Source organism: Cupressus sempervirens, chromosome 6 (genome assembly GCF_028749045.1).
Source record: "Cupressus sempervirens isolate cs-2001-9-10 chromosome 6, ASM2874904v1, whole genome shotgun sequence".
In the NCBI taxonomy this organism is placed as follows: domain Eukaryota; kingdom Viridiplantae; phylum Streptophyta; class Pinopsida; order Cupressales; family Cupressaceae; genus Cupressus; species Cupressus sempervirens.
The window spans coordinates 396,818,870-396,963,048 of record NC_143123.1 but is presented as its reverse complement, the minus strand read 5'-3'; the positions used below and the strand labels follow the sequence as shown (position 1 = coordinate 396,963,048).

General features: G+C 36.0%; 1 protein-coding gene across 1 annotated transcript; it reads left to right on the top strand.

The window, feature by feature from the left end:
- Positions 1 to 66,965: 66,965 nt before the first annotated feature.
- On the top strand, positions 66,966 to 120,620 carry LOC149552732 (FHA domain-containing protein FHA2-like). The gene is made up of 3 exons (XM_089788282.1): positions 66,966 to 67,804; positions 94,201 to 94,355; positions 120,073 to 120,620. The coding sequence occupies exons 1-3, from the start codon at positions 67,228 to 67,230 to the stop codon at positions 120,280 to 120,282; spliced, it is 942 nt and encodes a 313-aa protein (XP_089644408.1). The 5' UTR covers positions 66,966 to 67,227; the 3' UTR covers positions 120,283 to 120,620.
- The last annotated feature ends 23,559 nt before the right edge of the window (positions 120,621 to 144,179 follow it).

The following is a 144,179-nucleotide window of genomic DNA, read 5'->3' as shown; positions in this document are numbered from 1 at the left end:
CTATGACCCCCTCTTACCTATTAAATAATGACATATGTCTCTATGGGTCCTAGGACCGCTAGCGACATATTAAAATTGTTCATATGGGTCAAAGGGGGTCATAGGGTGACCTATGACCCCTTTTGACCCATTAAATGACGACATATGTTCCTAGGGGTCCTAAGGACATATTAGAATTTTTCATATGGGTCAAACGGGATCATAAGGTGACCTATGACCGCCTTTGTCTCATTAATTGACGACATATGTCCTTATGGGTCTTAGGACCCCTAGTGACATATTAGAATTATTCATATGGGTCAAAGGGACCTGTGACCCCTTTTGACCCATTAAATAACGACATAGGACTTATTGGAATCGTTCATATGGGTCAAAAGGGGTCATAAGGTGACCTATGACCCCTTTTGTCCCATTAAACGATGACATATTTTCTTAGGGGTCCTAAGATCCGTAAATACATATTATAATGGTTAATATGGGTCAAAGAAGGTCATAGGGTGACCTATGACCCCTTTTTACCCATTAAGTGACGACATATGTCCTTAGGGGTCCTAGGACCCCTAGCAACATATTAAAATTGTTCATATTGGTCAAAAGGGGTCATAGGTTCACCCTATGATCCCCTTTGAGCCATTAAATGATGACATATGTCCCTAAGGGTCCTAGGACCCCTAGAGACGTATTAAAATTGTTCATATGGGTCAAAGGGGTTCATAGGGTGACTTATGACCCTCTTTGACCCATTAAATGATGACATATGTCCCTAGGGATGTATTAGAATTGTTCATATGGGTCAAAGTGGGTCATAGGGTGACTTATGACCCCCCTTTGACCCATTAAATGATGGCATATGTTCTTAGAAGTCTTAGGACGCCTAAGGATATATTAGAATTGTTCATATGGATCAAAGGGGGTCATAAGGTGACTTATGACCCACTTTGACCCATTAAATGATGACATATATCCCTAGAGATCCTAAGACTCCTATGGATATATTAGAATTGTTCATATGGTTAAAAGGTGTCATAGGTTCATCCTATGACCCCCTTTGACTCATTAAATGATGACATATGTCTCGAAGGGTCCTAAAACTCCTAGGGACATATTAGAATTGTTCATATGGGTCAAAGGGGGTCATAGGGTGACCTATGACCTTCTTTGACCCATTAAATGACGACATATGTCCTTAGGGGTCCTAGGACCCCTAGGGACATATCAGAATTGTTCATATGGGTCAAATGGGGTCATAGGGTGACCTATGATCCCCTTTGAGCCATTAAATGACAACATGTGTCCCTAAGGGTCCAAGGACCCCTAGGGACATATTAGAATTGTTCATATGGGTCAAAGGGGGTCATAGGGTGATCTATGACCCCGTTTGACCCATTAAATGATGACATATTTATACACTATTAATACTATTGTAACATAATAATAATAATAATAATAATAATATAAATAAACACTAAATATTAATACTATTATATCTATAGTAATAATAATAATACTATTATAGCTATAATAATAATATATATATTAATACTATTATGGCATAGTATTAATATATATATTAATACTATTGTAGCATAATAATAATAATAATAATAATATAAATAAACACTAAATATTAATGCTATTATATTTATAATAATAATAATACTATTATAGGTATAATAATAATATTGATACTATATATTAATACTATAGCTATAATAATAATATATATTAATACTCTTATAGCTCTAATACTATATATTAATACTAATAAATCAAAGTCGGTTTCCCTCCAATAATTATTATAATATTAATACTATTATAGCAAAGGCTATTTTCTTCCCAAATGTCATTGGAGAAAATCAGATATCCAATTTTTCCTAGCACCAATTTTCAACATATCCCTATTCCTGCAGAACTGACAACATCACTTTTTCAGTTCTTTTTTCACCGGTTTTGCAAAAAAGTGTGTTTTGGGGCCCAACCAATCGAAAAAAGTTTTAAAATATAACCTTAGGTGTTTGAATTTTTCATCTAAATGGGGAGCAGCAGTCGTCGAAAGGATAAACGCAAAAGGAAGATATCCAATGAAGACATTGCGGCATATAGGGAAAGAGACAAAATGGAACACCGAAGAAAAAGACAAGGTATGCTAAATATCAGTCAAGTTGACGATGAATTAGTCGAAGGTGAAATCATAGAGTTAAATAATGAATATGTACAATTGGGGAATGAAAATGTACTTATTGAAAATGATAATGCTGAAATTGAAAATTTAGAGAATGAAAATTTTGAAGATGAAATGCTACCAAGTCATAATTCAAATTGCATAATTGACCATGTCGAACATGACAATGCACATGAACCTAATGCACAAGAATGTTACATATCTCCTAATTATAATCGACATGAAGGTTCTAAAACACCAAAATAGATAATTGAAATTGATGAAATGATTATTACTAGTTTGGAAGGGAAAAAATCAGAAAGAACCATTCAGTTATGAGCTTCAAGACTATATCAGATGTTTTTCAGCAACAAGACAATGGTAGAGCAACGTCAACTTTTCATGCACTTATTAAAGATGCAAAAAATGAGACCTATGCTTTCCAAATTGAAGATTCATGTCAATAAAAAGTTAGAAAGAAATGTCATTATTGTGAAGAATCTTTTCAGTGCTCTCAATAGCATTGGAAAAAATAACAGGGAGAAGGATTACAGAGCTGCTTGAAGGGTTATTACAACCTCTTTGGTAAGTCATCATTTGAGAAAGGGTAGATATATGAGAAAAACTTGTATTGATTTGAATCTAAATCGTAATACTTTGAGAAGAGCACTTAGTCGATGAGAGAAAATTGATGATCCTCTTCAAAATAAAACATGGGCATTTGGTGGGAGACTTCCACATTTTGATAAGAAGCTATCCGATGATGTGAAGGAAGAAATTACACAATTTTGACACTCTAACTCACGAGTATCACCTAATGCGAAAGACATGTTGAAGTCGAGAATTGGCATCAGAGATCGCACGCCACATCGTAAACATTGTTTGAAGGTAAGTCAAACTATGTTGTTCAAACAATTTAGAGAGAGTCATCCAAGTCTTCATATATCTCAAAGGGCTTTTGAATCTTTAAAGCCATTTTATTGTGTGCCACTCAAAATTCAAAATACATGTTGTTGCAAATATCATGTTGAGTTTTCTATGCACTATGAACTATTATGCTCCATCCATTTTACTTTGCATAGTAAAGAAATGTTGGAGGATTGTGGTGATAGTGAGCTTCCAAAATCATCAAGAGACTTGCTAGATCAACTTTTATGTCATAGAGTTGATGGTTGTTTCTTTTATAGAAATGCTTGCTTAAATGAGAAGTGTTCAGAATGTGGTGGTTTATCCATGTTTCCATGAGGGGTGCGAACAAGATCTTGGAAAGACAATAGTGAAAAAAAAGGTATATGAAATGGTGAAATACACATTGAAGAGTGGAGGTGAGAGCTTTAGATGTGAATTGGCTGGAAAAGATATTAGTGTGGCTAGTTTTATTTCAGATTTCAAGGCAAATCTTTTTTACAAGTATGCAAGACATAGTCACAGGTCTTAGTGGTTGGATGAACAATTTAGAATGTGCAAAGAGACTTTTCCCATTGGCACTATTATATTAGTTGTTAATTTTTCTTAGAACTACACATTGCAACCTCAAAATGAGACACAATCTCAGTATTACAACTCTATTCATATTGCTATTTTTGTTCACATAACATATAGACATGCCCCTAATAGTGCGAAAGATAATTGGAAGATTATTAGAGAGTATCATTTTTATATGAGTGATGATAGATCTCACTCTCACAAGTTTGTGCAACATTGTTTCGAGAATTTTTTTGATTTCTTACATGAGCATGCAATTGCTATGAATAGACATATCATTTGGTCAGATAATTGTACAGGTCAATTAAAGAATGCTTACATGTTTTATTGGTTGTGTAGGATGCACGTAGAGAGAGGGGTGCCTCATATTTGGAGTTTTCTTGAGTCTGACCATGGAAAAGGGGAACATGATGGAGCGGGGGCATGTGTGAAGAGAGCTCTGGTCAAGGAGCAACTTAAGATTTTAGCAGCATAGCTTCTTGATGCTCGTAGCATTGTTGATTGGTGTAGTTTTGCATTATCACAGGGGGGACTCTTGATTCAGTAGTACGTAGGTTCTTTTGGTTGGTTGAGGAAGGGTCTGTAGCTAATAGATTAGATTGTGCTATAGTGAGAGACTCATCAAAAATGCATTCATTTCAGAGCTCTAATTCCAGTACATGGACCATTTGGACACGACAACTAGCTTGTTTTTGTCCTAGTTGTTTTCAGTGTGATTGGGATCATTGTGATTCAAGTGAGTGGGTGGACACATGGGCTCCACATTATCTTACTCCATTGTCCATCATACCCTCGATCAGAAATGATGACATAAAAAGTTCACTTGAGCATAACCATCTATCAAATCTACTTCAGCCAGGACATGTCTTTGCATTGGTTGCACCACAAGGGAATGATGAGAAATCTAATTATTGGTTTGCACGTTGTGTAAGAGGTAAACAAAAACTTGCACAACCAATCACAAATGATGATGGATTCACATATCCTACTGGTTCAGTGGTTGTCGCTAGAACATGGCTGCGGACATACATGCTTAGAAGGAACGAAATTCCTGCATTCAAAGACTATCAAAAGCACAAACAATTCTCATATATTCGCATCTTATTATAGCAACAAATGTAAAGTTGTTGAAGCATCAAGGAAGACCAAAAGAAAAAGAACTTTTTACTATTGCTAATGTTGATCATGAAGCCTTGTTGGAGACCCTAAAACAAAGAGAGGACCCTATTGAAACACTCGACTAGGTATATTTACTTCTTATGTTATTTTCTTCATAATGATTCAATGAACTGATGATTATCTTGTTTAATACAATAAGTTACTAATTTTTTTATGATATTGGAATGTAGGCACATCATGAAGAGTTGAGGGGGGGGGGGGGGATTGGTATTGGGAAGAATTCCTAAGATTTATGATGTATTATGATGTAAAATGTGAACTTTTTTTGTATATGGTTTTTGTAATAATGAAAAAGATAGGTTAAATTAGTTGCACATTCTAATTTGTATTTTGGTAGGTTCTTTGTAAGGAATTATAAGATAAAGATATTGAACAAGTTCTTGCAAATCATATTTTCATGTGATACAAGGCTATAAGGACAATTTTAAGAGCATTTATAACTATATGAAAGATAATTGCTTGCGGATATCTTATTACAATTTTGGTTTTTTCTTTATTTGACATAAAGCTAACATTATGATTATTAAAACTATTTTTATCAAACTAATCAAATAAGAAAAATCTAGAAAGTACAGATGAACAATTAGAATACTTGATTTCTTCCATTTTGCAACCAATCATGGCATTTGAAAGCATAAAGAGTCATAATATTGTATAATGTTTTGAAAGACTTTCATATTGAAAAGTTGTAAAGGACCATGAGATTTGAACTTTAGCAATGTCTAGGTTTGCATAAGGTAAGTGAGTTATTAGATAGGTCCTAATAAGGTCTCATAATAATCTCAAGTCATTTCATAAGTTGAAAAATTCAATAAGTCACTTCAAATTTAGCTTATTGCTTTAGAAAATTCAAATCTTGAATGTAACGGCTACATGAGCATTTTGGAAGGAAACTCCATAGTTTAAATTTTATGAAATACAGGGAGCACTAGTGCAAAGCACCTAATCACTTTATTTTTCTTGATGTAATAAGGTCTAGTGATAGATCTAATGATCTCCTTGTGACCATCCACATTTGTAATGGACACAAGACCCCATGGTGCAACTATAAGCCTTGGCCATCAATTGGTTCAATAAAGTGGATTTTTGGTAAATTTCATATTTTTTAGGTAATTCTAGATGTTTGGAACATTATTAGGGTCCCTAGGAGTTTGTAGAGTTTATTTGTAATCAAATTTGCAATAAAACTTGTCTTAGCGCAAAAATTGCAAAAAGTTGCTTAGCAACTTTTGCAATTTTCTTGACAACTTTTCAGAATCTAACTCCTAACGGCTAGAAATATTTGAATCGTCAGTTCCATTAGCTCCAGGTGGGTGGGTGAACCCTAGTGATACCCTTGTTCCAGCCACAGAGACCCTCTATTGTCCATGGCCACCCTGTACCGAGGAGTCCCCAAGGTTCTCTAAGTGCATTTTGAGGTCAATCTTCTGAGGGTCATAACTTGGAGCTCGTGAGGGCTATTGATAAAATATCAAATGCTACAAGACGATGACGTTGAGGTCTAAAATAACCTATCTCATTTTTGAGATATCACATTCTATTTGGATTCAGCATAGCGATCTCCCTCGATGCCAAAACTCGCAGTGGGCCTTAGTTCATAGGTGCACCACAGTGTAACATTGAAACCGCTAATCGTGGCATCAAATCATCAGCGCCATTAGCTCTAAATGGGTAGGTGAACCCTAGTCACACCCTTGTTCCAACCACGGAGACCATCCATCATTTGCAGCCACCCTGTACCGAGGAGTCTTCAAGGTGCTCTAAGTGCATTTCGAGATCGATCTTTTGAGGGTCATAACTCGAAGCTCGTGAGGGCTATCGATGAACTATCAAATGTTACAGGACAGTGAGACTAAGGCTTAAAATAAATTATCTCATTTTTGAAAGATCACATTCCATTTTAATTTGGCACAGCGATCTCGCTCGATGTCAAAACTCGCAATGTGTCTCAGTTCATAGGTGCACCACAACGTAACTTTGAAACCGCTGATCTTGGCATTGAATCATTAGTGCCATTAGCTCTGGATGGGTAGGTGAACCCTAATCATACCCTTGTTCTTACCAAAGAGACCATCCATCATTTGTGGCCACCCTGTACCGAGGAGTCTCCAAGGTGCTCTAAGTGCATTTTGAGGTCGATCTTTCGAGGGTCATAACTCGAAGCTTGTGAGGGCTATCGATGAACTATCAAATGCTACAAGACAGTGACACTAAGGCTTAAAATAACCTATCTCATTTTTGAAAGATCACATTCCATTTGGATTCGGCACAACAATCTCGCTCGATGCCACAACTCGCAATGTGCCTCAATTCATAGGTGCACCACAACGTAACTTTGAAACTGTTGATCTTGGCATCGAATCGTCAGTGTCATTAGCTTTGGATGGGAAAGTGAACCCTAGTCACACCCTTGTTCCAGCCACAAAAACCATCCATCATTTGCGGCCACCCCATACTGAGGAGTCTCCAAGGTGCTCTAAGTGCATTTCGAGGTTGATCTTTCAAGGGTCATAACTTGAAGCTCGTGAGGGCTATTGATGAACTATCAAATGCTATAGGATGGTGATACTGAGGCCTAAAATAACCTATCTCATTTTTGAGAGATCACATTTTTTTTGGATTTGGCACAGCAATCTCGCTCGATGCCAAAACTCGTAGTGTGCCTCAGTTCATAGGTGCACCACAACGTAACTTTGAAACCACTAATCTTGGCATCAAATCATCAGTGCCATTAGCTCCAAATGGGTGAGTGAACCCTAGTCACACCCTTGTTCTGACCATAGAGACCATCCATCATTTGCGGCCACCCCGTACCGAGGACTCTTCAAGGTGCTCTAAGTGCATTTCGAGGTCGATCTTTCGAATGTCATAACTCAAATCTCGTGAGGGCTATCAATGAACTGTTAAATGCTATAGGATGGTGATACTGAGGCTTAAAATAACCTATCTCATTTTTGAGAGATCACATTCTGTTTGGATTCGGCACAACGATCTCGCTCGATGCCAAAACTCGCAGTGTGTCTCAATTCATAGGTGCACCACAGCATAACTTTGAAACTATTGATCTTGGCATCGAATTGGCAGTGCCATTAGCTCCGAATGGGCGGGTGAAACCTAGTCACACCCCTTTTCTAGCCACAGAGACCATCCATCATTTGTAGCCACCCCGTATAGAGGAGTCTCCAAGGTGCTCTAAGTGCATTTCGAGGTCGATCTTTCGACGGTCATAACTCAGACCTTGTGAGAGCTATCGATGAATTGTCAAATGCTACAGGACAGTGATGCTGAGACCTAAAATAATCTATCTCATTTTTGAGAGATCACATTTTGTTTGGATTTGGCATAGCAATTTTTCTCGATGCCAAAACTTGTAGTGTGTCTCAGTTCATAGGTGCACCACAGCATAACTTTGAAATCACTAATCTTGGCATCGAATTTTTAGTGTCATTAGCTTTGGGTGGGTAGGTGAACCTTAGTGACACCCTTGTTCTGGCCACAGAGACCATCAATCATCCGCGGCCACCCCATACCGAGGAGTCTCCAAGGTGCTCTAAGTGCATTTTGAGGTTGATATTTTGAGGGTCATAACTTAGAGCTCGTGAGGGCTATCAATGAACCGTTGAATGCTATAGGACAATGATGCTGAGGCCTAAAACAACTTGGAGCTTATGAGGGCTATCGATGAACTATCCAATCAAGTCTCTTAAGTTCAGATATTTTGAAGTTATGTTGAAATTGAAAAGTTGTAGAATGAGGATAGTAACAAACTGAAGTGCTAGTTATCAAAGATTATGAATATATGAATGACTTGGTGGTTAGGGATAGAATCCATGGCTAAGGAGTGGAGTCCTTAACTATTTTGAGATTAGATTTGAAGCCAAGAGTTAGTTTCAAGGTTGAAGGTGGAGTTTAAAATCAGATTTGGGGTTATCTAAACCTTGTGTAGGAGATTAACAAGTGTGTTCATGTCATGATAACACTTCAAATTATACATTGCATCCAAATTTGATAATAAAGGTTGTTAAAATGTTATTCAAAAATTATTGCATTTGAATCAAATATAAGAAACATAATCAAAATTAATGATATTCCATAAACATGAACAATACACATGATCCACGATAAATTGAACAATACTAGATACTAAATTAATATGTATATCATTGTGCGCATAAATGAAAAAAAAAAATATCAAAATACATGTATCCATAGAAAAAATTTTACACAAATATATATCAAAGATCATGTATCCATAGACTAAGTACTCAAATATATATCAAAATACATAGATCCATATACAAAATGTGGCTGATCATGCCATCAAAATGTGTATAATATCAATGTTTCTGTATACAATGTGGCATATGTCATCTCAAAATGTCTCATGATTCATCCTACAACAACTATACTATCCTAGGGTGCTGGTGGATGATCAAAATGCAACCTCTTCACTGCACTAGGTGGATCGGATGCCTCCTACATAAACAAAAAAGGAAAACCCAAAGTTAGACTACTAAATTTATATGATTCTACATGTCTAACATTGAATTACTCAAATGCATGATGATCTTTTTTGTAATGGAGATTAATACTATCAAAATTTCATAATAAATACCTCTCTTGTCCACCTCCTATGCCGGTCAGGAGTCCTCTCGTATGCCCTTGGCAATGCTGGTACCTCTCTGATTGTGGGTTGTATATATTCAAATACCTTTGTCAGATGAATCTACAATTTAAACTATAACATTATAATTCATAGCATGCTAAATTTATAACATATTTAATCATGAATTCAAACTACAACTTACTATTGTAGGCTCCTCCTCAAGACTGAGTGGCCACGTCATCAAATCTACATAACTCTCCCGTTGGACCTCATGTGCACTAGGAGGCTCCTATGAGATACAAAATAGTAGTTGTTAATATCACAAAAATTAATTTTGAATTTATTTATGAAGATAAGGATAATAAAAAATAAATGATACGTATACATACAATGGGGCTCTCAGTGCGAATGGAAATCCCTGATGGTCTACGACACGGAATCTATACAGGCTCATCACCAGTAGTGATGCCCTATATACAATAAAGAATGTAATTAAATGGGATTACCACAAACATTTTACAAGAATGCATCAATATTTAATCAAATAGAAAGCGCCTAATTACCTTTCCTTTGTCAATGCGTGCTGCCTCACCCTCCGCACTTTGTCCCTACACGACAGGTGCTACCTGCAAAATAAAAGAAAGATTAGCAACCATATATGCTACAATATCAAATAGAAAAAAAAAATGCAAACACAACATAATGTACTGTAGATGTCTCAAGGCCAAATGAAATGGTCGAGAGTGTTGCATCATCAATCTGTCTGAGCTCCTCGATCATCAACTAAACGTGAATGAAGATCATGTTGGTGTTTGAAAATGCTAGAGGGCTTCCAATTATCCCCATGAGAATATGACACATCTAGGGGCAGATAACTCCCATTATCAACATATCATTTCAGACACAGGGCCAACTATAAGGCATGACCCTTCTTCTACTTCAGGCTCTGCAAAACCTAGGCGGGTGAACCTCTTTAGATTTGACATATGGAACCAGTGTAATAAACATAATCAGTATCTATGATAGCAGATGAAACCCCTAATATCTCCTAATGGCTTATGAAAAAACACAGATTCTACAATAGCTAGGTGCAAACCTATATTATTCATAAATTGAGTGAGAGTTTAAACTTTTATGTCCACTTCAAAATGAAGCGAAAAATGATTGATTTATATTGAGAAAAGACAACATGTCCAATATGCAACAAAAACTTAATGATCCTACAAATGACCAATGCCTTATCCATTAGGGCAATCTTATACTTCAGAATTACGCATCCTTGAACATTAATCAACATATGGCATATGTTGAGACATTCATGTTCAGTCTGTTCACTTTATGAATTAGACAACAATATCCAATATAATTCCATATTTTTACAAATCCTTCTTAATGAATCTGCAACTTGTCTGAAACCACAAGCAATTATATGACTCCTTAAGTCAAAGGCAAGCAAACCTCAAACATACAACCAAACAATTGCAAATAGGTTCAAGCTCTTTGTTCTTGAACATATAAAATTACAAATGCAACAAGAAAGGAGATAGAATTATATTGAAATTCAAAACCTTCTGCACATTGTATTTATCTCCTTGAAATAAGTACATTAGGAATGCATAAAACAAGAAACAAGATCACACTATTGTATCAAAACTATCTATGAAATCCATATGTTGTTCATACAAGATATGTTGGGTGTGTGGCTTTCACAACCTGAGCAGAGCTCCAAGATCTAGAAATTGAAAACCAACCAACAACCCCTCTCTAGCCTTGGAATCTCACTTAAATACTGTGAGATGCAATAAGCTTCAGGCGTAGAGAGCTGACAAGTGTCCCTTACAAAAGATATCACAAGTTTATAACAAAAAAAGAAGAAGAATGATTAACAGAACATCTCGTAGATCAAATATTCTCCTGTAGGCTCCTTTCTGTTACAACTTTTTGCTGACTCGGCTCTACCACTGATTTGTTGTGTGCTCAACTGCTAAGACCGCCCCATCAATGACAAAATCAACTTTGGAAATATGCACCAACCTAGGCCCGTTTATTTTGTCAAGATGACTATTGAATGAGAATCATCTTTACTTCCCACTCTTTACTGATCATGCCAAGCTTCAAAAATAACAGAATCATTACTTAGCATGCAGTATAGAAGCCGAAAAACAATGTGGCTATTAAAAAAAAAAAAAAAGGGATCCACTGATCCCCTGCCACATCTGCTTCCTTAACCAACTTCCTGCCAAAATTTGCCATCCACTGACACAAAAAGGGGGTGCACTCACAAAAAATGAAAAAGACTATACCTACGGGTATAAAATCTTCTTCACCCTCTTCCAAAACTATGCACAGGGGCTCAAATATTTTTGCTACCCTGGCATCAAACTAAGATGTTTTGAAAATTTGTTTGAAAGATGATGTTACTGCTAAATAGGTTGTTAGCTTACCAAGTTTGTTCCTTGTCCTTCTTAACACCCTGGTCACTAGACTACGACACCTAATTACTAGCTTTCCTCTATCAAAAAACCATACATAGGCATATGAAGCTAACCATTTTCCTTTTGTGAACCATCCTTTGAAAATAAATGAATCATTTTTCAAACTATCAGTGCCCCAGAACCAATTACTCTTAACAAGCAATCCTTCCACTATCCACACCCTCAAACTTAGTGAAATCTTTAGAATCATCTTTTGAATAAATCACCAAGACTGAAAAATGCAGAGACTATGGTATACAAACTTACCTGAAGCCTTTTCTTTTTATCTCTGTAACTCTGCACTTTATCCTTGAGCCAACTACTTGACACTCGTGCCAAATTTATCTCAATCCTAGCAGTAATTATTTCTGTTCAGAGGTGACTCATGAATTTCTACTCGCACAAGTTGAAATTGGGAAAATCTTACCTGTTACATTCTGTTCTTCACTTTCACATGCGAAGGTTTTCAAGTCTCATTAATGTGCAAAATGACACCACCTTCAATAGTAAAATATGTGCCTTCAATCTTGAAGATCTTATAATTCGAAGCTGTGAACATGATGAATTCAAAATCCACTAGACAAGCTGGTCCAAAATAACCCAATCATAATTAGCCATGTGTGTGATTCCTCTTTTAGTTGGCGCTTCTTGCTTCTAAGAAATGCAAATGTGCAAGAGCCATAGACCTGAATTGAATCAATGACCTGAGTCCATCCCACGTGTCAGGCTTGCACATTCTCGCATTTCTTATCTTGCGAGCATCTTCATAAAGTGGAAATGCACTGGCTGTTAATTTGACTAAGATCAACGACCGAGAGAGATCTATGTAAGCTCATAAGGCAGGACTTGATATCACTGGGGACACGTGTCTTTACGACGCATTCCCACTTTTCTTAATCTCCCTGCATATTGATAAAGTGGGCCAACGCCCTTCGTCAATCTAAAGAAGATCAACGGTTGATGGAAAACTCTTGAATAACCATTGCATTGTTCCTTTATCACAAAACACGTGGCATTTCAAAATGGCGTGACTTGGCCAATTGTGATACATGTCCACAACCTGTTTACCCACATTATTAAAAACATATTAAGATTAAACAATGTAGGCAAACGCTAGCCCTTGATGCTGGCTTAAATCGATTGTGATTCAAGATTTCAATATTTGGCGGCCCACTAAAATGATCTTGACCAATGAGAAAACACCTTTTAATGCACGTGCTCTGACAAACCTGACTGTGGCATTCAAAACTTCCATGCCCATGACATCGTCACTTCCACGCTTGGTCCCACTATGCCACATGTTGCAAAGTGGCATTCCCACAATGTTTATCTGTTGCGCATCTTGAAAATGTGGGTATGCTTCATCCGTCAATCTCTCACAGATCGACGATGTTCATAACTTGTCCTCTTCATTCGTATGAATACAGCTTGTGTCTTCACAAGGGATAGATGTCACTTATGCACTTGCTTGCTTTTTTTAAACCATGCTCATCTTCATCTTGCAGGCAAGCGGCATCCATTGATCTACCCAAGATCAATGGTGAATCAACCTTCGAATTATTTTGGACCCACATAATCAAACTGTGCTACGTGCCCTCTTCGCGCTTCCCCGCATTTGTAACAACTTCACATCTTGAAAATGTGGGAATGCAAGGTCTGTCAATCTGAACAAGATCAACGATCACCGAGACTTGCATGGTAAGTTTGAAATGAAACTCTTTTAGATTTAAAACCACGTAAACCATGATTACCTTAAACTTAAAACAGATTTAACAAAACATTATTTCATACTTGCCTAAGGTTTAAAAGGCATGTCCTAAGCAAGAATTTGAGAAGGGGCTAAAGGATTTCAAAAGATGTGGTAAATTTGCATAAAGTAATAGGTTCTTGACTAGATTCTGCATATTAATTGGGGTAGAAAATAGATTTAGGATTGTAGGAGTTGATGAAATCCAACTCCGCAGTCGCCAAGATCACCTAATTATAGATTTAGGATTGTAGGAGTTGATGAAATAATTAATTACTAATTATTTACTCTAACACCCCCCCTTAAGTGCAACTTAGGGGAATGCCTTAAGCTCCCAAAACTAAGATGAAATGCATAATGGGTCCCGGCAACGAGGCCATGTTAGGTACCCATGTACAATGCAACCTCTGTAAAATGGAGAAAGAGGGAAAACCCTGTGGGAAAAACCCTCCTCCAAAAAGAGGTAAAAACATTATGCTAAAAAAACATGAAGTGAAGGAAGGAAGGCCTCAACCAATCCCCCCAAGGAAAACTTCCACCAGAAATGTTTCAAGAGACTCTCTCAAAACCATAAGTACAACCAGCCCCCCCATGAGAATAGACACCAAGCCTCCCCCATAATGATGGAGCTCCTGTAGAAATGATCGAACCAATGAAACTCCAATTCGGAAGGAACAAAGGCACGTAACAAGGAAATCCCTGCGTGAGAGGAGCAACTGGAAAGCCTAGCTGATGTCCAGAAGAGAATGTATGAGGAACCGAAACGGGAATCCCCAAGGCAGGTGTGATGACATTGTCATGAATGTCCACTAAAGTATCTGGAGTCTCAATAAATGAAGCTGGAAGATCAAGTAGAGCAGAAGGAGAATTTTGTAGAGAAGAAAAACCCTCAACTAGATGTGGCATGGCAGTCAAAATAGGGATCTCAGGAATAATACAAAGGTTCAAGTATCCTGACTGCACCACATGATGCTCCTGCAAAAGAGAAGTAGTGTGTTCCAACAATGGAGATGGTGGACCAAAGTGTGAGAAGGTATAGAGATGAGTGGAAGGATCAACTGCCCCTGTAACAATAAGATCTCCTGTAGCACGATCTCGAATGAAGACTGAATCAGTAGTGAACTCAACTGTCTTCCCTGATCCACTGCGTGTAATTTGAGAAATTGAGAGAAGGTTGGCAGACAAAGATGGAACATACAATACATCATTGAATATACCATCTTGGATGTGAACTGAACCTTTCCCACAGACTGGTAATGCAGTGTTATTCCCCATGAGAATGTGAGGAATAGGAGAAGCCTCAAGAGTGGAGAAGACACCTTGAGAAGATGTCATATGGTGAGAAGCACCTAAATCCAGTATCCAAGGAACCTGTGAGGAAGATGCAATGGAAGCCTGTAATGCATGACCCTTTCCAAGATCTGATGTAGATGTTGAAGAGGTGGAAGAAGCCTGAAAAGAAGACCCTTGTGAGGTAGAAGAGGATGGAGAGGAAATAGTGCTCTTCTGAAGGAGAGCGTGCAAATCAGCAATCTGTTTCTCATAGCCATCACATCTCTTCTGAAAACAACGTGCCTCATCATGAGATCCTTTCCCACAATAGGAACAGGTAGGAGTTGCGGTCTTCTTTTTCTCCTTCTTGTTAGAAGATGATGAACTAGTAGAAGAGGGATCTGATATCTGCTTCAACTTCTATTCCTGTGTATCCTTGGAAAGCAATGCCTGTGACTGAGAACTTGAAAGTGAATCCATTTGAGTAATCTTCGACTGTTCAGGGGTTAACCGATTAAAAAATATCTCAAATGAAGGCATCCTATGTCTATCACCCAAGGCATCCATAGTGGAGTAGAAAGTGGAAGAGAAGATCTGATACTGTCCCTTTAACTTTGAGAGTATCAAAAAGATACACTCATCATCTGTTTTGTTCTTCCCACATCCCTGCAAAAGTGTACGTAGAGATTTGAACTTCATCAAGAAGTCCTCAATGGTGGGAAAGTTATCAGGTGTCAAAGAAGTCAATTCTGCATCTAGCTGAAGTGCCCGAAACTCATTCACTTGTCCAAACAAAGTCTGAAATCTCAGCCAATAAGCCCGTGGAGTAGTCAAACCATCCAAGTGAAACAACAAGCTGTCTAAAATGTTGAGTGCAATAAGCCCCATGGCCTCATCCATTTTGTTCCTATGCTGAAGAACTTCAAAAGCTCGTGTAAGAACAGGTTGATTCTCATCCAAACATGACCATAAACCCCTTGACATGAGAAGTCTAGTCATTTGTGCCTTCCACGTGTGGTAGTTGTGTGGTGTGAGACGGGATATAGATGGATCCGCCATTGAGAGAAAGAAGAAGACGAAGGTAGAAAGGTCTTAACTGAAGTAAATTACAGAAAAGAAAGACACCCCCCCACAATCGTACAAAAATATCTCCCAAATAGCACAAAAAAACAACTATGGAAAGCAAAAAACTGGAAAGGAACCTGGATTTGTTGATGCAGAATAAGAGGAAACAAAAGCCTCTACTTTGACACCAAAAATGGAAGCTCAAACAAACTCAAAATCATGCGAAACTAGCACCAATGTGTCCGTCTCTGAGTCAGCTTTTCGACGCTTCTTTCGGATCAGAAAAAGATCTCCCTATGCTCAAGTTATAGCCAAAAAACTGACTGCTGCTCCAAAAAAGCACTTGCTGGAAAATTACAGACAAGGGCATAAATTTGATGGCCGTATGCCCGTCACAAACCTGTCGCCGAAAAAAAAAATCCGTCAATGGAAAGGTGATGTCAGATGCCAGGAAAGTGACGTCAGCCGACCGAAATATGACGTCAGCAATCTCTAGCAGGCGCCACGTGGCGGTCAATGAGTGGAAGCAGACAGCGCCACGTGTCACTCGGTGGTTGGATAGGCCGCAGGGCGGCGAAGCGATGAAAACCGCCGGTGGCGGCGGCGCCCGGGAGGAAAACCCGGCAGCGGCGCTGTCTGCGGTGGCGGAGGCAGCTGCGCCCGTGCGGCGGGTGTTTAGGGTGGCGCCGCGGCGGGAACCGCTGGCGGAGCGGCCTGTCGGAGGCGCTCGAGTGGAGATCGGGTGGCCCCGCGGTGGCACGTTGGCACTGCTGCGGCGGTGCCCAAAATTTTTTTTATTATTTTTTTTAATTTTTTTGCACTATCGCGCGTCCGTATGACGGTACGGCCAGACCCTGAAACAAAAAAAATTTGCCTCCCGGAGCTCTGTCTCCAAAAATAGAAAGTTTTATATGAATTTTGACTGTAAATGGCCTTCCGGATCCAATGGTGATGTCCATTTGGGCTGAAAGCGCTCTAAAAATTCACTCTACCCCTGATTTGAAGAAAAATTGCACAAACAAACTAGGGTTTGTGACTTCAAATCACGGCTCCAAAAATCCTTCAAACAAGAAGCAGCAGGGAGGCTCTGATACCATGTAGGAGTTGATGAAATCCAACTCCGCAGTCACCAAGATCACCTACATGCAAATAGCTTGCTGAAGAGAAGCCGAAAGAGCAAGAGCTTGAAGCAAACAATGCAAGAGAAAATATTTCACAATAGGAAAATGAAATTGCTATGTGAATGGATTGATTTACAATGAGAGAGAGACCGTTTAAAAAGGCCTCATGGAAGCTTGTAGAACAAGCTGGAAGGAGGTAGAGGACAAAAATGACAACTCAGCACATATCCTCAAAAAGTGGAATATGCTAAAAAAGGAGAAAACTCCCGAGTTGTAAACAACTAACCACTACATGCATTAAATACTAAATATGCATTAACCTAAGTAAGCTTAAGTAATAGAATAAATAATTAATTACTAATTATTTACTCTAACAAGGATTGGTTCAAAATAAGACTTTGTCAGATAACTCAGAATGACAAATTATCATCATGGAATGTTTAGGCAAACTGAATGAAAGGTATCAGAAACATTGAACACCTTAAGGGCTTTAACGGTATTACACAAGCATTTATGGGGCTTGATTTATCAAATTCTGAAATGGGACTAAAAATGAAGCATGTAATTTTTCATCCCAACAGATCACATACATATAAAAGTCAATATGGATTAAAAATTAAAATTACTCTATCATAAAAATTAACTTTAAATCGCATATGTCATAATAAAAAAATATATACACGTACCGACATTGAAGGAGTCCATGCCTCTACATTCCCCTTCTCTCTCGCATTAGGGTCTGTAGCCTTCGTGTGTGTGTCTAGTGTATCCTTGTCTAATACAAAATGATACTCAACAAAATCACCTATGGGACCCAGGCAAATATTCTTGCATGTAATGCAAGTGTGAGGCACACAAATGTGTGATGAGCTAGCCGATGATGAATTGGCACCAGCATCATCAACACAAGGCAGGATTGACCTAGCCTGAGATATCATTAGGCTACTCAACCTATGAATGGCTCTGATAGTCTGAGAGCTAGCCTTTATCATAATATTTGGATGCTGCACTCGAGGAGGAGGGGAGATATCAGTGGGAGGGACAAAAGTGCCAGCTTTCTTCCGCTGGGAAGAGGGTCTATCCTGAGGAGCTCCTAGTCCTAAGCCCATGTTGGGCTTCATGCTCCAATAGTTCACTTTAAGTTTCAACACAAATTCAGCATATAATTTTCTAAGGAAATAAAATGGTATGTCTAAATTGCCATGTGGAGGGATATCAAAGACCATCCACCAACGATCCCAAAAGTTTGCACGTATGGCGTCATTTGTGTACCATTTAATCGATAGTTTAGATTTTTTTGGGTCAACTGGTAAACCCATTTTCGGATTCGCAAAAAGACTGGCCAAATTGTCTTTTCTTATGTTGAGGGCCGCAAACTCATCATAATCCAAACCATCATCAAAAATCTCGTTCATTTGATCACGCTAATGAAGAGGGGCATTTTGTTGGTTTGTAAGGGTTTCAATGTTATCCACTATGGTGTTTAACGTGGATAACATAGGAGCCAATGCGGGTACATTATTATATGTTCTATGCAAACCTCTCAACTCGGTGAGATTTTCATTTATCAAATCCTCGATTTGAGGAGGGTTTTGAGGGGGTAGAGGATCGTTTGGTGGACGGTTTTGTGGGGGTACTGGATCATTTGGTGGGGAGTTATGAAGAATATTATTCCCTACCTCAGTTTCATCATTCTGATCAGCCAATCCTATTGAATTGCAAAATGTAATATATATTAAAAAAAAATCTTAATTTAAACCTTTTTTTTTCAAAAAAACCCTAGATTCAACTAAAACAAACAAAATCATGCTAAAATCTATTGAATTTAGATTAAAAATTAGTTTAAAAAATTAAAAAAGCATACCTTAATATCCGATATCCGATCTTATATCTGATATTCAGTCGCGCGCTAATACTGGCCCCCAAAATGTGAGAAATTAGGGCTCACAGGTTTGGTTTTTTTTTAATATGTAATGTTACAGATATCGGATATCGATCGCCCGCATATCTTATATTTTATATATAAGATATAACATATATAACATATAACATATAGCTTTGAAATATTATATTATATTATATTTTATATATATTATATTACATTAATATATATTATAATATAAAATATTATATTATATTATAGTATTATAGTTTATAATATATTATACTTTTTTATTATTATATTATATATATATTATATTACATTACTATATATTATAATATTAAATATTATATTATATTATTATAATATAATACATTATAATCTAATATTATTATAATATAATATTATTATTATAGTATAATATTATACAATTATAATATAATAATAATATTATTATTATATTATACTACAATTATTATTATTGTAATAATATTATATTATATAATATTAGATAATATATTATACTATTATAATATAATATTTTTATATTATTATAATAGTATAATAATATTATAATAATAATGTCATATGATTATCGAATATCCGATATATAATCGGATATTCGATATTAGATCGGATATCCGTTAAGGCTCGGCCTTTCCTTCTAGGCTTGGTACTTGGATAGGCGGAAAAAAGTTAGAGTGGATTTTGAAGCATTTTTAGATGTGTTCAAACTCTATTTTTTTCACATCGCCACTTTTTGGCACACCATGATCCTGCACATACCCATCACAATTAGCCAATTGTCAACAATCTCCCCCTTTGGCATTGATGACAACAAAATAGGGAAAATTGGCTAAGTGACAAAAATAAACTATCAAAATAAATATTACATCTATTACAACTTTACAAATATGCTCCCCCTTACAATATACTTCATACTACACATGTATCTCTCTCTTTTACAATCCAATTTTTTTGCTTTCCAATTTTCTTTTGCTATTACTCCCCCTTTGACATCAATGACAAAGGTCTCAAAATGTCAAGATTCTATCCAAAACTATCAAAATTACTTGTCCTTTCCTTTATGCTAATATAATCTTCATACAATGATCAAAAATAGCCTTCAAGCTATCCATACCTTTGTTCCATGTTTCTTTGTTAGACTTTATTGATGTGAGAATTTCACATAATGCATATGATGCAATCTCAACTACATTGATTTTGAATACAAAAATTTTGTATATATAGTGTCTTTGGCCTTGACACATTCTTCTAGCTACTTTTCAACAAATGATAACTTCAAAGCAATAGATTCTTTGAAATCAAATGTTCTCTTCAATATCTTCTCTTTCCAAAGTTCTAGTTTCTCGATCTTTTTATGAATACTGGCAAATTAATTCTCAAAATCATCCACTTTGCTAGATGGGTGTTGGATTAGGCTGGATAAAACCTCTAGCTCATTCATCTTTGCCTCTAACTAACTGTCCAAGTCCTTAGTCAGTTTGTGTGATAAGGTACACTAACATACAAAGTTTTCCCTTCCTGTTGACATTATTGAAGTTCTTTGATGCATGCATCAAGGTTGACTAAGTCAGTCTTGATATTCTGGCAGATGGTGCTAAACAAATTAGAATCATGGAAAATTTGAGCTTTTTCCTTTGCAACATTCAGCAAATTTGTAAACTACTCATCGAAAGACTTTGGCACTGCTTCTGCTCTCAGTTCGAGATCTGACTCAATATGTTGTACTGTCAAAGTATTGTGCAATATGTCAGTCACTTCCATCAATGATCTGTACAAAATCTCCATTGTCTTATTCTTGTATAAAAGTTTAGATAAAGATGAAATCAGATCAGTCTGATCATCATCATCAGTAGCCAAACTTGCAAGAGAGAGAGGAGTAGATGAACTAGACAATTTAGTCTCATCCTCCCTCTATTTCTTTGTTGCTTCCTTAGCTTTCCTCTCTTCTTCCTCTATTTTATTTTTCCTTTCTTCTTCTATAATTCTCCTTTTATCTTCATTTTTCTTTCTTTTTCTTTCATCCTCAAGCAATTTCTACTTGGCTTCCTCTATCTTCTACTTTTCAATTTCCATTAGCCTCTTTTCCTCCTCAATTTGTTTCAACTTCTCTTCAACATCTTCAATATCAGGTACATTTGGTTTGGAACCACCAAATGGATTGGTAACATGAATGTTGATTGTAACATTGGTTTGATCAATTTTCATAGTATCACCACTAACTGATACTTCTACGGTTCTAAGAGCTAGAGGAGTTGTTTTCTATGATTCTGACAACATCTGCCTGATAATTATTGTAGTCTGCTTCCTATTTATCCTTCTCACCAACTATAAATAAGAATGGCCTCAACTTATTTCTCAAGTATGGTGCGAGGTTATTCAGAAATCTCTTTATCTCATCTTCATCATTAGTCTTGTAGATTGTGCTTAGCATAGACTTCCAAAGTTCAAGGTCTTTTTCTCTTGCTAGAGTCTTCTTCTCTATGAGTCTCTCATAGAATTTTTGGTTCACTACTCCTTTTATTCCTTCATACTTAGATCATTTGCAATGATATGTCTTATAGTAGATATATCAATCTAATCCTTCTAAAAATTATTATAAAGATCATAAAATTTGTTCATCTGAATAAAGTTTCCCTCATTGGCAATCATTGTGTTAATCTTCTCAATCTTTGGCTTCCATGGTTGTTGAGCTTTGCCTATTGCTTGCTTAGGTGGAGTCACCTTTTCATCTTGCTTGGTTTCCTATTCCTCAACTTCTTCATCACTGCTAGATTCAATTGTCAACAATACTTTCTACCTCTCGCCAGGTCCTATAGCCATCTGTTTGACTCTCTTAGTCTTTGTTGGCACTACTTCAGCCAATCTCTCTAATTTCCTCTTATGTTCATTGGGTTGAACATTAGATATTGTTGCATATGGTATACTCTATCCCGAAGTTGTCTTGGCAACTAAAACTGACAAGGGTTGTATATTTAATACACCTTATTTCATAGTTTGTCTCATGGCCTCAGACTCACTTTCTATCATTCTGGCCTTAGATAATGCCTTCTTCATTATTGACTCAACCTTCTTGTGAGATGCCTTCTCCAAGGTTTCTTAATGAGCGTGTTGTGTGATCTCATCATACATGCCAAAAATTGTACTCAGCTTTATCTTTGTCAAAATTCAATAATAGATCGATGTAGCCAACCATAACATCATCACTCAACTCAAAGCTCAAAGAATCCAAAAATATTTCCTAAGGTTCCACTGCTTGAATGTATTTATAGTTATTATCAACTAAAATACATATTTCTTCCTTGAACCTATCCACAATTGCAGGTGAGATCCTAAACCTCTATTTCATCTCATTTTGCAATGTTCTTATAATCAAATTTCTACTGTCCAATACCTTGTCTGTAGGGTGTCTTCTACATACCTCTAATATCTTCTCCATAATCCATCTATCACTACTCATTATATATGTTACTAACAAGTAGTAAAATCTCTTCAACGCATGAAATAATATGTGATTTATCAATGATTAGAATCTAAATACACCATTCTTTGTCCTCTTAATCTTTTCAAGGTTCTCCAAGAGTTACATTCTCAGAATTTCACTCAAATTCACCTGTTCTTTCTCAACACAAATCTTGTAGGCTACATATATAAATCTTGTTGAAAGTCCATCTATCTTAGAACTTGCACAAACTAAGTAAGTTATTATTCTACTAAGAAATCTCACATCATCATGCTTGATGGAGCTGATTATCATAGCCTTCCCATTATAAACTGCATTAATGTAACTTTCTACTTTCTTCTTAACCAGTTTCTCTCCTATGGGTACACTTCCTTGTTTTCTAAGACTAGTTACCTCATGAATAAGGTCAGTCGAGATGTTTACTACATTATCTTGCATCCACAGTTTGCCATCATGAATCTTACTCAATATGATTTGAGTCCATTCATTAGTATCTAGTTCATGGTAAAAATGATACTTAAACAAGTCCTATTCACTTAAATGTTCAAATTTGGCCTTCACTATCATGTCATGGTTAAAGACCAATTCCATATCCTTGTTTATGTATTCATTGCCAATAGACTCAAACTTGCAATTCAAATAGTTTTATACATCTTCTAGATAGACTACGTTGTTCAGAGTGATAGAGAACAAAGAATTAGGGTTTCCTTCACTAGGTTTTACAGAAAGTACTTTAAACTTAGGTCTATCCTCATTCTCAACACTATGAACAACTAGCATATCCATAATTCTTATCAACAATATCTTTTACCGAACAAATTTTGCAAAAAAAATGATAAAATGCCTCTTCCCAAAAATAGGATTTGCTTCGAAATCACTCTGATGAGTCTCTTTAGAATGCTCTTCACTTTCAATTCTATACTCTATTTATGCATCAACTTGAAACTACATTAATTTTGTACTTCATAAATATGAAAAAGTTGTCATTTGCATTCTATAATTAGATAACTATCCAGAATCATTTGTCCAATCTTCAAATGCCACTTGAGGTTTACTATAGCCTCCTTCCATCATGAAAATCATCCTCAAAACTTTGCATCACAAAATTCTCTGCAAAAATGTACTTTTCATCTTCTGTTACAGAATCAACTGTGATATCCCCATTTTGGAAAATAATTTAAATAATAAATAAATATTATATATAAAGTAATATTAATAATGATATTACAATAATAATATTTTATAAATTAATATTATATTATAATATCATATATATCATATTATAATTATAATAATCTAAATATAATTATAATGATTAAGATATATTTTAATATAGCAACACTATATTAATAAAGCATTATAATCTAATAATATATATAGTTGATATATTATTAAAATAATATATGTTATAATATATATATATATATATATATATATATATATATTAATAATGATATATTTTATGATATTAATAAATATAACTAAGCTTATTAATATAATATAATTATTACTATGAAAGGACATGACTCTTACTCTATAATATATATACACACACAGAATAATATCATTCATGTAGGGAGCATCGGGGAGAACAAAAAGAAATTATATGCATAGTTGGTTTTAAAACCTAATGTCCTAATCGGGGACATTACAAGTGGTATCAAAGCATCTTTCCTACCATCCTATGGAAAGTAGTTAGTGAAAAATCAGCAGAAATAATAATGTTAGCCTACGGCAATACAAATAGTAATCAAACATGATATCTAAAAGAATAAATATGTAAAAACATGTGAAGTTTTTATCAACATGCCTCAAGAGAATTACATTGCAAGGAAATATACAGAAGTATGTCAGATGTCTTGTCTTTTATAATAGTGGATATTTACAAAATATATTAGAAACTTTTAAGCAAATGCATATAGTAGGTGCAAAGCTGATTTAATTACCTTTTCCAAACATGTAGTTGGAGAAATGGGCAAAGTGTGATAAAATGAGTATGTTGAACACAATTTTTAAATACAAGCCAACACACCTAGCATATACACTATAACTAAGCTCATAGCTTCCATAGCCAAAGGTTGTACAATTGAATTTTTAGACACAAGTAAAGAAAATAATTGTGACAAATATTTGGTAATAGAAATACAAAATCAAAAGAAAAAAACACAAAAATATATATCAAGCTAACAACTAAACATGAGATAATTATTCAAGAATTGAGAATAGTGTGCAAAGATTGTAGCAAAATTAAAGAAGAGATTGTGGTGGATATATTGTGTTCATTGAAGCAAATTAGAGAAGGGAGATATATAGTTAGCACTGAATATATAGACCAGACGACAAGCATTTGATAGGGGGACATTATAAGTGGTTAAGTAATAATCAAAGAATGTTATTAAGTAAAACTAATTAAGTTATTTAATATCAACATCTTCCAAGATATGATAAGGCTAGTGTTGGAATGAGCTAGGTAAAACCAGAGGTACTAGGTAAGGCCTATAGTGAGATGGACATTGGGCTTCATCATCCAAGGGTACTAGGTAAGGCCTACGATGGAGTGAATACCCTGAGGTACATGATACAAGGGCACTATCTTAGAAATGATGATTAGAGAGAGATAACAATAATGAGGGAAACGGTGAGGCCCATGATTGGGTAACAGGGAACTCTATTATAATCTCTCCTTCTATACCCAAGAAATGATTAGTTAATAAATGAACTATACTTTTGATTGGCAAGTCACTGAATTGAGACCATAATTACCTTGTCAAGGGATTCATATAAGGAAATCGTAAAAAGGAACATTTATATATAAATGTGTACTAATGATTTTCTTGGTTGCAGATTCACAATCAAGGAATTGCATAACGTATGTCTTCATCTATTTGCATCATGTTTGCTTCATGTTTTCACACAAATAATTGAAAAAGGATTTACACAAATATTCTAGAGAGAAGCCATAAGCAGTGATGTTTATACCCTTAACTGAGTTCATTTTAAGAAAGGAACAAATAAAACACCATATGAAATTTGGTATGGTCATACCTTGAATGCAAGTTATTTTAAAATATTTGCAAGTAGGTATTATATTCATAAAGATATAAGGAATGAGAAATTTGATTCTAAAAGTGATAAAGGTATATTACTAGTTAAATATACTAGGAGAAAGACTTACAATTGTTTGAACAAGGCAACTAGCTCTATGATTGAAAGTGCAAATGTGAGAATTAATGAATTTTAGTAAAAAAATGACGATAAAAGCAAAATGAGATCAGATGATTACAACAAGTTTGTATATTTCTATAAAGATGAACCTCCTACTATACTCGAGCATGAAACCAAATCATTACAATGGTACATCGATAAAAAATAGAGAGCTATTAAGAAATAACAAAAAGCTACAGAACAACAACCTACATTACACAAGAAAAATATAGAACAACAAGAGTACAATGATGAGCCCCAACCGAGTCAAGATAATGTTGGAGATCACAAAGATGAACTTATCCTAGCAAAGTGTGTCAAAAGGAATCATTCAAAAGATCAAATCATTGGAGACAATAGTATTGGAATCATAACAAGAAGTAATTTGAAGGGAAATACATATTTGATTGTTGAATTTGAGCCTAGAACTGTAAAGGATGCACTTAATAATGATTATTGGATCAATGCAATGAATGAAGAAATATATCATATTGAGAAGAAATATACATGGACACTTGTACCCAAACCCAAAAACAAAAATGTGATTGGAACTAAGTGGATATTCAAGAATAAACTAAATGAGAAAGGTGAAGTTGTGAGAAACAAAGCCAGATTAGTTTGTAAAGGTTATGCCCAAGAAGAAGAAATTGATTGCGGTTAGACCAAGTTGCACCTATAGCTATATTGGAATGAGTTAGAACTCTACTAGCATATGCAACTTACAAGAAATTCAAAGTATATCAAATGGATGTTAATTTTGCATTTCTAAATAGAATTCTGGAAGAAGAGTTATATATTGAACAACCTAAAGGATTTATGGAATTGAGTCAAAGGCATCTGGTATGTAAACTTAACAAAACACTATATGGTTTGAAACAAGGACCAAGAGATTGGTATAAAAGATTTCATTCATACTTGATCAAGATGGTTTTGTTAGAACAAGTTAAAATGGTAACTTTTATTTGAAAAGTGAAGATGAAAGACTAATTACATGGTTGAGCAAGAAACAAAGATGTATATCACAATCTACAACTAAAGTTGAATATGTTGTTGTCGCAATTAATTGTTCAAATATTGTTGAGATTAAAAAATTATTGGAGGGCATGAAAGAAGAAGTTACTAAGCCTGTTACTATCTATTTGTAATTAATAACACAAAGGTCATCAATATATCAAAGAATCCTACGATGCACACAAAAATTAAGTAGGTTGTTGACAATTGTCTATATGCAGTGATGCAATTTTTGTCATTAATGGCAACTCATGTTGTGCATACTTGTGGTAAATCTTAGAAATAAAGATACTTACCTTTTGGTACTCATAAAATTGTCTAAGTATGAAATTGGTTTATAGTAGTACATTGTTTTATATGTAAAATGTTTTTGACATCATATTATGACTAGTGAAGTTAGATGGAGATAGTATACATGTTGATGATGACATGTATTTAACCTCAGACATCAATATGGACAGTACAAAAAAAAGATATTCACATTTTAGTAGTGAATCAAAACAACAAAATTAAAGGAAAGAAATTATTTTATTTACAAAATAATTACTTGACCAATATGGGCCAACATCCTAGATGCTTACTCTAAGTTGAAAAAGTATATTATGGTCTTAGCCAACATAGCAATAATTTGTGAAAAGGCATGGTATTTATGCAAAGGACATCTTGTGAAATCAAATGTGATGAAGTGAGCAATTATATTGTGATAAGTGATGCGCAAACTTTTTTGTGAAGTGATATATGCAAAGTTTTGATAACCTGATTTTGTGATCCAAGATCTAGCTAAGGTTAGAGATCAGTCAAGAAAGAAGTTACACTACCTATACACCTGAGGTTTGATTACTTGTTTGGGCAGTGAGCTCTTCTTGTAATTGGAAGTGCATGTTTGGGCAGTGAGCTCTTCTTGCATCTACTGTACTATAACTCCTAACATGTTTGGAATATCCTAATAGGGACTCAATGTATCCTACCAAGGACTCTCTATACTAAATTTTCTCATTGACTCCTAATAGGGTCCATCATCTAGCAAGGAACATATATATCAATATATTATCTAGTGGGCATCATCCCCACTAGGATTTTCACCTGGCCAAGGTTTCCCTAGTTAACAAAATATGGTGTTATGAGTTTTCTTTATGTATGGTTATTATTTTTGTTCAGCATCACTTGTTTACTTTCTTATGTATGGTAAAAAGCAATTAATAATAACCAGTTGGTGACAAAAGTTTGTAGGATACTAATTCACCCCCCTCTCAATATTCTCTATTTCTAACAATTGGTATCAGAGAACAATTACTCAAAAGAGGCTTAAAAACTTGAGTAAGATCCCTATGGATATCGGACAGTTGATGAAGAACCTTGAAGAGACACTTGAACAAATTGATCTCCTTACTGAGGAAAGAGATAAGGTGAAAGACAAATATGAAGACTCCAAAGTATACATTAAACAATTGAAGGACAAGATTGAACATCTCAAATCCAAGCCTGAATCTACTAAATTTATTGATGATGATGAATATAGAAAACTAAAAATAGAGTACAAGATATTGAAGCATGAATTGAACATTACCAATTTACAGTTGAGTCTGAGGAATGATCCTAGCAAAATTGAATCTGACTTGAAGACTGAAAATTTAGATCTTAGAGTGAGTCTAGAGAAGATGTCTAAATTTGAAAAATTGAAAGAAGATCATGAAGAACTTCATAAGTACAACACTATTGTGAAAGGTGAACTAACTCAGTGCAAGCAACAACTTGAAAACTTTTACACTAGCATAGAAAAGCTTAATGAATCTATTTCAATACAAAGACCTACCTATGATAAAACTAGTCTTGGTTACCTATTTAACATGTCTGCAAAGAAACCTAAAAGTAAATCAAATTCGAAAGACAAAGACAAATCAATTACTCCAAACAATGTAGTGTTATTAGAAGATGTAGGAAGCTATCTGTGTAGTAAGTTTAAAAATATTGGAAGTGAGGTTATGAATGGAGATATGGAAATTATTTTCAACCATGATATGACTATTAAGCTTGGATATGAGCATCTAAAAGACTTAGACTTAGTCAAATATCATTTCTACCATGAACTTGATACTAAGGAATGGACACTAATTATATTAAGAAAAATCCATAATGGAAAGATTTGGATGGGAGATAATGTAGTTGACATCTCTGCTGACCTTATTCATGAAGTCATTGGTCTTAGCAAATAAGGTAGTGTACCTACTAGTGAGAAACTAGTTAAGAAGAAGGTTGAAAATTACACTAAGGCAATTTACAATGGTAAAGAAATAGTGATTAGTACCATCCAACAACATGATGTAAGATTCTTGAGCAGAATCATTGCATACACTTTATGTGCAAGTTCTAAAAATGATGAGTTATCAACAGGATTTATTTATGCAGCTTATAAGATATGTGTTGAGAAAGAACAAGTGAATTTGAGTCAAATTCTAAGAGTACAACTTATTGAAAACTTAGAGAAGATTAAGAGAACCAAGAATGGTGTATTCAGATTTCAATCTCTGATTAGTCATATTTTCTTTCATGTACTTAAGAGATTTTTATTCTTAGTAGTTACTGATATTATGAGTAGTCAAAGATGTACTATAGACAATATAATAGATGTATACAGATGACATCCAGTAAAGAAAATATTGTACAACAATTTTTTTATCATGAGAACATTTTAAAATGAAATGAAACAAAGATATAGAATTGCCCCTATAATTGTTGACAGATTCAAGAATGATATATGTTTTATGGTGGACACTGACTTGACCTATATCGAAGTAGTAGAACCTTGGGAAATATTTTTTGAGCCCCCAGGTTATGAATTGAGTGATGAAATAGCTATTAGTTATATTGATATCTTGTTGAAATCAGATATTGATCAAGCATCATACAAATTTAGAACATATGAGGAGATAACCTAGTTAGCCTACCAAGCATCTTTAGAAAAGGCATCTCATAAGAAGATTGCATCTGTAATGAAGAAAGCACTATCGGAGGCTGGTATATCAGTAGAATAATGACAAGCAGTGAGACAAACTATTTTTGGAATGAAATAAACTGGTGAACAAGTTGTAATGTATGTGACACCAACATGACACCTCTGTCGGTTCGCCAAGCATCTGGTGTATCTATTGTAGAAACTCCTATGAAATAGAGCATTCCATATGTTGTTGTATCAGCTGAACAACCAAGTGGATCCAAAAGAAAGTCAAAGAGAGTCAAGAAACAAGCTACTGGACTTGAAAAGAGAAAGAAGACATTGTTGACAATTGAGGACTCCAATGATGAAGAAGAAGAAGAGGAACCAAAAGACAAACAACCATACAAAGTTACTATTTCTAAGAAGCTAGCAAGTAAAACAAGGCAACCATGGAAACCTAAGATAGAGAAGATTAACATAGTCATTGTTAATGAAGGGAACTTTGTACAGATGAATAAGTTCTATGATTTATACAATGAAATGGAGAAAGAACATATTGATATCTCTATTGTGAGATATATAATTATAAATAACTTGAAACTTGAGAGCATTAAAGGCTTTGTAAATCAAAAGGTCTATGATAGACTTATAGAAAAGAAAACACCTATTCATGAAGAAGACATGGAACTTTGGAAGTCAATGTTGAGAACTATGTGTAAGATAGATGATGAAGATGAAATCAAGAAATTGATGAAGAAACTAGCACCTTACTTGCAAAGTAAGATGAGGCCATTTCCATTCATGAGAGGAGAAAAGAATGTTATTAGAAGTGATAATGCAGTACTTATCAATAAAATTATGAGTGAACTAAAGGAAAAACCTACTATTACAGAGAAAACCTTGGAAGTATTAGTAAGTGGTGATACTATGTAGATTGATCAAACAAATGTTACAATTAACATTGATGAAAACCCATTCAATCAACCTAAGCCCCATTCTGAAGATATTCAAGATCAATTGAGACTGGCTGAGCAAAAGAAAAGATAGCTAGAAGAGAAAAAGAAGAATATTGAAGAAGCCAAGTTGAAATTACTTGAAGAAGAAAAGAAGCTGAAAGAAGATGAAAAGAGGAAAGAAGAGGAAAAAGAGAAAAATTTGGAAGAGAAGAAAGAAAGAGAAGAAAAGGAAGAAGAAGAGAGAAGATCAAAGAAGGAAGCAAAAGATAAACTAAAGAAATATGATGTGAAAGCATCTAGATCATTCTCTCTTATATCTCTTGCAAACCTTACGGGTGATGATGATGATCAATATAATTTGATCTCATCTTTGACAAAATTGTTTGAGAAGAACAAAAAGGTGAAAAGTTTACAAAGAGCACTAATGAAGGTGACTGATAGATTGCACAACACCCTCATAGTCAAATTCATTGAAGTAGATCTTGAATAGAGAACACAAACAGTTATGAAATTGTTTGACGATGAATTTACAAACTTATTGAATATTGCTACGTCTAAGGCTCAAATATTACACGATGCTAATCTTTTTAGCACCATTTGTCAAAACATTTAGAATGATTTGCTGAGCCTTAATACTTGTATCAAGGAACTTTGAAGATGTCAACGAGTTGGCAAGGTACTGTACATCAAGTGTACTCTATCTCATATGTTGACCAAATATGTGGATAAAAAGATTCAAGGGAAGCTAAGTGAGCTAGAAGCTCTAACCATTTAGGTACAACAAATCTCTTGCAAAATTGATTAGAAGGACAAGCTATCGGTGTACACTCTGACATTAGGAAACTAGAATTTAAAAAAGATCTAATTGTGAAGAGAATATCAAAATTTAGAGAGTCTATTGCTTTGAAGATATCAATCGTTAAAAGACAATTGGAAGAATGTGTCAGAGCTAAAGACACTTATGCAAACTTCACCTACTCTGACCTTAATGCGGTTGATATTGCATCATATGCTTTATGTGCAATGCTCACTATTGTCAAAGTAGCAAAGGATACATGGGAGAAAGGTATGAACAATTTAAAGGCAAATTTTGATGACTGTATGAAGATTTTAACAGCTTAAGGTAGCAAGATAGTGTTTTGACAATAATCAGACAACCTTTTTTGACAGTTTTTTGATTTCTTGACCTTTGTCATCGATGTCAAAGGGGTAGAAGTTGCAGAAGAAAATTGTATAGTAAATTATGTATGTAGCAATCATATTCAAAGGGGGAGCAATTAAGTAATTGAGCATTTGTAATATGTAATGTAATAGATGATTAATATTGTAAGTTTTTGTTAAGGTTTTGTCACTTAGCCGATTTTCCTTACTTTGTTGCTATCAATGCCAAAGGGGGAGATTATTGAAAATTGGATATTAATGGCAGCACATGTTGTACATACTTGTGGTAAATCATGGAAATAAAGATACTTAGCTTTTGGTACTCAGAAAATTGTCTAAGTATAAAATTGGTTTACAACAGTACATTATTTTATACGTAAAATGTTTTCGACGTCATATTATGACTAAAGAAGTTAGATGGAGATAGTATACATGTTGATGATGATGTGTATAACCTTGGACATCAGTACAAACAATACAAAAAAGAGATATTCACATTTTACTAGTGAAACAAAATAGCAAAATTAAAGGAAACAAAATAATTAGTTGACCAATTAGAGACAACATCCTAGATGTTTACTCTAAGTTGGAAAAGTATATTATGCTCTTAGTTGACCTAGCAGCAATTTGTGAAAAGGCATGGTATTTATGCAAAGGACATCTTGTGAAATCAAATGTGATGAAGTGAGCAATTGTATTGTGATAAGTAATATGCAAACTTTTTGTGAAGTGATATATGCGAAGTTTTGAGAACCTAATTTTGTGATCTGAGATCAAGCTGAGGTCAAAGATCAGTAAGCAGTTACAACACCTATACACCTAAGGTTTGATTACTTTTTTGGGCAGTGAGCTCTTCTTGCACCTACTGTACTACAACTTCTAACAAGATTGGAATCTCCTAACAGGGATTCAAAGTCTTCTAACAAGGACTCTCTATACTAAATTTTCTCATTGACTCCTAACAAGGTCCATCCTCCAACAAGGAACATATATATCGGTATATTATCTAGTGGGTATTGTACACTCGAAAGTGTCCCACTCTAAACCCTTCTATCCAAACGATTCCATGAGTTTGGAATGCTTGGATGCCCGCTTAGAGCTCCCTATCCATGGAGTGCAAGAGAGTGTATTTCAAGTTCAAGGGCTCTCAGCTGAGCCTTAGGAATACTCTTCTTGCTAGTAAACCATGCAATGGGAGGTTCCAAAGACAAGATGCAAGAATGAAAATATCTCAAGGAGTTCCTCAAGAATGCAAATGTCTCAAGGAGTTCCTCAAGAATGCAATGTAAGTATGGAAACTAAGCTAACATGAGAATGCAAAATGCAGCTATGCTAAAACATGTATGAGAGTGTTACAATCCAAATATTAAGCTATGTGAGATATATTATTGCAAAATAGAAGCTAAACTAACATGCAACATGAATCTAAGCTAAAATGCTATGGTATGAGAGAATGTAGACAAGAAATAGAAGTTCTCCACAAAGCTCCAAGAAAACCTATTAGAAAACTTGCACCATAACAATACCCAAAAGATGGGTGCTTTAAGGGGGAAAGCTCTCTCCCTTTTAAAGTCGTACGAATGGTAGAGATCAAGATGAAGATGGTGGATAATCAATGGTGGAATTTGGAAAGAGGAGTGATCCATGTGCACACACAAGTCAACCAATAGAATATAAGTTGACTTGTCATATAAGACAAAATTCACAAAGCCTTTTCTTTTAATTGCAAAATAGAAAAAGGACTTTATGTGTGCACTTTAAGTGGGTTAGAAGAATGGGGTCTTTTATTTAATTAAAAGGGGACATGTTCTTTTAATCAAATAATGAACTTAGGATAGCATAGTCAAACTATAGGTTATAATCAAATAAATTGATTATTAGCAATTTGGTCTAGGTAAATAATTAAATTAATATAGCCAAAATGTTGAAAAGGGGGCTAATAGTCTAGATGACCATTTTTTAGGTGATTACATTTGCCCTTCTTTGACTAATGCATGATCGATCTGGGAACACATTATGTCAAAGAAAATAGAAAGCCAAGTAGGCAGTAATAGATATAGATATCTGATTTTGAAGAACGAAATGTAGAAAAAGGTAGCAAGTCCTAAATGTACAACCTAATAGTGGTAGTACTGAACATTAGGAAGAGAACAATGTTAGAATTCAAGAAGAATGTTAACACCTAGAAAAGTGGATAGAGTGAGAGCAAGTGAGAAGATCAAACAAATGCTCCTAAGCAGTGATAGAGTATTTTTGCCCCCTCAAGATTGAAATCAAAATGAGGTAAGGGGACATAGAAACAAGCTAGATATGAGAAAATCAGAATATAGAAATGTCCAAGATGATAGATAGATGATTAGAACCCAAGAATGAATATTAAAGAGACTAGTAAAATGCCCCAGTTTGACTAGAATTGACCATGAAGGATACAATATAAAAATTAGGTCAAAACGAGTAGAAAGGTGATTTTAGACATGAAACAATGAATTGAAGTAGATATGAAATATGGAAATGATGAATACATGAAGAAATGAAGATGCCCCAGTGATGATTCAAAGATTAGACCTCAAAAGGTCAGCTAACTACTCAGAAGAAAGTAGAATTTTAAAAGACAATTTTGACCATCAAGATGAACTCGAATTTGGATTTTGACCCTGAAAATGAATCCAGGACGTCGAAATTATTTAAGAGGTCAAAACTTTATATAATGTGATGATAAGATAGAAAAGAGATGAAGCAAAAGATTAATAAGGTGAAAAGACACAAACAAGAAGAAAGTAAAGTAATATATGAAAGGAGTTAGCCGATATGTCTGCGAAAAGATGAAGAGAGAGCTATCCCCATATGCAAGAATATAAGATTAAGCTAGAAAATGAACCTAAAATGTAAGCTAATAAGTAAAGTGGTTTACCAGCAAGAAGCGCATAACATTTAGACTCTTCATTTCATCATTGAGCATTTATTAGGGACATCATGAGATCATACAACCATCACTAGTATAACTATGAGGATATGAATATGATCGATATCAGATAGGTATGTGGAAATCCAATCTAAGCATCAGAGACATGTAAGTCAAGATAACTAAGTGATTAGATTCCCTAAGTTTAATTTAGCGAGATTACACCTGTATCAAGGCATAAGTGCCAGGATAAACCCCGAGTGCAGTCTTGCAAAATAGTCAAGGATGATACATTTGTAAGTCAAAATGTTGAATAGGAAAAGCATAAATTCTTACAACACTATAGACAAACAAAGTATACCCACAAGTAGAAATCAAGAAAATATGTCCCATGCCCCCAATCTTCTAGTCAATGACATCCTTGAAAGACTATTAGGGAGGGAACACGTGACAAAGAAATCATCATAGATAGCACACAAAGTAGATAAAGATTAGCATAGCTCATTTGTTTAAATGTTTAGGTGTGTGTGTGTGAGTCACTTGCCCATTTCTTCAAGACTTGATCCTAATAGTGAAAAATATTGCGACATCGAAGACCGTAGGTAAACTATCTAAAAAGTGTTGAAAAACACTTGATGTCAAGGTGGGGGAAGTGTTGAGAAACACTATTTTGTGAGTTGTCATAGAAACCCTAATACACAAGAATACCTTAATAGGCTAAGTAGCTATACCCCCGAGATGAGGACAAGAAACAATTCCAAGCTAGGAAATGTGTAGTGAAATGGATGATTGAGACTGATAGACATAGTTGCAAGGGTTTCAAGTAGCGCCTGTTTCCAGGTTTTCACCACTTGACAAATTTTTTTCAAAAATTTTTTCAATTTTTTTGTATTTTTTTAATTTTTCGGTGATGCATCAAAGTGCCAATTGCTAGGTTTTCACTAAGATGATCATTTTTTTAGGATCTTTTTTTTATTTTTAGGACTTTTTCAGGATCATATATGATTTTTTTTTGAAAATTTTAGAATAAATTAGAGATCACTAGCTCTCAAGAAAGATCACATCATTTTCTCTCAATGTCTAGCAAGGTATAGGATATGATGGACCAACAAGCTAGTGGATAAGCAAAGATGGATGAAAAAGGAGTATGAAGCAAGTGAAAGTGATCCTCAAGGACTAACTCCTTAAGAGTACCTAAGCTAGGTAAAGAGGTGAAATAGTCATATGAAGCATGTTTTGGATAAGCAATGGAAGCAATGAGAAAGATAGCATGTACGATAAGCAATGAAGCCAGCAAGTGAGATAGCATGAAGTGTGTAGTCCAAAAGAGTAGCCATGTCAATAGACCTATGAGAACCATGTTTAATTTATTATGATCAAGACCAAGGGGTCAACTAGATAGGATAGCGATGGGATAGAGCAATAAAAATAAAGCTCAAGATGGAGGCTATGAGGGAATGAGAAAGCACAAATAGAGAATCTCATGGATAAGATAGCCAATATGCAAAGATAACTTAACATTGTGAAGATCAAAGAGAGAAGAGGGGCTAGATGGATGGTGGAAGAATTATGCATGATGCCTGTTTGCCAGGTTTTCATCATGGTACTTATCCAAGGTGTCACAAGAAGTAGTTTTCACCATAGGATGGATTCATTTCTCTTTACTTTTGCTACCAAGGTGCCACAAGAAGTGGTTTTCACCAAGGCGCATTTTCATTTTTTTTCATTTTTTTTTTCATTTTTTGAATTTTTAGAAAGAGCTCAAGCTTTTTGAATGTAGATAGTGCTCCTATAGGAAAGATAAGTCATGAAGGTATGCTCAAAGATGTTGATAGCATGATGAAAGAGAAATGGTAGTAGGAAGAATATATTGAGGATAAGAGTTCATGTATAGAAAGTAAGTGTAAGCTTTAGAGGATTTCATGAGGGTAGTTGAAATATTGGACAAGATCAACATTGACACACACCTTGAAGGGTATTGGAATGATGGAGGAATCATGAATGAAGTAGCTTGAGGTTTAGATGTATCAAGTGGTAGAAGAGATTTGGAAAAAAGTGGAGTGGAAGGCTTTGGAATATTTTTAGGAAGATTTTTGGAAGACGATGGAATGGAAGCCTTTGGAAACTTGAATGTCAACTTTGAAGTATTTTCAATATTCAAGTCTTTTAAAAGAGACTTGGGAATCCACATAGCTTTAGATTTTCCTTGTTCTTTGGGTGCTTGAGAGTGTATTTCTTCAATGATGGATTTAGGAACCCACATTTTCTTTGATTTAGCTCTCTTAATAGTGGACCTTTGCAGTCTCTTTTGTGCATTTTCCTTCTTAGCATTCACATGTTGATTAGATGGGACATAGTGATCTTCATTTTTCAATGGATTCTTATGTTTATTCACACTTCCAAAGGACTTTGGATTTGTTGATGAATAAGACTAATATGATTGGTTTAGATGGATAAATGGGTGAAAAGTCATCAAGGATGAGTGTCTTTGTTGATCTTGAGGTATTATAGAAGAGCTAGGGAATGAGCTAGGAGTGAATTTATGAGATGGAGGAACATAAGGCCCCAATATGGATGGAAGGTTTGAATGCTTTAGCTTAGATGGATAAGGACCAAGGATAGATTTAGAAGATGCAAAGGGATAGTGGGAAGAGATATCAACATCTTTAGAGTGAGCAACATGGTCAAAGCCATCAATAGACTCATGAGTACCTTTGATAGGAACAACATTTTTAATAGAAGCACTTGAAGCTTGAGCACAATTTTGAAGCGGATGTGGAAAAGTAGAACATGAGGGGATGCTTTGATCTTGACAAGTAGCTTTGGATAGCATATGAAGAGAACTTTTCTCATAATTTTCAATAAGCTCAAGGGAGATAATGGAAGTGGTATCTTCATCATACTTGGGGGATGGACAAGATATAGGATATTGAGGGGAAAAATCTTGAAAGAGATGAAAGGGTGCTTGATCTTGATCTTTCTTGCTTGATCTTGATCTTTCTTGACATTTATAGCTTTTTCTTTTTGAGAGTGCTCTTGACATGGAGCCACTTCTAAGGGCAAGGGAGAATGAAGAGTGAATGGAGTAGTGCTTGGATTAGGCATAGTAGTGCATGAAGGTTGAGGATTGACAGAATTAGTAGCATGGAAAAGGTTTGCAGCCAAGTGAAGGTTAGCTTGAGTTTCTTTTAGAGGTAGCCCTTGAGGATACATGTAGTCAATGTGGAAAGTATTAGGTTCTTTATTTGATGGAGGAATGCTGGAAAGCTTTGAAGTGTTGGGAGATGCACGAGTGTTGGAAGAAGTGGAGGTATCAAGGAAACCATCACTAGACATAGGTTCATTAATATGATCTTTCTCAAGAAAAGTATCCTCATCACATGAATCATTAGAGGTATCAATAATTCCATTATCAATAAGATCTTGGATTTTATGTTTTAGCTCAATGCAATTTGAAGTACTATGCTCATTATGTTGATGATAAGCATAATAGATATCCAAGAATGGGTTTCCATATGAGCTAGACTTAGGTAACATGATGATCTTATTGCCAAGAAGTTTTTGCAAAGTGTCATCATAAGAATCTTCCAAGGGAGAAAAAGTTCTATTAGAAGTATGTCTAGAGTCCTTTTTTTGTTTCTCAAGTGAATGGTATGCATCCATGTCTTCATCATTATCTTGGTCAAAGATAGGTCCATCATGAAATTTTAGCATAGGCTCAAAGGAGGTATCACTTGATTGTTCTCTAAAGAGGTCTTTAGATCTACAAGATGAAGACATTTGATGTCTTGAAGTAGAGCATGTAGACCTAGAAGAAGAGAATGACCTCAAAGAAGGTGACTCACATGCATGTAAAGACCTTAAGGAAGATTCATGTAATGATGCAATCTTCTCCTCTAACCTTTTCTCAAGCGTAGACTTCATTTATGTCATGTGCTTAGAGAGATGAAGGTAAGAAAGATCATTTGTCTCTTCTAGTTCTTTGTATTGCGCATATAGATTTTGAAACTCTTTAGTGACATGGAGGATATCATGATCATCTAGATTTGGTTGAGGTTTGGTAGCACAAGCTTTGAATTCCATAGTGGTAGATAGATAATCAAGCATGAAGGAGACTAGAGAAAGCTAATAAGGTGACACAAGATAACTTGATGTCCAAACTAGAGAGGTAGATTATTCACTTGCTAATATAGTAAAGATAGAGTAAAGTGACTTTTCAAGAGAGTGTACAAGTTACTTATGACACTAGTGACTCAAGTCAAGAGCTAGGCAAGAAGCCAATAGCCAAGTAGATAGAGTAAGTGGGGTGACAAGTGAACAACTTTCCCAACCCAAGAGTGTTGTCAAGAAATCAAGGTAACCATTTCAGCAAAAAGATAACTAGCAAGTAAACATATACCATGAAGATAGGAAGACCATGAGCACTAAGACCAAAGAGTCACTTTAAGCATGTTCAAGAACTAGAGACATATAAAAGAAAAGTCAAATGATGAGACTCCCCTTAGCAAGCAACACAAAAAAAATGTTAAGACTTTATGCTTTGACTTGGTTGACAAAGTTTGACAATAGTTGTTAGCATAGCAAGTTTGATGTTCAAAAAACATTTCTTTCCAAGAAAGATAGTGACACATGGAGTAGTCTTCAAACAATCAAACAAGGGACAAAGGAACCTTGCATGATACAAGCATATCCAAGGTCTCAAAAGAAATCGCTAGAATTATCGTCATGTGTATGTTCAAAAGATTTTCACAGGTATACCACATTCGAGAACACATCAAGCAATATCTACCTAAAGGACATGGTTCATTACTCGACAACTTGGCCCACACTTGATGCTCCTTCGCTTCACACAAAGTGGTTTCCCACAAGAGATATTGGCTTTGTCATGGAAATGCCATAAGCATAATCAAGGGAATACAGATGGTGAGTGTAAAATCTTGGGGTGATCCGAGTAGTCCACTAGGATCGATCCTTGCACCAAGAAGTTGAGCGGCTAAAAAAGGTAGTTACTAACTTAGGGTGTTTAGATAGGGCTTCTATTCATAGTGTTTCTCTTGCTCCCAATTATGGGACACCTCACCTTGTGATGAGTAACCAATCTCACAACCACAAAAGTACCTTAAGCATTCTTGCCTAGTGATCTCCCTATGGTCGAATCCCATAAGCGATCACACTAGGCGAAGACAAACACTATGTCTACCAAGGTTTTGTGTCCTTGATAGCATTGAGTTTATAGTGGGTTGGAAGAGCCAAGTAATTGTCTTGTCCACACTTGGGTCGTTCCTCTCAAGTTATCCGAGAGCAGGCCCTCTAAAGGATCCTAACTACCACAAAATGGATCCATTCTCAAGGGTCAAGATTTTTGATTCACCTTAAGGGTGAAAAGCATACTCTCCTACCTTGATTGCTTCCTCCAAACACACCGAGAAGATTCAGTTGTCTCTTACTCTTGAAACCAAATGGTAAGTCAAGATTTCTGATTCACCACAAGGGTGAAGAGCATACTCTCCTATCACCAAAAGATCCCGATCATAAGTTTTAATATGCCTAAAAACAAATAACTAGTATATGCCACACATGTGGAAAGTAAAGAATAAGCAAAACTGGGTTTTTATGCATTGGGCAGCCCTGCAAACAATTGTTAGTAGCCCTTGTGCATTTGAAGCTTTGACATGCGTTCTTTTTATGCAATATTTCAATTTTTTCACAAGGATAGCAACCTACGATCACAACTTGTTAGCACCACAAGTTAGTGTAAAATAACATTAAAAAATGCAATAAAAAGTGGTTAGTTGCCTCAAATATCCAAGTTATCTTCCAACCAAGTGTATGCAAAGAAAGTGCCAACTAATCATAAATGCTCTCATTTTTACTCTTTGCTTTTAACCTAGTCAACATGATTAGATTTTTTTTTTATATGATTTTGGACCCAAAAATAGAAATGGGAAAAGGAGACCCCTACTAAAAACTAGAGAACTTTCCAAAAATGCAAGAAATTCAAAAAAATCTCTTCATTTGTGCCTTACAGACCCATTGTGTCAAAACAGATCAGATTTATCAAATCAGGTTTTTGATCCCTAATACAACCTCAAAAGTCAAAATACAAAGAAAGTACCCTCCTTAGAATTCAAAAAAAAATCTGAAAATGTAAGTTTTTCCAAAAAATACGCTGATTTGTGATCAGAAACGACTTTTGATGAAAAATAAAGAAAAAATCATAACTCCCGTAAATCACATCAAAATGCTTCAAAAATTAGACTGAGACATGTTAGACATATACCCAACCTGCACAAAATAATTCAAAACAAAAATCCAAGCAGTTTAAAAGATATGATCAAATCTTTAAAACAACTAGATTTTTAGCCTTCAAACCAATCTGCATATGGGTTAGTCTTAAAACCAAAGTGATAATTCTACAAAAGCACTTGATTAGATCCAATATGGTGCTGTAAAAAACCAAAGATAAAAAATAAAATAAAATGGAGCTAGAAACTTGATTCAAGCCCCATAGTGGGTGCCAAAAATGGACACTCAAAAGTGTCCCACTCTAAACCCTTCTATCCAAACGATTCCATGAGTTTGGAATGCATTGGATGCCGGCTTAGAGCTCCCTATCCATGGAGTGCAAGAGAGTGTATTTCAAGTTCAAGGGCTCTCAGTTGAGCCTTAGCAATACTCTTCTTGCTAGTAAACCATGCAATGGGAGGTTCCAAAGACAAGATGCAAGAATGCAAATGTCTCAAGGAGTTCTTCAAGAATGCAATGTAAGTATGGAAACTAAGCTAAGATGAGAATGCAAAATGCAACTATGCTAAAACATGTATGAGAGTGTTACAATCCAAATATTAAGCTATGTGAGATATATTATTGAAAAATAGAAGCTAAACTAACATGCAACATGAATCTAAGCTAAAATGTTATGGTATGAGAGAATGTAGACAAGAAATAGAAGTTCTCCGCAAAGCTCCAAAAAAACCTATTAGAAAACCTGCACCATAACAATACTCAAAAGATGGATGCTTTGAGGGGGAAAGTTCTCTCCCTTTTAAAGTCGTATGGATGGTAGAGATCAAGATGAAGATGGTGGATGATCAATAGTGGAATTTGAAAAGAGGAGTGATCCATTTGCACACACAAGTCAACCAATAGAATATAAGTTGACTTGTCATATAAGACAAAAGTCACGAAGCCTTTTCTTTTAATTGCAAAATAGAAAAAGGACTTTATGTGTGCACTTTAAGTGGGTTAGAAGAATGGGGTCTTTTATTTAATTAAAAGGGGAAATGTTCTTTTAATCAAATAATGAACTTAGGATAGCATAGTCAAACTATAAGTTATAATCAAATAAATTGATTATTAGCAATTTGGTCTAGGTAAATGATTAAATTAATTTAGCCAAAATGTTGAAAAGGGGGCTAATAGTCTAGATGACCATTTTTAGGTGACTACAGGTATCATCCCTGCCATGGTTTTCCCTTGGCCATGGTTTCCCTAGTTAACAAAATATGGTGTTATGAGTTCTCTTTATGCATGGTTATTATTTTTGTTTAGCATTACCTATTTACTTTCTTATGCATGGTACAAAGTAATTAATAATATCCAGTTGGCGACAAAAGTTTTTAGAATAATGATTCACCCCCCCCCCCCCCCCCAATATTACCCATTTCTAACATGTATATCTATCAATTATCAATACTTGAGGGAGCCAGTACAAGAGAAACAATTGAGACTAGAGTATGTGAAGTTTAAGGATAAGATTGCAGATATGTTTAATAAGCCATTACCTAAGGATGCTTTTGAGTATCTAAGAGGTAAACTAAGGATGCTTCCTATATCAAAGATTCACTAAGAAAGGATGCATGTTGCATTAATTCATGGATAAATGTTGATACCTTTGTGGATTTGATGCAAGAGTTCACACTTTAGGAGCAATTTTGAATTTGTGAAAGTGACTATAATGAAATAGATATAAACAATACATGCATGGTACAAGGTATAACCATGAAGTTTTATGTGTTTCTTATTGAAACTTATAATTACTTTTGACATTGCTATCAAAGGGGGAGAATATGACTAAAAGAGATGTTGAACCTAAAAGGGAGAGAAATTGTAAGAGGAAGAATATTTCTAAAGGAGATGAAACAAATGAAGAAGTATTGTCATTAAAAAATTATAGAAAATGTTGTTGAACAATGAAGTATATCCAAAGGGGGAGTATATTGTTGCAAATTGAGTAGAACTTGACAAAGTGAACTTGATATATAGATCATGAAGATGAAAGAGAACTTGCATTAAGTTAGAAAGCTAAAGAGTTGTGTTGTTGTTAATGCATACATTTGATTATCTTATGATGTAATGTTTTAGATTATGATAAAATAAGGTTTTGAGGGGACCTGAAACCCCTTACATCAACAAAAAGGATAAAATGATATAAGTCCCCTAGGTTTTATATATTATGATGTAAAGTTATATAATGCAAAAGCTTATGTTTATAAGTTGTCATCAATGCCAAATGGGGATATTGTTAGCCGCAACTGATAATGTTGTTAATAAAATGTGAAAGGGTCATATCAGTTGTTATGTTTTCATTGATGTCAAGCCTTAGTTGGTAATGCATTGTGCTAATTTAGTATAATGAAATATCATTTGATTGATGAAGAGGATTTGAAGAAAGTATGATGATGTAAGTGTTGATAAGAGTATGGTATTTGGTGGGCACTTGAATGAGTTGGACTATAATAGTACAATGTTCAATTGATTGTTTTACATGAGCTTAAGAAAGATGTATATTCAAGTCAAGTTACATCGACTAGTTTGCATTGTGATTGAAGGAGCATTGTATTTATCAAGCTACTATAGTTGTCAATGAGCTCCTGATGGACAAGTGATGAAGTCTAGTGTCAATCGAGAAATTTTAATAGTAACTGAGTGTAGTGTTGACTGAGTAAGGATATAATATTAACCAAACATGGAAGAAAAAATTATTTCAAGAAGATGAGATATGAGGCCGACTCGTGATGGAAATGAAGAATCCTCGAGAAGTTTGAAAGTTAGAGACAAATTTAGTTACAATATCAACAACTGGAGAAATTCATAGAAGATCCAATAAATGAGATTTTCTATTTTCAAAGTGAGCACAAAGTTCAAGGTAAGTATGTATTAACCGAGTGTCTAGATTTAATGAATCTAAACTTAATGAAGATATGTTGATTGTAATTAAGTAGAAAAATCAAAGGAGGAGATTGTTTGTCAAGGACATAAGTTTTTTATTTAAAGGATGAACATGATGTTCATTATTATTGATCATTGTTTATTGATTTTGAGATCAAACTAAGGAAAGAAGAAGGTGAAACGATAACTGAGTGAGCTTCATTATTAAGATCAACAAAGAGGAAGTGTTGAGTGATTGTGTGAGTGTGTGGATCAGCCAAGGAAGAGCGAACCAGAGATCTAAACAAGCAAGGTAGTGCTAAACCCAACAGATCAATTTACTATTGCATTCTAATCATTATAACAAATAAATCAATTTAACCAAGTGGACCTAACAACCCTGTGAAATCCTATATGGTAACATTCTATAGTAATGTTTTGTAAGTCCTTTAGGGATGGGCACTCTTTAGAAATGTCAATGAGTGATAAGGTCTAAATGATCTTTCATGAAAACCCTCTAACAAGGTCATATGTAATTATGTGGATATAACCTTTTACACAGTTTTCTCCTAACTAATCTCACTTTAGAAGAGTGAGAATCTTTGGGTTGTTGGTCCCTAGTGGTTTTTCCCTTTACAAGATTTCCATGATAAATACTTGTGTGTAAATGTGCAAATGCTTTTGTGTTACAAGTTGATTTTCAAGTTTTATGTTTATTGATGCAACTCAGTATAAATTGGAAGATAACTCTAATACTCGATATATTAAGGAAAAATAAGATGACAATTTATTAAAATGTTTTTATTAGTTAGAATTGTGATGCTAGATTTGATTATCGAGTTAATGACTTGTAAGTTAAAGAAGTTGAAGTTAGTACTAAAGTATTTTTAAGGCCTATAGGATAATTGGTTACAACTTATTCACCCACCCCCCTCCCCCCACCCAACCCCTCTTAATTACCTAACATGCATAACCCCATTATTTTCTTTGTGATTGTACCCGATAACCTTGATCCAAGCTCTTTGTGGTGGGAGACTAAGTGTGTGGTGTTGACCTATAACTAAGTGTCCAGTTTCTCTGAGATCTTGACTGCAAAGGATTTTGTGATCGATTTATAAACTATGGAGAACACATGTTAAAGGGTCATTGACAATGAGAAGATCCATAGTAATATTTGCCCTGATGCTAAAAAAGTGAGCATCCATGGTGTTGGTTGAGAGCCATCTTCCCAAAAAATACATTTTAAATGGGTTTGTGGTAATCTAGGTGTGACTCGAACTAGAATTGATGCATAGCATTAGGATCATTAGCCTCACGACTCACCTTCACATCAACTCAGCTACTCACTTTCCCTTAAAAGGGTTTGTTACAATCTAGTTGTGACTCAAATCAGAGCTGAAGTGTAGCACTAAGATCATTAGCCTAACATTACTCCTCATGACTCACCTTCACACCAACTCAACTACTCTTTCGCCCTTATTAATCTTCCTAGATCATTATTAATGAGAACATTGATGACTAAACTAACTAATTATAACCATAATTCTATATAATTTTTCAATTATAATAATTATTAATTATTATATTTATAAAATTATAATTGTAATTAAAAAAATTTAAAACTGACAATTTAATTATAATTATTTAATAATTTATGCGTTTATATAATATATTCATTATATATTAATAATGTATTATATATTTATTACTAGACTACAATTTATAATCATTTATTTATTGGTTAAGATTTATGTCAAAATTAAAATTATCATTATAATTAAGATTAGAATATAATTTTATAATTACAATTATAATTACACTTTAGGAAACTGAATTTAACCTTTTCTAGTTTGTCTATTGAGATTAAAAAATTAAGATTAGAATAATTTGATTTTTTATTAAAAAAATGATTCTATCATTATAATTATAATTTTTTTATCAACTATCAATCTCTTGAAATTTTCTTTTCCAATTAAAAAAAAAAAACTAGCTTTTATTGATTTCACAAATAGCAAGTCAATCTATGTTTTCTTTTAGAAAATCTAAATTTGATTTTAACTTTTTAAAATTGATTTAGTTTTTAATTTTCAAAATAATTTTAGTTTATTTTTAAAATTAGTAGAGTTTCTTTTTCATCGATAAAAGGCCCAAGTCCTGATTATTTTTAATAAAATTACATCAAAACTTTTACAATATGTCCTCTAGGATTTGTTTCCTTTTTAGGAGGTTACAATAACTTTTTCATTATGAGATCCTTCCTAGTTTATTTGATTTCCAACTTCCATCTTTGCTTATAATGTTTTGTGCTTTCAACTCAATGTGCCTTTATATATAGGTTTCTTCACAATATCCTAAAAAAGCTTAAACGCTTGGCCAAGATCATAAGATCGTTGTTACTCCATTAGAAACGACAAGAAATCTTTAAAGTTGATATATGTCAATGAATAAAACTTTTTTGGAACATTATCTTATAAATCAATCCTTATTCCTTTTGAGAGTTTGAAGAGACCAAAGCCTTTCCCTCTATTTTGTTTAACTTGTAATATATATTTTCATATAGGTTGTATTCTATTATCTATTTGCCATAGGTTAATCTTATTGAATGTCATTCATTTTTCATTATTTGGATTCCTCAATTTGATTATATTATTCCTGGGATTAATGGTTTATTAGTTAATGATCTTATCTTACTTTATTATTATTTTCCTTGTCACTTTGATTAAATTGCCTTCTTCTGAAATGATCTTATCTTCAATTATGCCATCAAAAGCTATCTAGAATGTTGGTCCCTTGATCATAGTAGGGGTAGACATCGCTTCAACCAAGGATAGGTATAATCCTAAAGACGCAGAGGGCTATATAATTTGAAGAAAGGAATAACTACCCGATAGGAAAATCAAAGCATTTTTTTTTGTTTGTAAACCGTAATCGAATGAATCTTGGTTAAGTTTGTAACTTATTTAATATTTTGATATAAATATTTTTAATATTTATGGTTTAGTTAATCTATTTATTTTATTCTATTTGATTTTTTTTTTTAATGAGTACATTGTCACCGTCAGCCCCTGCATTAGCTAAAGCATTCGTTGCTTTGTTGCCTTCCATGTATATGTGTAGAATCTGAAATGACTCTAATTTGTCCATTAATTCTAAAGTTTGTTCTAATTTGGAATTGAGTTGCCAATTTGGAGTTTATTTTTCCCTGATTGCATTTAAAATAACTTGAGAGTCTCTTATAGTTAAGCATAAATTGGAGTCTGCCTTCAGCAAGATTATTAAACAAGGAATGGACAATGATTCTTATAATGTTTAGAAAAACCTCTTGTGGAAATGGGAATAAATATGTAGTAGAGAAGAGGAATACTAGAGACAAAAATTGAGGGAATTATGGCTACAAGAGGGAGACATAAATACAGAATATTTCCATGCTTCAGCAAAACAAAAAACAACAGTTAATCACATTTTCTCTATCACTAATGATGAAACTGGCAACCTACTATCTGAGCCTCAAAGCATACAAGAGGAAGGAGTCAGATATTTCCAAATATTACTAGCCCCCCTCCCCCCCCCCGCCCCTGCCTATGCCAGACTCATTAGACCTTCCAATGGATGAACTTCTAGAGGTAATTCCTTCAATAGTTACAGAAGCTGATAATTTGAAACTAATGGCTCCATTCATAATTCAAGAACTCAAAAAATTAGTCTTTTCTTTACCTCCAAACAAAGAACTTGGCCCAAATAGCTTTGCAAATTTATTCTTCCAATCATGTTGGGATTGGATTGGGTGGGATTTGTTGGGTGTAATAGAAGAATCTAGGGCTAATAAATCCATGTTAAAGTATTTCAACACCACAAACATAGCCATCCTTCCTAAAGTCAAGACACCTAAATTGTTTGCAGAATTTCACCTGATTTCTTTATGCAACACTATTTATAAGATTATCACAAAGGCTATTATCTCATAATGCAGCATTTGATTCCAAGCCTTGTATCATAGCCTCAAGGCAGATTTGTCTTAGGAAGAGAAACAATAGAAGGGGCTCTAGTGGCATGTGAAGCACTGCGTTCCATTAATTGTACCAAATCATCACACTTTGTCATCAAGTTGGACATGATGAAGGCATATGATAGGGTAAATTGGGATTTTCTACTCAAAGTCTTGCATAAATTTGGCTTTGTAGAAGGCTGGTGCAAATGGATAAGAGCCTACATATTGGGTGTTGGATTCTCAATATTGATAAATGGGGTGCATGTTGATTTCTTTTTATCAACACAAAGGATCAAACAATGTGACCCCTTGTCACTAGTGTTATGCATCCTCATTGTAAAACTATAGAGTAGGCTCATCCAGAAAAAGCAGGCTTTAGGCAGTTGGCCATGAGTTCAAATAGGCCAGATAGACATTTTAATGACACACTGCCTCTTTGTGGATGATATTTTCTTTTTGGAGCTTCCAACATCTCAGAGGCTAGACAAATGAAACATGTGTTAGACCTTTACACGATAGCCTCAAACCAAAAAGTTAACCCCCTAAAATCAAAAATATATTTGTTTAATATTAATCAGATTATTTCCAATAGGATTATCAACCTACTAGGATTCATAGTTGACTTCCTTCCATTTGTATATCTTGGAATTCCATTCTTCATGGGGGAAAATGCAATTAGTTATTGGAAACCTATCATCAACATAATCAAATCTAGAGTAGTAGCATGGAAAGCAAGATGGCTATCTCTGTCAGGCAGAATATTACTTATTAAAATAGTATTGTCAACAATTCTAAACTATTGTGTATCAGTTCTCAAAGCGCCCCATTCAATAATTCAAAGCATTCAAAAGTTGTTTAGAGAATTCTTATGGATAGGTAATATCAATGGAGAGAAGAAAATACCTTTGGTCTTTCTAGAGAACATGGCTTAGGTCAAACAATTAGGTGGTGCAAGGATTCATGATCTGCACAAATGAAAAATAAGCTTTTGGGGGAAAATTAATCCAACAAATGTACACCAAACCTCAAAACACTTGATGCCAAACGATGAAAAAGAAGTACCTAGATGACACCAATCCAGCAAGAATTCTTACTTTATTAGACCCCCCTAAAAGTTTAGTTATTTCGGATTTCATGATTTCTTCTAGAGAAATAGTAATTAACTTCATTACTTGGGAAATGAATAACGACTTGTTAGTTAAATTCTAGTGTGACTCATGGAATGGTGCACCATCCTTGTCCAAACTAGATGATATAGAGACCAGTGTGGCTACCTTTGAAAATGTTTGGGCTTCTTTCTTATGTGACTATGTTTCAGCAATATGCTTATTCTCAAGGAAGGTGATCTAGAAAGATCCCAATGATTTTCCACTATCCCCTTGGGGAATTCAATGATTAGAAATTATTTTTTCAGAAAAAAATGGTCTACCTTTTAGACTTGGAGGAGAAACTAATATGGGCTCTAGGGAAAGATGGGAACTTCACCATCAAAGAAGGCTACAAACTTATCCAATATCGGGATACCAATAAAAAACATCTTGTGCTTACTTATTCTGTTGGAATCATCTGACTTTGCCAACTTGGATAGCATGAAAGAACAGGGCACTAACCAATGATCGATTACACAGATTAAATATTGCACAACCATTCAATTGCCTATTATGTGATAACCAATAGGAAGATGTAGACCATTTATTTCTAAATTTCCCATTTGCACAAGATTGTTGGTTATTTGTCCTTGGGAAATTGGATTATTCTACACCACTTCCATCTAAATTATGGGACTTATTCGAGTCATGGATAGAGCTTTATTCCGCATCCCTTTTCTCTACTATTTGGAAATGCATCCCAGCATTAGTAGTGTGGGCAATATGGTGGGAATGGAACAAAATAATTTTCTGTAGGATATCCTCACCCATTCAATTAGTTACCTCCGACTTAGAAAGATCAATATCTGAAATAGTGAATGCTAGCCATAACAACTTGCTCAAATATAATTTAGTCATGACAAGTTGGGACAACTCTATCTTGCATGAATGGAAAAACATAAATGTGCCTTTTGGTTGGTGTTAGCAAACCACATCTACTAAGGCACAAAACAAAGCTTCAATCAAGTAGATCCCACCCTCTTAAGGGGTTGTTAAAATAAACTTTGACGATTCTTCTAGAGGAAATTCGAGGAATTTAGGAGCAGGTGTGTGCATTTGTGATCATTAAGGCTCGCTGCTAGTGTACTAAAGTGTTGTTTGCTCTCATAAGGTTTGAATAATATGGCAGAGGCTCAAGCTTCATTTGCAGGCTTTGTATTGGCTAAAATTGGTGGATTTCACCATATCCATATCGAAGGTGATTTGATGTTAATAATTGATGCATGTATCAATTACGAATCACATAATTGGAGGCTAACATATATCTTTCAACAAATTTGGCATTTATTAGACTCCAATCTAGAAGTACTCATCTCCCACACATTGTATAAAGGCAATGCATTGACAGACCACCTTCCCAATAAGGGGTGTGATGGCCATGAGGAGTTGACATTTACACCTAACAAAATTATTAAACAGGATGTAAAATTGCAATAATTACTTGTTTTGGACAAGACAACGAGTGATGGAATATGTTCAAATGTGCAGATTTGAGAAGGATGTTGCTAGTTACTCTCATGTGTAAACTGTCATATCAACCTTGCCTTTTACTGCTTTGAAGTGAGCCCTTGACCTTAATGTGCCTCTTTCAATGACTCTTTCATCTACAGAACCTCCTGTTGCTCTGGTTTTTCTTGATGGTTGGGAGTCGATTAATCCCTTGGCTCCTCCTATGGGTTGGGAGCTGTTTGGGGCCATGTGCAGTGGCCCTCCTCTCCTATGGATGAAAGTTAACTTCACATTGAACTGGTTTGATTTTTAGCTTTGTTCTACCATGATTTTTCAGAGCTGAGGGAAATTATCTTCACATAGCCATTGGAGATCAATCTTGCTTCACCTCTCTGAGGACACCTCAACCCAAATCTAGAGTATCGCAGTCATTGGGAGCATCTAGAGCCAAAATGGACCTCGCCATTGTATCTAGAACATTGATTCAGTGAAAATTGACTATAAATTCATCTATGTTAGGTAATAGTCAAAATTGAGGCAATTTTTTTTGCAAACCGAAACCCGAAGGCCCAATTTGCAGAATTAATATGATCATTTCGATTCTCTGAATATAATTTTTAGATCTGCATATTTTATTATTTTAGTCTTTGCAATTTCTCTACATTATTTTTTAGATTTGCATATTTTGTTCAATTTTTTTTGGCCATCAGGCCTATAGAGGAGAGATTTTTTGCAAGACAAGATTGGTAATTGCTGGTGCAAATTAGATATTGGCATCATATTTAGAAGGTCAAAAAACCCCCAAATCGACTTTTGTTTCACCAAAATCGGACATCTGAGGTGAAAATTAGAGTCATTTAATTTTTGGAGGTGCAACAATGGCAATTCAAGAAAAATAATTACAGAGGTGATTTTCAAATAGCGATATCTCCCTCATATAGACTCTTTTTTTTGAGATTTTTTTTTTGTTTTAGGGTAGAATATCACGATCTACACATTGGTGTTGAATGTTTGACCTCTTTATTTTGGAATTTTTTTGCAAGTTGCAAATCCCAATTTTTGCCACTTCAAATGCTTAGTACAGGCTCATCTAGACACATAATCAAGTTCCATTTTTTTTTAAGTGCATAATTTTTTGTCTTTCCAGATTTGCAATCAAATTTTAGGCTTATGTGGACCAAAATACTACTTTTAGAAATAGGTCCTAAATTAGCTATTGTAATCGCACTAAGTATAAAGTGCCAAAATATTTCTTTGGGGGGGTGGTTGGGTGGGGGAGTTGGGGTGGGGGGGGGTGTTGATTGAATTTTTGAATTTTGAGGGGTACATTGATTAGTATATCATGGGTGAGGAAGATTTAATTACCTTGACAACACAAAACTATAACCAGTGGAGTTAATTGGTTCTCACTTAGCTTAGTCAGCATAATGCATTGCCATATACGAAAGGACTTTCATACAATGGTGATACTGGTTCCATCATTTTTCGTGCCCTCTTTCTACATATGGATATGGAGGTTATGGATTCACTTGATGACATGAAGTTAACTAATTTATATGATATTTGGATCTATCTTTGGGAGATGTATGGAGATCCATGCATTCCTCCATTCCCAAAAGATCTTTTACCTCTAGTTGTAGCTACATCCTCTCTAGATGAGATCACACCTCCTAATGCTCTTGTTGCTACTACTAATCTAGCTCCAGCCATAAATGCTTCTAATTCAATGCAACAAGAAACACCATGTCTTCCTATTTCAGCTTCATGGGACAACTTCCTTTTGGACATTGTAGAGTTGTTCATGGAGTTTCACATTGAAGATGTGGGAGACATCATCAATGATATTCATCTTCTCTTTGTTGAGGTGAATACTTCATCCATTGCCATAGTGATAGGTCCAACACAATAGGGTACACCTTGTCTTCCAGCTCCAACATCAATGGATGACTTCTTGATAGATATTTTAGGTTTGTTCATGGAGTCACACATAGTAGATTTTGGAGACATCTTCGATGATCTACATCTTCTCTTTGATGAAGCAAAATCTTCTTCAGTTGTCATGAGGGCTCACTCTAACCCTCTTGTCCATTCTCTACATGATCAGTCTTTACAGGTTGATGTGATTATGGATCCCTATGTACAATAGTTGCAAGAGGTCTCTTTATCATTTGAGGAGATAGTTTGTTCTTTGAGGCATGTTCTACATCCATCCTTGTTAGATCTGCACTTCTTCTTTTCAGTAATATTTGAAGGGGTGGCTATAAGTATCAATACAGGGATAGTTGAGTGGGTTTCAGAGACACCATTCATCTTTGGGATTCTTTCTACACATAGGGGAAGCATCTCACCTATACCTCTGCCATTGTTTCTTCCAAAAGGGAGGAACATTATTCAGTAGTCATGGATTAGCTTCTATATTGGAGCAAATATCATTGATCGGCATTCAACATTAGGAGGGGGGGGGGGGGGGGGGGGGAGACTACCTTGTCTCCTTCTTCTGTTCTATTGGGGTAACTTTTTCTTCTTATGGGGTTTTGTCCTTCTACTTCTCTTCTGTATATACTTGATGTATGTCGTAATGGGAGGGCCTTGATTACTCCATCCATCCATGCATCTTAATTTTTCTTCTCTCTTTTTGGGGGAGGGTTTCTCCCATGAGGTTTTTCCTCTTTCTTCGCTTTATGAGAGATTGCATTGCATTGTGCACATGGGTACCTAACATGGCCTAATAGCTAGGACCCATCTTGTATTTTTCATCCTAGCTTTTGTGAGCTTAAGTGCATTCCCCTAAGTTGCACTTAGGGGGGTGTTGGTGTAAATAAGTATTTACTTATTGCACTTTACTTAAGTTTACTTAACTCAATGCATTATTTTATTAGTTTGACACCTAGGAGTTTGCATACTTTTATGAGTTGTCATGTTGACAACACAGAAGTAAGCAACTCTAATTCAGCACATGGTGTCTACAACACTAGAATTTGCATAATTAACTGAGTTATCATGTAGACAACACAATTATTCACGCTCTTATTTTAGCACATGGTGTCTACAACATAATGTTATATGCTACAACTTTGTAGGCTTATCCTCTCATCATCACACTTACTCTTGTGCTTAATGGAGGATAATCCACTCCTAGTGGACATGTGCTTAGTTGTAAGATTTATTAGTATCCTAATTCCTAGGCATTCTAGAGCATTTTAGAGGCCTTTATATATAGGCATTCCTAGTGTGAATGTACATGATATGATAGAACATTGACCGACGATAAATTAATTTTAGATATTGTTATTATGATCATACCTTGTTGGTCTACTATTGTGCTTGTGCTTGAGTTCCTTGATCTTGGTTGATTTTTCCCTAAGGCAAATTCTAACATGGTATCAGAGCTATACCAAATTCTTACATGGTATTAGAGCTATACCAAGAATTTGGTATAGCTCTAATACAATGTGAGAATTTTCTTTAGGGAAAAATCATCCAAGATCAAGGAACTTAAGCTCAAGCACAAGAATAGACCAACAAGGTATGATCAGAATAACAATATCCAAAATTGATTTATTTTTATTCAATGTTCAGTTATGTCATATACATACACACTAGAAGTGCATGAATATAAAGGCCTCTAGAATGCTTCTAGAATGCCTAGGAGTCAACACATTGATAAGTCTTACAATCAAGCACATGTCCACTAGAAGTGAGTTATCCTCCATTAAGCACAGGAGTAAGTGCGATGATGAGAGGATAAGCCTACAAAAGTGTAGCATGTAAAATAATGTTGTAGACACCATGTGCTAAAATAGGAGTGTGAATAACTATGTTGTCTAAATGACAACTCAGTTAATTATGCAAGCTCTAGTGTTGTGGACACCATGTGTTGAATTAGAGTTGCTTACTTCTGTATTGTCAACATGACAACTCATAAAAGTACGCAAACTCCTAAGTGTCTCACCTAAAAAATAATAAAATAATGCATTGACCTAAGTAAACTTAAGTAAAGTGTAATAAGTAAATACTTATTTACACCAAACCCCCCCCCCCCCCCCTCCCCCCCCCCCTCTTTAAGTGCAACTAAGGGGAATGTAGTTAAGCTTACGAAAGCTAGGATGAAAATGCATGATGGGTCTCAACTACTAAGCCATGTCAAGTACCCATGTACAAAAGCAATGCAATCTCTCATAAAGCAAAGAAAGAGGGAAAACCTCATGGGAAAAACCCTCCCCCAAAAATAGAGATGAAAAAATAAGATGCATGGATGAATGGAGTAATCAAGACCCCCCCACATCAAGTATATACAAAAGAGAAGTGGAAAGACAAAACCCCATAAGAGGAAAAAGTCCCCCCCATTAAAAAGAAGAAGAAGGAGACAAGGTAGTCTCCCCCCACTAAATGTAGAGTGCCGATGAGTGAGAGCTGCTCCAATGTAGAAGCTGATCCATGACTGTTGAATAATGTTCCTCCCTTTTGGAAGAAAAAGTGACAGAGGTACAAATAAGATGCTTCACCAATGTGGAGAAAGAATCTTGATGATGAATGATGTCTCTGAAACCTACTAAACTATCCCATGTTGATGCTAATTGTTGCCCCTTCCAATACTGTTGAAAAGAACAATGCGATCTAGCAAGGATGGATGTAGAACCTATCCCAAAGAACCGTCTCCTCAAATGATAAAGATATCTCCTGCAACTATTGTACATAAGGATCCATAATCATATCAACCTATGAAGATTGATCATGTAGAGAATGTACAGGAGGGTCAGAGTGAGCTCTTGTGATAATTGAAGAAGGATCTTCTTCATTAAAGAGAAGATGTATATCATCAATGATGTCTCCCAAATCTGCTATGTATTACTCCACAAACAAACCTGAAATATCTATCAAGAAGTCATCCACTGATGTTGGAGCTGGAAGACAAGGTGTACCCTACTGTGTTAAAGCACATGAACCTATCACTATGGCAATGGATGAAATATTTTCCTCAACAAAGAGAAGATGAATATCATCGATGATGTCTCCCACATCTTCAATGTGAGACTCCACGAACAACTCTGCAATGTTTGGAAGGAAGTTGTCCCATGAAGTTGAAGTAGGAAGACCTGCAATATCTAGAAGGAAGTCATCCCATGAAGTTGAAGTAGGAAGACATGGAGGTTCTTGTTGCACTGAATCAAAAGCATTTATGACTAGAACTGGATAAGTAGTAGCAACAAGAACATCAAGAGGTGTGATCTCATCTGGAGAGGATGCAACTATAGCTGAAGATAAAAGATCTTTTGGGAATGGAGGAATGTATGGATCTCCATACATCTCTCAAAGATAGATCCAAATATCATATAAATTAGTTGACTTCATGTCTTCAAGTGAATCCATAACCTCCATATCCATATGTAGAAAGAGGGCATGACAAATGATGGAACCAGTGTCACCATTGTATAAAGTCTTTTTGCATATGGCAATGCATTATGCTGACTAAGATAAGTGAGAACCAATTGACTCCACTGCTTATCATTTTGTGTTGTCAAGGTAATTAAATCTTCCTCATCCATGATGTATTAATCAATGTACCTCCCAAAATGCAAAAAAATCAATCAACCTCCCCTCATGTATGATTGGGCACTTTATAGGTAGTGTGTGTACAATAGGACACTTATCAAAATGTGCAAAGTGGACTTCTAATTTTGTTAGTTACAATTTCCTTTTGAGACTTAAATCTATCATTAAGTACTGTAGCTCAGAGGTACAACAATTTTGAAAAATAATCAAAGCAAAATAATGCAGAAAAGACCCTAAGTTTGAAAGTGATATTTTTGTTCACACAAGCCTATAATTCGATTACAGATTTGGAAAGTAGATGAAAAATTAAGCACTTTCAAAAAAAAAAAAAAAAAGAACCTAACAATGTGTCCAAATGAGCCTGTACTAAGCATTTGAAGTTGCAAAAATTAAGATTTGCAATCTGTAGAAAAATTCAAGAACAGAGAGCTCAAACATCCTGCACCAATGTGTAGATCATGAAATTCTAATCCAAAAAAAATATTGCTCGCAAAAAGGAGTCCATATGAAGGAGATATCACTGTTGGAAAATCACCTCTGTAATTTTTTTTTTGAATCACCGCTGTCATGCCTCCAAAAATAAAATGACCTTAGATGTCTGACTTTGGTGAAACAAAAGTTGATTTGGGTGTTTTTGACCTTCTGAATCTAATGCCAATATCTAATTAGCACTAGCAAGCTCCAACCTTCACCTAGAAAAAATCTCTCCTACTGGCCTGATGGCCAAAATTTTCAAGACAAAATACGCAGATCCGAAAAATAATGTAGAGAAATTGCAAAGACTGAAATAATAAAATATACAGATCTGAAAATTAAATTCAAAGATATGAAGTAATCATACCTATTTTGCAAATCAATCTTCAAGTTCTAGTTTGCAAAAAAAAATTGCCTCAGAATTGAGTGTGGCCTAAGGAAGGCAAATTTATAGTCAAATTTCACCGAATCAACGTTCTAGACACAATGGCAAGGTCCTCTTTAGCTCTAGATGCTTCTAATGATTATGATACTCTAGATTTGAATCGGGTCCTCCAAGAGGTGAAGCAAGAAAGGTCTCCAATGACTATGTGAAGAGAATCTCCCTCAACTCTAATACCATGTAAGAATTTGGTATGGCTATGATACAAATAAGAATACATTTTTACATTTGACAAGTGGTATAGTTGGGACTCATCATGCATTTTTCATCCTAGCTTTCATAAGCTTAAGTGCATTCCCCTAAGTTGCACTTAAGGGGGGGTGTTGGTGTAAATAAGTATTTACTTATTACACTTTACTCAAATTTACTTAGGTCAATGCATTATTTTATTATTTCTTAGGTGAGACACTTAGGAGTTTGTGTACTCATATGAGTTGTCATGTTGACAACACTGGAGTAAGCAACTTTGATTCAGCACATGGTGTCTACAATACTAGAGTTTGCATAATTAACTGAGTTTTCATGTAGATAACACAATTATTCACACTCCTATTTTAGCACATGGTGTCTAAAACATGATTTTACGTGCTACACCTTTGTAGGCTTATCCTTTCATAATCACACTTACTCTTGTGCTTAATGGAGGATAATCCACACTTGGTGGACATGTGCCTAGTTGTAAAACTTATCAGAGTGCTAACTCCTAGGCATTCTAAAAGCATTCTAGAGGCCTTTACATATAGGCACTCCTAGTGTACTTGAATATGACAGAACATTGAATGACAATAAATCAATTTTGGATATTGTTATTTTGATCATACCTTGTTAGTCTACGGTTGTGCTTGTTCTTGAGTTCCTTGATCTTAGGTGATTTTTCCCTAAGGCAAATTCTTACATGGTATCAGAGCCATACCAAATTCTTACATGGTATCAAAGCTATACCAAATTATTACATGGTATTAGAGCTAAGGGAAATTTCTCTTCACATAGCCATTGGAGACCATTTTTTTTGCTTCACCTTTTTGTGAGCAATTGTTTTTGTTTTTGGGTAGAATTGTGTGATCTACACATTGGTGTAGGATGTTTGAGCTCTTTGTTCATGAATTTTTTTGCAAATTGCAAATCCTAATTTTTGCAACTTCAAATGCTTAGTACGGGCTCATCTGGACTCCAAATCAGATTTTAATTTTTTTGAAAGTTCTTAATTTTTCATCTACTTTCTAGATATGCAATCAGATTATAGGGTTGTATGGAGAAAAATATCACTTTTTAAAATAGGTCCTATTTTGCATTGTCTTGCTTCAAAATTGTTGTACATCTGAGCTACAGTGCTTAGTTCCAAATTTGAACCTCAAAAGGCAGTTGTAAATAACAAAAATTAGAAGTCCACTAAGTTTATTTTGACAAAGTGGCCTATTGTAATCACACTAAGTATAAAGTACCAAATCATCCATTAGGGGGGGTTGATTGATTATTTTTACATTGTGGGAGGTTCATTGATTGATCTCATGGAGTCTTGTCACATATGTCAATATGGTTTACGACTGAAGTTGACACTGAGGAACTATCACAGATGGAGTGCATTGATACTTGATCATCTAAGAGAACATTAGAAAGTCCTTCCTTATCTCTATTCGAAGACATTGCCACCAAATCCTAATTGGACATATATTACTAAAGTTCTTTGCTTTTTGTATAATAGTATGAGTAAGGAATGTCTTGCTCCTCTTGGAATGGAAAGTTTTCCTCGTGATATTTGGATGGCTCTTTGGGAAGCATATGGAGTTCCAATAGTTCCTCCATTTCTATAGGACATTATATCACTAGTCACTCCAGTGATGGTCCCTGCAACTCCAGTTGAGATCTCACCTCCTGATGCTTCTGTACAACAGTAGACCAAGTACAAGCACAACAGTATACCAACAAGGTATGATCAGAATAACAATATCCAAAATTGATGTATTTTCATTCAATGTTCTGTTATGTCATGTACATACACACTAAGAGTGCTTGAATATAAAGGCCTCTGAAATGCTTCTAGAATGAATAGGAATCAATACACTAATAAGTCTTACAATAAGGCACATGTCCTTGTACCTTGTATCCATTGTATGAAAGTCCTTTTACATCCATCCTTACTAGATCTGCACTTGTTCTTTTCAGCTGTATTGGAAGGGGTGACTATTAGCATCGACATAGGGATAGTTAAGTAGGTTTTTGAGACACCATTCATCTTCAGGATTCTTTCTACACATTGGGAAAGTATCTCACCTATACCTCTGCCATTATTTCTTCCAAAGGGGAGGAACATTATTCAAAAGTCATGGATTAGCTTCTACATTGGAGCAATTATCACTGATCAACACTCTACATTTGTGGGGGTGGGGGGCGACTACCTTGTGTCCTTCTTCTTCTCTTTTATGTGTGGGACTTTTTCCTCTTAGAGAGTTTTTTCCTTCTCATTTTTTTTTTTGTATATACTTGATGTATGTCATAGTGGAGGGGTCTTGATTATTCCATCCATCCATCTATCTTGATTTTTCATCTCTCTTTTCACAGGAGGGTTTTTCCCACAAGGTTTTCCCTCTTTCTTCGCTTTATGAGAGATTGCATTGCATTATGTACATGGGTACCTAACATGGCCTAGTAGTCGAGACCCATCTTACATTTCCATCCTAAGTTTTGTGAGCTTAAGTGTATTCCCCTAAGTTGCGCTTAAGGGGGGGTGTTGGTGTAAATAAGTATTTACTTATTACACTTTACTTAAGTTTACATAGGTCAATGCATTATTTTATTATTTATTAGTTTGACACCTAGGAGTTTACATACTCTTATGAGTTGTTATGTTGACAACACTAGAGTAAGCAACTCTAATTTAGCACATGGTGTCTACAACACTAGAGTTTGCATAATTAACTGAGTTGTCATGTAGACAACATAATTATTTGCACTCTTATTTAATCACATGGTGTCTACAACATAATTTTACGTACTACACCTTTGTAGGCTTATCCTCTCATCATTGCACTAACTCCTATGCTTAATGGAGGATAATCCACTCTTGGTGGACATGTGCTTGGTTGTAATACATATCAATGTACTGACTCCTAGACATTCTAGAAGCATTCCAAAGGCCTTTATATATAGGCACTCCTAGTGTGTATGACATGACTTGACAAAACATAGAATGACAATAGATAAATTTTGGATATTGTTATTCTGATCATACTTTAGTCTATTCTTATGCTTGTGTTTGAGTTCCATGATTTTGGGTGATTTTGCCTTAAGACAAATTCTTACATAGTATTAGACCTATACCAAATTCTTACATGGTATCAGAGTTAAGGGAGTTTTTTTTCACATAGTCGTTCAAGACCATCTTGTTGCTTCAGCACCTCGGCCTAGATTTGGAGTATCACAGTCATTGGGAGTATCTAGAGCCAAAGTAGACCTTGCCATTATGTCCAGAATGTCAATTCAATAAATTTTGACAATAAATTTGCCAATGTGTGGCAATAGTCAAATCTGAGGCAATTTTTTTTTGCAAACTGGCACCCGAAGGCTTGATTTGCAAATTTGGTATGATCTTTTCATATCTCTAAATTTAATTTTCAGATCTACATATTTTATTATTTCAATCTTTGCAATTTCTCTACATTATTTTTTGGATCTATGTATTTTGTCCAGAAAATTTTTGGCCATCAGGTTAGTAGGAGAGATTTTTTGTAGGTGAAAATTGGAACTTGCTAGTGCTAATCAGATATTGACATCATATTTAGAAGGTCAAAAAACCCCCAAATCAACTTTTGTTTCACCAAAATTTAACATCTAAGGTGAAGACTAGAGTTAATTAATTTTTGGAGGCACGACGATGGCGATTCAGGAAAAATAATTATATAGGTAATTTTCAAACAGTGATATCTTCCTCATACAGACTCCTTTTTTCGAGCAATTTTTTTTTGTTTTGGGTAGAATTTCGTGATCTACACATTGGTGCAAGAAGTTTGAGATCTTTGTTCTTGATTTTTTTTGCAAGTTGCAAATCCCAATTTTTGCAACCTTAAATGCTTAGTACGAGCTCATTTGGAGACATTTTCAAGTTTTATTTTTTTTAAAGTGCTTAATTTTTTGTCTACTTTCCAAATCTATAGTTAGATTATAGGGTTGTGTGGACTGAAATATCACTTTTAGCATTAAGACCTTTTCTGCATTGTATTGCTTTGATTACTTTTCAAAATTGTTGCTGAGCAGCAATGCTTAGTGACAGATTTGAGTCTCAAAAGGCAATTGTTACCACCAAAATTAGAAGTCCACTTTGTACATTTTGACAAGTGGCCTATTTGAAATTTAACTTCACATTAAACTAGTTCGATTTTAAGTGCTTCAATGTTGGTGTAAATAAGTATTTACTTATTACACTTTACTTAAGTTTACTTAGGTCAATGCATTATTTTATTATCTCTTAAGTGAGACACTCAGGAGTTTGCGTACTCATATGAGTTGTCATGTCTACAACATTGAAGTTTGCATAATTAATTGAGTTGTCATGTAGACAACATAGTTATCCGCACTCCTATTTTAGCACATATTGTCTACAACATAATTTTATGTGCTACACCTTTGTAGGCTTATCCTCTCATCATCACACTTACTCCTATGCTTAATGGAGGATAATCCACTCCTGGTGGACATGTGTTTGGTTGTAAGACTTATCAGTATGCTTATTATTCGATATTCTAGAAGCATTCCAGAGGCCTTTATATTTAGGCACTCCTAGTGTATATGACAAACATGATAGGACATGACTGAACATTGAATGACAATACATCAATTTTGGATATTGTTATTCTAATCATATTGTGTTGGTCTATTTTTGTGCTTGTGCTTGAGTTCTTTAATCTTGGGTGACTTCATCCTAAGGAAAATTCTTACATGGTATGCTAGCTATACCAAATTCTTACATGGTATTAGAGTTATACCAAATTCTTACATGGTATTAGAGTTTGAGAAATTTCTCTTCACATAGCTATTCGAGATTGTTCTTGCTTCACCTCTCTGAGGACACCTTGACCTAAATCCAAGGTATCATAGTCATTGGGAGCATCTAGAGCCACAGATCTTACCATTATGTTCGAAACGTCGATTTGGTGAAATTTGAATATAAATTCACCTACCCTAGGCCATAGTCAATTATGAGGCAATTTTTTTTTCAAACTAGAACCCGAAGACCCAATTTGCAAATTTGGTATGATTATTTCAGATCTCTAAATTTAATTTTTAGATCTACATATTTTATTATTTCAGTCTCTGCAATTTCTCTGTATCATTTTTTGGATCTACTTATTTTGTCCAAATTTTTTTTGGCCATCAAGCCACTAGGAGAGATTTTTTGTAGGTGAAGATTGGAGCTTACTGGAGCTAATCAGATATTGGCATCATATTCAAAAGGTCAAAAAACCCTTAGATCAACTTTTGTTTCACCAAAACCAAACATCTGAGGTGAAAATTAGAGTCATTCAATTTTTTGAGGCATGACAACAATGATTTAGGAAAAATAATTACAGAGGTGATTTTCAAACAACGATATCTCCCTCGTATGGACTCCTTTTTTCGAGCAATTTTTTTTGTTTGGGGTAAAATTTTGTGATCTACACATTGGTGCATGATGTTTGAGCTCTCTGTTCTTGAATTTTTTTGCAACTCGCCAATCCCCTTTTTTGCAACTTCAAATGCTTAGTATGGGCTCATCTGGACACATAATCAGATTTCATTTTTTTAAAAGTGCTTAATTTTTTGTCTACTTTCCAGATCTACAATTATATTATAGCGTGGTGTGGATAGAAATATCACTTTCAGACTTAGGGCTTTTTCTGCATTGTCTTACTTTGATTACTTTTCAAAATTGTTGTACATCTGAGCTACAATGTTTAGTGCCAGATCTGAACCTTAAAAGGTAGTTGTAAACAACAAAATTAGAAGTCCACTTTGTACATTTTGACAAGTGGCCTATTTTACACGCACAAATAAAGTGCCCAAATCATACATGGGGGGGGGGGGGGGGGGGGGGGGGTTGATTGTTTGTTTTTGCATTTTAGGGGGCACATTGATTAGTACATCATGGACAAATGTGAAAGGACTTTCATACAATGGTGACACTAGTTCCATCATTTGTCGTGCCCTCTTTCTACATATGGATATGGAGGTTATGGATTCACTTGATGACATGAAATTAACTAATTTATATGATATTTGGATATATCTTTGGGAGATGTATGGAGATCCACACATTCCTACATTCTGAAAAGATCATTTACCTCCATCTAGAGTTGCATCCTCTCTAGTTGAGATCACACCTCCTGATGCTCTTGTTTCTACTATTGATCCAATTCCATCCACAAGTGCTTCTGATTCAGTGCAGTAGGAACCTCCATGTCTTCCTACTTCAACTTCATGAGATGACTTGCTTCCAGATATTGTAGGTCTGTTTGTGGAGTCTCACATTGAAGATGTGGGAGACATCATTGATGATATTTGTCTTCTCTTTGTTGAGGCGAATACTTCATCCATTGCCACAATGATTAGTTCATGTACTTCAGCACAACAGGATGCACCTTGTCTTCCAGCTCCAGCATTAGTGGATGACTTCTTGACAGCTATTTTAGGTTTGTTTATGGAGTCATACATAGCAGATTTGGGAGACATCTTTAATGAACTACATCTTCTCTTTGATGAAACAAAATCTTCTTCAGTTGTCATGAGGGCTCACTCTGACCCTCCTATCCATTCTCTGCATGATCAGTCTTCACAGGTTGATATGATTGTGGATCCTTATGTACAATAGTTGCAGGAGGTCTCTTTATCATTTGAGGAGATAGTTTTTTCTTTGAGGCATGTTCTACATCCATCCTTGCTAGATCTACACTTCTTCTTTTTAGCAGTATTGGAAGGGGTGACCATCAGCATCAACACAAGGATAGTTGAGCAGGTTTCAGAGGCACCATTCATCATCAAGATTCTTTCTACACATTGGAGAAGCATCTCACATGTGCCTCCATCATTGTTTCTTCCAAAGGGGAGGAACATTATTTAGCAGTTATGGATTAGCTTCTATAGTGGAGCAACTATCACTGATCGACACTCTATATTTAGTGGGGGACTACCTTGTCTCCTTCTTCTATTTTATGGGGGGGACTTTTTCTTCTATTGGGATTATGTTCTTCTCATATTTCTCTATTGTATATACTTGATCGATGGGTAATCAAACTTGATGTATGTTGTAATGGGGGGTCTTGATTATTCCATCCATCCATGCATCTTGTCTTTTCATCTATTTTTTTGGGGGATGGTTTTTCCTATGAGATTTTCCCTCTTTCTTTGCATTATGAGAGATTGCATTGCTTTTGCAAATGGGTACCTAACATGGCCTAGTAGCTAGGACCCATCATGCATATTCATCCCAGCTTTCGTAAGCTTAAGTGCATTTCCCTAAGTTGCACTTAAGGGGGGGTGTTGGTGTAAATAAGTATTTACTTATTACACTTAAGTTTACTTAGGTCAATGCATTATTTTATTATTTCTTAGGTGAGACATTTAGGAGTTTGCGTACTCATATGAGTTGTCATGTCTACAACATTGGAGTTTGCATAATTAACTGAGTTGTCATGTAGACAACACAGTTATTCACAATCTTATTTTAGCAAATGGTGTCTACAACATAATTTTACATGCTACACCTTTGTAGGCTTATCCTCTCATCATCGCACTTACTCCTGTGCTAAATGGAGGATAATCCACTCCTGGTGGACATGTGCTTGATTGTAAGACTTATCAGTATGTTGATTCCTAGGCATTCTAGAAGCATTCCAGAGGCCTTTATGTTCAGGCACTCCTAGTGTGTATGACAGAACATGACAGGATATGACTGAACATTGAATGACAATACATCAATTTTGGATATTGTTATTTTGATCATACCTTGTTGGTCTACTGTTGTGCTTGTGCTTGAGTTCCTTGATCTTGGGTGATTTTGCCCTAAGGCAAATTCTTACATGGTATTAGAGCTATACCAAATTCTTACATGGTATCTGAGCTTACCAAATTCTTACACTCTCATGTGTAAACTGTCAAATCGACCTTGCCTTTTGGTGCTTTGAAGTGAGCCCCTAACCTTAATGTGCCTCTTTCAACGACTCTTTCATCTACTAAACCTCATGCTACTCCTATTTTTTTTGATGGTTTGGAGTCGATTAATCCCTCGGCTCCTCCTGTGGGTTGGGAGCTGGTGTGACACCATGTGCAATGGCCCTCCTCTCCTATGGATCAAAGTTAAATTCACATTGAATGAGTTCGATTTTAAGCTTTGTTCTACCTTTATGCATTAATGATCCCTAACAACAAATTTTTGTGGGCTTTAGTAGGAAAGATTTGAAATTGACATCATTTTTGTATCTACCCTATAAGTGGATTTTTGTTTGTAAAATGTAAAGATCAATATCATTACTATACATGTATACGACAATGATTTTGGGGTTTCTTCTTGATTCTTCCATGGATGAGTCTTTGAATTAGTTATTATTAATATAATTATGGTGGCCAGTCCACTTTGAATTAAAAAAAATAAAAATTTGAGAGTCTCCTTCAATAATTAACTTCTTGATTCTGAGTTCCAAGCTCATGCGTAACCCTTCTATTAATGGCTCAATTTCTACAACATTGTTAGTAACCTTACCTAAGAATTTGGCTCATTTAGCTAACCATTACTGATTATCATTACGAATGATGCATCCTAAACCTAAATTTCTAGGGCTGCCTCTGGATGCTCAATCAAAGTTTAATTCGGCCTAACCCCTTGGTGGTGGAAACCATTTACAACTAGCTCTAACTAGTTTATTAGCTTTAGGGTACATCATTGGAGAGTTGATGAGATTTTGCCAATTATCCGTCATTTTTACATCCTATGTTGAAAATGGTCCTTCTTCCTTAATTGAGTTTCTAAGGTTGTTATTGATGTTTTCCATGATACTAGCTTCTATTTTATTTAGAAGAGATGAGATTGACAAACCCTCATTCATGAATAGTCTATTGTTTCTTTCTTTTCAAATTCCCCATAAGAGTAGAGATGGAGAAATCCTCCACATATATTTTGAGGATCTTTTCTTTGGCGAGCTTTTAAGATGGTTTGAAAGATTGCTCTGAAAGGCTAAGTGCCAATTTAGTTTGTTACACAATCAAGACCAATAAGTTCTAGCAAATGGCAACTAAATAAAAAATGTTTAGTTGTTTCAAAAATTACTTTAGTTTTTACCTTTTATAATTTTTTTTTGCTTTCGTATTAGTTTTTCATAAAAAAAAAAATTGTGTGATTTTTTAAGATTTTTTAAAAATTTAAATATGAAATTAAATATAAATAAATAATATATTTTAATCTATTTAATTTTTTAGTTTTATTTTAGTTCAATTAAAAAGTTAATCATAATTTAGTTTATTCAGATTAAATCATATTTATAAAATATTTTATTATTAAGTACCTATCATGCAAGTAATATAATTTAAACATATCCCATTGCATAATTTTAAAACAAAAAAAATAACCAATGACTAGCCACGCCTTACGTTATTTTGTGTTGATAGAGTGGGGTAGATGTTTTAGGAGAATGAAATGACAGATTTCAATAACTCCCATGAGGCCAAAGCAACCTATGGGACTGTGCTCGAAATCTCATGTTTTTGGAACCATTTTCTTAGATATGTTCTTTGATAGTTAATGTTGACCACTAAGTTTGCTGACTTGTCGAGTTGTCTTTCCTCGAAAAGAGTAACTAAATTGTCTGTTCCAAAATATCACCATAGTTGGAAAAGATGTTGTTATAGACTGAGTAGTTGAGCTCTGTCTCCACCACTCCTATGTTACAAAATAGACAAACTCTCTCTTCCCGCCCCTCTTTTGATATCATCTATCTACAAGTTTCACACCTCGACTTTGCTGAGCTCATTCTAACTTGTGCAATGTAATTTTTTACTTTCCAACTGATATTTGCTCCATGTATGCCTTCTCTAGATCTCTCATTGGATTAAACTGTTTAAATATAACACAACAGTTTAATTTTGCACGGTCAGGCCGCCTTTGGCCCACGGTCAGATGGGCGAGGTGCTTGATGGGCTTAATCAACAGGGAGGTCTCGTAATCGTATTCCTCTGCAAACTTCGAGATCGCCTGGGTAAATAAAACCCTGGTTCAAACTATAAAATCATTTCACTTATTTAAGAGATCTCTCGTCGGAATCTGAGGCCAGCAATCAGCACAAGACAGTTCAGAAGATAAATTAGTTTATTTATTGACAAATATTTTAAGAAAGTTTTTTGATTCGCCGTTGTCATGGGAGACGTGGAAGCTGGGTTTGCAAAGCTGCAGGGGGAGGATTTTGAGTATTACATGCAGAATTACTCGATTATACTGGGCCGCAACAGCAAGCGGTCGGAGGTGGACATAGATTTATCTGATTTGGGGGGAGGAATGAACATTTCTCGGCAGCACGCCAGAATTTTCTATGATTTTGACAGGAAAAGATTTGCACTGGAAGTCATGGGTAAGAACGGTTGCGATGTCAGGGGAACGCATTACATTCCTGGAGACCCTCCCGTCAAACTAGGGTCGCAGGATTTGGTTCAGATGGGTGAATTGCAGTTCTATTTTCTGTTGCCTTCAAGAAGTATTGCGAAACCGGGCGTTCCCCTTCTTCCACAGGCCCCGCCCGCATTGCCCAGGAAAAGAGGTGGGAGGAAAGAGGATGACTTTAGTGTTGATAATTGGCCGGAGCAGCCGCCTCCTTTGAAGAAGGGGAGGTTTCAGGGCAATCAGGATGGTCTGCGTTCCAGTCGTAAAGCTTCGTGGTCTGTTCATGAATTGCCGGACCCTTACTTGCTGCCCAAGCAAGGCTTCCCTTATCGTTCAGGTTTGTTTTCTTGATTTAAACATTCTTTTTTGGTTCTTAGACATCAGGAAGCTTCTTGATTGAGAAAACTAAATTTTGCACTCAGCCTTGTTCAATCAATTTAACACAAGGTTCATGATAATCACAACATTGTCTATTTATGGATTTCGGAGGACCGGACAAAATAATATTAGACTCCGTGTTTCGTTCAGAGATGAACTAATATGCTAAAGTATTCACTTGGATTTACAATCTTGACGAACATTAAAATCTGCTGCAGGAGCAACATGAATAATATTTCTATATTGTTTATGGGGGTACTTATATGTTTTAGGGCATATTTTATCATTTTAGGGTATAATATAATAGTTTTTCTATCACTGGGGTACTTAGGCATATTTTATCATTTTAGGGTATAATTTAATAGTTTTCTATCACTTAGTATATAATTGATGTTTAGGGCACATTTTAATATTTTAAGGCATAGTTTGATGTTTTGTTAAAGAATTGAACAAAACATGTACGGGTCTGGTGGTTGCCAAAAACAATTTTAATTGTTTATCTTTGTTTATATGTTCTCTCCAAATTGATCGTTGAAGAGAAGAATAATTTTAATTTTTTTTTCTGTGTGAAGAAAGACTGAGATATTGTGAAGATTATTATCCGGCCTTGAACAGATGAAATAAATAATATTCTAGTGCTTTCTTGCTACTTGGTTTTGGTTTTATTTTGTTCACACTGCAAATTGATTAGGGATGCATATCATATTTATTGGTTTCTGAATAAAGTAGTAGTAGCATTGTTTTTTTTTTTTGTGTAGAAGTTATTGCTGTAGGAAGCCAGACACACAAAAATCTCAGGAAGTTAATTTGGGCAAAAATGCCTCCTGCTTGCATGAACACCATGTGAAGTGGCCTGAGTGTGGTGGAGAGTGGGTAGGAGGAATGTACATTACTTTCTTCATGGCTATTTGGAGGAATGGGCTACAGTTTGAAGAAACATGTGTTTGGTAAGGCAGCATCCCTATGTGCTTGCCATGAATGAACACATGTAATCTGTAAGATGTTGTTCATATTTGGTGTTTTCCCCGTAGTTTTTTTTTCAGTTTCTTCTTTCCATCCAATATTAAGCCTATTATAGGCTTTGTTTTTGTTATCTCCTCGTCAAAATCAAAATATAATAGCAGAATTTCCTATAGATGGCCTTTTGTACAAGTCATTACGAGGTCGACGTCCTGGCTGTACTAATCGAGACCTAAGAAATTTCCAAGTAGCTATGAATTAAATTGGCCATTCAATTTTATGAAGGTGCTGTTGCTTTTCTTTGATATTTTAAATTGTTTCTGTAATAATAACATACGACCTCGTGCAGTTTTTCAAGTTCTAGTAATTCTAAAGGGTGCTGGAAAGAATGAAATGGCACTTGGATTGGATAATTTCTTTGGAGAGTGTCGATTAGATGCTTAAATTAATTGAATCACCTTTTTCTGTGCTTGTATAGAAGGGAAGTGTTATCAAGATTAATGTCTTTGGAGAGTGTCAATTAGATGCTTCAAAAATAATAAAATCACCTTTGTCTGTGCTTGTAGAAAAAGTAAGTGATTTTTTAATCAAGATTTATCAAAATCAATACCTGTATCATTGTCTCATTATCAAATGTATTGAAAACGTACATGGAAGTTGAACAAAGATTGCGGAAAGTAGAGGCATTCTGTTTTGTCTTCCGTATCTGGCAACTGAAGAATTTCTGAAACCTTTTATGACAGAATGACGCTGTCCGTGCTCTATTAGTAATATAAATGGTGCAAGGATAGCCTTTGCATTTCAAAATCCTAAATTAAAGCTTTTAGGCAAAATGGAGATAGTGTTTTCTTGGGAAGTAACAAAAGAATGCTTGTGATAATACACTTGGAAAAATGGAGAGACTTTTTGTTGCAAAGCAATTTTTTTGGTAAAAACATAGAGAGATGCTCGTGATCATGATAGTCTCAAATGATCACCAATTAAAAGAAATCGAGGAAGAGGGTAGAGATGACACAAACGTATGGTTTTAAAGCTTACACAGAATGGAAAAGACGAAATGATGCACTGTCTTGGAGAAATGAGGACGTATCAACCATTTTTGTATCCATAATAATTTCAGAGCGGAGAAAGCATATTTAGGTCAGTTATGCTAAAGGAATCGATTGCTGAATTCTTTGCGATGTCTTCATAGTCAAGAAATTTATGCTTTGCTTGGAATGAGATTTCAACTTATTCTCTGTTAATATTTATTCTAGTGTGGATGGAACAGATTGAGGCCAATAATGTGAATAATTAAGCTTGTCAAAAGAATTATCTGGAATGTCAACAAATATATAAAAGAAGATAGAAAGTTTATCCAGAAAACGATGGAGCAAAATTGTGATATTTGTTGTTTCTTTTAAAATATATTACAATGTGCTACAAGTGTTTTTTAAAAAGGCATTGGGGCACCACCTTGCGCCTTTATGGGCATAACAACAAAAACATGCATTCAGGAAGATTTGAATGTTTTTGTATTTCATTTTTAATTTCTTATGCTTTTGAATTTTAACGTATACTCTTTGCTTGTGGCTATGATCAAATAATTACAAATAACAAAAACGGAGGCTAGTTGGCGGATTTAAAAAATATGATATAAACTAAAAAGTTGAATTCATTGTTTAAAAAGACATTACATTTAATAAAAACATATAATAATCATATTAGATATTATAACTTTTTGGAAATTTTCACTATATAGAGCAGTTTAAACATTGGAAAAATCCTAATAGGAAATAAAGAAAAAAATTGTTGGTTAAAAAGCCCATTTTAAAAGGAATTAAAGAAACTATGTACCTATGAAAAATTTATCATAGATCACACATCAATCATTTCTCAACAAATTAAATGTTCTAAAATTAACATGATAGATTTTAGATATTAGAATTTACTTAGGTTGACAGTGGAATTTTAACAGATTTATTTACATTTCATGAAGTAAATTCAAACAATAGAACAACAACTGACCATCGAAATTCAAATTTCTTTTCATCCGTTACTTGGAAATGAATTTAGTTACAAAAGTCTTTAAATGACACTATCATTGAAGTTCAAGTAGATATTCTTGCTTCTTGTTTCCATTGAAGAGAATATAAATAGGACATTTCTAATTTGACAACAATTATGAAGGTTGAAAATGCTAGCCAACATTGTAAAAGAAATCTGTGGAAGTCCTATGGACATCCTTAACTATCTAGACACAAAGTAGCCATGTTTATTGAATAAAACAAATTCCGGGAGGTTCAAAATGATGCATGATGCCTTAATTTTTTTGGGGTGGAGGGCAGGGAATGGGGGAATGGCATAAAATCCCTTCTTTTAAATTATTCCAAAGCATGCAGATTCATGTATGTTTCAGAGAGAGAGAGAGATCCACTCCCTCCTTTTGGATCCACAAACAAGAAATGTCTTTTCTCAGATGGGAATTTTTTGTCCATTGCAAGAAAACATTCATCTTAACTTTAGGCAATTATAATTGGATATTATATGAAATATATAGTGACTTGTTGATGTGAGTTTTGCTCCACTACAACATGCAAAATCAAATACTTAATGTTTTGAGGAGAAACGCCAAACATTCAATCCTTTCTTGATATAAGGTCATCTCTCATGCTAATCTTGCAATTTAAGATCATGAAATGACTTCAAGATTACCTTCAATTTTGGACTTCACCAAGTTTTGTGATGTGATATGTTGGTTATCATTAAGGGACTTACGCTATTCATTCAATGGATATTAGCTCTTTCTCTTATAGATTTGGCTTTACAATGTGGAATGGAATATAGTTTTGATCTTCAAACCTTTCCAGTTCAACGCAAACGTAAATTGCCAAAACGAGCAAATTAAAGTTAGTTATTAACCTAGGCACTAAGGTAGTTAGTTCTGAAAGTCTATAAACACAAGGCTTATGTAATGTTAAAAAGGGGGAGAGAACTTTTTCTAAGGGGAAACTACGGATAATGTTTTTAGGAAACCTTTGGTTTGATATGTTGTACTTTACTACTCAGAGCTTTTTAAACTCATATATTTTCAAAAAGAGTATTAAAAATGCATTTTTTTATATGTCCCGATGTGTTTACGAGTTATTATTACTGATTTGCAATATGTCAAGTTAGTGATATCTTTGTGCATGTATAGAATCCTTTGATTTATGATCCCAATGACATATGCAATTGATGGAATACAATCATGCCCTTTTATCTTGGTTTGAATGTGATCGTAACCCATCTCCTTGCATGTTCAGATTTGTTACCTTTTGTTTCATTGTTGCATATTTAGACTTATTATGTGTTGAAACCCCCTCATAAATTATTAGCCTTTCAGAATATCATATGCTATTCGTATACCTAGTGTTGGGGTTTCTGTCATCTATTCCTTTTAGTTTTGCCTTGCCTCCTTTTTGTACTTCCAACTGAAATGTACTAAAAAGTCCTAAATAGCTACATCATATGAGGGAGATGCCCCTCTCAAATGCAGAGGAAGATTGTGATCTGATTGAGATCAGTTGCAGTCTATCTAGCTATTGGTACAATATTTACTGCACATGGCAAACAAGGTTAGTTTTGACACAACAACATGCATAATCAAATACTTGATGTTTTGAGGAGGAACACCAAACACTCAATCCTCTCTTGATACAAGGTCATCTCTTATGCTAAGCTTGCAATGTAAGATATGAAATGACTTCAAGGTTTCTTCAATTGTGAACTTCCCTCAGTTTTATGATTTGATATGCTGGTTATCATAAAGGGACTTACGTTGTTCATTCAATGGATACTAACTCTCTCTTATAGATTTGGCTTTACAATGGGGAATGAAAATACAATTTTCTACCCCTAACCGCAAATGCAAGGAATCATGGATGATTGGACTCTACTAGATGTAATCTCACCAACAGCTCCACCCACTTAGTGCAATCTTCTAAGGAACACTCAAATGGTTTTCAAATCAATATCTCCTCTCTAATCCCATCAAATGGATGCAAACTAAAGTTTCAACATCAATTGAAATTAAGTGCATTCAACCATCAGCTTACCACACAAGGCACTTCTATCATCAACAAGATGCTAGTGGCTGAGATTTGTTCGAGTCAAGCAAATAAACATCCACAACAACTTTCATTCAACTAAACTACTTCTACATGCAAATAAATCTACTCTAAGTGAAAGATTGAGGAAACAATGTGACACTTCAACACAATATTATGTAATCCACCATGAAAAAAAACAATGAATTATTAGTTACTTTGACAAACATTATAGTACCAACTTCATCAAGTTTGTCTCTTAGCTAGATTATTCTAATCCCCTAGCTCTCTTCTACCTTCAATCTCTAAGCTAATGAATTACAAATAAGAAGGCCTTAGCCTTTTATAGATGTCTAGTTACAATGAAGGGCCAAGATCGTTTCAAGATTAAGGGTTGAGATTTCTTTCCACAAACTCTAATTAGGGTTGCCAAATTTACAACCAATTACATGAAGGCACCAATTCATGGGCCAATAAGAGAATTACAATTAATTTTCCAACCTATGGGAAACAAGGACACTTGACATGTTGTGACTAATTGTGCTTGAAATTGAAAGTTTGTAATTGGAGATAAACTATTGCCACCTCATCATTCTGCTTGGAGTCTTGGCTTGTATATAAGATAAGATAAGATAAGATAATAATATTAATATCCAACAAAAGACCACAAAAGGTCTATGGGACTGAGAGTTTACAACAAGACAGCTGACAAAAGTAGGAGCACCAAACGACTTTCGAGAAAAGCAAACAAGAAACAAGAAACAAGAAGAAGAGATGAGAAGCAAAGAAGTACCAGAGCAAAGACTGGGAATCCTTCGTTGGCAAAAAGAAATCGGTCACAGAAGGATATGATTGCGGGTGAACATGAGCCCTGATCTATATATGCGATCTCCTGGAGGAGTATCGCTGTCGGGACAAACTACTGTGGGGTCTGACAGACCTGGAGTGACCGGTGGTACTGGATGACCTTTTCACACCCTGCGACAGAGATAAGGGTGAGAAAAAGGCAGTAATGAGCTGATCAGACGTATGCCAGCAAGGAAGTAGTGACTATAAAGCACTATCGCAGAGCAGGGTGGCCTCCTGAAGATAAAGTGTGAGACACCGTTGATCAATGCAACTGAAAGAGAAAAATAGTCACGGGACAGACAACGAAATCTCCCTTTGATCTCATAGAAGATAAGGCAATGAAAAATAAAGTGAGTCTTTGTCTCGACCTCTGCTAAAGTACACAACTGACAGATCCGCTCTCTGTTGTCCATATGATGGATGGTTTGAACTTGAAGACGGTGAGAACCAACTCTGAAGGAACCTAGAGAGATACATTGGGCATGACACCAACGTCGAGATAGTTAGCTAGGACGAATAATAATTCCATCATAGATCTCTAGAAAGTGCTTAGCATGGAAGGCCATCCTCGGATGTAAACCTCCACGAGGGTTACTCCAGGCAGTGATAATGTACTGTTTGTAGATATCAAGTTTGGCATGCTTATTTAACTCCTGATGTGAGGGGGGGAGATGAGCGGGGGCATCCAATGAGAATTGATATGGAGGGAGGCGGTCAATATCAATCCCAATTGAGCTCAGTGTAGAGGATGCTTGAGCATACTAGCAGCGAGCTCAAGAACTAGTATCAGAACTCACAGTTGTAGCAAAAGAGTAGTAGGCCAAGTAGGAGTATCTATATCGATCTTTAGTCGAATCTACAAAACCACGAAGGCGATGAAAGAACCAAATCAAGTCAAATATGGACGTAACTCTGAAGGGATGAACACCGAACTCAGCTAAAATAATACTATGAGGAGTGAACCTGTGACATCTAATGATACGCTGTAGAAGCAATGTCTATGCAGCTTGATCGAGGTCCAATCTAAGACAAGGAGAGAAGGCCCCCAAACCACTGAGCCATAAAGAACAGTTGGTCGAACTAGTTTGTCCAGGAGGGACAGCTTGGATGAGGTATCTCGAAAATGGTGTCTGAAGCACTGTCTCTCAAGCATAGCAAGAGATCCCATACCCTTACTGACTCTAGACTAAATCGCCAGTCTCAGACTGAAGTGGGGTCCAGAGAACTTCGCTCCAAGATACATATATGAAGAAGTAATCTCAATCTCTTGTCCTTGGAAGAAGTGAAGATGAGAGGTCTTTAAGCAATTAAAGACCATAACCCAAGTCTTATTCAGGTTAACCACAAGGTATCGCTGGTCACAAAAGGAAGCCAAACCATCAAGAAGCCTCTATAAACTCTTTGGAGATGAAGCTAGAAGAACTACGTCACCCACAAAAAGAAAAATGGAGATCAAGACCTAATGCTAATAGCATCCATTACTGGGGAGCAAAGACCTCAAAAGGAAGTCCTCAAGCTCATCAATATACAAACCAAACAAAGTGGGGGAGAGAGGGCAGCCTTGTTTAACCCCAATGGTGCTATGGATCGAAACTGAGAATTCTTCAAGAGTCCTGAATCTACCCACCATAGTTTCGTACAATCTCATAATAATAGTTAGTGGCATCTCAAAAATTCCAATCACATGAAGCATTTGAAATAGAGCCATCTTAGGAACGAAATCAAAAGCCTTGCGAAAATCAACAAAACAATAGTATACTTTTGCTGATCTGTGTCTAGCCTCCTCAATAATAGCCCATAAAGTGAAAATGTGATCCATGGTTTGGTAGTCAGCACGAAAACCCGCCTGTGCTCTAGCTCTACAACCTGTCCTGTCAAGCTCTTTGGATAACATAGCATCAAGGGCTGTAGCGTATAGTTTGGCAAATGTATGTCCGATCATAATGGTCCTATAGTTACCAGGGTTAGAGACAGGACCGGTCTTGTGAATTGGATAAATCAGGAAAACCAGTACAAACCACTCTATTAAAGAGTATAGAGAGATAGGAGCCAAGGATCGGGACACCAAACTTGAAGAGTTAAGCCTAGAACCCCTCCTCATCAGCCGCTTTACTGCATCTCATGGATTTGATGGCGTCATAAATGTTGGAGGGGGTGAACAAGTGACAGTAGGGAGGTAGAATGGGTGGATAGATGGCTGCCAAGGAATGTCATGAAGAGCAGTGGTGTGAGAGGTTAGGGAACGAAAGTCAAGGGTGGAGGGCAGAGGGGGACAATGGGGGAATAGGGTGCGCTAGAAAAGCTAAAGGTTGTGGATAAGCGTGGAGCATAGGGATTTACACTGAGACACGATAAAGGACCGTTTTTTACAATGAAGAAAATGGAGGTAAGAACGTAGGCGAGCATAGTCGGGGGAATGAGCCTCAAAAGTGGAACGCATGAAGGTGTTTGTTAAAATTTCAAATATTTCTTGCTCGATTGTTAGAAAGCATCTCTCAACGTTTGAGATTTCTTCCATCCTTTGAAATTTCCTCATGGAATTGACTTGAATCACTTGCATCTTTGTAAACCCGTGAACTTGATCTTTCTTGATTCTCCTTGAAATGTCCTCATGTAGCTGTATCTTCTGTGTTTTCCTGAATTTCCTCTTGATTTCAGTTTGAATTTTTGGGTTGATAGCTTGAACATGAATCTTTCCTTCTCACTTGAGTCATCTTCTCGTAGCATCTACTTGGTTCTCCTCTTGAAGCCTCAAGCTCAGCCTTGACACCATCTCCATCTTTCGCCTTGCAAAACAAAAAAGAAAGCTTCATTAAGTTTGTGAAACAAATCTGAAAATAGATTCACATTAATAATGAACAAAATGGAATTCTCTTATTCAAGACTAAGCCTTTCTATCTTCTTGCAATGATCACTATCTTTGGTATTTCTAGAGGCTTGGAAGAAAAAGACCTTTGGTAGAAATCCTAAGGCAAGAGTTTTTCCACGGTGGTAATCCTCTAGTTGGAGATTTGCATCAAGCATGACAAAAGTCATCCCAATTTTTGTCACTTAGCGTATCCCAATTTTAGTCACTAAGCATTAAAATTCATTTCTCTCACAACTCTGCAATCTGCCCATTTGATTTGTTTTTCATTTACATGAGGAAAATAAGGGTAAAGGAAAAGCGAGAAATGCCAAGTTGGGAGGATATCGCTATCGGGGATACTCATTCGCTTGTCTGCACCTTAAATATAGCAGTTGCCTCAAGCATACATTGGATTTCCTCATTCACCTTCGCTATGTAGTTTTTGTTCATCCTGTACGGTCTTTTTTGCATAGGTATGGCCCCAAGTACCAAAGGGATGCAATGTATGCACAACTCTCTTGGTACACCCTTGAGGTCTTTGCAAGTCTATACGAATACATCCTTGTATTAGAGAAAGATTTTAAATCTCGCGGCCTTTAGCACAAGATCCCAATCCTCTCCTACCAGTATATTGCGTGGATTTTCCCCATCTTTGAGGTTGGTGATAAAAAAGGATGGTTCTTCATATTTAATCATTTTTTCTACATCAAATTTGTGGGCTGGACTTTTGTTTACGTGGGCATCCCCTTCCATGTATTCCCTGTACTCTGATGGGAACACATCCTTCTTTGACACTTGTTCTATTTCCTCCACCCCTAACATGTAACTGTGAAAGAGCTCGTAGTCTTCCATAAGCCAATAGAAGAGTCCATTCATCGAACTTGTGTCATCTTTTGTACATTCCCCTAGTTCTAGAACACCTTCTGTTAGCATGAATGCTGATGGTATTCCTTTGGGGGAGTATCCTAAGCATTGGAGAGTCTGTTAGTATGATTGACATGTTGCATTCATGACTGTGTTTTTCATTGATGTCAACATGGTATTGTTTCTATGAAGACTGATAGAGTAGCAGACAAAGAATGGGGTTGTATGAACTGTGTATTGAGGATAAGGTCAAGCGCAGTTGAGGATATGTTTAACATTGTGTCTAGATGATGTAGGCAAGTGCGCGTACAAAAAGTCAAAGACATGTAAGAGTTATTCAAGAATTATAGAGGACAGTGTGCAGACAGAGTACTTGATAAGTGGTTTTTGATGGTTGGATTGCATCTCTTAACAAGGATAGAATTGTGATGAGCGAAGTTGGACAGTGACAGTAGACAGCCTAATGATGACATCGGCGAGTGTGCAAGGTTAGAGGTTGCACGTGTGAGAAGTTGTATTTACTATGAGCCGACAGTGTTTTGTAATTGTGAAAAGATGTAATGAATTGTGATATCTTAATGAAGTCCTATTATAATTAATTGGGAAAGCCTTAAGGCCGACTCAAGGAATTATTTTGAGGATATGGTATAAAGGAAGGTTATTTTCCTTATGGTGAAGTGTGTGATTTATGGATAAAATGTGAATTCTATTGTATGTGAGCAAGTGATATGCGAAATTGGTAAATGCTTGTAAGCGATCCAAGGGATTATTGGATGCGAAGTTGGCGATTTGGCATTGAAATTTGAAAGAGGTTTGGTCCAATTAAGAGGACAGAGGAGTTCGAGATTGTTCATTTCTATTATTCTGCAAGGAATAATATAGAGATTAGTTGGACAGTGAGTTCGGTGGTCTTGCCCCCAAAGTTGTTTGGACAGTGGGTCCTTCTGTCTTTTGCAACTCTTAACAGGGTTGGCACAACTCCTAACAAGGTTGGAGTCTTCTAACAGGGTTGGCACAACTCCTAATAGGGTTGGAATCTCCTAACAAGGATTCAAAGTCTCCTAACAGAGATTGATAAGTATTGAATGTATCTCATTGGCTCCTAACAGAGTCCATCCTCTTACAAGGAACTTTCATATTAGTACATCATTTTGTGGGTACCATCCCCACTTGGGTTTTTCCTCTGATCAAGGGTTTCCCTAGTTAACATATTTGGTGTTATTGTGTATGTGTATCTTCTTATGGTTGTTGGTTATATTGTTCACATGGTTAAAGATTAATAAGGTTGATAAATGTTTTAATAGTTGAATAATTGATTCACCCCCCCTCTCAGTTATCTTGGTGGACTTTGCTTTCTAACACTTTCATCATTAGGCTTCATTCCATTCCTTCCTTCATCTAGTCAGCCATGTTCTTCGTTAAACTTTGACTCTGAAGAGGATGCAATCTCTTCACTCACCATCTGGGTACGAAGGTCGACGACAAATTTCCACCTACTGCTTTCCACGAAGAGTGTTTTTCTTCCAATTATGGATGACCTTCGCCATCACTAATCGTCCGCTACCTTGAATGACATCATACCCTTTCTCTTTGAGTAGAAGCACAACAAAGTCCAACACAAACAAATGTGTTCCTACGATGACCTGTTGGGCCATTAATGTCCTGAGGGGTTTAATTCCCTTTTGGTGGGCACCCAATAAGTTGAAGGTTGGGGGCATAGGGTAGGTTTCCTGAGCTTCTTCCATGTCTCTTCCAGAAGGATGTTTGCCTCGGACCGACCATCCACGATTATGTCTGTTATAATAGTTCTGCAGATACTCATCTCTACGACCACTAGGTGTCGGCAGTTATTCACTACTAGTAACCAAGGATCCATTTCCGACCTGCTAGGAACATGCATTGGTTGTACGATGTTGGTTTGTACACTGGCGCTAGGTTGTAGAGAAAAGGTATTCAATAGTGTTGTCCTCAATTGCGGTATGGTGTGAAGGAGGTCTTGGATCTTGACTGGTACCTCCACTTTTAACATCTACCTTAATATATTATTCTATGCTTCTATCCGCTTAGAAGTGATAGCCTTCTCATGTGTATCCTTCCATACCTTCATTGCTTTCTCAATCTCCTCTCTAGCCATCCGTATCCTCTGCTTCTCAGTATGGGGATCGGGGTATGTGGCTTGTTTGGCTTAGTTCCCAGCGACAACAAGCATTTTTTCTTTCTCGATGTTGAGAAGGTTAACATTGGGCTTTAGATAGTATCCTAATAATCTCCAGGGCCACACCATTGACACAACTTTTGTGTGTCTCGCCTTTTTGGCAGTCTCATGACACCAATGGTTGCACACTTGACACTAGATGATTGATTTTCCTTTAGAATTATTTTTATCTAGCTCTTGTTGCTATTGTCATTATTTCCTATCTCTTCGCGCTGGTTATTTGGAACCTGCTAGATGATGCATTATTGTTTGTCTATTCTGTGGTGTTTGCTACCTCAGAGGTAAATGGTTGTTCTTGTGTAAAGAGCACTTGTTGGCCCCTTGTTTTCATGTTGTATAGTCATTTCTTGGTGGAATGACCCATAAGCTAGCAAATGTCACAAAATGCTTTTCTGGGGCATTGGCCCTTTGTGTGCCAGTTCTCCTTACATTGTGCACCACAATTCTCCCTCATCACTTTGTTTTGCGTTCCCCTTCATTACTTTAAATTCCTTCATCATTCACTCCATATCCTTTTGGAGAACCTGCACCTTCTTATTGGATTTGTTGTCGTTGCTGCTCTCTTCGAATGATTCATCAGTCTCCGATGGTGATTTACTCTTCTTAGAAGTTTTGTCTTCGCTCCCAAGACTCGTGGCTCTATTGTAGACATTTCCATATGATGCGGGTGGTACTATCTTCATTTTCTTTCTAAGGGAAGGCTTTAATCCCTCTACAAACCATCTCTTTTTCAATTCATCGATTGAATGGGTCTCCATGTTCCTGAGAAGCTCTTTAAGCCTTTGATGTATGCACTCACTATTTCCTTCTTTCCTTGCTTTGCACTATAGATTTGGCAACTATTTCATTGTCATCTCAAAGCAATTAGATTTCAACTTGAAATTCCTTCCTAAGAATACCCCATGTGGTTATTTTTTCTTTATCCATATTGGAGTACCAATCAATGGCAACTCCTCGCAGGGTTGTTGGAAACTGTTGAACCCAATCGTCTTTGTGTGACTCCATTTGTTGTCCAAATCTTTTTGCAGTTCCAACAATGCTTTACGAGATCTTTTTTCATGTTGCTAGTAAACTTCAGTAGTTTCTTCTTTTGTGACATGTTTCTCTTTCTACTGCCTCCAATTGGTTATACTCCTGAGCTGGTTGGGTTGGATCCCGCGGGACGATGGTTCTCTTTTGGCTTCTTCACCTTTCATGGTACCAGTTTGGTTTCCTTCTACCATCCCTTCTGGTAGTTTGTTAGCATGTGTCCTCAATCGTCTCCTTTGTTCCACCTGTTGTTGTAGTGAAAGCCCTTTGGATAGCCTCGTTCTTGTCTTTATTTTCTTTGCTACTTCTATCTTCATTTAATATGTTTGGCATGTAGTCTTCATGTATGAAATGAAACAACTCGACTCTAACAAGAACTCTTTTATTTATTTATTATTTGTATACAATATATGTCACTCTACGGACATAATCATAACACTATGTTCTCCTTTATTCATATTTCCCTCTTAGGGTTTACTCATGTTTCCCTTATGCTGAGTTTCATCTCTCTTCTTCCCCGTTTCAACGTTCCTCCCTTCAACGATAGTACTCTTGGGGAACTTCTTGTTGGTTCTCCCGATTGATTTCCTCCCATCGGTTGTGAAGTGCAAGAACTGTTTGAGCGAACAACCGGGGGAGATGGCACACCAAATTGTCTACTGTCAGACTTACCTTGAGGGAACTCCACTCGACACTTTTTGGTATTTCTTCTCGTGCGGCTTCCCTTCGCACGTGTGTTTCAATGGATGCCTGAAGTAGTGACATTAAGTTGGTCGTCAATCCTCTCACCTTCAAATAATTTTGGGTTCTTGTGTGCTCTTGACAACGACTCTTCCCATAGTCTATTGTTGATGCAGGAGCATCTTGAGTTGCATTGCTATCCTGCATGTTTGCTGAGTTCCTTAGTTGTTGTTGAGTTGCAATGCCTTGCATTGCCGAGTTCCTTTGGTTGCCGAGTTCGTTTGATTGCCGAGTTTGCTGAGTTGCAGCATCTTGTTTGGTCCTTCGTTTACCGAGATGTTTGTATGCAGTTTCTTGTTGGAGCCGACCTTTGCATTTAATTTTGTGATAGCTATTTGCTGAGAGCTGACTTGTGGCTTGTTTTGACATTTAATGTGAGGGTTTAATTAGTTGGTATTTGCAATAGGCCGACTTGTGGTTGTGCATGTATTTAATGGGATCTTGGGTAGAGATTTAGGGATGTGAGTAGAGTAGGAAGAGCAAAAACAAAGTGGGAATGCGAAGTTTATTCGTGTGGATCAAATATGAGTTGTAATGTTGGCTGTAACCCAGAAGGTCTTACAATTGGGCATGTATTTGATATTTTGATGAATCTTCAAGGCATTTTTGGCTCTTCTATGTCCTTTGGTTGTTGTTATTTATGTTGTTTTCCGTTGTGTTAGCTCTTGCAGGGGATTTGGATAGTTGGGTGTGCCTTTGGCCCTAGTTATCTCATCCCTCCCTGCGTCAGGTGGTATCAGAGCTTGAGGTTCGTCCGTGTGGAGATTGGATTGTGTAGAACCCTAAGTGAATTTGGTTGTAGGGTTGCAGATTTGTGGATTTGACCTATAACTTGCAAAGGGTTACCATCTTGCAGGAACCTGATCGTTAAGATGGTTTGAGGTAGAGGAAATGCTGACAATGTTGTATTGGATACATTGAGGCAAATTGCAACTAGAGTAGACGCTGTGGAGACAACCCAGAGAAGAGGAGCGCACCTTGATGATATGAGTGATGATGAAGCAGCAACACCAAACCCTAATCTAGAACTTGAAGAAGATCAAGATGAGGCAAGGTTGTTGAGAGTGTTATCTTGGGCAAATTCAAAACTTGCTGTAGAAGTTGTTCCTTATGATGGAAAATTGGATACCAATGCTGTGTTGGATTGGATTTTTGAAATGGGGGAGTTCTTTGATAATGAAAACACTCTTGATAATAGGAAGGTGAAGATTGTAGTTACTAGGTTGAAAGGACGTGCCTCAGTGTGGTGGGAGCATTTGCAAACTGATAGACAAATGAGAGAAAAGGAGAAGATCAGGACTTGGCCGAAACTGGTGAACAAGTTAAAGAACAAGTTCCTTCCTGTTGATTACCAAGTTAGCTTGTTAAGAAAGATGTAAAATTTAAGACAATGAGACATGACTGTGAAGGAGTATATTGAGGAATTCTATAGATTGGACATCAGATCTGGACATGTGGATGATGATGTTGAGAAAATTGCTAGATATCTAAATGGATTGAGATCTGATATTTAAGATGAGATAATTTTTGTGAAATTGGAAAGTGTGGAAGAAGCATACCAATATGTCTCGAAAGCTAAGGAGGTCTTGACAAAGAAGCATGAACAAAGACAAAGAGGTAGAGGTGGTAGATTCTAGACAGGCAAATGTAGATTTTATAGAGAAGTTGGCAGGTTTGACAATATTGTGCAAGATAAGGGCAATTCTGAATGGAAGGCTGATGATAAGGGCAAGACTGAGTGGAAAGGTGGTGATTCTTTTCGGGGAGGTACTGGTTCTTACCGAGGAAGAGGTAATTCTTATTCTAGAGGTGGTTTTCATGGTAATTGTTTCAGATGTGGTAAAGAAGGGCATAGATCTTTTGAGTGTAGATCCTTTGAAAGTGGGCAAGGTAACACAAATGCTTTGGTTCAAGGAGACATCGAGGGTTCACCAAGTGGACTTGGGGCTGGAGAAAATCTGATGATGAGAAGAACCCTATGTAATAAGGGAAGTGATGAGGAACCTGTCCTAAGGAGAAGTCTTTTCAAGACCATATGTAAGATGGCTGGAAAATGTCGCAAGGTGATCATTGATAGTGGAAGTTCTACAAATTTGGCATCAAAAGAATTGGTTAGAAAGTTGTAGTTGCAGAGGTTGGAGCATCCTAGACCTTATCATGTTTCATGGATCAAAGATGAGCATAAGAGATTGGTAAGTGAACAATGCATTGTGAAGTTCAAGAATAAACATTATTTTGGTGAAGTTTTGTGTGATATTATGCCTATGGATTGTTGTCATATTCTGTTGGGTAGACCTTGGCAATATGATAGATATGCTATATATGATGGGAGATTGAATCAATATATTCTTTGGATGAATGAGAAAAAGAAAATATTGCTGCCTTTGATTGAAAGTTCAGATGAGGTTAATTGTACTACTGTGAAAATTTGCATGGTTAATGGAAAACAATTTGAAAAGGAAATGAAGAAGAAACAAATTTGTTTTGCAATAATTCGTCGAAGACCAAATTGTGCCAGTAGCAACCGAGTATCATAAAATAGTGTTAACCGAGTGCCAGTCAGTAGCGACCGAGTGACAGAAGGTAGTGGTAACCAAGTGACAACAAAAATCGGTAGTATTGATCGAGTGCCAGTGGAAATTACAAAATTGCTGAAAGAATGTAAGGATATTGTTGCAGAGGATATACCTAATGGTTTACCTCCAAAGAGAAGTATAAGTGATTTCATGGATTTGATTCCTGGAGCTAGTTTGTCGAATAAAACACCATATAGATTGACACCTATTGAAAATGAAGAACTTAATAGATAAGTGTATGAGTTGTTGTAGAAAGGTTTGATCAGAGAAAGTTTGAGTCCATGTGCGGTACCCGCTGTATTAGCACTTAAGAAGAATGGAGAATGGAGAATGTGTATTGATTCCAGAGTTATTAACAAGATCACAGTGAAATATAGGTTTCCTATGCCGAGGATGGATGATATAATGGATTGTTTGAGTGGAGCAAAGTATTTTACCAAGATTGATTTGAAGAGTGGCTATCATCAGATCAGAATCAGAGAAGGTGATGAATGGAAGATTGCTTTCAAGACAAAAGATGGTTTGTATTAATGGTTGGTAATGCCTTTTGGTTTGACTAATGCACCTAGTACTTTCAAGAGGTTGGTGAATGAAGTTTTGAAAAGATTCTTGGGTAAGTTTTTGATTGTTTATTTGGATGATATTCTATGATTAATTTGAAGAAGTGTTCTTTTATGCAAGACGAGATTGTGTATTTAAGATTTGTGATTTCAGCTAATAGTTTGAAGATGGACCCTGAGAAGGTTAAAGAAATTTTGGATTGGTCTACATCTGAAAATGTGGGTGAGGTAAGATCATTTCATGGTTTGCCTAGTTTTTATAGGAAGTTTATAAGGAATTTCAGTTCTGTTTGTAATGCTATGATTGAGACAATGGGAGGAGATAAAAATGAATTCAAGTGGACACATGAAGCTTATAACAGTTTTGAGACTTTGAAACAAAAGGTTGCTGAGTTACCTGTATTTGCTTTGCTTGATTTCAAAAAGATATTCCAAGTTGAATGTGATGCAAGTGGTAGTGCAATAGGAGCTGTATTGAGTCAAGATGGTAAACCTGTTACTTTCTTTAGTGAGAAGTTGAATGATGCTAAAAGGAAGTATTTTGTGTATGATCAAGAGTTTATGCTATTGTTCAAGTCTTGAAAAGGTGGATACATTATTTGATTCCTAAGGAGTTTGTGTTGTATACTAATCACAAAGCTTTACAGTACTTGGGAAGTCAACATAAATTGAATCAGAGACATATGAAGTGGGTTGAGTACCTGCAGAGTTTCACATTTGTGATTAAGCATAAAAGTGGAGTCACTAAATGAGTTGTTGATGCATTGAGTAGAAGACGTTCTTTGCTGACTGAGATGAAGGTTGAAGTTCTTGGTTTTGACGAGATGAAGGAGTTGTATGATACTGATCTTAATTTTTCTAAGATGTGGAGAGTATAGAGCACCTAATTTGACAGAACAACCAAGTAAGTTAGATGAATATTTTATTCAAGAAGGTATGTTGTTCAAGGGAATTTAGTTGTGTATTCCTAAGAGTTCTATGAGGTTGAATTTGATTAAGGAAAAACATAGTGGTGGATTGGCTGGACATTTTGGAATTGATAAGACGTTGAGTTTGCTGAAGGATAAGTATTATTGGCCACAAACGTATAAGAATGTTCAGAAGTTTGTAAAGAGTTGTGGAGTTTGTCAAGTTGCAAAAGGAGTAAGTCAAAATACTGGTTTGTATACACCTATTTCTATTGTCGAGAAACATTGGAGTGACATCAGTATGGATTTTATTTTTGGATTGCCTAAGACAGTGAAGTGGTATGACTATATTTGTTGTTGTGGATAGATTTTCTAAGATGACTCATTTCATAACTTGTAAGAAAACATTAGATGTCGAGCATTTTGCTAAGATTTTCTTCAAAGAGATTGTTAGATTGCATGGATTAGCAAGAAGTATTATTTCTGATAGAGATAGTAAGTTTGTTGGTTACTTTTGGAAGACTTTGTGGAAGAAGATGGGTACTGAGTTGAAGTTTAGTTCTACATTCCATCCATAGACAGATGGACACACAGAGGTTGTGAATAGAAGTTTGGGTAATTTGTTGAGATGTTTAGTTGGAGATAAGCCAAGTAAGTGAGAGCTGATTTTAGCACAAGCTGAGTTTGCATATAATAGTTCTGTGAACAGGAGTATAGGGAATACACCTTTTGTGATTGTCACTGGAATACAGCCTAAATGGATATCAGATTTAAGAGATATTCTTGGTGAGGAGAAGAGAAGAGAAGAGTTTTTTGATTTTATGAAGTCTTTACATGAGGAAGTAAAGTTAAGATTGGAACAAGGTAATTTGAAGTATAAGGAGAATGTTGATAAGTCTAGAAGAAATCATGTTTTTGAAGTTGGTGATGAGGTGATGGTTCATTTGAAGAAAGAAAGATTTCCTATTGGAACATATAGTAAGTTGAAGATGAAGAAGTTTGAACCTTGTAAGATCTTGAAGAAGTTTGATAGTGCTAATGCTTATAAAGTTGAGTTACCTGATGACATGGATATATCTCCTATATTCAATGTTGCTGATTTGTATGAATATCATGAGTCAGATGATGAAGTTGTTGTATCAGATAATTATCCTAAGAAGGAGATTGAAAAGGTTGAACAGATACTGGATCAGAGAGTTGGTAAGAGCACAAGAGGGAAAGATTACTATGAGTATTTGGTAAAGTGGAAGAATAGACCAATTGAAGATGCTTCATGGATTTTCCAATTTGAGCTGGATTTAGCTCAGGTTGTGACATCAGAATGATTCAGGAGAATCATTTCTTTCAACCCTGTTTGTTTGATGCAAGAGCATCCTGGTTTGCACTGCTATTCTGCATGTTTGCCGAGTTTCTTAGTTGCTGCCGAGTTGCAATGCCTTGCATTCATTGTCGAGTTCCTTTGGTTGCTGAGTTTGGAGTGGTTGCCGAGTTCGTCGATTTGCAGAATTTTGTTTGGTCCTTTGTTTATTGAGTTGTCTGTATGCAGTTTCTTGTTGGAGCCGACCTTTGCATTTAATTTTGTGATAGCTATTTGTTGAGGGCCCATTTGTGGCTTGTTTTGACATTTAATGTAAGGGTTTAATTAGTTGGTATTTGCAACAGGCGACATGTGGTCGTGCATGTATTTAATGGGATCTTGGGTAGAGATTTAGGGATGAAAGTAGAGTAGGAAGAGCAGAAGCAAAGTGGGAATGTGAAGTTTATCCTTGTAGATTGAATTTGAATTGTAATGTTGGCCATAACCTAGAAGGACTTATAGCTGGGCATGTATTTGATATTTTGATGAATCGTTAAGGCATTTTTGGCTCTTCTATCTTCTTCGGTTGCTGTTATTTATGTTGTTTTCTGCCATGTTAGCTCTTGCAGGCAGTTTGGATAGCTGGGTGTGCCTTTGGCCCTAGTTATCTCATCCCTCCTTGCATTAATTGGTTGGCCCATTGCTTTCCGTTCGCCATCCACACTTTGTTGCTTCCTAGAATCGTAGAGGCAACGACACCAAATGTTCATCGCCTATGATAAAGGTAGTTTAATGCATGCTACCAATAGAGAATTATAATAGATCGAAGTAATTGCAAAGTAACATCAAATAAATTCTTATCCTATTCATTAATTTCAATTAGAGATTACATCAAGTGATAAGCACGACATAATGTTGCCAATGACAATGGTAATAATGACGATGCCCGCTTCAATCTGAGGGAGTCTACATATAGCCTCCGAGGGGGTGTGACGTGAACCGTCGTGATCATAACTACTCCCCTCAGTCATGCTTAACTACCAAAGACATAATTACTATTAACAACATTTTAGACAACACATAGCATTACACCTGACAACAATCACTTTTTAATTTTGTTGTTGTTTTTGTTATGACTTGTACAACATTTTTAGAGATTTCAATATTGATATTGCATCCTTTAACTCACCTCGAGAATCTGTGGTTTTCAAAAGCATTACCCCTTTAGGAGGCATTGCATCCACATTGCTTTAAGGTCAACTTTTGATGTCTCCTTCCAATCATCTGAACTAGTAGATGTTAAGTTTTTGAGAACTAGAATAACATAATTGAAATGCAAAACACAAAAACCTTAGTTACCTGGGTTTGTTGTTTTGCCCCTAGAACCCTGCCTGGGTTCGAACCCAGGCAAATTGTAGCTGCCTAGACCAAATTTGGTGAGATCTTGGGCAAAATTCTGGCGACAAATGACTTTCAAGGCATTTTGTTTTGAGTTCCGCGACCCTAAAAAGTGAATGTAAATAGGTTATTTTGCTTCTAACATCATTTGTGGTGTGCAAATAGGTGATTGAGCAAAAGTAAGTTTGTGCAAGGTGGAGTTGGAAGATTGGATTGTTAGCTATATTGAACTTGCTGTTATGATTCATGGATTATGATTTAATTTTCATGTTTTGAATCTTTGATGTTGAACTTGAAAAACGAAATATATGATGGTATGATCTTGATTCATGATGCTATGATTACAACTTACATGTTTAAAGTTTATGTCTATGGTGTTTGGTTTTATAATACTCTATGCTTCTAGGCTTCGTATATGTGTATATATATATATATATATATATGTTTTTGTACAAATGAACCTAAACAAACCCAAAACTCTTTCCAAAATTTTTCCATATCGGCAAACTGGTTCTTTAAACCCATATTTCAAATCGAACTCAAACCGGTAAGTAAGTCAAAAATAAATAACACTAGTCCTTATCCTGGGAAAGGGAAAAACCCAGCCAAGCCAAAAGATGTTTCATTTATTAAAAAAACTCAAACCAGATACAATGTTCTCAAGTTTAATCACGAGAAGACTAAGCATGATTGTTAACTCCTAACAACCAACAATAACAAACTTTTGTAGTTCAAACATAGCCTGCTCATCAACAATATGAACTACACGATCTGAATCTTACAGATAATTACATATAGGTGATTACTGCAACAAGAATGATCTCACATTGATCATACATTATGATTCTCACAAATAATCAATAATATAAACTACACGATATGAATTTCACAGGGATTATTGCACCAAGAATGATCTCACATTGATCATACATTACTCTGGAAACAAAATAATCAATAAGCAGTGATAATAGACTCTGAAGAAGACATAGAGAAATATAAGATGTTGTGATGATTAAAGCAGGCGCAATAACAACTCTCTGATTCATGATTTCACATGCTTTCTTCCAAATATTACCGTACTCTTCTATCTCACTATTCAACAGATGATGTTCGATGATGATCAACAGACTACCCATTAACCACGATGAAGAATCACCACGTGATGCAACATAAAGACAACTGATGATAGTTACAATGTTGTTTTGTATTCCTTCAACAATTGACTACAGGACGCGATACTCGAACAACCTTCGATAATTCTCTCTATCTCCAAACTCACAATCGAACTCTTGAAATCTATACCATCTCGATATCAATAGAACTGGCTCACAAAACTATTACAATAATAGATAGTTTCTATTATCTTTGTTTTATATCTAATGGTTATCTATTGTAATCTTTTGTAAATATCAAATTTTTTCTAATATTTAGTTAGCTGTAGTTCTCTGTTAGCTTTTTTAGTTTTCTTTTAGCTAGAAAAGAATATTTTTGTTCTTTATGATCATTTCCTAAGGAAACATCGCTTTATTCTTTTGTATATATAACCCCTTGGTCTTTGTTAATAACAAGCAAATATTTTCCAATCACTTCGTAATATGGTATCAGAGCCAATACTCTAAATTTTTTCGAAAATAATTATAATTTCTTGGTTGAAATTATCTGCCTTTTATTTTCGAAATTATTCACATGCTTATTTGCTTCCAACTCTCTCTATAATCTGACTAGGGTTTCCATTCTAAGAGATTTGAATCCGTCGACTTTTGGTTTGGTTCTACAACCCATTTCTGTCCACATCCATTTGTTTTTTCCAAAGTAATGAGAATTGGAATCGGATCGAAATCAGCAAGGCCGAATCAAATCATGAATCAGTCATGAAGCGGAATCGAATCGGCAAATTAAAAAAACCCTTGAAATTTAGTAACTAATTTCATAAACCCTTTATCGCTGATTCAATTCACTGATTCACAAAACATCGTTTGGCTTGAATTGAATTGTAGAATCGCGTGAATCGCCGTGATTCTCGAAACTATGGTTTTTTTTTGCTCATTTCTACCAATTTTTTTATTTTTTATTTGATCCAGAGCCGTTTGTGTTCAAAACCCTAATTTTTGAGTTCAGGAAAAAAAATTGATTCCAGATTTTTGGTGGGCTTTTCAAGAGCTCAACTGGGTTGTCAATTTTTTTGGGTGCCTCAATTTTCGAGCCAACAGATCTAGAAAATGACAACCTATTCTTTTTGGGTTTTTTGAGCTCTCTTCTGGGTCACCCTTCAAATTTTCTGGGCCTCTACTTTTTGAGGGTTGCATGTACTTGCATGTTGTTTGCATGTGCTGCTTTATCATGCAAAGTCTCGTGTTTTGCCTACCTTAAAAATTCTGGTGGGTTTTCATAACTTTTTTCCTCAGATTTTTTTTTTGATGGGTTTTTATATTTTTTCCTTAAATTTTTTTTCTTATGGATTTCTATAAAATTTGCCATAAAAATTTCTGACTTTGTAATTCGCAAAGCTGTGTGGGATTTCTTTGTGGGTTTCTAATAGTTTCGTCAAAAATCATATTGGGTTTTGATTGATTTTTCACATAAAAAAATCATGTTGGATTTTGAATCTTATAGTTACACCACCCTGGGGGATGTGGGGACGACAGAATGAGGGGACAAGTTTTTGGGATGGGGGGGACAGAGGGGCCTTAACTTGGGGACGGTGGGCGGACGGTGGTGGGGGATAGGAGGAGGTGTGTATATATATACATATGGTACTTTAAATGCTAGTTATGAAAAGATGTATTGTAATATAAGATATAAAGATGTAAAAGAGTAAATACTTGAACATTGGATGAAATTGGAACATCGAACATAATAGTCAACATTGGAATGTCCCCCATCCTCGGTGGAGGTGGCAGAATCTGGTGGCGCCACTGGGGACTGGGGGACAGAGTTGCCTCGGTGTGTCCAAGTCTCCGGGACGTGGGGAAAAAGGGGGGGACGCATCTCCATGTTACTATGGTTTTGATTGATTTTTTACCTCAAAATCATGTCAGGTTTTGATTGATTTTTCACCTAAAAAATCATGTTGGGTTTTGATTGATTTTTCACCTCAAAAATAATGTTGGGTTTTGATTGATTTTTCACCACAAAAATTGTATTCGTGTTTTTTTGATTTTCTCCTAAAAATCATGGCTTTTTGCGGTTTGTTTTGGAGCATTATGCTCATCTACAAAGTTTTAGAGCATTATCCAAAGTACCATCAGCAGTCTTCTCAACAGACATCCTCTGCTTCAAATTTAGATTGCTTTTGGAAAAAGAACATTCAATGCAACTATTGCCACAAGTATGGGCACATGAAGGTTGGATGTCGGAAGCGCTTGGCTGCCCTATCTAAGCAATCTAGTTAGCAGCCCAGAATGAACAATGCAAACCACCTTGAGCAGACAGAATCAACCTTTTACGCTTTTTGGCAACTTCGTGCTCTGGATAAACTAACCATTAAGGGAGGGTATTATGATAATAGACAGTTTCTATTATCTTTGTTTAGTATCTAATCGTTATCTATTGTAATCTTTTGTAAATATTAAAATGTTTCTAATATTTAATTAGTTGTAGTTATCTGTTAGCATTTTTATCTTTCTTTTAGCTAGAATAGAATATTTCTATTCTTTGTGATCATTTCTTAAGGAAACGTCGCTTTATTCTTTTGTATATATAGACCTCTTGGTCTTTGTTAATAACAAACAAATATTTTCCGATTACTTCATAATAAAAACACCTGTCCTCAGTTACAATCTGTTGTATCATTTTGCCCTACATGTGGTATTTCTCTTATGAATTCTTTAACATAAAGCAGTAAAGATAGATGACTGAGAGAGACGTTCATGGTATGAACTTGGCCAGCGAAGACCAATAGTCTTTGAAGGTTGATGCACGATGAACCTTTATTATTGTCAGTATAATAAATTCTGATGAGACAGATGCCAGCAAAACAAAGGACTCTGACATGGTGATGCCAGCATTGAAAAGGAGTGGTTATGGTTATCATTTGAGTCGTTTCACCTTCAACCATCTAGGGGATGACTAGCATATCACATACAATACCAAAAAATAGAAGACCAGTAAACTACCACAAATGCAGAAATAGAAGATTCCTCCCGGCACTAGCAATGGAGGCCACTGTACACAGCCTGCAAAAGAAATGCCTGTCTGAAAACGGCTCACACTTGCATATTCAATACATTGATGTAGCCATCGCAGGTAAGACGAAACTACCTCCTGCAGCTACAAACACTAACAGTGGGCAGCATTGTCTTGATTCACAAATTTCTAATGAGTTGAAAGAAATTTTCTACAAATTTCACCTCCCTTTCCAATAAGGTGCTGCTCACATAAAAAGTAGGCTTTGGTATCTTTTTGGAACCTCATTAATGTTCTTCATCATCTCCTGCTAATATGGTGACTGAATAATGTTTAAAGATGACCCATTTGTATAGACAAATCTTGGAATGTACTCATTGACAATCTTTTGGGACTTATTTTAAAATGCTCGTTTCATACCCCTTTGTTCTCTTATGTTTTGTGGGCTACTCTTCATGGACGGTCAGATATGGGTGGCTATTTAGTGCAATTAGGATTCTAAGAGATGGAGGAAGAGGGACCTCCTTGATGGAGATCCTTTCTATGTCAAAGGGTGGCCTGCTAAAAGGGCAATTACGTTTATTTACCCACTCTCGCTCTTGCAAACATTGCAGCACTCTAATTGTTGGCATAACTGCACCCTTCTGGCCTTGGTAGGATATGCTGCCCATGCCAACAATTCCACATAAAGGGGCTTCCACCCAAATAATGAGCTTGTATAAATCATGCCACACTCACTGCGAATTCAACCATATGCCCCACAATGGAGAGACTATTTTGTTATGTCAAGATACTTCCACAAGTGTGACTTTGGGTATATTTTGAAGTAGGGTTGGCCCATGAAGTTTGAATTGGTTGCCATTGAAATTGTATGAACTCAAATTTGGAAAACAGCACATTCCAATCAAATGAAAAGAAATGTAGTTTCTTACTCATTTAAACTTAGAAGAATGAAAAACAAAATGAGAGTTTTTTAATAACTTAATATAACAAAAAATAAAGACAAAACCCCAAAAAAGTTGCCTTCAATCCAATAATTTCTCTCCAGGATCTCTTTGACAGTAAATAGGCTATTGTACATGCATAGGAATATAAGTAGAACTTTTTTGGAACCTTCTATGGTCAAACTTCAGCTCCGTATATGCGCAATGACAACTGAGAATGAAATCGAGAAAGGATATTTGGTTTGCATGTTTTGTATTCATGATGAGGTAAATGTATTTGGTTTTTGTGTTTCAAGTTTTATTTAGGTTCAATTTAGGATTTAGGGTTGGCTTTTCAGTTTGACCGGCCAGACATGATGACCAAAAAACAAAATAAAGAAAGTAAATTATAAAAATATTGACAAGTGTTGTGGCTGCGTATTAGATTTTGCATTTGCAGGCCAGATTTGCATAGGTACATTTATGGATGAATCTAAACCTAAAAATCATAACTCTGTCTGCATCCACAAAGTTACAAACCCCAAATCGAATCCAAAACTTGCACTATAGGGGAGTAAATGGATAGTGCGGTTGGAGATTGAAGCTTGCATGCTGACCAGGCTTTTCAATGAACATGGATAAATGATCTAGTCCCAAAAATATTAGTGGTGTTAGGTGTTTTTAACCAACCAATTTCTAATTTGAGGAGAGTAATATCTGTATGGCTATCTATTGGCATGTGCTAGGAACATTATTTCCCTTAGTAGTCATCATTGTCAGGTTGTAAACCTATTTTCCAGCATTTTTGCAATATATCTTTGCCCGCATTGGATGTTAATTTGAAACGGCTGAGAAATGAGGCATAGCAAGTTTTCATGGTATTTACATCCAATGCTTCAGCTTACCAGATTTCTCTATTTTGTTTAGGTTGGTAATTGATAAATTTTGACATAGATTATAGCAATGCACCTTTTTAATCTTCCTGTACTGATCAGATCAAAAGGGTGATTCAAGAAGGAGAGACCATGAAGCGGATATGTTTCAGCAGATGCAATCAGAAGAAAAAGATGTAGTTTCGGCTGTTGCAACTGTTCTTTCAGATCTTTGTGGTCCAGGGCAGTGGATGCCAATGTCAAAACTTCATTCTGAGGTTGGTGTTCTTTTCCTTCAAATGTTTGCAAAACTGTAATTGTAAACCTTCACTTCCATTTAGGGTGTATGTGATTTGTCCCTTCAGTGTTCATTAATTAAGCAGGGACTAAATTTGCTTGTCTTTCACCTGGATCTGACAAAATTAGGGATTGCATCAGCTTGTCAAGTAAACTGCCATTTGTAGGCATTGCTGTGCAACTTTGTGACCAAATTTCCTCTGAGAAATAGAAATAAATTAGAAGTTAGTTGGGTTCATCAGTTCCCTGTTTGTTGTAATGCTTGTTGGATTCTTGGTTTTTCTCACAAAGTATGGAGTTGACCAAACGGAATTTTAAGGTCAGCTGACAAATGATGTTAAAGATGGTTGGGGCATACAATTGTGATGTCAATAAGTAGTAGGAAATGCTTGGTTCAAAGCCTTCATCGAGCTGAAAGGTTTTTTAATGGAGATCCAAGTGAACTGAATACATCATTGGTTTATGTCTTCTCGTACAGCTCATACTGGTCTCTCCCCTTATGCAGGAACAAGATGAGAGCAGGCATCTAATAAGCATGTGAAAGAAGGTAGCTGATTATTAACAAAGAAAAATCAGCTGCATAGAATTCTAACATTGTTGTTGGAGATCATTAAAGAGGCTATTTACTATTATTAACAATGAACTTAATATGGGCTTCTCTCTTCCTCAATCAGAATAATCAGGAATGTGAAAATAAGCACTCATAAGATAAAGAGGCTGCACACTGAATTCCACTTGGCACTACTTGGGAGATCATTTGATGCAAAAGAATCTTATTTATCAAGAAACTTTGCAGTACCCAAAACTTAAAAGTGTTATCTTTAAAGTTTATGTTTGTTTCTCTTCTGCAAGTTTTTTTTGGTACTTTTAAGTGTTTAACTTTTGCCACATTTTCTAACTACTGTCTGCTGACTGTGCTCTCTGCCTTATAGACTATTTCTCTTGTGCAATATCACATATTAATCGCAGTTTCTTCAAATTTTAATCATATTACTGTATCAGGAATTTGAACCTGTGCACATGTCAATTATTGAACTTAATTTCCTTAATTTTAAGTAATGACATGTTCTTTTGCTGCAAAAAATTCTAATTTAGACTTGTGCCAATACATTGAATTATGGGTCAATTATGGGGTCATGTAATTAAGTACTGGTCCTAGGTAGGTCTGTAGTGGAAAGCACAAGAAGTTTCAAATCTCATATCTTGTCGCTCTTATGTTTTAAGGGGTCACATTGTAATCATTGAAGGAACGCGTCCACTTGTATGGAAGGAGAGTTATTTGAATCATTTCTTTTTGGCCCCTTAGTTACCATCACCTGTGCATAGGGCATTATACCATGCCTTGGACGTTTTTCCTCTTACTAGAACAGGGGATCTCTATAAGAAGGTGATAATGAATTGGAAGAAAGCAAGAGGGGCCAGCCGCCAGAATGAAGGTTAGGGGTAACTCTATAGCATAATTTTTTGCATTGTTGCATTGTGGATGATCCATAGTAGAAATGGCTGATAGAAGAAAAGGTAGCAAAAATCAAAGAGGACTTGTTCTTGAGTTTTTTGACATGATGAGAGCAATACAAGCAAGGATTGAAGCTTTAGAAATTGGAACAATTATGGCTGAAGGTGTTGGTTGTAATGTCCCCTTCGTAATTTGTTCTAGAATTTTCCCTAATATCAAAATTGCAACAAATTAGAGTTAGGTTTACATCTTTAGAATAATATATTTCTGTAATAAGGTGCCCTGAGACTCGAGCCTTGCATTCATAAACAATATATACAGAAATACACAAATATATTCAAGTAGAGTAGGGTTAGGCAAACATCATATTCATAGATTATAAAAAATGCTACACAAACATATTAGGGTTTGGAGTAAATGACATGATGAGTCCGCCCAAAGCCATTTCTGCACCAAGTACAAGAGGACCTGTACCGCAACCCTCTTAGTTGGCAGCTTGTACAAACCTTCTGCATCTCGCCTCGTCTCCCAAAATACACACACCTCCTTGTGGAATTGGGTGGATGCCATAAATGGGTTCCTCGACACTTAAGCGTAAGGGCCCTCTTGGTCCTAGGAGCACTTGCCATCAACTCTAGTACGACCTGCTTACTTTGCCCTCTCAAACCCCTTATGCTTACACCTGAGACCCTTCAAGACGGGTTTCAGACTGTAAGACATTTCTCACATATTTGTCATCATATGCAACATAGTCGTCAGAATTTATATTCATATATGACAATTAACATATCTTATAGTTATACAGACTATATATATATATATGATGGACAAAGATGTTAAAATATTAGATATACCAATAAGTATGAGTTTGATGACGGGGTCTGAGATTTTTAGATTGCTGCTGTATTTTAAATGCTGGAACTGTTATTGATTTCGTCTTTGATTGCTTCTCACCAATGTTGGAAAAATCCCTTTTGGTATTTGAATCTGACTGCTGCTTGTGTGACATCTGATTATATTATTCCTGATTAATGCTTGATGCTTGTGTGTTTTTCTGCTGTGCGTTTCTGTACATGTCCTGTGTCTTCAAGGCTGATTGATGATCGAAATTGATATCTGAATCTGAAGGATTTTTAGATTCGCTCATGATTGTACTTCTCTGTTGTTCTATAATTTTATTTCTGATTCCTTTCCATGCTCCATTGCTTGGAAGTTCCCTTAATGTTTACCCTAGTGGCTTCTTGAAGGGAGGTGTTCCTTGGAAAGTAACCATGTTCTCATCAGGGACATGTCTCTTCAGATTATCCCTTTCTTTCATAACCAATATTCCTCCTTTATTTGTATTTTGTTTGTGCAAGTCGGGCCTTCCTTAATCACCTTACTTTATTCAAACATTAATTTAATTAATGAATATGTAGAATTTTTTAGCACTGCTTTGTTTAAATGGGTCATGCCTTGTTCTTATTATATGACCGCATTTCCTTCTTTAGTTGATCTTAAATAACTTAATCTTCTTCATGCCAGAATCATGACAGTCTGCCCTTCTTGGATTGGCTTGCTCACAAGCAATTTCAGATTTGGATGGTTGAAGATCTCTTCTCTCCAAGTTGCATCTACCATGGGTAGGCTCTTCCATTTGATGAACTCAAGAACAGTATTATTCCTCAATTGCTTTTCCCTAATTTTGAGAACGACTATAGGTCCCAAGATTAGTTTACCCTCATAATCGAGTGTTGTTGACTCTACACATGGGGTAGCTTGTTCTAGCACTCTTTGGAGTCGAGACATGTATAAGACAGTATGGTTATGACTTTTCTTGGCTAATTCCAGTTCATAAGCTACTTCACCTACTTTCCTTAGGATCTTGTATGGCCCATAAAATCAAGATTTTAGTTTTTCTACTCTGCTTACCTGGATTGAAGACTTTTTATATGGCTGTTTCTGTAAGTATAGTAAGTCTCCAGCTTCAAATGTCCTCTCTATGTGATTTCAGTTGACATAAATCTTTTGTCGATTGTGTGCTTGATGAAACTTTCTTTGAGGGTATCCAGGATGAGTATATTTTGTTGCACAAAATCTTTGGCCCATGGTACTTGACTTCCTTGTGAAATCAAACTTCTAAAGGAAGTTGATTCATAACCATTTAATGCTTTGAAGGAAATCATCTAGATTGATAGGTGATGAGTGGTATTGTAGCTATATTCACTAAGGTGTAACCACTTTATCCATGCATTCTGTTGGCCGGTGACATTTTTTCTCAAGTATCTCTCTATCCACTTATGAATGTAACATCTTAAATTGGAAGCACTTCAATTTAATGACGCTTTAACACCTATTTAATGAGAGGCTTGCATTTAATTTGCATTCTCCTCTTTCTTCTCAACTCTCTTTATTTCTTCTAGATAGAATTAGGGTAGGACCTAATAGTGGCATTCCTTTTTCATGGTGCAAAGCTTGAGGTAGGACCTATCCACTTGGGTCCTCCCTTCCCTTCCTTCAATTACTCAAAATCTATTTTTTGCTTCGAAACTAGGTTTTCTTGGAATTTGTACTTGATTTCCCAAAACCAAGACACATTGCATCCTTGCCAGGGAGCCATATTTAGGTCTCCTCCTTGGGCTATATATCGAGATTGATTTGAGGCATTAATTGTAAGTCTAGTCGATTGATAAGAGAAAGTTTATTCCAAGCCCTTTATAAGCTCATCCATTTGCCTCATTTTGCATCCACAAGTATCCCAAGCAATCCATCGTTCATATGCACAAGCCATCCATCCATCATATCCACACAAACATTCAACCATTCAAGTGTTCATGCATTCCAAGGAGATCCTTTTGCAAGCCATTGAGAGGAGATCTTTTGCATTCAAGGTCCTTTTGAGGAGCTTCAAAGAGTTTATTTGGGGGCTTCATCATCTCTTTATCATTCATGCTACAACCTTTCAAGATTTAGCTTACTTCATTGATGATAATGGAGCTTGTCATCAAGAGAGGGCTTTTATTTGCATCCTTCAATCTTCACATTTCCTTGATCCATTCAATTGGTAAAGTAGCTCATTGTATTTGATTTGAGAAATCCTACTATTGTAAGGTGAATTCGTGCATTTTCTTTACATTTCCAGCATTTCGATTATCTCAATTTCAAGGTTAATTCCTAAAGTGGGGTTTGACCAAGAGAAATCCACCATCAACAAAACAAAACCATCTTTCTTATATAAGTTGTAGATCTTGGAAGGAAAAGAAGAGTGCAGATTTGGATACTCTTTTTGCAAAACTTCAGAGATTTAAAAATTGTTACGCATTCGCACACTACCAAGTAGGGACACACTGCATCCCTCCAGGTCGACCCTGCTGCCTTAGGTCGTCACTGCCAGAAGACAGAAAGGTTTCTAGGTTCTATAGATCTTGCCATTTTAGGTTTGGGCCTCAGACTGTTTGTTGTCTGGAGTTGCACAAAAACCATAAAATCAGATCCAATATTCCACCTCACTCTTCAAGGTAAGTCCTTTGTTTTCTTTCTTCATTTCAACACTTCTACTTTCTATATCTATAGTCTTAATTACATTTCATAGTTCTACATTAGGGTTTTAAGGGTCTTGCATTCTTTGTCTAATTCTATAATCATTAGATCTTGGTTTGCATTAGTGCTCCTTCATCACTTGGATTGCACTAATCTCCTTAGATCTAATTACCTTAGAGTTGGAGTTGAAAGGATCAATCTCCTTAAGTCCCGTTTGAGGTTTAAGGTTATCAATCCAACCCAAAATGTGAAGTGATTGAGTTTGTTTATGATTGCTTCACATTTCACCTTATACAGTTTAACAATTTCAGTTTGGTCATGTAATTGGGGGTGTTAACTTGTGCTCGGTGTAAGTTCTATTCTTGCTAATCAGAGGAGGTCTTGCAAAAATAGGCTAAGGAATGAGCTATCCTGGTGACCAACAATGTTTCTTGGAGGATCATGTAACTTGAAGACTTCTTTGAGGAATATTTCTGCAATTTGTGGAGCTTGACATTCAGCAGATATCACTATGAAATGTGTGTACTTGGTGAGCTGATCCACTACTACATAGATGCAATCCTTCCTTTGAACTTTAGGCAACTCTGTTATGAAATCCATGGAGATGCTTTCTCATTTGTTTAGTTGGAATGGGTAAGGGTTATAGAAGACCTGGTGGGTGGTTTTCTTCCATTGTGTTTCTCTAACAAGTTATGCGTTCTTGTACATGCTTTAGAACATCTCCCTTGAGGCCTTTCCAAGAGTATCTCTCCTATACTTGCTTGTAACTTTTATAGTACCCTTGGTGGCATAATAAGGGATTGTCCTAGTATTTTGTAGGATTAAATATTTCATTTTTGAGTGGGATAAAGGAATTAACTATTATTTATAGGAACTCTCAATTGGGAAAAATTCCCTTCCAACATACTATTAACCTGTGAGTCTTTAGCATATTCTACAATGATATTATTTTTTCTTTCTATGAAAATGCTTGTTAGGGTTGTGATAAAGCATCTGCTACAACATCATTTGCCCCTTTTACATACTCAATATAAAAATATAAGCTTGTATTTTGCTTGCCCATTTTTGTTCATTTAGGTCTTGATTCATAAAGAGCCTCAAGCTATTGCGACAAGTCTTAACATTGAATTTCCTACAAACCAAATATTTTTGAATTTTGGCAACAACATGAATAATAGCTATTGTCTCTTTCTCATAGATTAAGTAGTGTCTTTCGGTCCCAGTGACCTTGTGACTTTTAAATGCAATGAGGTTGCTTATTTCGCATCAAGACATGTCTAGTTCCTTTTCCAAAAGCATGACATTGGAGTTTGAAGGGTAATGTGAAATTACGAATAGTTAGAACAAGGCATGAGCTCTTTGCTTCCTTTAGTTTTTCAAAGGCCTCTTGAGAGACTTCACTCTACATAAAGGCCCTCTTTAAGTCAAGTCTATGACTGGGTAGCTATTTTGGAGAATAGTCTTAGAAAGCATTTAATGTGAATGAATAATCCCACGAAGCCCCTTAGTTGTGTCAGGGATTTGGGTTTTCTCTATTCCTTGATGGCTAAGTTACTGATTTGGGTGCAGATGCAAATGCGGGTACTAGAATTAGATATGCAGATGTGTGGATTCTTTTTTGGGTTTTGGATGCGTTTGGGTGCACTTATATATATACACAAAAAAAAAAGCAAGAAATATACAACATTAGATCATTTGATAGTATTATACTTCATCGTTAATCAAGATAAATATTAAATGCCAATTGATAGTTCACAAATATTCAAATATGCCATATTATATATGTCTATGCTTGTGATTCCAATGAAAATCAAAAAATCATTACAATTACAAAATGAAAATGTAGTTCATGATTCAGTGTTCATCAATCAAGGTTCACTAATCTAAAACATAAGGATTATTAAAAAATCTCCTCTTCAAAATGCTATTGCATGTTCAAGATCATTTGATCCCAAAGTGGTTCCACTTGCTCTAGATGCACCATGTGTCAAGATGCAATCTTCATTATTATAACCCGTAGAGAGTCTTGTTAGCTCATCAACGGTTGCATCCAAGTTGGCATACTCTGGGGCTACATCCCAAAGCTTTGTTGCCCCATACTTGTAAGTTAGATCTTGATGGCACAAGACATAAGTTGCAATGAATATAAACCAAGTCTCAGCTTTTTTGGAGCCCAACCAATTACACTTCATTGAGTGATAAAGGAGTATGTACTCCAATTTTGTTTAGTGGTTGATGAACTTGCAACTTGAGAAGTGTTCACAAAATAAAAAATAAAAATGCAAAGTAAATTAAAGAATGCTAAGTACTAAATTGTAGAATACAAGTGGTAAAAAAAATACGAGAAAACTTACTTGCAAGAGGTTGTAGATACTTAAATGGTTGAGCATAGAGGTACGACCATTTGATAGCTTCCATGTCATTTTGGTCATTGATAGTTGTTGGACTATGATCTTCCCAAGGCAAACAAGGAAAATATTACCCTAACCTTTCTTTGTACTTTGTTTGGAAAGACTCTCTCAAAATCTTTCTTGTACCCATCAGTAACTTCATCTACGTATGGTGCTACGCTCCCTAGCATAGAACATTTATTCTTTCCATAGTAGCTTGAAGATAGGGCATATGCAAGGAGGTGCAATGGGGTGGTTATCTTTTCCCAGTGGTGGTGAATGATTGATTCCACCTTATTGCATAAGTTTTAAATTTCAATTGGGTCATTCTCATGATTTAAGTTGATGGATTTAATTTTTTCTTCATGTACACTTATGCTTTGCGCACTGATCTTGTGACCTAGGTAAAGGATCTCTTCTAGGCCAAACTCACATTTAGAAGATTTAGCATACAAGGATTCTTGTTCCAAAATGTTTAGGACTTCCTTAATGTGCTTGAGATATTCTTCCCATGTCTTGTTGTAGATAGGAATGTCATCATAAAATATGAGTGGGAACTTCCTTAGTTGTTTTAGGAATATATGATTCATACACAAACAAAATGTTGCTTGGGCATTTGTTGATCCAAAATGTAGGACTAAGAACACAAAGTGCCTATAATGACTCCAAAAAGAGGTTTTAGGAATGCCTTCCTTTCTAATCCTTATTTGATGATACCTTGATCATAAGCCAATCTTGGAGAAGTGTCTAGCTCCACGGAGCTCATTGATTAACTTGTCAATTCTTGGTATGGGGTATTGGTTCTTTATTGTTTTCTTGTTTAAAGCCCTTTAGTCTATACACATTCTCATGGTACCATCCTTTTTTTTTGATTGATACTAAAAATGATTTTAAATGGACTTGAATTAGGTTGAATATGCCCGTTTCTAGTAGTTCCTCAATAGTTTTTTCAATCTCTTCTTTGAATTTATAGGGGTGTCGATAGTGTGTGGTGATTGCAAGTTTTGCCCCCTCTTCCAATTCTGTTATATGCTCAATTCCTCTTAGGGAAATATCATGTTATTGATTTTGGTTCTAATGCTGATGCGGGTGCGGGGTGCTGATACGTGGATGCATGGATTTTTTTTTGTGGGGATTTTGGATGCGTTTGGGTGTGTCCATACATAAATATATATATTTTTAAATACATATATGTACAGTTGTCAACTATAATTTATTTATGCAAAGAAATACAAGAAATATACAAAAATAAACCATTGATTGAATCATTATCATAATCAAATTGAAATAACAATTATGTCTAATTAGTAAATTACTCAAGTTCAAGATTCCAATGCAATTCAAGTTATAAAATCAAAACATAGTTCACGATTCAATGTTGATCAATCAAGAGTCAAGGCTCAAGATTCACAAATCACATTCATTCATTCAAAATCATAAGGATTCTCAAAAAAATCCACATTCTCATCTTGTCCTCCTATTGCAACACTTGCAAGTTCATTTGAACCATGCATGGTTCCAACTGTGCTAGATGCACATGCCATGATGTTATCAAAATCATCATCCGTCATCACAGTAAGATCCTGAAGTGTTGCATCCAAGTTTGCATATTCAGGGGCTACATCCCAAAGCTTGGTTGACCCTTCCTTGTATCCATCCTCCTTACATGACAAAAGACGCAAGTTGGTATGTATATAAACCAAGTCCTCAGCTTTCTTTGAGCCCAACCAGATGCGCTTCACTAAATGGATATAGGAGTATGTACTCCAATTCTGTTTAGTAGAAGAACTTGCAACCTAAATAGTGTTCATAAAAAATTAAAATTAAACATACAAATGAATATAAAATTAGAGAATATTAAATACTAAAGTGTAGAATACAATTGCTAAATAAATAAATAAATGAAAACTTGTGAGAGGATCTTGATTGCAAGAGGTTGTAGATGCTTGAATGGTTGACCATACATTTACCACCATGTGATAGCTTCCATGTCATTTTGGTTCTTTATTGCATATGGAGTAAGTTTTGATCCTAAAGCAAATAAGCCCTTAGTTATAAGATTTGTGCCCTAGAGGTTGGATCCGGATTCGTCCATATTCTTCCAGATTTTTAAAAAAAAATTAATTATTTTTTTTTTTTGATTATTTTCTTATAATCATAATGGATTCGATCCATAGATTCATACGAGAATCAGAGATTCATGCTATGAAATGATATAGAATCATAGATTCATACTTTGAAATGATTTAGTTTTATAATTATGTATATTTCTCTCATTTTTTAGTATATATAATGCATATATATTTATATATATAAGAATACACGAATCCTCCACAAATCATAATTGGGAAAAAAAATCACGAATCCACGGAGCTGATTCACATGCCCAAGTCGGATTTGTTTCACGAATCAATAACTAAGAATAAGCCAAATTCTAGCCTCACCTTTTTGTGCATTTCATCATCTTGGAAGAGTCTTGCAAATGCAGTGTAGCACCCAGTAGCAACTTCTTCATTTGCATATGCTGCAATTCTCTCTGACATAGCAAGTATTTCCTAGCTATAGTACCTTGGAGATAAGGCATATGCAAGGAGGTGCAATGGGGTAGTCATCCTCTCTCAATGATGATGAATGATATCCTCCACCTTTTTGCACAAGGCTTCACATTCCGTGGGGTTAAGTCTTATGTGCTTGTATGGAAAGCTTTACCTTTTCTACCATTGTGTCCATGCCATCATACACATCCCCCAAGCAAGGTGCATTTGTATCGGCAAAGTGTAGCATAGTCATGATAGGCTCGGTGAAATCCAATACAAATTGCAGATGAGCCCACTAATGCTCATCCAAGATCATACCCCTGACCTTCAAGGTTCTCTCTGAATTTGAAGCCTTCCATATAGTCCACTAGTTACAAATAACCATTTGGCCCAATGCTGATTGCACCTTGAGGAGTTGTTTTCAGAACAACAATATGAGATGCAAATCTAGTCTCAACAACCTATAAGCAAGTTGACAATATGACATCAAATATAAAACAAAGTTTTAAATAAGAAATTTGATAGCTGAACATGAATATAAAACTTATTCAAAATAAATAAATAAATGAAAGTAAGTAATTACAATTTTAAATCTACCTTCAACAACTCCAACTTGGAGAATGATCTGAATATAGATTGTGACATGTGGTAGTTTGTCAGAAACATTTGTATCTCCTCTCCTTCTTGGTATATTTGCTTCACCCAAACAATTTGGGTGCCAATTTGTTGCATGACCAAGTTGAGAGAGTGTATGGTTCATGGTGTCAAAAAAATATGGTCATATCGAGACTCAACCAAAGCACCTACACCCTTACAATTCGTGGCATTATCTGTGACCACCTGGACCACATTCTCACTACCCACCATCTCTATTGCCTCAATGAGAATTCTAGAAATGAATTGTGAATCCTTAACTTGTCCTTCACAATCAACAGCCCCCAAAAACATTGCCCCTTCGGGGGATATTGCAATCACATTTATCAATGGACAGTTTCTTGTGTCTTTCCATCCATCAGACACAATAGTTATGCTGAAAGTTTTCCAAGATGTCCTAATTGGTTGAAGAGCTTTGTCTATAGAAATCTTTTCTTTTTGTAAAAGAGTAGCATGCACCTTTTCAAACTCGGGGCTAATGTAATCAGCTGGTGCTCTAAGGATGGTTGCAACCTTTTCCTTCCAGTATGGCAATCTTACCAAATTGAAAGGAAGACCATTAGCATAAAGGCAATGTGCAATTGCTTCATCAACAGTCTCTCTTGCCTCCATTTTGAATGCTTGATCCAATGGACCTCTATTGCGGGTAATAACTTCTACTTCATCATCCTCCTCTCCCACTTCCAAGAATGGATGTTTGGAGGATGCAACATGATTGATGGGTACAGTCACTTTGCTCTTTGTAGATGAAGGTTTGTACAAACTTGTTTTTGATTTGCTCGCTAAATGATCAGCAACCTCTTGTTCTTTTTTGAATCCGGCTAATTGTGCATCACTCAACCTTTTTCCATCTTTACTTCCATTGCACAATGCTATTCCTTTACCAGTAGGGCCTATAAAATGAACTTTGACCCTAGAATATGAGCTGTTGAATGGTTTACAATAATATACATTGCATTTCCAAATGTATGACCCACCTCCAAAAACCTGTGATGATCTTCTGGTGTGTGCATAATGGAGATGCCACATCAATATTGAAGTTATCACTTCGTTCAGCTTGCCCTTCTGCTGAACTTTGACTATTAGTAGTGACCATTCTTGCACAATAGAAACTATGAATCTAATAAGAAAGTAGAAAAAATTAACTTAGAAATGTTTAAAAAAACTATGAACATGAAATATACAAGTGCAAATATACAATACAAAAATACTAAAAAAAGATGGCTACACTTATTCCTTCATTTCTTTAAAAGGAAAAAAACGAAAATCTTGAAAAAAATCTTCTAAAACTTGAAAAATTCATGATCTAAAAAAAATCACTAAAAAAGCTCATGAAATGGATCAAATGCTTACCTTAGATGCTTAATCGTCCTTTGTGGAAGCTCAATAGACACCCTACAAATGATCCTTTTCAAAACTAATGACCTTGCTTTCAAAATGCCACAATGGAGACCAAATGAGAAGAGAGCCCAACTGCAAACAAAATGGGAAGAATGGGCAATGAATGGCCTCTTTTAGGGCCGTTTTAGGGTTGCGAGGAAAATAGGAGAAAAAATAAAAATAAAAAAACAAATTAAGCACATGTTTTAATGTCACTTAAGTGACTATCTACTCGAAGCATCCGGATGCTCATGGGATGTGCCTAGATGCTCAATCGATGCTCTCAGGATGCTCTCCCAAGCACCCCGTGCGCATCCGTAGGAGAAGGGGGTGATTCCTAGCAGCATCCCTTGCGTATCCTCCCACATACACGCACCGGAACGCATCCACATGAGCATCCCCCTCTTTCCCAGATGCATTGGTAACTTAGGTTGTAGATCTTGTAAATGATCATACATTGTGTGATTCACTCTCCTTGCTTGGGTCAAAATATCCTTTCTAGTTTTTCACAAGAGACTACTTTTGGGGATCCATTGGGTAACCACTCCAAGGTGACTTCTTGCCCCACATGTTTGAAGCAAATTTTCAATTTCCGGAGGTCAAACATTAAACATTCAAGGGAGTATATCCATGGAGTGCCTAATATTACATTGGTGTCTAATGATACCACATAGAAATCATCCCTAATGAGGTGTTTCCATGAGGCAATTTCTAGTTGAATAATTGTAGTACATAACCATACCTTCTGCAGTAGTGGTTGTTGTAGATCTCTTAAAGCTTTCAGTCTTTATCTTCATCCTTGTAACTGATTTCTCATCAATTAAATTGTGGGATGCCCCACTATCCGCTAGGGTGATGACCTTATGCCCTTTAGCACTTTTGACTTAGAACAGTCAGTGATTAGAGATGTGAGAGATGGTTTTCAAAGATTCATATTCTTAACCTTCGAACTAACTTTTCTTTCTAGGATTCTCTTACACTTCCTTGTCATTAGTTGCTTTTATCTTATTAGTTCAGCCTCTCTTTCTACATGTGTCCATGCTCACATGGTCCCTTGCACTTGAAGCACAAATTCCTCTTTTTTATGTCATCTTTGTGGTTTTGGACATTTTCATCTCGACATACATCTCTTCGTTTCCATTTCTCATTACATTGGAAGCATGTTCTTTCTTGGGCGTTCCGTCCTACATCTTTCATCTTTATGAGTTTACTTGGAGTGTATGTTAGAAGTATGAGAGATGGTGGCCAAAGATCCATATTCTTTATCTTCAAACTATCTTTTCATTTCAGGGTTCGCTTAGATTTCCTTGTCTTTAGTTGCTTTTATCGTATTAGTTCAGTCTCTATTTCTGCGTATATGGCCATGTTCCCATGGTCCCTTGAAGCACAAATTCCTCCTTTTTATGTCATTTTTCTGGTTTTGGATATTTTCATCTTGACATACATGTTCTCGTTCTCATTTCTTCTTACATTGGAAACATGTACTTCTTTGGCTGTTCCGTTCTACATCTTTCAGCTTCACAAGGTTACTTGGAGTGTGTTAGGGGGTAAAGCTTTCAGGCTTATCCTTCAATGGGTTATATTCAAACATTATTGTCCTTTGAATTGCTTCTTTTAGGTTTGTTGGGTCCAAGGTGCTCACTATGCTTTTGATTTGATTCTTTCCATCCCTCCACAAATAGGGGAGTCTCTCTTGAGAGATTTCTCATACCATGATGGCCAAATTTGGAATTTGGTGGCAACATCTTCCATTGTTCCTTGTTTCTTTAGTTGATTTAATTCTTGAAACTCCATTGATGATGCCTTTGATCGTATATTTTGATGATTTTTTGTGTAAATTTGTCACAAATAGTTATGATTTGGTGACTTTGGGTAAAAAGGCCATGGTGTCACCACTCATGGGCTGTTCCTGTCAAATGGAGCACGGCAATTCTAATGACATTTTCCTTTGTTATGGTTCTTAGTGAAAGATAAGTGTCCAACTTTTGGGCCCATGAATGTGCCCTCAACTTTCCTGATCCATCAGAGCTAGGAAGGGTTATCTTACTCACCCTTTCCTATAGGTCTTTATTAGGTTCTCTTTTTCTTTTCTTATTAGGGGCGGCTTTCTTTTTGGCATCACAGTAATCCCTGAAAGAGAGTGTTCTTCAAAATCTGGGGTCAAGTCTAGAGTATGCTTCTAAAATCTCAAAAACATTATTCATGGGTGCAATGTTTGCTTCTTCCATGTTTTCCTCCCTAGGTAGAAGGGATGTCTTGTTGGCCTAGGGTTGGATACCGTTGAGAAGATATTATTATTATTATCCTTGGAGTGGAGTTAGTATCCCTTCCATTCCTACTTATTTTTTGAATGGCTTGAAGGAGGAGTTGGGTGGCTCTTTCATTCTTCTCATTCTGTTCCATGAGATTTTAAGTGATTTGTTCCATGAAAGCTCTAAACTCACTGCTCATTTGTTTGCCCATAGTGTTGTTTGGTGTAGGATCATTAATAGATGCAAACTTTCATCTCTCTTTCTAGAGCCCTTTGAGCCCTTTGGCTAGTTTGCATCAACTACCTTTCATAGGTTGGCAAGAAAGATGCTCTAATACTGATTGTAATGCCCCCCTCCTAATCTGCCCTAAATTCACAATTGTAGCAAATTAGTCTTAGGGTTATAGCTCAGAAATAATATCTCTGGAATAATGTGCCCTGAGACTTGAGCCATACATATACATATATTCAATTAGGGTTAGGCAAGCAACATCGTATTCATAGATTATCAAAAGTGTCACACAAACATGCTAGGGTTTGGAGGAAGAGACCGGTGGGTCTGCTCGAAGCCATTTCTACACTATGTCCAAGAGGGATGGCTACCACAGCCCTCTTGGTGGTTTGTACCTCCCCATCCTTCCTCATCCCTTGGAAAACGCATGCAAGGTGGTTTTTTGGCTCTTCTACAATAGGGACCTCTGGTATTGTCAACTCAAGGATGGCCTACTTACTTTACACTTTCAAAGCCTTTTACTTACACCTTAGGTCTAGCTCTTCAAGATGGACTTCAGATAGACATATCTCACATATTCGTCATCATATGCAACATAGTCATCAGCATTGATATTGATGTATGACAATCAAATCTTATATAGACTTGCATATTATTCGTTTATATAGCTAATCATGATGACCAAGGATGTTAACATAATAGATATATCAATGAGTATGATGATGGGATCTGAGATGCTTAGAGATCTGCTGTAACTCGAATGCTGAAACTGTATTGATTTCAACTTTGGTTTCTGCCCACTACTGTTTGAACAATCCCTTTTGGTTATGTGACATGACTGCTGCTTGTGTCATATTCCTGATTAATGCTTGATGTGATTTTATGCTGTACATGTCTTGTGCTTTTGAGGCTGATTGATAATCAAAACTGATATTTGAATCTGAAAGATTTTTAGATTTACTTATGGTTGTTCTTCTCTGCTGTTCTGTATTTTATTTCTGATTCCTTTCCATGCTCTTGGAAGTTCCTTCTATATATACCCAGTGGCTTCTTGAAGGTGGGCGTTCCTTGAAAAGTAATAATCTTCTCAATAGGGGCGTGACTCTTCAGATTATCCCTTTCTCTCATGATCAATAGTCTTCCTTTAATCACATTTTCTTTCTGCGAGTTGGCTGTTCCTTAATTACCTTGCTTTATGTAAACAATATTTTATTTAATGAATATTTGGAATTTGCTGGTGTTGTCTTTTCTTAATGGATTGTGCCTTGTTCTTATTATATCCCTGCCTTTCCTTATTTGGTTAGTCCTGAATAGCTTAATCTTCTTCATGCTGGGATCATGATTGTAATGATGACGAGAGTTCACTAGTTTTGGAGCCACATAGGATGTTTCAAGTTTTATGAGGAACTAATCACAAAGGATAATTTTTCTACGGCATTGTTAGGGTAATAAGTAACCGAAGATTTGATCTCCTTCATTAATAGAAGGTTTTAACCTTGAAGATTTGTTAGATAAGATTAGTGATCTTCAGCTGTATTTCGAGTTTGAGTCTATTGAACACCCAAAGAGAATCAAGCATGCAAACACTAAGCTAAAGCCAAGACTTGATCTCCTTTGTTAATTAGGAGGTTTGAATCTTGAAGATTTGTTGGATTAGATTAGTGATCTAGAGAAGTATTTTGTCTTTAGAGTTTGAGAGCACCCTAAGAGAGTCAAGTATGTAACCACCACTAAAGTTGAAGGGGCACATGGCCTTTATGGTGGGACTACGTGTAGAAAGTCAAGGTTTAGAATAAGTTTTTGCCGATAAAGCATTTCAATATGTGAATGGTCTGCATACTATAGTTGAAGATGGAGTTTTCTATTCTTTTTGTGAAGGATGCCTACCAACTCATGCTAGGGGAAAAAGAGTTCTTTCACAAATAACAGAGAATGTAAGCCAAGGACAAGATTGGAATGACAAGCATGCCAATAAATAAAGTTATGTGTAGAGGGCAACAATAACATCAATGGTAGTGCACACGACTCCAAAGAAGAGCAGGCTTACTAGAAAGGGAAGGCACAACCAGACGAGTTTGTGGAAGTAGTGTTTCTAGAACATATTACAAACGTAGAGAAGCAAGGCACATATGGAACAAGGACTAGTGGAAAAGAGTGCGTATTGCATAAGGTTGTGAAGTAGAGAATGCAGCCTTAGGAGTTGGAGAGAACTTGGTGTTGCTTTAGCCTATGAAGGAAGACAAAGAACCACAGCCGAGGAAGAGTATCTTCTGCACCTTGTAAGTTTGGATGAAGGTGTTGTAAGATGATTATAGGTGGAGGGTTGACTTAATGATTTAGTGTCCATTTAGCGTTGGAGAAAGAACTTGGTGTTTCTTTAGCCTACTAAGGAAGACAAAGAACCACGGTTGAGGAAGAGCACTGTGTTAGTTTGGAGAAACATGTTGTAAGTTGATTATAGGTGGAGGAAGGACTTAACAATTTAGTGTTTCTTCCTGATTTTAAAGCATCTATTACAATAATAGATAAGTTGTCTATTATTAGTTAATGGTTATCTATTGTAAATATCTAGTTAGCTTTAGTTAGCTTTCACTTTTTTAGCTTTATCTGTTAGAATAGAATATTTCTATTCTTTTTGATAGTTTCCTAAGGAAACATCACTTTATTCTTTTGTATAAATTGACCTCTTGGTCTCTGTTAATAACAAGTATTTTACCAATTACTTCCGTAATATGGTATCAGAGCTAATACTTGAAGTTTTTTCAAAAATTCTATAATTTCTTTTTTGAAATTATTTGCTTCAAAATTTTCGGAATTTTTTTTGCTATTTCTCAAAAACCTGTCTAGGGTTTTCCGTTTTTTGAAGAATTCATGTGTTCATTGTCATTTTTCAGCTGCTGAAAATCGCAGATCTGGAGGTTGTTTTTCTGCAACTCGGATCCTCGTCATATCTGAAAATTGCGAGCTAGGGTTTCAGTGTTGGCATCTGTTTTTCTGCAGTCAAGGAACAATGTTTTTGTGGGTGAAATCACAGTTTTTTATGCTAAAATCTCTTTGCCTATGCTGTTTCAGGCAAAAATACCCCTGTTCTGATCAAAATCGTCTTTTTTAGACTTGCAAACACCATTTTTCTGTTGCTTTGACTTTCAAATCCGCCGATTGGTTTTTTGGCTCGAAACCCTAATTTTTGGGGTCAGAATTTTTTATTTGTTTGCAAATTTTTGGTGGGTTTTTCGAGAGCTCAATTGGGTTGTCGTTTGTTTTTTCTGGGTGCCTTGTTTTTCGTGCCTCGATTTTTGAGCCAGCGGATTCAAAAAATAGCATATTCCTTCTGGGTTTTTTGAGTTTTCTTTTGGGTCACTCTTTGATTCTTTTGGGTCTTCCATATTTTTGCCTCGAACAACGTGCCTTCACAGATTTTCATTGAAAGATGTACCATGGCATCTCTAACAAATATTCTGCTCGAGCATAACTCCAAATTCAATGGTCGCAATTATGGAACCTGGAAGCAGCGGATCATCGTAATCTTTGAATATTGGAACACCGATCAACTTGTTCTGGGTGTTACGAAGCGTCTGACTTCTGGGGGTCCTAATCAAGATACATGGGATCTGAATAACTGAGAGGCAATAATGCTTCTCAAGTTATCCGTGGTTGATGATCAGCTTTCTCAGATTCCATCCGGCAAGACAGCTGCCGAAATCTGGACACACCTCAAAGGTCTTCATGAGACTTCTGACAAAAGTAGAGCCTTCTTTCTGAAAAACACTCTGTTTTCTATTGTCATGGATGAGCGGACCATGCTCCAAGCACACCTGAATCAGATTCAGGAAATCCGTGATCAGCTACTTGCCATTGGTCGCAAGATGGAGGAAGAGGATATTGTGGTAATCACTCTTCGGAGTTTACCAAAATCCTATGAGCATTTTATCGAGACTCTCAACATCACATCTACTGGTGTTGATCTAAAGTTCACTGGTCTCTGCACCCTGCTGTTTCAGCAAGATCGGTGGAAACAACAGTTCGGTAGCAGCTCCAATTCCACCTCCACTGAGCAAGCCTTTGTTGCGAAATCCTTTCAGAAGGATAAGGGCAAGTTTTAGCAACCATCTCAGCAAAAGTCTTCTGCTCCAACATCCGATGGTACCAAAAAGAACATTCAATGCAACTACTGTCACAAGTTTGGTCACATGAAGGTTGAATGTTGGAAACGCTTAGCTGCCCAATCTAAGCAATCCAGTTCGCAACCCAAAGCGAACAGTGCAGAGCACACTGAGCAGGTAGAATTTTCCTTTTATGCCTTTATGGCTAAGAGACCTGCAGATCATGTGAAGTCGTTTGCCTGGTACATTGATTCAGGTGCCTCTCGACATTTCACTCACCACAGAGACTGGTTTACTGACTACCAGCCTTATTCAGATTCTGTTATTTTTGGTGGTGGAGAAGAGTACATGGTTGTCGGTAAAGGCAACATTTAGATTCAGTCTATTAGGAGGAATCTCATATTGTGTACTACGTTCCAGGGATGGAACTAAATCTACTCTCAGTCAGTCAGTTGTTGCGACATTCTCCACACTTGGCAGTTACCTTCAGTTCACATTAGTGCACCATCACTGATCGGGCGACTAAGTCTACTGTTGCAGTTGGTCTTGCGGATCATGGTCTTTTCAGACTTATTGATTTTGGTGATTCTCAGGACTTAGCTATGGCTGCTCGGCGATCTTCCATAAGCACACTTTGGCATCAACGATATGGGCACTTAAATGTGCATTATCTCTCACAACTTGCTCGGGATGAGCTTGTTCTTGGTTTGCTAGAGATTCAAACTCAACACCTTGGAGTTTGTGACGCATGTCAGGCTGGGAAGCAACATCGCACACTTTTCCCGAGTGGCGATTCGTGGCGAGCTTCTCAGGTACTTCAACTTGTTCATGCTGATATCTGCGGCTCTATGGCCACTCCTTCTGTTCTTGGGTACAGGTATTTTCTGTTGTTTGTAGATGATTTCAGTAGAAAAATGTGGGTGTATTTCCTTAAAAAGAAATTCGATGCATTTGCTGTATTTCAGAAGTTTAAACCCTTAGTTGAAAAAGAGTTTGGAAAATCTATTAATACTCTTAGATCAGACAATGGGGGGGGAATTTTGTTCTAATGTTTTCTTCAGCTTCTTGGATACACATGGCATCCAACGCCAGTTCACCACACCCCACACACCACAACAGAATAGTGTAGTTGAACGTTGGAATAGGACAATCACCGAGATGGCTCGTTCCATGCTCGAACACAGACATGTTCCGAAGCAGTTTTGGGCAGAAGCAGTTAACACTGCAGTTTATCTGTTGAACCGGTCACCCACAGTGGTGGTCAAAGGTAAAACTCCGGAAGAGGCCTGGTCAGGTCGCAAGCCCCGAATCAGTCACCTGAAGGTTTTTGGCTCTCTTGCTTTTGTTTGGATCCTTGATGCTTCATGCACCAAGTTGGATGCCAAGAGTCAGAAACTGATGCTTGCTGGATATAGCAGTCTTCACAAAGCCTACCGCCTGATTGATGTTGGGACATCTCATCTCATATATAGCCATGATGTAGTCTTTGATGAGCAACGAGGACCATCATGCCTATTTCTCCTGTTCTTGATCCTGCAGACCAGCCTATGCAGGCTCATGATTTGGGAGTTTGGCTTCCATTAGTTCCACCTGATGGGAGGGCTCCAGTAGCTCCTGCAGCTCCAGTTATTCCAGTGATACCTGTACAGAATCCTTCGGCTTCTCCTGCAGGATCACTTCGTTTTGAAGATGCTTCACCTGAGTTTGATCCAGCTTCTTCTGATGCAGATCCTGCTGATCAAGCATCTCCTAGTACTACTATTGGTCCTTCTCCTATCCGGCCTAAGTGGTGGGCTAAGAGCCTAAGACACTTGCTGATCTTCATGACGATGAACTCGTAGATGGGAGAACTGCTCGGAAAAAGAGCAATACTACAGATTCTGTTAACTTTGCTCGTATGGCCAACATTCACAGTGTGTTTGAACCTCAAACATATTCTGAGGCTAACGGAATTCCAGAGTGGAAACAGGCCATGACATCTGAACACCAGAGCCTGTTGAAGAACAACACTTGGGTCCTTTCTGATCTTCCACTAGGGAAGAAACCCATTGGCTGCAAATGGGTCTACAAAATCAAATACAAATCAGATGGTACTTTGGATAAGTACAAAGCTCGTTTAGTGGCAAAGGGCTTTTCTCAACGTTAGGGCATTGATTATGAGGAGACCTTTGCTCCTACCGCAAAGATGAGCACCATCAGATTAGTCCTAGCCATGGCAGCACAGTTTGGCTGGAAGGTCCATCAGATGGATGTAAATAGTGCTTTCCTGAATGGTGATCTCCATGAAGAGGTCTACATGATGCAGCCTCCTGGTTTCAAGGTTGTTGGTAAAGACCATTAGGTTCTCAAATTAGTAAAAACTCTCTATGGTTTGAAGTAGGCCCCTCGAGCATGGTACATCAAGATTGATAAGTACCTCAATGATCAAGGCTTCAAGAGGAGTTCTTTAGACTCAAATCTGTACATCAAGACTACTGACAGTGACATCATCCTTCTGGTTATCTATGTGGATGATCTGATCATCACTGGTAGTTCGGCATCTTTGATTCAGGGAATCAAACAGAACTTATGCCAGTCTTTTGATATGACTGACCTTGGGCTTATGCATTATTGCCTAGGTGTTGAAGTTTGGCAACAATCTTCTGGTATATTCATCTCTCAGTCCAAATATGCCAGGGCCCTGTTAGACAAATTTTGAATGCAGGATTGCAAACCTGCATCTACACTTATGGAGAAAGGTCTCAAGTTATTAGCAAAGTTTGATTCTCCTTCCGTTGATGATACTACATACAGGCAACTAGTAGGTAGCCTCATCTACCTCTCTGCTACTAGGCTTGATATTAGCTTCACAGTCAGCGATATTTCATGCTTTATGACAGCTCCTAAGGCTGATCATTGGATGGCAGCAAAGCGTGTGCTTCGTTATGTGAAAGGCACTTCAGATTATGGACTTCTGTACTCTCGAAGTTCTATTCCTAAACTCAGTGGGTTCACAGATTCAGATTGGGCAGGCTCTGTTGATGATAAAAAGTCAACATCTGGATATGTGTTCAGTTTGGGATCTGGTGCAGTCACATGGACCAGCAAGAAGCAACTAGCAGTTTCTCTCTCTTCTGTAGAGGCTGAATACAAAGGGACTATTAAGGCAGCATGTGAAGCTGTTTGGCTTCGTCGGATGCTTGGGGATATGTATGAACGAACCAAGCATGTGGATGTTCATTGTCATTACATACGACAGCTGGTTGAAGACGAGACTATTGATTTGTAGTATGTTCTTACCACAGATCAGACTGCAGACATTCTCACCAAGCCTCTTGGTCCTGATATGTTTGTCAAATTCAGAGGACAGCTTGGTGTTCTAGATAGATTAACCATTAAGGGAGGGTATTACAATAATAGATAAGTCGTCTATTATTAGTTAATGGTTACCTATTGTAAATATCTAGTTAGCTTTCACTTTTTTAGCTTTATCTGTTAGAATAGAATATTTCTATTCTTTTTGATAGTTTCCTAAGGAAACATCGCTTTATTCTTTTGTATAAATTGACTTCTTGGTCTTTGTTAATAACAAGCAAGTATTTTACCAATTACTTCCGTAATAGGATCAACAGACTGAAGGAATAGTATATAGTTGCATTTCACAGTAGAGGTTGTTATTGATGAAATTTGGTGTGATCGATATGCTTTTCATGTGTTGTTGGATGGACCATGCCAATATGATGCTAGTGCCATCCATAGTGGGAGGAAGAACACTTTTACCATCACCAAGTGTGAAAGAAGTTTGGATTGTTGCCATTAAAGGTTGGAAAAGAAGTCATAGAGAACAAGATACTATAATTGACTGCTGTAAATAATTTTAATGAAGTTGAAAGCTTGCAGAAATGTGTGTTGGTTGTTAAATCTGCAATAGTAGAAGAAAGTAAGCTCTAGAACTGTTGAAAAGCTACAAGTAGAAGTTCTGTTGAAGGAATTTGAAGATATTACAGATTGTGGAATGCCTAAGAATTGCCATCAGAGCACAGTATTGTATGGGTTTAATTTTAGGATCCAGCTTAACAAATAAGGCACTGCATAGGCTGAGTTATGAAATGAGGTTTGAGTTGAATGGACAAGTTCAATAATAGCTGAAGAGAGGTTGATTAGGGAACGTTTGTGTTGTACCTACAATATATCCATAGCACTTGTGCCAAAGAAGGGAGGAGAATGGATGTGTATGGACTCCTGTACTTTAGACAAGACCACCATAATTATAATTCATAGGTGTCAATGATTGTGCATTTATACTTTTCCAAAATAGATGTCAAGGGTAGTTACCATCAACTTCGAATCCATGAAGGGATAAATGGAAGACAACTTTCAGAAACAAGGATGGACTGTATGAGTAGCTGATCATGCCATTTGGGTTAAATAATGTACCAAGCACCTTCATGAGACTGATTATTGAATTCTTGAAGCCATTCTTCGGCAAGCTTGTTGTTGACAAGGTGGCATTTTCTGTAGTCTGTCAAATAATGTTTTGTTATTAGGATTCAACTGCATAGTTTTTGAGTCAAACACACTGACCCATATATCATGACTTGTTATTTACACGAACCTATCTCTCGCAAGCATAATTAGTCCACATAGCAGTAATTGCATCTAGGTGATGCTCAGGGTAAATCATCAAGTCTTCTTGGGAGGTCACCCACCCTAGTATGCTTCAACTCAAGCTTGCTTAACTATGGAGTTTCTACCAAGATCAAGCCCACTTACCTTGCTACCACATTTTCTGATAAGGTTGTGGCATCTAGACATGCCAAGAGGTTACTCATACCAGACTATTTTGACTCCAGCATGCTTGACCATGGAGTCTTTGGCAAGATCAAGCTCACCTAGCTTGCACGAGTGAAGATAGGGACTTCCTGGGAGGTAGTTAGCTTAATCTTGGTGGAAAGTCTATGGTTAAGTGCACTTAGAGTGGTGATGGGGATTTTGGTTGTCCTAGAAGTACCAGATACTTAACCCCTTTGAGCAGCACTTATATGCAGTGAGTGCTAAGTGGACCATGTATGCTTATGAGAGACGGCTACACATGAAACACAACTAGTGAAATAGGACCCATGTGCTTGACTTAAAAACAATGTAGTTAATTATTAATAAAACATCATATGTATATTGTTTATCTGGATGACATTCTGGTATTTAGCAAGAAAAGGGAGGATCATCTTGTACATCTGCTGCATGCTTTAACATAGCCAGGGAAGGAGAAGTTGTGGATGAACCTAAAGAATTGCAGTCTTCTGCAGGAGTATGGAATCTTTTCTGAAGCGTGGCCATGCTTTTCTTTTGTAAGAATGCAGGAATTGTGTAGTTTTGATATAAACTGCAGTGCTCTAATCTTTTTAATGTGACTGATGAGACTGGCATGACACGGCCTCCAGTACCACGTAGGCTGGGGTTAGGCTGGACCTTGTGACCTCTTGCTAACCACAGATAGCTTTTGCCAGTTAAACAAGGTCCCCAACACTTAGTCTGGCCACATTCTTCTCATAACATGGTAACCTCATTTTGCTTCGAGTAGAGGATATAAAGATGGTCTTTGCAAGTGGAAGAAATGGAAAGATACTAATGATTAATGAGGAAAGTGTCACAGGGATAAATTGTTTTGGAGCAGTGAATTATGCGAATGAGTTTGTCACATTTTGTTGGCTTTGAGACTTTGGCCGCCTGCACCACCAAATTATGTTCTTCAATTTGCTTTTGAATAGGCTGCTGGCAACCACAGTTTGTTTTTTCATATTATAATTTGGATGAGAATTTCTATTTGCTTCTTCTGGTTCTTGAAGGTTATGTATGCCATCCACTGGGGTTATCTGTTGCTGCTTGATTTGTTGGCCAGTTTGTAAAACTGCACAAGTTAAGTTCAACTATAATAAAAGCCTTACCTCCATCGGAATCAACATGTTTAGAACAAAATATTCCATTATTTTCTAATAGCAACTTCTAATACAGTTGATTGTTATGCTCCTTGTCTTTCCCACCCTTATATTGCATTATTCGGTGGGATGAAATCTTACTTGCGGCATTGCGTGTTTGACTAGACCCTACACTTGTGTGAACTAAATTTAATCCTGCACAAAAAGTGCTATCTGTGGTATGAGCATATTATTTGTTGTTTTTCATTTGATGTCCTTCCATCTCAGATTTATTGGCATCTGTATTTTCTTATTTGATGCTAATCTTTTAGCTCTTTCATTAGACTCTAGAGTACCTAGTTTTGTCCTCGTAATATGGTTTTCAATTGCTAGCATTTGTCTCAATTTTCTGCTCCCTATTCTGTTTTCTTTCTGCTTGTCATTTTCAGCCTTGTTACCATTTGTTATTGAAAATTAAAACGTTTATGTAGTAATTTTTATCCATTACATTGATATGTTTTTATAAGCATATTTTACTCCTGTTTATTAACATTAGAGCTTTATGAAAAGCATCAAGTCGTCCTGGTGCAAACAAACAGTTGCACGTGTTTGAAAATCTCAAGTTCAGAGACTGAATGATATTCTGACATTTTCTACACAAGATCACTGGCAAATTCAATTTGTTACTAGAATACAGTCTGTTGTCATGTGTATTTTGATGTTTACTTCTTTGCCACATGTGGACCTCTGACCTCTTTATTTGTTGGGTGCACTCACAAGCACACAAGAACTAGACTGTGACAAGTACAACCATCTATAGGTTTGTTACAATACTGTGCGGTTCTCTCAGTAATGCCTGTTTAAGATAGTGCTCTCTTGTACATGGAACAAAATTGCCCCAAGACTACATCGAGTATAATTTACTATTTAGTTTTATTCGCCTCAGTTTGTTTCTAACATGTATCAAAAGCATGCCATACCTTTTTCTATGAGTAGATCTGTTCTTTGACCAATGATCACAGACTTTATGATGCATTTGATAAACTACTAATCGAATCCCAGAGAAAAATACATATGCTGATCGTTTTGCTTGTTGGAAGACATTCTGGTCCATAAAAACTGTATTCAGTTATAATTAGAGTCTAAAGACTAAAGTAAATGCTTGCACTTCTGACTGGAATACATACTAGAGCTTGTTGCTAGTACGCCATATTATTGCTTCATAACAAGAGTACATTGGTACTTTTAGAATGTGGACTTATTTGTGCTTTTAATGGTGCAGCTTCTTGAACATTACAGTGGAGTTTGGCATCAGAGTAGAATACGGAAATTTTTGTCAGCTGAGGACTGGGATGATTCTGAGAGTAAGGGTAGACCTTGGATTGGGCTTCTTTCACTTCTTAGGAGATACCCGGAGCATTTTGTCATTAATACAAGGTCCAAAGGACGACTGACTGCAGAATTTGTATCCCTGGTCTCTCTTCTTTCATGAACTGGATAACTTTTTGAGCCTGGGAGAAGTGAGCATCATTGTAACTTGTAAGGGTTTTGGTTGTGGTAAGTTGAGTCAGACAAATGCACAACCTTTCCGAACCTTTCTAGTACGAAGTCTGTCTGTATGCTACTCAGTAGATTGTTACAACTTGTCTTTGATATGTCAGATTTTCTATAGATTTGTAGGTACATTTATTTAGACATTGCATCAAACTCATAACACATTTAATAGGTGAAGCAATATTGAGTGAATTGGTTTAGGGGTATGGTTGTAATCCTGTATATAAGACAGAATTTGAAGAGATGAAAATTCCTCCTCCTTTGTCATGCATTGTATATCTGTTTCTGCATGATCCAAAGTTTGTGTCTTCTCAATGCTATAGGCATCCCACAAAATTATATAAAATCTTGGCCTTTTTTAATCTCGTTAATGCAAATTTATACAGGCATAGTATTATAAATGCTAAAATTAAAATACAAAGCAAGAAGTTTTACTGTTTTGATCAATGAAACTTGTGAGCAAAGTGAGGAAGAGGGACTTTGAAATAAAGGATTTGTCATCTGGTTATCACAAGTGATGAGAAAATTGTGGGGTATCTATTTAACAAGCAGTATTGACTATGGATAACTGTATTCTTATAGTGATTAGAAATTAACACTATTTTAAACCTTGTTTATTTTAAATTACTAACTATTTTAACAAGCAGTATTGAGAGTGGATACTCGTATTCTCGTATCGATTAGAGGGTAACATTATTTTAATTATTTATTATTGAAAAGGCAATACTCATTGTCGGAAATTGGTTGTACGAAACCAATTTATTGCGAAATAGGATATCTATCTATTTCTGAAGAAAATTGTTATGAAAAAGTTAAGGAATCAGTGCATTACCAAATAAATGCTATCTGTTAATTTCTGAAGAATTCTTAGCTCTATTTGATCTATATTCTTTAAAAAATTGGACATTCGTAAGAGTCAATGTGGTTGAGAACCAAAGAAATATGTATTATTAATGAGTGGCGACAAGATAACCCTAATAAGATGATAATTATATGGATGCAATGAGTATTTAATAACATAGTGAAGTCTCTAATCAGTCCTAAGGTATCTCCCAACAAATTATAGGCACAGAGATACATTCCGATGGACTATCGTTTTTGGCAATATACATTATTTTAGTTTTTCCCATAATTCCCTTTGAAACAACTGCACGTTAACAAGAGTTTGATCTGTGGTAGAGAAACCAAAGATGATGAGTAATAATTGTGGAGCAGCTGATCACAATGTGAGGTTGTATGCAGTGGATATAAATGATATCAATAATAAGTTCTCATCGCTTGGTATGCTTTACCACAAAACACGGGTGGACAAATCTACATTTTGATAAACGATTTTCCCAAAATACATTTTTATTGATTTTTTCCACAATATTTATGAAAAAACACATGAATCAAACGTTGATGTGTTGTGGAGAAAGCAAGATTAATAAAAAATACGAGGAGTTTAATTAAAACTAGTGAATGATATATTTGTTTCATTATAAGTCCTTGTTCCCTGAGATGCAATTCCCAAAAACAATATGAGCAGAGAAGGTTTATATTGGTATAGGATTGATATTTGCAAGTAGGTACTGTTCTTTTTATGTGAGGCATAATAGACGGAAACTGTAGCGATTTCCACGAGGGGTGATTAGCTCTGCCGTAACAGAGTTAAAGCACCATCACCGCGAAGGGTAAATTTGGATCATGGACGGGTGTACGTCCCACCAATAAAGAAAAGTCGTCTATACCTCTTAAAAGTTTGAAAAAGCAATCTCCGAAACTGAAAAAAATGACATTAGCAAGAGACCTTCCCATCTGGCATATACAAACATAGATCGAAAGCAGAAAATAAAGCTCAGCAACATATTGGGAGTTTTTAAGGAAAGAAATATTTATTTTTCTCGAGATAAGGATCTAGTAAGATGGGCTCCTTCTAAAAATGGTAGGTACTATGTTAAAGAAGGTTATAAAGCATTACAAAATCTGGCTGAAGTTAGGCCCCACATCGTGCTTTCAATCTTTGTTGGAATAATGTTGTGCTCCCCAAAGCAGGCTGTTTCACATGGCTTGCTTTAAAAAAAAGGATTTTAACTAGTGATAAATTGTCTAGACTTTCAATAGCTCAGCCATTTAAGTGTGTTTTGTGTGAAGAAACATGGGAGACTACAGATCACATACTATTACAATGTCCTTATGCGCAAGAGTGCTGGTTGCATGTGCTCAAGAAACTCAATTATGAGATGCCACTTCCGAACAGCTTGTGGAATCTTTTTCAATCATGGCCCTTGCTTTATCCTAAGTCAATGTTTCATGGTATTTGGAAGTGTGCTCCTTCAGCTATTGTTTGGGCACTTTGGTGGGAAAGAAACAAGCGTATCTTTCGTCATGTTTCTTCACATATGAGCAAGGTGCAAGATCAGATTGAGAAATCTATATCCGAAAGCGTTAATTCTTCAATTGCTTCTATTAGTTTTAATCACTATTTATTGGCTCGGGATAGTAGTATCATTCAGAATTGGAAAGCTATTTGCATTCCTATGGGTACTCATTCAAATCTAAAATTATCCGTTAAAGTTGATAGATCAAATGTCAAGTGGACTCCTCCGTTATCTGGTTTTGTTAAGATTAACTTTGATGGTGCATCACGTGGAAACCGAGGCAAATCAGGAATTGGAGCTTGCATTAGAGATGAGTGTGGAAGGGTTTTAGCAATTAAATCTCAACCTTTACCTCTGGGGACAAATAATATGGCAGAGGCACATGCTTTGCTAGCTGGCTTAATACTAGCAAGAATAAATGGTTTTCATTCAGTTCATATTGAGGGTGACTCAATGATTATAATTAAAGCATGTCTCTCAAAAAATTCTTTCAATTGGAAAATTACTTATATCCTAAAACAGATATGGGGGTTATTGGATTCGTTTTGAAAGTATCAGATATCTCATATATATAGGGAAGGTAATTCTGTGGCCGACTATTTAGCAAATATGGAATGTGATGATCAACATGTAGAATTTGTTGCCTCGGCTTCACATCCCAATCTTAATTCTCATCCAATTATTCTGTCTGCCTTTCCTGTTCTAGCAGAACTTTTTATCCAGGATTCAAATTAATGTCTCCAATTGCAACCCTTTGTAGTTTGTGTTGTCGTAGGGGAAATCTTTTGTGGGCTGCTTTTCTTCTGCTTATTTCTTTTGTATTTCAACGAGGAAATGGGGTTTTCTTTCTAGTTCTTTCCCCATGGAGTTATCGAACTAGCTATTTTAATTTATAGTTTGTGGCCCCGTCCACATTTGCCCAAAAAAAAAAACATAGCAATAAATCAAAATCTTGAAACTTTCATATATGTACAGTCTAAATTGTTCAGTAGAATGAATTGTTCTAGTAGAGGAGAATTTGTGTTCTTTAGAGAGGTCACAAATTCAAAGGGATAAGATATGCGGTAGTGCTTTCCTTTCTCCTCCTCAGATCAGGTTCCTTTAAATTTAGTAGACAGTAGTTATATATTCTCTTTTGTAACTACACTACTACTCTAATAATGACATCTTCAACCAATTTAACCAATTACAGATTCGAATGATAAAAGATAAATCAAGATCCACAACATATAACACATAACACCGGATTAAGTTCTCGAGGAAACTTAGTTAAGGGAAAATTCCAGAGGGAGTTAAACCCACAAGATGAATGTACAATGCTAAAAGCATTGCCTTATCCAGGGAAAAGGAGAAACAAAAAGGGGAATGCACATGCATTCAGAAGCCCATTGTCAAGAGCTCATTTCTCACGATACAATATCATGCTTTGGCCCCTAGTCAAGTAAACTGATTAGTTTGTGATTACATTTTACAAGGTGTACATACTGTCCATTACAACCTAGCTTAGAGCATCTTCAATTCCAATATAGTTTCAATGAAGTATAATTTCTGCCTCTATTACATAATAGCTCTCATCATACATGCACACTTTCACATACCTCACACTTCCTCTCACTAATCATTCAGTTACAAAATTGATCTTTCATTTAAATGCATTAAAATGGTTAATCAACAACTAGGTTGTCCAAGACCTAAAACAAAAAATAATACAAACATAATGTTCAATCTCCAAAGCGATCCAAATCAGGTCGAGCAAGACTTAGATAAGAGCCAAAATAGGTCAGATGGGAGGGGGAGCCTACAATTGCATTTCAAAATATCAAGGAAGCAATTAAAAATGCACAAGTATTGAGAGCCTTAGATTATATTAAACCCATGCATATTTTTTCCTTTGCCTCATTTCATACAATTGCAACAATTGTACTTCAAAAAATGAAGAGGGTTTTGAACAACTAATTGCTTTCTTCAGTAAATCCCTCCAAGCAACATAGCTTAAGTATGATATAAATGAAAAACAAGCATATGCTTTGGTCAAGGCAATTAAAGCTTTCATGTGTTACTTGATAGGAGCCACAATAATAGCTTTTCTTCCAAGTGCTACAATCAAAGATATTCTCTCTCAACAAGAAGTGTCTGGTAGAAGATGTAGATGGATAAATAGGATTCAGGAATTCAATGTTGAGATCCAAATTAATAATTGATAAGAGGTTAGGGTTTGGCAAAACTAATGGCACAGAAAAATCTAGATGCAAATCAGATAAATGTAATGAATGATGACCACATGCCATGTATCTATGATATAGATCATTGGTATTTGTATAAGGATATTATCTACTATTTGCAGTGCATGTGTGCTCTACCCCCAATGAATGATAATGAGAAGAGAACACTAAAGGTTCAAGCCATCAAGTATATTTATTGGAAATGGAAAACTATGGTGGAGAAATCTTGACGGAGTACTATTGAAATGTGTTGATAAAGAGGAATCAATCAAGATTCTAAATAAAATGCATAATGGAGTGTGTGGAGGTCACTACATGGCCAAGACTATAGCTAACAAAGTGACGAGGGTTGGGTTTTGGTGGCCTACCCTATTTAGGGATGCTTATGTGCTAGTCAGGAAATGTGATCCTTGTCAAAGGTTTGCAAGCAAGCTGAAGTTTTTTGGAAATGTGCCTTTAAAATGCGTAGAAGTACAAGCCCCTTTCTAACAATGGGGTATTGATTTTATAGGTGAAATAGAAAATAAATCTAGTGTAGGACATTCTTGGATCTTGGTAGCAATTGTCTATTTTACAAATTGGGTGGAAGCTATTCGAACAGGGAGATCAACTAGTAAAGTAGTAAATGATTTCATCTTGAATAACATCATTACTAGATTTGGATGCCCTGAGAAAATTGTGATAGACAATGCCATGTGTTTTAGATTTGATGAGTATATCCGGTTCTATGACAAGTATGCCATAACCAAGTCAACTTCTTCTCCATACCATGCCAAGGAAATGGACATGCAGAGTCCACAAACAAAAGTATCTGAAGATTATCAAGAGAATCTTGGATGAGAATAAGAAGGCATGGGACTCTTAAGTTACCATTGGCAGTATGAACTGACAGGGTGCCAGTAAAAGGGTTATTGGATCAACACCTTTTGATCTAATCTATGGAATTAGAGCAAGGTTGCCTCAGAATAACCTGATAGGAATGTAGAAGTTTGTTAAAAAATATGACGAGGACATAATTGATGATATGCAAGAGAGGATTGATGAGCTCATTGGATTGGATGAAAATAGAAGAGAAGCAACAACCAGGAATGCTAAATTGCAACCACAAATGAAACACCTATTTGATAAAAGGGCAATAGATAGGAAATTTGAACCAGATGACTAGGTATTGCTTTGGAATGCATGGTTGGAAGATAAGGGAAAGCATGGGAAATTTGATCCTATATGGTTGGGCCCATACCTAGTTCATGACACAAGGGGTGAAGACTCATATATTGTTAAGGAACTTTTTGGCGATCTTTTGGAACTGCTAGTTCATGTATAGTTCTTGAAGAAATACTTCTACTTAGAGGTATTCTTTTTTCCATGAACAGTAGGGTAGATTGTGTATACTTTGTAAAGTTTGTGAATAAGTTTGTCTCTTTTCCTGTTGAGTTTTCCTTGTATATACCCCGATTTTCCTACTTTGTTGTATGGGTTTTCTGAGTGCTCTCCAAAGTTGTCAAGCTTGTTGTGTGATTTACTTCTCCCATAAATTCTGAATTCTTGCATGAATAGTAAATGTTTATCATCCCCAGACAGAGCCAAAGATGCAAGGAGTTCAAACGTTGCGACAAAGCGATGTAGTGCCATGTGTCTGCTGGGTGGGACCAAATGTGAAGGATAATAAAGTTTACATCTACATCCTAGTAAATGCCACGTGTCAGGATCTTTGGAAGTAAAATATTTTCGAAAAAACATATGAATACTCACATCTGGATCATCCAATGTAAATAGATTTGATGGCTATTGCATTGTTGTTTATGAGAATTACATGGTTTTTATCCAATGTGATAAAGAGACATTTTGACGTGTGTTCCACAAATTATACATGGATAACTTAATACAATAAGGATAAATCATCTGATTAGCTTAAGACACGTGTACATGTGCAAGCCATTTCCTACATGGTAGTGCATGGTGTGTTATTTTGGGCTCTGTTAGATCTTTTGGATCCAACAAGTTTTTGTTTCATCACTTTTTGAAGATACAAGGTGTTTGAGAAAAGCGACAAAGTGACATAGTGCCATGTGTCCTTGGTGGGAATAGTGTTGAAATATGGAAAAGAACCAAGCTTTGTGTCTCAAATTAGTAACACATGTTGAATAAGGAGCAAATTTGACAACTAGGTACAATGGGATTATATATATTTTCCAGATCATCCAATGTAATTAGATCGCACGATTGTCACTTTGTCATTTATTGAAGATGCAAAGTGTTTAATAAACGTGACAATGTGATGTTTGGACATGTGTCCAAGATGGTCTAAGTTGTAGTTACGCTTGAATTTTTTCATAATCATCTGATCAAAATTAGATCCATAGTGGTTGCATTATTGCTATAACAAGATATGATATGATATGATAGATTTTAATTACGTCCACGAGACTAAAGTAGTCTATGGGACCCATGCAACCGCCCTCCCGAGTCAGGAGCCAAACTAGTCAGTTGCAAAGTTTTGGTTAACTTGTCTCTTCTTCTCTGAATTTTGATGTGCACTATTTAGGTTCTAAGACGAAGCGACAATGCGCCATGTGTCCTAGGAAATTTAGTGGTCAGAAAGAGCCTGCAGTGTTGAGTTTCTCTACAGTTGTCGTTATATCATTGGCTTGAGTTCCCTATCATCTCAGGAAAGGTGACTTAGTACATACAAACTAAATTGGGGTATGGATTTACATCTTGATGAATGACTCAGTTTCAAAGCTAGTTGAGACTCATCTCAAGCCCATTTGTTTGCAACATTGACAACAAATTAATTCAAAACTTGTGTGGATTTTACGAGGATTGTTTTTTCTTGCACTATTCTAAGAGGTGCTTGATTGAAGTGTTGCGATTTCTAGAATACGAGTTCATGCGATGTGGGACAATGCTCAAAGAGGTTGCAACAAGGATTAGGGTTTTTCAAAAGGAATTACAATAAGAACATACTCACAACTAGTAAGTTTCTTGCCAGAATTTGTAGATTTTATTTTTAAAAGAAATGTGTTTGTTCTGATCCATTAAGAGTAAAGCATTCTATAAACCCCAATAATAAAAAGAGAAATAATGTCGCCCCAAAAAGAGTTACCAGGAAGATAAATTATCAGGAAAGAAGTGTGCACAATGATTTTCTAGAATAGTTAGGTATGTCCATTAACGACTCTGCTAAGGGTTAAAAGCTCATCCCCAATTCACCAAGGTTTCAAATTTTTGAAGGATTGTATGATAAGGGTAATTGGTTCAGATATGCTAAGATGAACATGAATGGATGGGAACTTTTTAAGAAATGGTTTTCTCAAAGAAATCTAGGTACCCCACATGATAATATATGGAATCTTGACCTAAGAAAATTGATTGTTCCAAGGGTTTTCATGGACTCAGACCTCCTAACCCTTATTGAAAAAAGGTATGACCCTGTATATAGTGAGAAACAATCTAGGGATTAGCTTGTTTAAGCTTTTGGTAGAGGAAATTCGTGAGGTTTTCATGCTGCAACCATCCTCAATCCCCCATGATACTATTGATTTTGAGAAATTGCAAGAGGTATATGATGCTCAAAGGGTTTATCCTAGAAGTGGACCTTTGAATGAACATTTTGCAAAGATTGGCCATTTAACTTTGGTTTCATCAACCGCCTTGGAACCTTTACTGAAGAAGTATTTCAATCCTTGTGCCCAAATTATTTCAATCCTCGTGCCCAAGCTGTATTTTTGTCTTAGTGTAAATTTTTAGGCGAGGATGAGTGATTATCTACCCATTCCCTTAATATACACAATGGTACAAATTTTGCAGTATGGTATGGGTGTGCTTTTTTACTTTGCCTGAGAAATTGCAAGATGTATATGACGCTCAAAGGGTTTATCTTAGAAGTGGACCTTTGAAAGAACATTTTGCAAAGATTGGCCATTTAACTTTGGTTTCATCAACCACCCCGGAACCCTTACTGAAGAAGTATTTCAATCATCGTGCCCAAGCTGTATTTTTGTCTCAATGTAAATTTTTAGGCGAGGATGAGTATGATTGTCTACCTATTCCGTTAATATACACAATGGTACAAATTTTGTAGTATGGCATGGGTGTGATTTTTTACTTTGCCTCTTATCTTGCTGAGAAAGCTCATAATGGCCTGATTGGGATTGACAAAGGAAAGGTTGACATGCCATTCACATGGTTTTGTATGCTTATACATATATGCTTGTTCAAAGGAGCTACCTTTTTTAAGAAGGAAATGAAATTGGTAAAAGATCATGAAGGGGAGAATTTCATGTTTAACTTTAGAGCACATATATGTCATGGGACAGAACAAATGCTAGTTTTGTGAGATTTGATAGATATTTTTTTCTTCAAGAATAAGGACCTTGTTATCTCTTGATAACCCTAGAGTTCCTAAGGCATTGATCGAACTAATAAGATCAAAGGACTTTGCCACAAGTCTGAAACTGAGCCACAATTGGGGAGATATTATCCTTATCTAGTTTCTACAATATTTAGAATTCATGTTTTTAAGGAAACCCCACGTGTTACCCTATTAGGTCCCCCTTAAGGTTGGTGTTGCAGAATTTCTATGGAAAATTGGAAGATTGGAGGAGGAAGAGTTGATGAATAGATCCAGATGTACAATATTCCCTGATTACACTATTGCACATCAAATCATGATCACAAAAGGAGGATGGAAATATTTGGATAAGGTACTTGAGCCCTACAACATGACAAAATCTCATGCTAGGTTCATAGATCCCGCAGGTTTTTATGAGATGTTTAAAATAAGAGCCAAAGCCAAAGGACATGATTATAAATTTTATTACCCTAAAGATTTATCTAAAATGAATTTTCATTACAAAAACAAGAGGTAAAAAGGGAGAATGGAGGGTATACAAAAAAAATTTGAATTTTATTAATGTGTTTGATAAAAAATATGATCCATTGAAAGATGCCAAATTATGGGATGACAAATTGAAAATGTTGATGACTCAGTTTGCTAAGATCATTCAAGTTCTAATTGAGAAAAGAGTTGCCTCACTTAAAGAGCATCCTGAAAGGGCGAGAGAAGTGATGCAAAGATTGACAATTGCTCCTACCATGAATCCTAGACAATATACTCTTCAAAGGAGAGTTGGATATACTGTTTTGAGAACAGTAGAGGATGTAGCCATCAAGGAAAAATAAATAGGGGGTAGGCCTTCACCTCCTACAAAAGGCGATCCTTTTGCCCCAATTTATAGAAGACCATTGTTAGAAAGTCTCCCTACTGAATCCATCTCCAAGAAACAGAGAATAAAAGAGGGTCTTTCATTAAGCAAAGACGTATATTCACCCTCTCAAACCCCTTTTGATGAGGGCACAACCCAAGACACTGAACAAAATAGGAAAAGGAGAATTTTATTATCAGAAATGATATGCTATTACATTCAATACAACGAAAATAGAATCAACTACATGCCCTATGGGCTTACAAGGTTATCAGATTTTGGAGAAAAATCCTTCTCATAGTACCTTCTCTCAAACTCCACAAAAACTGCCTTTATAATGCAAGAAATGACCTTAAGTAACCCAAATTAGGTTTATGGTTAGGAATACATGTTAGAATATGCCATTTGGCATCCACCACCAAATTAGAAGGTTCTAGAAGACGTGTAAGAAGTCGATGCAAAATTAGAAGAATCCAGAAATGGTAGTCCAACTTTTAGGAGGCATAACTTTTGATACAGGACTCTGATTGAAAAACCGTTTACATTTTCAGAAAGATTTCCAGGTTCTCTATAGCTCTATGTAAATCTTTACTTGTTCACTATTTTTTAGGCTCGTACGAGGCTATTTAGTGCCTCAAATCAACTTTGAAGTGTTTTTAGGGGGTCTCGAGGCAACTTAAAACATTAATAACTTTCAAACAGTAAATCCTTTTGACCTGATTCATTTTATAGAATGATTTAAATTACAAGTACAATGATTCCTCCAAATTACACCTCCTAACTCTATTGGCAGTGGGCCAACGGATCGCAGGATTTGCGGCATGGTTTAATTGCCTCTTGTGGTTATATAAGACTATTGGTTGTATCGGGCATTGATAGGTTGATCTTTCGGTGCAATGAAAACTCTGGCCTTTCTAACAATTGGTATTAGAGCTTGGTCATAGGTTTGAATCTCATAGGCCACAACAAGTGATGCTAGAAGGGGGATTGTTGGCAGTGGGCCAGCGTCCCTCGCATGATTTGCGACATGGCATAACCACCTTTTGTGGTTCTATAAGGCTATTTGTTGTATTAGACATTGATAGGTCAATCTTTTGGTGCAACTGTAACTTTGGTCTTTCTAACAAACTCATTATAATTATGGCTTAATTAAAAAATAACCTATTTTCTACACTGGCACATATCCCTAGGTGCTAAAAAATACTAACCCAAAAACCAATAGTGGAACTATGAGAGTTGGAATCTCTATTTGGCCCAAATGGGTTATCTAGAAATACAAACACATTAAACAAAAACTAACATTAAGCATTTTTTTGGGTGATACATGATTGTCCTTACACCGCTGGATGATCTTACATCACCTTTGCATTTTGAAAGTGAGCAAGAAACAACCGAGCATTTGGCACAAGTTGAAAATCAATATGACATTGTTGTAACCACTGCTAAATTAGAAGAAGGAATGTTACAATAACCTCTAATGCTAGCCATGGATCTCACAATAGAGGACTTTAGAGGTAAGGAGTTAGATCCAGTGGTAAAACAAGCTTGTGAACAATTTTTGTCAAATGATAATTTTGTTTAGTCAAGGGATTTTGTTCAATTTTCTTGGAGAGCAAGCATACAAATCTTGAGGCTAGATATAAAAAGATGCAAGAAGAGCAACCAAATAAAGAGGACTCTAGTATAAGAGATGATATAAAAGAGGAAATGATGGAAGACTTCAATAAAATCACTCCCGAACAAGGCAGGATGATGATAAAGGAATCAAGATTGTTAATCCTTCTTGAATGGGTCATTGCTAATGCTATGGTGTTTGATGCCATAAGGAAATAAACAAATACAATATACAAAATAGAGGAAGAAGCTTAGCATGCCTCTAGAGGGGCAAGATATAGTGAAGATCATGCAACCTTTGTGATATGGTCATTGCAAAAGAGAGATAAGTCTAGGCAAAAAGAGGCCTCTGGCACTAACCAAGTAGGAAGCCTAATGGTGACAAGAGTTGGAGAAACAAGTAGTGAAGAAGCTACCCAAATGAATAAAGAAATGACAAACTTTACTCTACCTACTTCTAGAAGAGAAAAGCAAAAATTCATTGATTTATATATCAAATATGAAAAGGTTTTGGAAGCCTATGATGAGAGTAGTAGAAAGATTAGTGAAATGAAAAAGGTACTCACTAGGTATCAAAAAAAATGAAGGGAAAAAGGCTAGCAGGTGAGTGTTCTTAGATGACGATTACATCCTCAACAGCTCCACCACCTCTTATTGGCCCAATTGTTGAGCTCCCTTAGACTCCATTGAATTTTAAAGAACCATTTGATGAAGGTATTGAGGAAGAAAAAAGTAAACTTATAATAGAACAAATGGAGGTGGTGCAAATATATGAAGAAACTATAAGAGATGCAATTTTAAACTTTGCATTGAATATTGACACCATATTTCTCTACCATGGGATATCAAACTTTATGGCTATCAGGAGATCTCTTACTGAAATTGAGGATATGTTGAGAAAGGTTTTAGACAAATGGATTAATAGAGAAGAAGAGTTGGGTCATATATGTGTGATTATTATAGATAAACACCAAATTGATGACTTAATTGAAAAAACTAATGATCAGGTGTCAACCTTGGTAGAATTCGATATAAATAGGGAATTGTTGCAAAGAAGGGTGAGATTATCTTTCAAAGTATGAAAATAAACTAGATTTGATCTTCCCTTCGACCTTGAAAAATGAACTAGATTTGAAGACTTATAGAGAGTGGGATAAAGGATTATGTGCTATGCTTAATATTAGAATGAATGATATAATCAATAATGATGATAATAATTTATTTATGAAAACAATGGAAGAGATGGTAGAAGCAAAGGTATTTTATAATTCTTTTAATTTTGAAGTGAAATAGTTGAAGGTAAAATGGAAATATGTTACAACAAAGAAAAGGAAGTCATGGAATTTAATTGACCTAATGATATTATTTATAATTAATGGGTAAGGAAATACATTCCCAAAATAGAAGACCCCCAGGTGGCAGTTGATGATCAAGCTTAAGGACTGGAGGAGGAAGAAAATGCCACACCACCGCTTGAGGATGTTACCCAAGAAATGACAAAATTTGATCAAGCCCAATGACAAAAAGAAAGAAAGAAAGTTGAACAACCACTTGAAGAGGTCACCCAAGAAGTAGAAAAGGATAGTTAGACAACTAGTTGAAGGAAAACAATAAGTGCCAAAAGAAGGAATGAAGTTATCTAAAATAGGGTATCTTACTTTTGTTGTTCACCCACTACGGATACACCTACACAACAAGACAAGAAACTACTCTTAAAGATTCAGAATGCCAGCTGTGATTCCTCTATCTATTTTCTACTTTTCATACCTATTTGCAAAGTCACAGATATTAACGTTTTGTCTCTTCCGTAACTATGTTGTGTGTCCAATTATTCTAAGACATGTGTTCCTTCTAGCTTGAAGCTTGTTGCAATCCTTGTCTTATAAAAGGATTTCCAAGGCTTGGAAAAATGGTTTGAAAATCTATTATGTTAAGTTCTTTTTTTGCAGTTGGTCCATAATACTATTCTCAATCTTTGTATACTTATTAATGGAGAATCTATAAAGTACAGGGGTTAGAAGTCTATTTTGAGTTATCTTGAGTCATTGTTTGATACTCTACTTGTATAATTTCAAGAAATTTAATACAAATGCAAGTACTAGAGTTACATCATTTTGGATCTTGTTTCTTTTATTTTGATTTTCTGTAATTCAATTACAAGTTGATTGAATTTTTAGGTGAAATTCTCCTAGAATTATATTTCATCTCATGCTTTGCTATTAATCTAATGGGTTATGTAAAAGCTTAATGTGATTTGAGAAGGTCAATGAATTTACATAAGGAGATTGTGATAAGCATATGATTCCAAATATGTATTGATCTTGTTTACAAAATAAATTAGTAGAATATAAAGTTTGAGTATCAAATTTATGAGGAGAGTTTCCCAATGGATAAATCACTAATCAAATTATCAATTGGGTGGATCTGAAGCTTGCATTGTAATAAATCTTAAATTCAAAACCATTTTACTTTGTGTTATTTTGTATATCTGAAAGAGTTAGCTTATGCTTGACTTAAGAACTCTAGGATTTGAAGGATTGGTTGTCTTTCACCCCTTTCATCAATTTAAGTTAGAAGAATTGAAGGCTATTGTCTTCTTTAATGGGATTAATGCTAAAATATTTTTATAAAAGGGAGTTGCGATTAATCCTAAGGTGAACCCACATGAACCCTATAGAATTCAAAGTGTAGAAGATAGAGTGGTCTTGTTAGTTTGTCCTATTGGCCTATTTAGAAGTACTTGTCATGGTTTGTAGCTTATTCTTAGGTATTTTCCACATCACAAGAGGTGATTAAAACTGATGCAGGGAGCTCCCCTTAAAACCATAAACTTATAACGAAAACAAAGAAACAACAACCAATGCGAGAACAAAATATGGACTCCTTATTTGCGCAACAAATGCAGAATTATAGAATTCTCAATTACAATATGCTAACCCAAATGGGCACCTTCATTACAATAATCTGCAAGATAATGCTGCAAACTATCACCTAGAGCTGTCTTAGACAATCTTCAGGCCTTTCTTAAATGGGTAGTTTTATGCCGCCCAGGAAGGTTCTAGATGCTTAAACTTAATACCTAGGGCCGACAGACCCTAACAATACACATAGAGTCAAGCAAATACATCTTTGACAAATTATTTTAGAAATTTCAGTAGCCCAACTTTCGAAGGCCATAACTCACAAACTGTTGCTCCAATTGGCTATTATAACCACATTTCGAAAATGCTAGCTTCTGATCTACAGGCTCAAAACTGCACTAGCGCCTTTTCATTAAATTTTCGAACCTCATCTGGGCACTCTAACGCCTCCAACGGAAAGCCTAAAGATTTTTCTACAAATGTTTCCATCAAAAATTTGCAATAACTTCTCTGATACTAATGCTTGAGCAATGAGATTTTTATGGTAGGCTTACAACTCTAAAATGAACCTTCCTATAGAAAATGAGAACATTCTAAGCTTGTATGCCAAACTTACTAAAAGTAGTAAGCTCCCATAAATAGTAACCACCTTGTCTACCAGTCCTCATTAAAATAGAAAAGGTCGAAAATAAAATATTTTTGGGTGATGCAAGATTGCCCTTACACCTAGAATGCTTCTGCATGAGACACTCGGGGTAATTTGAGAAGTGACCTCGTCATGTCTCAGGTGTTAAGAGGAAAACCAAGTTGGTTGACCTCCTCCTTTGCTAGCCATGATGAATACTCACCTGGTCTCCCTTTCCATTTGACCAGATATTCCTCATAAATTCTGTTTCTAATACTTTTTCTAATATGACTGTCTTGTATCTCCTAAATCTCCTTGGTAGCCGAACTAACTGCTGGAATGCTCCACTGTACTTCTGCAACTTCATCTCCATCACCCGCTTCATAATACTCTGTCAAATCTGAAATATTAAATACTGGTGAAATATTCAATTTAGTAGGTAACTCCACTTCATACGCATTTCCAAAATCATGCCTCTTCACTATCTTGCATGGTTCAAACTTCTTCATCTTAAACTTATTATATGTACCTACTGGAAAACACTCCTTTCTCAAATGAACCATGACTTCATCTTCAATTTGAAATTCCTTATATCTCCTTTTCACATCTGCCTTAGCCTTATATTGTGTATTCATCTTTATGATGTGCTTCATCACCTCCTCATGGATGTTCTTCAAATGTTCAACAAAATCTTCTGCTTTAGCACTACTTATCTCTCCCTTATCTGACTTCCTCGATTCATAAACATTTTTGGAACTACTCCCATATACAATCTGGAATGGTGATTTACAAGTACTCCTATTGACAGAATTATTATATGCAAATTTTGCCTATGGTAAAATCATATCCCATCCTTTTGGTTTATCTCTAGCAAAGCATCTAAGTAAGTTTCCCAAACTGTGATTCACAACTTCTGCCTGTCCATCAGTTTGTGGATGATGTGATGAACTCAACTTCAAATCTATCTTCAATGTCTTCCACAATGTACGCTAGAAATACCCAACAAATTTGGTATCTCGATCTGAAACTATACTCTTTGGCAGACCATGTAATCTCACCACTTCTTTGAAAAACAACTCTGCTACATGAACAATACCACTAGTCTTCTTACAAGGAATAAAATGTGCCATCTTTGAAAACCTATCAACCACCACAAAAATAGAATCATGCCCGTACTGTGTCCTTGGTAATCCAAGAACAAAATTTGTGCTGACATCCTCCCACAACTTCTCTAATACAAGTAATGGTTGATACAACCTTGTATTCTGCTTCACTCCTTTTACCATCTAACATACTCGACAACTTTGTTCAAACTTCGTCACATCTTGCTGTAACTATGGCTAGTAATAATTTCCAGCAATCAAAGCTATAGTTTTATCTCTGCCAAAATGTCTAGCCAATCCTCCACTATGCTTCTCCTTGATGAGGTTCTCTCTCATTGAACTTATTGGAACACACAACTGACTTCCTTTTAATAACATATTATCTTGGATCATAAAATCCAACCACTTTGTCCTATCAAGTGTAACAGGTTTTGTACAAGCCTTCCACGCTTCACCAAAATTAGGATCATCTAGATACAATGTACTAAGTTCCTTGAACCCAACCACTTCTATTTGCATTTTTGTCAACAAAAGTTGTCCTCTACTAAGAGCATTGGCAACTTTGTTAGACTTCCCACTTCTCTGTTTCAAAACAAATGTATAACTCTACAAAAACTCAACCCAATTTAAATGTCTTTGGTTCAATTTTCCTTGACTATTCAAATATTGCAAAGCTTGATGATCAATATACAAAATAAACTCCTTGGGAAGAAGATAGTGCCTCCACTTCTTCAATGCTTGAATTATAGCATAAAATTCCTGATCATAAACAAAATATTTTCTTTTTGCATCATTCAACTTCTCACTGAAGTAAGCAACTGGTCTACCTTCCTGGCTCAAAATAGCTCCTATTGCAGTACCACTAGCATCACAGTCTACTTGAAACACCTTGTTAAAATCAGAAGTGCTAAAATAGGCTGCTTAGTAACTTTCTATTTCAACAGATTGAAACTCTTATCTGCTCCTATAGTCCACTTAAACTCTTTCCTATCTCCTCTCATTGTTTCAGTCGAGGGTTCACAAATACTGCTAAAGCTTCTTATGAACTTTCTGTAAAATGTAGCCAGTCCATGAATAGATCTTACCTTTGTTGCACTCCTTGGAGTAGGTCATTCAAGGATAGCCTTCACTTTCTTTGGGTCCATTTTCAAACCTTCTCCTAAGACTACAAATCCCAGGTACACCAACTCCTTCTTTAGAAAATTGCACTTCTTCAAGTTTATCAACTTTTCTTCCCTTAACTTTTCAAACACCTTGTGAATATGAATCAAATGCTCCTCCAATGTCTTACTAAAGATCAATATATCATCTAGATAAACAATGACAAACTTACCTAGAAACTCCTTCAGTACCTCATTCATGAGCCTCATGAAAGTGCTTAGTGCATTGGTTAGCCCAAAGGGCATGACTAACCATTCATGCAGTCCTTCCCTGGTCTTCCACTCATCACCTTCTTTGATATGAATATGATCGTACCTGCTCTTTAGATCTATTTTGTGAAATACTGAGCTCCACTCAAATAGTCCACAATATCATCCATCCTCGGCAAAGGAAATCTATACTTGATGGTGATCTTGTTGATAGCACGAGAATCTATGCACATCCTCCATTCTCCATTCTTTTTTGGTGCTAAAATTGCCGGTACAACACATGGAATCAAACTCTCTTGAATCAACCCCTTTTGCAACAGCTCATGAACTTGCCTGTTCAATTCTTCACTTTCTGTTGGTGTCATTCTGTGTGCTGTCTTGTTTGGAAAACTGGCTCCTAGAACCAAATCCATCGAGTGATTGATCTTCCTCATTAGGGGCAATCCATTAGGTACATTATCTGATACAATATTAGAAAACTCTTCCAACATATCTACAACTTTTGCAGGTACCTCCTCTACTTCTTCTTTACCATCTTTAGGAATTATAGCAAAACACATATGCTCATGTTTCATACCTTTAAGAAACTCTTTTCCATCAACAAAACATATTCTAGTAGCACTACATACCTTTTCTTCTTTATCCTTCAACGGTTTCAACTTATGTTTCACTCCATCCTTAGTTAGAGTGTAGGTATTTTCTCGCCTATCATGTACAACATGCCTGTTAAATTGCCACGATCTACCCAAAAACATATGACATATGTCCATACGTATGATATCACATAGTACCTCATCTTGGTAGCTCCCAATCTTGAACTTCACTGAGCACTGCTGATTGACCATAACCTTGTGGTCATCTTGCACCCAAGCAATACAATATGGATGCAGGTGTTTCTGTCTCTTTAGCTTCAACTTGGTGACCATTGTTTCTAACACCAGATTGTCAATACTTCCACCATTAATGATTACATCACAACACATCTTCATATCTACATCTTGTGCAAAACAAACACCTTTGATCAGGTTCATTCTCACCACTCATCATGACTCTTCTGTTAACTAGGACTTCTCTTTCAACATCTTCAAAATATGAGGATCTGACATTTTCATAAAAATGTGCAACTCTCTTGACCTTCTGTTCTTCGATCTATCCTTCCTTGGTGTTGAGTACATTCAAATGCTCTATGCCCTTCTCTGCAATGAAAACATTTTCCATAGAAGCCTCCTCTTCCAAATCCTTGTCCTCTTCCTCTTCCTCTCCGATCTCTATTGTTCTGATCATGGAAATGATTGGAATTCTTTCCCCTTTGGTTCTGGTTGCTACTTCCAGCCTCATCATTGTTCTTTTGATCATCATTACGGCCTCCATAAGATCATCCACTAGATCTTCCACTGCGACCTCTTCCACTATACTTATTGTCAAACTTTTTGGTCATTTTCTCCTCAATTCTTAGGGTAAATTGGTATGCCTCTTCAATATCGCTCATTCAAACCAAACTTAGCTCATCTTGAATGCTTGGCCTTAACCTATTAAGATAACAAGAGACTTTGTCCTTATCATCTTCTGCATGGCTAGTTTTAATGAGAACTCTGTAGAACTCTTCGATATACTCTTGAAAAAATTTTCTTGCTTGCTTCATTCCTTGCATCTTCTTCAATAGATCAAGCTCATAATCCATAGGAATGAATTGTCACTTCATTTTAGCTATCATCCGACCCCATTTGGTGATTTTGTCCTTTCCCTTTGTATTTTTCTCTAACTGAACCTCTTGCCACTAGATCTTTGCATGTCCCTTCAGTTTTGCCTTCACAAACTTGACCCTATCTGGATCCTCAATATCTTCTGGATCCTCAATATCTTCATACTCAAAGTACTCCTCTAGTTCATTGATTGAATTGATCAACTCTTCTAGGTTAAGATTTCCTAAAAATGTGGGAACTTCAAACTTAGGTCTTTTTCCAATCTTGGAGATGGCCCTAAAAAGCCTCTCTTTCTCTAGATTTAGAACTACCTCTACTTTAGCATTTTCTTCTATTTCATCCTCATCCTCACTTTCATCTCTTATGGGAAGATTCATTCCTCTACACATTTGTTCTTCCAATGCTTGCATTTATTTTTGGAGGGCTTGAAAACCCTCAGGTGTAACACCTACAACTCTTCCATCACACTCTCTTCATGGAGGCATTTTTGCACTTTTGCTAAAACCCTAGTGCAAACTACCTCACAATCGGTAATCTGTCTACACGCTCAGCCCGAACCATGGTCTTGGTGCAAACTACCTCACACTCGACAATCTTTCCACACACTCAAGAACTCTAGCTCTAATACCACTTGATGCAGGGGGCTCCCCTTAAAACCATAAACTCATAATGGGAAAAAAGAAACAACAGCTAATGTGAGAACAAAATATGGATTTCTTATTTGTGCCGCAAATGAAGAATTATAGAATTCTCAATTACAATATGCTAACCCAAATGGGTGCCTTCATTACAATAATCTACATGATAGTGCTGCGAACTATCACCCAGAGTTGTCCTAGACAATCTTCGGGTCTTTCTTAAATAAGCAGTTTTATGCCACCTAGGAAGGTTCTAGATGCTTAAACTTAATACCTAGGGCCAACAAACTCTAACAATACACATAGAGTTAGCCAAATACATCTTTGACAAATTATTTTAAAAATTTTGGTAGCCCAACTTTCGAAGGCCATAAGTCACTCGGCTAGCTCCTGATCTATAGGTTTGAAACAATGCTAGTGCTCTTTTATCAAGTTTTCAAACCTCATCAGGGCATTCTAAGGTCTCCAATGGTGAGCCTAAAGATTTTTTGCAAATGTTTCTGCTGAAAATCTACAATAACTTCTCTGATACTAATTCTTGAGCAATGAGATTTTTATGGTAGGCTTACAACTCTAAAATGAACCTTCCTGTAGAAAATGAGAACATTCTGAGCTCGTATGAAAAACTTACTAAAAATAGTAAGTTCCCATAAATAGTAACCACCCTGTCTACTAGTCCTTATTAAAATAGAATTGGTTGAAAATAAAATATTTTTGGGTGATGTAAGATTGCCCTTACACCCAGGATGCTCTTGCATCAAAAACCCTGTCAAATTAGAAGACAATAGCTTGCACAATCATCACTCCACAAAAGTATATCCGAAATGTTTATCATCCTAGACTGACGAGGCCTCTCCTTGTATGTCTGAAACTTTTGGTGTTGTGATATAGAAGAGTGCATAAAGAGGACTCTCCTACAAGAAATATTTTTAGCATGTAAAGGTCCTTTTGGCTGGCTTCAATACTTTCTCAGAAGGAGTTTCACTTATTTTCAAAGGCACCACAACTCTACTAAGTGTAGAATTGGGTCCAGGATTCTCTCTTCCTCGTGATTTGGTTAGGTTTTCTTGCATTACATGGTAATCTACATTCAATGTTCCGTATTTCGGAGTCTTGGAATCAAGTCCTTTTGATATATAGGTGGGTGTGTTGGGTGAGTTAGTAAGGGAAAGACGTTAATTTCTTGCCCAAAGCTATAGATAGTTTCCTATAGTAAAAAATAATGCCGACTATTCGAGGGTTGGTAAAATTGATGATTTTATCTTCCATTTCATTTTAACACGATCGTTATGAATGAAAAAATTACCATCTTTTCTTTTGTTGCAAGTCGACTTCCTTGAAATATTGTTTCACCCAATGCATGCTGGTATTTATAAGTTGTTATTAGAGTAGAGGGATCATGTAGTGCTTGCTATTGGATTTATTTATCTTTGAAAGGACAAAGATTTTTCTAATTTTTTTACTTTTATCTTCGTTGGCTTGGATAAATTTAAATGATCTTGTTTACTTTGGTACTATTTCATTTACAACACTTAATTATGTTAGATAAATTGATCGAGAATGTATTTAAGTTATCCTACCATATAAGCATGTATTGTTAATAATAGTGCAAAAGTAGACTATAGGTAGGTTAAATATCTAACCCTATCAACTTGTTATTTTCTAGTAAATTCTTTTTGTGACCCCCTGGTTTCATTCTATGATATTTTCCTAACCCAATTAAAGTGATCCATTGCCAAAACCAATATGCGTGAAGAATTGCTAAAGTCAATGCCCACCTTTTATAAATATAGTCACCTCCTTATCCAACTTTTCCTATTCCTTACACGAGTGAGACCCAACCTACAAGAGCTTGGAAGTTGAGTCTCCCTCTCTCTCTACTCTTTCAGGTGATATTGGTATTGGTGGAACATTCCAGTCCAGTGACAATTGTTACTCTATTGGTAGTGCATGAAATTTTTTTCTATCAAAGGTAACTTATTTTAGCTTAATAACACTATTAGTGTTTGTTTAATGGCTATAATAGAAAATAGTTGGTTAAAACATAGAAGATTTTTTCATGTGAACTTTAATAGCTTGGTGAGATTAAGTGAGGCCAATAAAATAAGGGGATTACCACAACTTGTGAAGCCAGACAACTAGATGTGTAATGATTATCAACTTGGTAAGTTAAGTAGCTCATCTTTCAAGAGAAAGTCATTTTCATCAGAAAATGTACTTATTTCATTGCATATTGATCTATGTGGTCCAATGTAATAGAAGAGTTACAATAAAGATAGATAGTTCGTCTTATTTATTGATGATCATTCAAGAATTATGTAGGTGATTTTTTATCAAAGAGAAGTCTAAGGCATTCAGTAAATTCAAACATTTTAGAGCATTGGTAGAAAAGGAAACATGCAAAATTTTGAAGTGACAGATAAAAAAGAGTAGGCGAGTTCATATCTAATGAGTTTGTGAAGTATTGTTGAGATAATGGAGTCAAAAGGAATATGTATGTTGGAAACTACAAATGGAATAACTATTATGTTGTCATTATGTCAAACCTACTAGAGAGGCATTTACTAATAGTGCAGAGTACCATATCTGTTGATTGATGAAGAGGTTTTGAAAAGAGAGATAACTAGATGAACTAGTGAAGTTGTTGAGTGAAAAGGAGAAAGTATGATGGAACTATAGTGAGCACTTGATCAATTGGTCTTTGATAAGATTATGCATTGTTTAATCAATGTATGAAGTAAAGAAGTATTGAGATAAACATAATAAAAGCATAGTGAATAGTGGTTAGTTAATGAAGGAGCTGAAACAAAAGATTAAGGAACTTAAGAGATAGATGACAAAATAGTATTAGCCAAGTGATAGTGATGGCTGAGCAAGATGAAGAAGAAAAGTGTAGTAGCAACCGAGTATAGTAAAGACCAAGTGAGTCACTAAAAGATGAGCAAGATAGAATGATAATGATTGAGCTACATAATGGAAACCGAGAAGAAGAAAACAATGTTGATTGAGTGTTAGAAAAGTTATAGTTTGTCAAAGAATCAAGTTTGAGTCCTGCATAGTTAAATTTTTGGATTAGTCAAAATGTGTGGATTATAAGGATTGATGAGCTGACATATTTTATACATGAATTGAGTTTTTAATGTGATCAAAGACAAGGATTTGATAAGAAATTTCTAGAAGTATCAAGAAAGGAGTAGAAAGACAAAAAGATGGATAGATTCATTAGATCTGATCTACCCTTAAGATCTATGATGATGTTTAAGCGGAAAAAGATCAAAGCTAGCTATTTAAGGAGGCATAATAGATGTTTTCTAAGGCTGGTTCGTTGTTGATTGACAATTTTAAGGAGAACCTATGAAGAATAGAGTAGCAAAAGAAAAATGAGAAGATAGGTGAAGTGTGATTGCTTGAAGGATTGTTAAGAAAATTAGTGATGGATATGCTGATGAAGTCCAGTCAATGGATAAAAGATATTTTAAATTAAAATATTTTAGAGCATTGGTAGTAAAGGAAACATGCAAAATCCTGAAGCAACTGAGATAAAAAAGAGTAGGCGAGTTCATATCTAATGTGTTTGTGAAGTATTGTGAAGATAAGGAAATCAAAATCAATATGTATGTTGAAAAATACAAACCAAACAATTGTTATGTTGTCATTGATGCCAAACCTACTAGAGAGAAATTTACTAACAATGTAGGGTACCATATTTGTTGATTGATGAAGAGGATTTGAAAAGAGAGACAACTAGGTGACCTAGTGAAGTTGTTGAGTGAAGAGGAGAAAGTATGATGGAACTACAATGGACACTCAATCAGTTGGTCTTTGATAAGATGATGTATTGTTTAATTAGTGTATGAAGTATAGAAGTATTGAGATAAACACAAGAAAAGCATAGTGAATAGTGTTCGGTCAATGAAGGAGCTAAAAAAAGATTAAGGAATTTAAGAGATAGCTGAGAAAATAGTATTAGCTGAGTGATAGTGATGGCCAAACAAAATGAAGAAGATTAGTGTAGTAGTGACTGAGTGTAGTGAATATTAAGTGAGTCAGTAAAAGCCAAGCGAGACAAAATTGTAATGACTAAGCTACATAATGACAATCGAGAAGAAGAAAATAGTGTTGATTGAGTGTT

What these genes read in the sequence shown, in the direction of transcription:
- LOC149552732 (XM_089788282.1), top strand. Translation starts at nt 67,228, where the DNA reads ATGGGAGACGTGGAAGCTGGGTTTGCAAAGCTGCAGGGGGAGGATTTT. An exon ending in AGGCTTCCCTTATCGTTCAG is followed by an intron (nt 67,805 to 94,200) that starts GTTTGTTTTCTT and finishes TGTACTGATCAG; the next exon opens with ATCAAAAGGGTGATTCAAGA. An exon ending in TGTCAAAACTTCATTCTGAG is followed by an intron (nt 94,356 to 120,072) that starts GTTGGTGTTCTT and finishes TTAATGGTGCAG; the next exon opens with CTTCTTGAACATTACAGTGG.